Below are 144,179 nucleotides of genomic sequence, written 5' to 3'. Positions count from 1 at the left end.
TAAGCCCATTGCTTCCTGTCCTATCCTCAGAGGTTAAGGACAATTTTTCTCCCCCTTCTAACCACCTTTTATGTACTTGAAAACTTGTCCCCCAGCTTAGTCTTCTCTTCTACAGAAGAGACAAACCCAATTTTTTCAATCTTCCCTCATAGGTCATGTTTTCTAGACCTTTAATCCTTTTGTTGCTCTTCTCTGGACTTTCTCCAATTTGTCCACATCTTTCCTGAAATGTGGCACTCAGAACTGGACACAATACTCCAGTTGAGGCCTTAATCAGTGTGGAGTAGAGCGGAAGAATTACTTTTTGTGTCTTGCTTATAACAGTCCTGCTAATACTTCCCAGAATGATGTTTGCTTTTTTTTTTTTTTTGCGCAACAGTTTGATACTGTTGACTCATATTTAGCTTGTGATCCATAATGATCCACAGATCCTTTTCCACAGTACTCCTTGTTAGGCAGTCATTTCCTATTTTGTATGTGTGCAACTGATTGTTCCTTCTAAGTGGAGTACTTTGCATTTGTCCTTATTAAATTTAATCCTATTTCCTTCAGACCATTTCTCCAGTTTTTCCAGATCATTTTGAATTTTAATCCTAATGTCCAAAACACTTGCAACCCCTCCCAGGGTGGTATCATCTGCAAACTTTATAAAGGTACCCTCTATGCCATTATCTAAATCATTGATGAAAATATTGAACAGAACTGGACCCAGAACTGATCTCTGCGGGATCCTACTTGATATGCCCTTCCAGCATGACTGTGAATCACTGATAACTACTACTCTTGTTTTCTAACCAGTTATGCACCCACCTTATGGTGACTCCATCTAGGTTTTATTCCTTAGCTTGTCATGCAAGACAGTATCAAAAGCCTTACTAAAGTCAAGATGTACCACATCTACTACTTCCCCCCTATCCACAAGGCTTGTTACCCTGTCAAAGAAAGCTATCAAGCTGGTTTGACATGATTTGTTCTTGATAAATCCATGCTGACTGTTACTTACCACCTTATTATCATCTGGTGTTTGCAAATTGATTGCTTAATTATTTGCTCCATTATGGTTCCAGGTACTGAAAGTAAGCCAAGTAGTCTGTAATTTCCCAGGTTGTTATTTCCCTTTTTATAGATTGTCACTATATTTGCCCTTTTCCAGTCCTCTGGAAGATCTCCCATCTTCCATGATTTTTTGAAGATAATCACTAATGGCTCAGATATCTCCTTCAGTCCGTTTATTGTGTACTCTAGGATATATTTCATCAGGCCCTAGTGACTTGAAGATATCTAACTTGTCTAAATAATTTTTAACTTGTTCTTTCCCTATTTTATCCTCTGATCCTACCTAATTTTCACTGGCATTCCTATGTTAGACGTCAAATTGCTACTAACCTTTTTGTTGAAAACTGAAACAAAAGTCACTTTGCACTTCTGCCATTTCCACATTTTCTGTTATTGTTTCTCCCCTCTCCCCTCATTGAGTAATGGTCCTACCCTGTCCTTGGTCTTCCTCTTGTCTCTAATGTATTTATAGAATGTTTTCTTGTTATCCTTTATGTCTCTAGCTAGTTGACTCTTGTTTTGTGCCTTGGCCTTTCTAATTTGTCCATATATACTTGTGTTATTTGTTTATATTCATCCTTTGTAATTTCACCTAGTTTCTACTTTTTGTAGGACTCTTTTTTGAGTTTCAGATAATTGAAGATCTCCTGGTTAAGCCAGGGTGGTCTCTGTTCCTATCTTTCCTACACACTAGTATAAGTTTGCTCTTGTGCCTTTAATAATGTCTCTCTGAAAAAACTGCCAACTCTCTTGAACTGCTTTCCCCCTTAGATTTGCTTCCCAGGGGATGTTACCTATTAACTTCCTTAGTTTGCTAAAGTTTGCTGTCTTTAAATCAATTGTCTTTATTGTGCTGTTTTCCCTCCTACTATTCCTTAGAATCATGAACTCTACCATTTCATGATCACAAGCTGCCTTCCACTTTCAAATTCTCAGCCAGTTCTTCCCTATTTGTCAAAATCAAATCTAGAACAGCCTCTCCCCTAGTAGCTTTCTCCACCTTCTGAAATAAAAAAATTGTCTCCAATACAGACCAAGAATTTGTTGGATAATCTGTGCCTTGCCATGTTATTTTCCCTACGGATGTCTGGGTAGTTGAAGTCCCCCTGACCACCATGTCCTGTGCTTTGGATGATTTTGTTAATTGTTTAAAAAAAGCCTCATCCACCTCTTCCTAGTTAGATGGTCTGTAGTAGACTCCTATCATGACATAACCCTTGTTTTTTTACCCCTTTTATCCTCACCCAGAGACTTTCAATAAGTCTGTCTCCTATTTTCATCTCAACCTCAGTCCAAGTGTATATATTTTTAATGTATGAAAGGCAACACCTTCTCCCTTTTTTCCCCTGTCTGTCCTACCTCAGCAAGCTGTGCTCCTGTACCAATATTCCACCAAATCTCAGTGATGTCAACAATGTCATAGTTATGTTTATTAACTAGCATTTCAAGTTCTTCCTGCTTATTCCCCATACTTCTCGCATTAGTGTACAGACATCTAAGATACTGATTTGATTTCCCCCATATGCTCTCCCTTGTCTCTCCCTTATCCTTGTTAAAATGGCCCATACTCCCTCCCCCCCCCCCCCATATTCCGACCCTTCTCCCAGGTCTCTGTGTTTTGCAGTCCTCCCACCCTAAGTCTGGAGGACCTAGAAATGTATCTGAATCCCAGCCATCATTTGAAGGAAGTACTAATTTTCTAGCTCTTTTCATGTAACAGATTGTAGCAGAATACAAGGGTCAAAAGCTGGTCACTAATTTTGCTTAAATTTCTCAGGTGATTCACAGTCTTTTCACAGCCACCCAAATGACTTTTGGGAAGACTGCAGATCAGTTCACGTTTGTAGGGGGAAATGCCATCCATGCTACCACTGATGGCACCAGGGATACCACCGACTTATTAGGTCCGTCTGCATCTGAGTCCGTTCCTCTGCTGAGCTGCCAGCATGGCCGCTGGTCATAATGAGGGGCAGCTCAATAGCAAGATCTAGTGGACTAATCAAGGGATTTAGGGCCAGATTAACAAAGGAGATTAAGGCTGACCAATGCAGTACCAAACTTTGAGGTGCCCTGCCACCACGTTGAATTCGCAATCCTGAGTTAGGTGCCCTGGGTCCGTATACAATGCTTAGGAAGAGTTAGGTACATAAAACAGAATTCACAGAAGCCAGCAAGCTGAGCGGGGAGCTGCCTAAATTAGCCCATATAAAATGCCAAGAAGGGGGCTGTTGCCTAAACCCCACTCCACAAAGGTGTTAAGCACCTAAGTCCAACCTGGAGGGAGGAGCTTCCCTGCACTCAGGATTCACAGCTGTGAACACTCCCCTGAAAAAGACCCTGGAATACCCTATAGTCCAGTGGTCAGAGCACTCACTTGGGAGATGGGAGACCAGGGTCAAGCCCTTGTTCTGTATCAGGCAGAGTGGGAGTCAGATTCCAAGGTCAGAAGGGACCATTGTGATCAGAGGGATTTCGACCCTGGTCTCCCACATTCCAGGTGAGTGCTTTGTCTATTGGGTATCAGGAAGAAACCACCTCCTTCTCTGGTGGGTAAACATGCTCAGCTGCTGCCTCAGAGCACTTCTACTGGATCAGGCCTTGCTGGCAAGAAAGGTTGGGGGGGGGGGGGGGGCTCTGGAGCTTAGGGGGTCAAGGTGTGAGCCAGGCATCAAGCTTCTTGGTGGTGTCAGAACTGAGGTGGCTGAACGCATGCCCGTCAGCAGAAATGCAAGCATCTGGGAGCTTCGCCAGTGGAAATTTAGGTGCCTCCAGGGGCAGGGAGCAGCTGAACAGAGGTTTTGAGAATCTAAAGTTTGGTCTTAGGTGCCCAAGTTCCCCTGGTGAATCCAGGCACTGTTTCCAGCTGTGTCCTCAGTCAAATTATGCATACCAAAATTTTAAAGCCATGGGTGCCTAAATGTAAGTAGTTAAGTTCAGAGCACCTGCAGTGCCTGCTGACTTCTGCTGGGATGGTGTATTCCCTACTGTTCGTTTTGGCTTAGAGGTACAATGGAGATTGAACATTACTTGAAACTAGACAGCAATGGAAAATATAGCAATGTGGCTTCCACTGTGTCCCTTGGAGACTACTCCTGATCTTAATAACCTTAGTTCAGTAAGGTACAAGGGCCCAAGGCAGTGCAGTGGCTTGTGTATCTAAAGCAAAGTGCAGGATTCTGCTCTCAGTTACATAGGTGTTTTTCCAGAGGAAATTTACTGTAGCAGAGAATAGAATCTGTCCCAAACTCTGAAATCAGTTTCCAAAAGAGTTGTCAGTCAATGCAAGATTCTTAAAACTGAGAGGTTTATATGCTTTGGGAGCCTGTGAGAATCCCTTCCGCTTCATTTTATCTGAATTGAATGCATCCCACAGAAGACAAAGAGGCCTGCAAACAAAGCATTATGGTGCTCCGTTGTGCTCACAACTGCATGAATGACAAAAGTGCTCAGGGCAACTTCTGCAGGTTTCAATTAGTTTAGAAAATAAAGGGACTGTACCAGATAGAAACAAGCTTCACATGCCAAAATCCTTCTAAAGTCCAAAAGCCACTAGTATCACACAAGTCAGGACTGTCTTGTTTTCACTTTTCTACAATATTTCACCACACTAATGTGATGCATTGTATGTAAGTTGGTAAACAAGTGAGTGTAGATAAAGGCCGGAGTGTTATGTTACATCACGCTAGCCATGCTGCTTAAGAGTAGTGAAAATCCAGGTTTAATTCCACACAAGCAGTGAAGCAGACTGCAGACTGTTCTGACCCTGTTCACTGACTTGTACATGAGTAAGGCAGGCAAGATTTGACCTGTAAAGTTTCTGTATATAATGGCCAACAAGGCTGAGGTCATTGTTATCGCTTATTCCTCCAAAACCATAGCCAAGACCTGGTGGTGTCACTTTTCAGCACAGGATGTTGACAGGAGGCACCGCATCAGGCAATGTTCAAGTGTTTTCTTAGGCTCTCCAAATTCACATTTAGGGTCATTCCTCAGCTTCCACTTGGTCCCATTTTCACCAGTGTAATCCCAGCTCTCACGCGATTTAGAGTATATTAGTGTTTTTGTTTAAGGTCAGTGGAGGAGTGAGAGGCAGGGGAGTTGGAGGTTATTCTGAAGAAACCAGGTTCTCCAAGATCAGCATTTCCTGCCATTTTGTTACTCTGTAGCCTTCCACAGTGGTATTTTGGGGTAAGGAATTTTCAGAGGCAAAACTCTTTCTGGACTTCAGCTTCTTGAGTGGTGAGCATGATCAAATAGTGTTCTTGTTTCTCCTTTTTACTGAAGGCATCTCACCTCACTGATGGTGGTGCAGTCCTTGTGAGGCTGTAGAGTGACTGTGTTGAGATCATTTCATAATCCCTGTGATGAATTCAGTACCAACAGGATTGATTTCAGTATCAATTTTGAGTGCCTGGTTTGAGCATGACCATACTGGAGCACAGTACTCTGCAGTTCAGTAACACAAGATGAGACTGGTTGCTCAGAGTGTTCGGGGGCCAGCTCCCCATTTTGTGTGGGCCAGTTTCTGGAGTACACAATTCCTGGAATTCACTTGCTTTTTTCAGCTTCTTGATGTGCTCTTTAAATATCTGCATTTGGTCTAATGTAGCCCCAAGGTACACTGGATGTTCATATTGCTCAAGGATCAATCAGCTTCCTCCAGCAGTCACGCTGTTTCTTTCCAATCTCTCTCATAAGCATTTCCTCAAGTCCCGTGGTTTCTTCACCAAAGGGATCCAGGTAAAACATTTATTAATATCTTTTATATTGTTGGCTTGTCTGTTCTGAAAGTTTGAGTATATATATAATGTCTAGCATCCCCGGGGATGTGCTTTTGGACAGTCTTCTACACCAGAGAGAAAAAATGTCCATAATGCTTGTTATCAGAGATATTACAGATGGATTCATCCAATTCAAAGATAAAGCCTTCCCAGTCAGCCTTTCTGAAGGTAAATGTTGGCAGACGCTGTTTCCCTGAGTTGTACTGCAGCCTCTATTGTCCCTTGCACTGGTCTATGCTGCAATCTTGGGATTGCTGCCGTAACCTCCCTCTGAAGTTAGCCTCCATCACCTCTGAAAAAACAGTTCTCATGATTGTACTCCTTATTCCTCAAGGCTAAGGTTATATATGGGAATAAGTTTACACAATAGTAAGAAAATCCTTCTCCCAGCACCCACCCTATCCAGCGAGGCTAAATGCTGGAGAGATACAAGTGATTGGAGAAGTGGGGAAAGGGAAGCATCTTCCCCTTGCGCTATGGAGTGGATTCCTGAGGCTACAGTAGCTCCCCTATGACTCTAACATGTCCACTTCCTGGATGGAGAAGGGAGGAATGGCAATCCTCTGTATAGCAGAGGATTGCCCCACCTCTAGCATGCGGGGACTCGATGCCACACACAATGTGTGGTCCCCCTGCACAGTTCCCCCAAAACATGCCCTCCCTGTGCAGCAGAATTGCTCTGGTTTTGCTGCTTGGAGACCCTCACAGCCCTAGAGCCTGGAGCAGAAATTGGCCACAGACACAGAAAGGTAACTGAGCTATTCAAAGGATACATGTAGTAGGGCAGAGAAGAGAAAATACCAAACTATGATGAATTTAAAACACCACATGAGGTCAAATATTTCCACTTTACAAAGCTGTTGGGAGCTCAAGAATGCAGCGTTGAGACAAAAAGAGTATTTCTATGTGAATAGTAAATGAAGTGCGAGGATTCTCTCTCATGCAAGAACTCCAGATCACAGCTTTTAGTTACTAAGGCTGTGTGCTGGGACCAACATTTGCCTCTCAGAGAATCCTAGAGCAGAGGGAAGCTTGCATAATATTAATAAGTCATGAAGCATAAGAACACAAGAGAAGCAAAACCGATATTGTTTGGAATAAATCTTTGGGTTCTTTCCTTGAACTGTAAAATGGCTTTATGGGAATATTAAGGAAGCTCCACCAATCTCTGCTACACGCCAGCCCCTAGGTCAGATGGTTAAAATTCAACCCCCATTCAAACATCAAGTACTTTGTATGTCTTAAATTTCTCCCAGAAGATGGATTACGGCATATATTTTAGAAAGGTATCTAATCTCATTTGAAAGACTTCAAGTGATGGAGAGACCACCTCTGTTGGTAAACTTTTCCAATGCTTAATTATCCTCACTGCTAGGAAACTGCATCTTATTTCCAGGTTGAATTTATCCTACCTCAGCTTCCAGCCACTGGATCTTATTATGCCTTTGTCAGCAAGGTTGAAACCCTCCATCCCTCCACTATTAGATATCTTTTTCCCATGTGTAAATACCTGTACACGTGATTGGGCCACCTCAATCTACTCTTGGATAAACTGCATATATTGAGCTCTTTAAGTCTCACATTATAAAGTTTGGTTTCCTGCCCATGGATCATTCTTGTAGCTTTACTTTGAACTTTCTCCAGCATGTCCACACCCTGCTTGAAGTGTGGACACCTTGTCAACACTTTCTATCTTACTGTGGATCCAATACAAATCCCTTTTACAAGGGAGAAGATGGACAAGAACTTCATCCCAAGAGTAAAATTCTCCTTTCAGATAACTGATATAAAGGTGAGTTCTGAGAAAGCAGGGAGAAGAGAACATTGGAGCTGAGATCTGTCTTGCAAAGTTGAGAAAAGAACTTTTTTTCCTGAAGTATGAATCTCTAATTTGACAATTGCATATAGATACAACAAGCAGATTTGAAATATTCATATTCTGACTGTCAAAGGTCCTTTCCTTTCATTTACAGAAAGCATAGAGTGGCCAGTTAAATTAATGACAATTACAGAATCCCTACTAGAGATGTCCTAGAAGATAAATCCATTGAAAATTATTTCCCTTTTCTTTAAATTAGCGATTTTTAAATCTGATGTAGAAAAATCAAATAGGTCTGTAAGCGTGTTGGCTCCGGGAGAGGCCACAGCGGCTTCCTACAGACAGGGAAAGAGCTCGCGTTCGGCGAGTGAACAGTCTTAGCAATACCCCTTTAGGCAGGGTGAGCACCTTAGTCTACCGCTCAGGCCCCCAATCTGGGTGAGCGAGCACGGAGTCAGTTGCTCCAACCCTTAGGCAGGGTGAGCAGCAAGCAAGGCAACGGCTCCAGAAGCAGTCAGGAGAGAGATTCTCCTGAGGATGGCTAGGGAAAAGGGGAAGGGGAGGGGGACGCAGGCCCACCCATCTCCACTGCGTCCCAGCCCAGGGCCCTAGTAGTGGCAGAAGCGGCTGCCACTGTGTCGGCGGGGCTTCCGCCGCAACACACCGACTATATTGCGGCTTCAGCCACAGGCAGTGGCTGTCCCTGGGCTACTTCCTCCCCACTGACCCCAGTACCTGCCTCCTCCATGCTGGGAGGATAGTCCGCCTGGGGTAGCGCCGTCAGTCCCTCTTCATCGACCGGTGGTAAAGCGGGGAGCTCCTCTTCAGGGGGCAGATCCTCAAGGTCGTTGTAGGTCAGGAGAGGCTCGGCCTCTGGCAGCGACTCTAGGTCCTGCCCTGCCTCAGGGAGGGGCTCAGTGGCTGGCAGTTCCTCCAGATCCGTCCTGGCCTCCGGGGGTGCCCGCCACTCGGGCTGCTCCGAGGTCTCGGCCCAGTCCGGTGGTTCCGGAGCACGGGCCCAGGCTCGGGGTCGGGGCAGCTCGGCCCAGTCATCCTGGCCGGGTTGCCTGGTCCAACTCCATGAAGGCCCTATCCAGTCCCCAGGCAGGGCCGGGGTTTGTCATCGGCTCGGCTCTGGCCTAGGCCTCTGCGGGCAGGGCCGCACGTCTGTCTCTGGCAGCAGTCTGGGGCTTACTGAGCTCAGGGTCCGGGCTGTTATACTTCCCCTTCCTGTCGGGGCTCCGCCCTGCTGCCGCCGATTGGACTGTCTGGGCGGTCCTATCACGGCCCGGGTCCCTTGTTGCCGGGCAGACTCCGTGGAAGGATGTGAGGTGGTCCAATCAGGGCGCTCGTGCCCTTCCTTGGTCTCTGTCTCAGGGGGAGGCCACAGTGGCTTCCTACATACCCTCTCCCCTTAAGTCCGGCTCCCGGTCTCCGGGGCCGGTGGGCCTCCCGTTTTTGATTCGGGACAGGGTGTCTGCATTGGCATGGTTGTGCCCGGCGCGGTGCTGGATGTTAAAAGCAAATGGCTGCAGAGCCAGGTACCACCGCCTGATTCGGGCATTGGTGTCCTTCATGGTCTGGAGCCAGCAGAGCGGGGCGTGATCAGTGACGACGGTAAAGGTACCCCCGAGGAGATAGTATCGTAATGCCTTCAGGGCCCACTTTACCACCAGCGCTTCTTTCTCTATCGTCGCGTACCGTTCCTCGCGGGGGAACAGCCTCCGGCTAAGATAGAGTATTGGGTGTTCCTCCCCCTCGAGGACTTGCGTTAAGACAGCCCCTAATCCCACGGCCGAGGCGTCAGTCTGGACGACAAAGGGTCGGCTAAAGTCTGGGCTGTACAAGACGGGCTCTTGGCAAAGGGCCTGCTGCAGGGTGCGGAAGGCCCGGTCATGCTCCAGGGTCCACTGAACGTGGAGGGGCTGGTCTTTCCTTAAGGTGTCGGTCAGGAGGGCAGCCAGCGTGGCGAAGTTCGGCATGAACCTGCGATAATATCCCGCCAGGCCCAGAAACTGCCGTACTTGTTTCTTGGTGGCCGGCCTCGGTTATTCTTGCAGCGCCTGTACTTTGCTGATTAGGGGGCGTAGGGTCCCATGACCCAGCGTGTACCCCAGATATGTCGTCTCCCTCCATCCGATACGGCACTTCCGAGGGTTGGCAGTGAGCCCGGCATCTTGGAGTGTTTGCAGCACTGCCGCGACCTGGTTGAGGTGGGTATCCCAGTCCTGACTGTAAATGACAACGTCATCCAGATAGGCGGCGGCGTAGTGCAAGTGGGGCGCCAGGAGCTTATCCATGAGACGCTGAAAGGTCACGGGAGCTCCGTGCAGGCCAAACGGCATATGTACAAAGTGGTATAGACTACTGGGGGTGGCAAAGGCCGTCTTCTCCCGGGATTGAGCATCCAGAGGAATCTGCCAGTACCTCTTCGTGAGGTTCAGGGTGGAAAAATACCAGGCCTCCCCAAGTCGATCCAGCAGCTCCTCAATATGGGGCATGGGGAAGGCATCAAATTTTGATATGCTGTTGACCCTCCGGAAGTCTATGCAGAAGCGACATGATCCATCAGGTTTGGGGACCAGCACGATCGGACTTCGCCAGTCGCTCGTTGATGGCTCGATCACGCCTAGCCGGAGCATGGTCTGGACCTCCTCCTCTACCACTGCTTGTAAGTAGCAGGGTGGTGAGCGGGCGCTGATTCATACTACCTCCCCAGTGGGGTGTTGATCACATGGCAAACTGATGGTTTCCCCAGGGGCCGTGGTAAAGGTGGTGGCGAACGTGACCATCAAATGCCAGGCTTGCCACTGCTGAACGTCTGTCAAGTCCCCTCCGAGCTGGGGCGTCCCTCCTTCCTCTGGGTCGGGGACCTCTGGGCCCAACTCGGGGTCTGGGGGGTAGGGGTTGATTAATAGCCCCTCCCGCTCTTTCCAGGGTATTAGTAGGTTGACGTGGTAGATTTGGTTCTTCCTTCTCCAGTCGGGCTGGCGGATTTCGTAGTTTACTGGCCCCACTGGATGCAGGACTTCGTACGGTCCCTGCCATTTCCCCAAGAGCTTGGACTTGCTCGAGGGTAGTAGCACCAGCACCCGGTCGCCGGGCTCAAAGGAATGGGCCCTGGCCCCCTGGTTGTAGGTCCGGGCCTGGGTATGTTGGGCGGTCCGTACATGGTCCTGGGCTAGGGTCCCCGCCTGCCGCAGGCGGTCTTGTAGTTCAATGACGTATTGTAGCACTCCCTTGGAGGGGGATGGCGTCTGCTCCCACTGTTCCCTCATTAGGTCGAGGATCCCCTGGGGTTGCCGTCCGTACAATAACTCGAATGGGGAGAACTGGGTAGAGGCCTGGGGAACCTCTCGGATGGCCAGGAACAAGGGGGGGACCTAACTGGTCCCATCGCCGCAGCTCCTCCGGCGGGAATTTCCGGAGCATGTGCTTAAGTGTCCGGTTAAAGCGCTCGACGAGGCCATCAGTTTGCGGATGGTACACCGAAGTCCGGAGCTGCTTGATTCCAAGGATAGCACAAACTTCCCTCATTAGCTGGGAGGTGAAGTTCGTGCCTTGGCCCGTCAATAGTTCTCGGGGTAGACCGACCTGAGCGAACACCTTCACTAGCTCGCTCGCCACGGTGCGAGCAGTGGCGTTCTTCAGGGGGATGGCCTCGGGGAAGCGGGTAGCATAGTTTACCATGACGAGGATGTACTGAAACCCGGCCGTACTTCTCTCCAGCAGTCCAACCAAATCGATGGCCACTCGGTCGAACGGGTTTCTGACCATTGGGAGAGGCACAAGGGGGGTGTGCAGAATGCCCGCCGGGGCTACTCGTTGGCATTCTGGGCAGGAGGCACAATAATCCCGAACTTCTCGGTACACCCCCAGCCAATAGAATCGGGAAAGCACTCGGGCAAGTGTCTTGTCTGCACCGAGATGTCCGGCGGCCGGGATATCGTGTGCCAGTTTCATGACTGCTCTCCGGTGCAGCTGGGGAACCACGAGTTGGGCGTGGGGCTCCTGCGTCTGGGGGTCTCATTCCAGGCGGTAGAGCCAGTCTCTTTTAAGTTCAAAATGCGGCCACTCGCCCGCTGGGGGTCAACCACCACCCCATCTACGGCGGCCAGCTGCTCATATGCCCGGCTGAGCAAAGGCAGAAATCGGCCAGGGCCTCGTCGGGATTTGCGGGGGCATCGCCCTCAGTTGGCATAGTCCTGGCCCCCGGATCCTCCACTCCCATGGGCAGGTCAGGTGGGGCTTCCTGGGGTTCCTCGCCCTCTGGTGGGTCCTCTCGTGCTTCACCCCCCGGGTTCCCCTGGTCAGTGTCGGGTCGATCCTTGGTTCGTTGGAGCATTCCAGCGAGGTGGAGCAGTCCCGGCCGAGGATCACCGGGTACGGGAGCCGGGGGGCCAGGCCCACGGTCAGCACTCGGGTCTCTGACCTAATAGTCAGGGGGACCGCCAATGTCGGGTAAAACTTGAGGTCCCCATGAATACAACGGAGGCCCACCTGTCCTAGGTCCTCCCGTCCTCCGGGACAAGACCCCGCAGGACCAGGGTCTGGCCACACCCGGAGTCCACTAGGGCCTCATACTGCCGTCCTGCGATTCCCACAGAGATGGTCATGGCGAGGCCGGATCGGCTCCGGGCCCGCCCCTCGCCGGCGTAGACGGTGCTGTAGGTGCATGAAAGGGCTGGACACTGCCTTCGGAGGTGTTCCAGCTGGCCACAAGCAAAGCAGGGCCCCGGGGTCCCCGATCCCGGTCTGGGGCTACTCTGTCCAGCGTGGTCGTGGGGCCACGTCTCCTTGGTGGGCCCGTAGGTGGATCTGGTCGGGGCCCGATTAGTACCCAGACCCGAGTTCCCTGGGGGTCGGGCAGTGTGGTTCTGTGTTCGCGGGGAGGGTCCTGCTGGTCCGCCTCATCCGCTGGAGGCCTGTGCAGGCCCGATGGGTCTCTCAGCTGCCAGAAAGTCCTCCATCAGGCGGACGGCTTCAGCCAAGGTAGTAGGATGGTGCCACAGCACCCAGGTTCTCCCTTGAGCTGGCAGTATCTGGACAAATTGTTCCAAAATGACCTGTTCTGCTACGGCTGCTGCCGTGTTCTGATCCGGCTGGAGCCAGCGCCAACCGGTGTCCCGGAGCTCTTGGGCTACAGCCCACGGGCGGGCTCCGGGAGGGTGTGTCTTTTCCCTAAACTGGCGGCGGAATGTCCCGGGGCAGATGTCGAGCGCGTCCAGGATGGCAGCCTTCACGGCGGGGTAATCCCGGGCTTCCTCATCTCCCAAGGCCCGATAGGCTGCCTGGGGAGCCCCCGTCAAGTAGGGGGCGAGGAGAGTCGTCCATAGTGTCGGGTCCCAGCCAGCGGCGATGGTGACGTGCTCGAATGTTACAAGATAGGCCTCAGGGTCGTCGGCCGGTCCTAACTTTGTCAGGCTCGGTTGGGGCCCAGCTGCTGGCCGGCTTCGGCCCGGGGCTTCCTCCAGGCCTGGGGTTGCGGGTCCGGCATGGCCCCCCAGCTGCTGCACAAACTGCTGCTGCAATTCCTGCTGCTGGGTCCCCAGGTCCCGGATGTTGTTGCGTGCCCAGCATCTGCAAGAGTTGCTGCTGCTGTAGGGCCTCGGCCCACCATTTGATCAACTTCTCTGCTTCCATGGTCATGGGTTGCTATAGGTCAACACTCGCAGGGTCCCTATGCGTCAGGGCACGATTGCCTGCATTCTCCACCACGTGTAAGCGTGTTGGCTCCAGGGGAGGCCACAGCGGCTTTCTACAGACGGGAGAATAGCTCGTGTTCGGCGAGTGAGCAGTCTTAGCAATACCTCTTTAGGCAGGGTGAGCATCCTAGTCTACCGCTCAGGCCCCCAATCTGGGCGAGCGAGCAAGGAGTCAGTTTCTCCAAACGTTAGGCAGGGTGAGCAGCAGTTAATGGCTCAGGCCCTTAGTCAGGGCGAGTGAGCACGGAGTCAGTTGCTCCAACCCTAGGCAGGGTGAGCAGCAGTTAATGGCTCAGGCCCTCAGTCAGGGCGAGCGAGCACGGAGTCAGTTGCTCCAACCCTTAGGCAGGGTGAGCAGCAAGCAAGGCAACGGCTCCAGGAGCAGTCAGGAGAGAGATTCTCCTGAGGGTGGCTAAGGGGAAGGGGAGGGAGACGCAGGCCCACCCGTCTCCACTGCGTCTCAGCCCAGGGCCCTAGTAGTGGCAGAAGCGGCTGCTACTGTGTCAGCAGGGCTCCCGCCGCAACACACCGACTATATTGCGGCTTCAGCCACAGGCAGTGGCTGTCCCTGGGCTACTTCCTCCCCACTGACCCCAGTACCTGCCTCCTCCGTGCTGGGAGGATAGTCCGCCTGGGGTAGCACCATCAGTCCCTCTTCATCGACTGGGGGTAAGGCGGGGAGCTCCTCTTCAGGGGGCAGCTCCTCAAGGTCGTTGTAGGTCAGGAGAGGCTCGGCCTCTGGCAGCTCCTCCAGGTCCTGCCCCGCCTCAGGGAGGGGCTCAGTGGCCGGCAGTTCCTCCAGATCCGGCCCAGCCTCCGGGGGTACCCGCCACTCGGGCTGCTCCGGGGTCTCGGCCGAGTCCGGTGGTTCCGGAGCACGGGCCCAGGCTCGGGGGTCGGGGCAGCTCGGCCCAGTCGTCCTGGCCGGGTTGCCTGGTCCAACTCCGTGAAGGCCCTATCCAGTCCCCAGGCCCAGGTAGGGCCGGGGTTCGTCGGCGGCTCGGCTCTGGCTTAGGCCTCTGCGGGCAGGGCCTCACATCTGTCTCTGGCAGGAGTCTGGGGCCTACTGAGCTCAGGGGCCGGGCTTTTATACTTCCCCTTCCTGTCGGGGCTCCGCCCTGCTACCGCTGATTGGACTGTCTGGGCAGTCCTATCACGGCCCGGGTCCCTTGTTGCCGGGCAGACTCCGTGGAAGGATGTGAGGTGGTCCAATCAGGGCGCTTGCGCCCTTCCTCGGGCTCTGGCTCCGGGGGAGGCCACAGCGGCTTCCTACAAGGTCACATTGTGAAGCCCCATGTGGAGTGCCTGAGTAGGTTTACGTAGCAGCATTTATGCAGCATTATGTAGTTTAGGGATAAAATTTTCAAGCGTGCCTAAACACCACTGATTTTCACTGAAGCTTAGTCACCTCAATGTCTCCATCACTTTTTAAAATGGGATTTAGCTGTCTAAGTCACTTAGGCCCAGATTTTTAAAGGTACTTAGGCATTGTTGCGCTCAGTGTTGCAATGCCTAACTGATTTAGGAGCCTAAATCATTTTTCAAAAGGGATTTAGGAGCCATAATCCCATCAATGCTTTACTTCTACAGTATTAACAATATGCTAATAATTCAGACCATATATCTGCCACACCAGTTATTAGCAGATATTTGTAATGAAAGTGATTTGAAAATATTGATACAATATTCCACTGCAGTACACTACAGGATGTTCATTTCACTTGAATGATTCTGTGAAACTGTAATATAGCGTAGTTTAGTGCATTGTAATTTCCTGTTAATGATTCTAACTACTAATTGTCTCATACAATGCTGCACTGTGTGGTGTGGAGCTTGATGGGGCGTCCACCCGGTGCCCCTGGGTCCGGTGCTTCCCTCAGCCGTCAGCCCTCGCCATAGCCCCAGCTGGGGCCCATAAAGTCCTCACCCCTTCTCTGATGAGAGCTTTGGCCATCCCAGCTGCAGCGGCTGGGGGGTGTCCGAGCCTGCCCTCTACTTTGGACACCAGCCCAGGGACCCTGGTGGCAGCAGCCTCCTACTGTGTCTAAACTGTAAGTCTTTTCCCTGGGCTCCTTCCCCACGCTGCCCTTCCCAGGCTTTAGTAGCCACCCTCCTGGTAGTGGCAGTTTCCCCCTACCGTGGTTCTGCCCCCTCCCTAGTCTGCTTTTGGCTCCTCACCCTCACAGCCCCAAACTCTGAGTGGAACAAGAGCTTTTCATAGATCTTGGAGGGGTCCTTAATTAGCCTCAGGTGGTCTCATTAGCCTAAGGTTACCTCTTCCCAGCTGGTTGGGAACAGGGCTCTGACCAATCTGAGGCTTACATATCTGCCTTCAGTGACTCTCTCATAACCCTTGGCCATACCTTATCACAACTGTCACAGAGCAGGTAAAATTTAAAAAGGAGGTATTAACTTTGTTAAATGATTATTTATATACCTACTATCAGTCTAACTGGCAAGCAGCAAATCCAGATTTTTTAGAGCATGTCCAGTCACTAAATTAATTCTTTCAGCACTGGGATTCCTACTAATTTAAAAGAAAGGGCAACATCACTATAATTGCTTGTCTTGATAGTTGAATTAGGTGTAATTACTAAAAATCAAGGAAATAAGTTTTTCTACTATGTTAACTACTACATTTATAATTGTTATCTTAACAGTAGTACCATTTATTTAGAAAGTGTTGCATCCACTAAATGCAGTTATAAGGATGAACACCCAATCTAATCCATATAATTTACCATTTAACTGTGGGGGATGCTATGTCATTGAAGACCAATCTTTGATGATATAGCACTTTGCACTTAAATCAATGAGCATTTTTTGTAGTGATCCCTAAAGCTTTTGCTGATGAATCAGAAATCAAATATCAGCAGTTAATTTGAGCCCCATTGTCTGTTCTTGCTTATTAGAGGCCAGTCACAGGGAAGATGTAAGGCGGTTCTGAGTTATTTATTCAAGCTATTGGAGGAATCTGGCCACATCAAAAAACTGAAATGCGGGGGACTACAGGGGACTGTGATTGTATTTGGCTGCTGGGCAAGGATGTGGCATGAGATGAGAAGGCTTCTTGTATTTGCTACTCCCCTTGCACACCCCTAGAGCAGATGGCAAAAATGTGGACCTTAACTAGGTGTAAATCTATTCTTGAAGCAAATCACTTTCCACAAAAGATACTCCTGTGGGTGTGGGTGGTTATAAAGAAGGGAGTGTAACTTTTGTTGTTATATACATTAGGGAGCCTGACAGAACATCCATTGAAATAAATGGGGACCTTTCCGTTTACTTTCAACAGGCAGTGGATCTAGTCATTAGAGGAGAAGGAATTAGGCGTTAGAAATGAGAAGAATACTTGGTGAGCTCATATATGGACTTGAAAAAGGTAGAGAGAAATGCTTACAACACTATTTGACCTTGCAACAAATACAAAATCATGAAATGTGACATGAGATCAAGATTCTCAGAATTCATTAATGATTTGTGGGTAAGCAGTTTTTGAATGTCCAACGCGAGATATCTTTGAGGGGCCTGATATTGAGTGTGTGTGTTCAACACTTTCTGAAGTTCAGGCCTCTTTAAAATGTCTCAAGTTAGGCAATGAAAATCATTAGTAAGCGAAAATGTTGGCCCCAAAATATGTAAGGACTAGGTTTTTTAAGCAGAGTTTCTTTATACAAAGAGCACTGTACTTACCAAGTAACAGATTACTGTGCTCAACAGATGTCTCAGCTAGGCAAAATACCATTGAAAGAGTTTTATACAAATAGCGAGAGGAAAAAAATATATTGTGGCATACAACTGTTGACTCAAGGGAAGGGAACCAATATGGACTATCTAGTCCTCTTCTTTCTTTGTAATTTCTAGAACTCCTATGTAATACAAAAATCAACTTTAAGCCTCTGTAGTTTATCTCCAGCAACTAGCAGTGTGCTCTGCATGGTATGGCAAACTAAAAAAACAAAACAAAAAACAAACCCAAAATTCTCTTTTCAGCATTGAATGTTGAAAAGTTGTAACTAAAATTTTCTTTCTCATTCAAACTTTGGCTTAGTCACGTGAAGTATGATAAACCAAGTGGAGTGCTAGACAACAGCCTACATCTCAGGAATGTAAATATTCCAACAACAAATGTTGGTGAAGTTCAGCATCTGCTTTCTTCCTTAGACTTTCAAGGTAAGACAGCAGGCACAAGAGTTGCCTTGCAGATAGTTTCCTTGCAGATTACTTAGATGTGAGAGAGAGAATTCAAACGAAAAGTCAAGTTAAGTGGGTTTGTTTAAACTTTCGTTAACTAAAAATTTCTAAGAAAGACGTGCTTCTCTTAGACCAGGTCAGCATTTTCCAACACAATTCCAATTCTTGTCTTTCCACTGAAATCAGATCTCCTATGCCTTTTTTGTCCATAGTATAGATTTCAACTATGAGGGTTGAAACTTCTTCCCCCAACTATTCCCCCCAAAAAGAGGGGATGGTAGGAAAAAGGAAGGCGGGGGAAAACAGTCCCCTCCTCAGTAGGGTGACCAATAGCAAGTGTGAAAAATGGGGACTGGGTGGGGAGTAATAGGCGGCTATTTAAAAAAAAAAAAAAAAAAAAAAAAAAGCTTTGAATATCGGGACTGTCCCTATAAAATTGGGACATCTGGTCACTCTACCCTGCCAAAAACCTTAGGTTTTAATGATTTTTCTAATAAAAAACTGAAACCTTTGGCAAAAGGGCCAGGGGGAGGCATTGAATGAAAAACTGACCAATTGTACAATGGACATGTATGCGTCAAGGACCATGTTCTCCAGGACCATCACATGTTGCCACCTTATCTAACAGTCATTTCCGCATGTGTCCTTAAGCTGAGAGGGAGATGGACAGCTTTACAAAGGGGGAGAAATGGGAACGCTTTTCCTGCCCACTCACTCAGTCAAAACCTGTGTAAATCTCCCTGACTTCTAGCAAAACCATCCCTTTTGACAGGTGCCTCCACTTTAAAATCTGGTCACTCTGTTTAATGCAAAATAAGATTGTATTGCATTTTATTGTGTAATTTATTCACATTAAGATGGACTTCTCCATTCTTCCACTTAATGAGTAGCACATTATGTGGAACAGTGGATAACATTACCAAGGCCTACCATACTTCATTTTGCTAGTTATAAGCCTGATCTTGAACTCCCTAGTCAAAACAAAACTCCCATTCGAATCAGTGGTTTTGAAATGGTTTGCCACGTGTGTTCTGTTTTCAGTACTAAGAAAGATAAATTGATTTATTGTATTCTTTTATCATGTGACCAAGCCACTGACAAAAGGGGCTACTTTCATTTAGGTACAGCTATGCAGCATTCCGTGTTATTGGAAAAGGCATTGAAAAAAGTCCTTTTATTAGTGTGACATGCATGGCACTGTACTTTTTGTAGGAGATGAGCTACAGAGGCTTGGATTTGACTTAGTGACCACTGATATTTTTTGAGCCTTGTCAGGAAGGGATTCAGGATTAGATCATAATTAGATTAGATCATAATGCAGGATTAGATCATAATGCAGAAGACACTCGTTTACTTGAAATTAATGGCTATTATCAATCTTTAATAATTAAGTGGCTGATTCTGGCCACAACACACTACTACAGTGACGTATAAGAGTCATAAAGGGGCCATAACAGGCTGAGAAAGATTCAGGTACAGCATAAAGTTGCCATATGTGGCCCTATTCCCCCCTCTGCCTCCCCATCCCCCCACACGCACGTTGGGACTGTAAGGGTTTACAAAAACAGAGTTGTGTTCATTGTTAGAAATATTAATCTTTTGTGCAGTATCTCAGTATAGAGGTGCTAGATCTTATTAATAATAAAATGCAAGGTGGTATATTTGTTTTTTGTTTTTTTTTTAACCCGAAACACATTGAGCATATGAGTCACAAAACCATGATTTGACCTATTTTCTCTAATAAATGAACAGATCATTCAAAATAAGCAAAATATATAAGCAGAAAACTTGATCAGCTGGTGTATGCAGATGTCACAGAAGCAGGAGATCAGCAGATGGATTGAAATGAGAAGGTAGAGAGGCTTTGTGGCTCAAGAAGGAGCTGTATTTAGGAGGCGCTGAAGAAGAAAATATGGTGTTATTTACACCACATGTGGACAAATAGGGCAGAGGGGAAAGAATGGAGGTGGGGTAAGATGTAACAAGAGGAAAGGACAGAGAAGTAGGCAGGATCGCAGTTATACAGAGGCTTGAACACTGCTGGAACAAGAAGCTCAAATTTTGTGGTGGAAAAGTGGGAGCCAATGGAGAAAGGTGAAAAAGATGAGGGGACATGAACAAAATGATGAGCAAAGAGGATGATCTTAGTGATTGCATTTTGTGTCCAGTAGAAGGAGGCTAGACTTATAGCAAGGAGTGTTGCGTTCTATGTGTATTACTCTCATCACCATAGTATCCGAGGATATGTCTACACAGACTCCGGCAGTGCGCCTCCCAGCCTGAGTTGACAGAGTTGGGCTTGTCCTAGCACTCTAAATAGCTGTGCAGACAGCTCTTTGAAGTTGTGGCTGGGGCTCTGAAGCCTGGGAAGGGGAATGGGATTTAAAGCCCAATTTCCAGCCTCAGCCACAACTTTAAAGTGCTTTCACCCAGCTATTTTTAGAGTGCTAGCACGAGCCCTGCAATCCCAATCAGCCAACTGGGCTAGGCTGGGCAACTCGCTTATAGGCATATCCAGAGTGCCTTCCAGTAGCATATTAGCAACATGACTAATCTGTCATCTGATGGTTTGTTCTCTCATCTTCTCCCCAGTGTCTTGTTGATATCAAATGGAAACAATGTCCCTCATTAATGTTAAGGTTGCAAAACCAATCACTCAAGTGTTAGGAAATGCCAGAATTAAGGTTGCCTATACAACTTTGATTCAGCCTCCTCATGCATATACATTATGAAACAGTCCTTAATTATGTAATCAGATGCTTTTTTTTTTTTTTTCTCACAGCACCACTGCCTCATTCAGCACACAAGATGGTCAGTGCCTGGAACTTTAATCAGGTTTTGTAGAAGACGATGTTGTTTGTAGGATCCTTGCCTCTTTGTTGCAAAGAGTGTATAACAAATAGAGCTGCCCGCCCCTCCAAAAGTGGCAAATAGTAAAACATTTTTCAGGGCACCAAAACTATATGCAATAGTTTTAGCTGGAAAAAATGGGAAAAAAATGAAAAGTTAATGGTACATTTGGTCATTTTGAAATAAAATGTTTTGACTTTGCATTTCAAAATAGTATTTTGTTTAGCAATTTTTTAAAAAACAAAAGATGAAAAGCACTCCAAAATGACCCAAAACAAAAAAAAAATTAAAATATTTAATTTAAGGTCAAATGAAAGTTTAATTCTACTTGAAATTTATTCATTTTGGCAAGGAAAAGCTGAAAATTCGGTTTCAGTTTAAGCCAAACCGAATTTTTTTCTGGATTTTTCAGTTTGGCCCGTGAACTTGAAAAATCAATTATTCACTCTGCTCTAGTAGCCAGTGCAGCAGGGGACGGTGGGAAGAGAAAGGAGTACCTAATGGTTAAGGCAATTGACTCCTGAACTGAACCTGAACTGAATCCTATCCCTGCCTCTGCCACAATGTTTTGTGTGACATTTGGTTTCAGTAACTTGTGAGTTCTTTATTTTCTGTGTTTCCAACTTGACAGCATAGGGCTGGGCACTCACAGCTATAACTGAAGTCAATAGGAGCTGTGCTTTGAACATATTAAGTACTGTATAATTATGGCCCTACCAAATTCATGGTCCATTCTGGTCAATTTCATGGCCATAAGATTTGAAAATTAGTCAGTTTCACGTTTGCCCTGTTTACATCAGAAATTTCAGGATGTTGTAACTGTGGGGGTCCTGACCCAAAAGGAGTCTATAGGGGGTGTCGTAAAGCTGTTGTAGGGGGGGTCACAGGATTGCTGCCCTCACTTGTGTGTTCCCCTGAGAGTGGCCATGCAGGGGAAGATCTACCTCTGTTTCTGGGAATCTGTGGCTACAGGAAGCACCGGGGCTGCTGCCCAACCGCCAAGCTTCCTGCAGCTGGGGAGTACCCAGAGATGGGTCTGATCTTCCCCCAAGAGCGGCTATGCAGGGGAAAGAGTAAGACCTATCCCTCCACAGCCCCACCAGGACTAGCAGCTGGAGTCCGGGGCATGGTAGGAGCCCCTGTCCGGGATGCCCCCAGCCCTGCCCCTTCTCCAGCCCTCCAATAGCTAGATTTCATGGGGGAGGTCTGATTTCATAGTACATAACATGTTTTTTACAGCCATGAATTTGGCAGGGCCCTTTGTATAATGCTAAGTTATCTGAAAAAGTCACTAGAGTGTCTCAAATTGGGTACCCGAAGTTAGTACATACTTTGACCATAATCTCTCTCTACCTCAGTTCCCCATGTGTAAAATTGGAATAATAATACCACTTCACCTTACAGGAGTGTGTGAAAATAAATTCAATGTTTGAGAAGCACTCAGATATTATAGTGACATGCATCATAAAAAAAAACGTATAAGGAAATCAATAATTCCATCTTCAGAGCAGGATTTGAACGGTATACAGTAAATACGGCCTCAGGCTACATGTTGTTCAGTGAGGAGAAAAAAAATATACTGAAGAGCTGATTACTTTGTATATAGGGAGATGCACCTTTTGGAATTGGCATCCTAATTATTTAGAATAGAGCACTACATGTTTGCAGCTGAAAGATTCTTGCTCATTTATGTATAGTTTTGCATTTCTTAAATTAAAAACTTAAAAGAGGAGCATAGACTTTTTAGAAGGTCTATGGTTTAATGTTGGGACACATCTAAAATGGCTATAAAGTTAATGACTAAGTGTAACTGGATAAAGCACCATCATAAACCTGCATTTCTGCTTTTTGTTAACATTTAACATTATTTTTGTTCCCTTTAATGTGAATGTGGTGATTGTAAAAAGTACCATATTAACAGATGGTAAACCCATGTCCTTTAATTAGCCAAAAAACAGGCACACATGTACAGTATAAGCAGCAGCAATGCAAGCTTAGTATATACAACCCACTTCATAGTCGTTCCAATTTTTGCATAGTCTTTCTTTTTGCAAAATTTCCCACTTTCACCCTCCCTCCCTTCAGTTCACCATCAACAGTATTAGCAGAATTAGGAGCCCCAGTGCAGGAAAGTCACATGGCTGCCAACAGTATTTTAAGCAGTGTCATTTAACCCTGCTCAGACTAGGTCTAACTGACACAATGCTTAAAACACCAGCGGTAGCTGTTGGCCCATCTACTGAGGCTAACATGGCTGGAACAGAAGTGTTGTTAAAAATGGTGGGCAGTTTCACAAATGTAAATGAAATTTCAGTGCTTTAACTGGAGCAATAGCGAGAGGGCTCATCATTCTTTATACTTCAATACCTCAAGCTCATCAATGATGTGAGCTAATTAAACTATGATGGACAAATCTGTCCACCAGCAAATGGTCTGGGACCACCAACTTATTTTGCATAGGCTGCTAAACAGCTATTAAATAGTAACAAAGAAAATAAGGAATTATAGGCAGTCATCTAGTCCATGAAACCTCTTTTACTGACTTGAAAGTCATTTCAAATTGGTGTCTAAAACAAGGTAAACATAAGCTCAAACGTAAGAGCCTGAGCTATGCTTGAGATCCTATCCTTGCGTCTCTCTCTTAACAGTCCCTACTCTCACCAATGGTATTCCATGCTTCACTAGTTCTTTATTGTTCCACAAGCATCAGACCTCTGACATTTTTTATCTAGCTTGGCCCTGTATGTGACATCAAACTGACTTACTGAGAGAAGTGGGGAGGGGTTGGGGGGAGTTGATTGGAGACAGGCAATTTAACCTGATGCCAAAAGAGACCACAACAAGCTCAGATAGAGACAGACAGGCTGCGGGAATCTAAGGAAACTGAAGAGAAAGGAAACTGATTTAGCAATGAAAGCTAAAAAGAAACTGAATGCTAATTTTTTATTGTCAGTAGAAAATATCTTAAGTTCACTGAAAAATGCATGTATAATGTGGAAAAAAACAAATAACAGCATTGCCTCAGTACAAGAGATAAGGAAGGAAAGATTATCAATCAATTTGCAGTTAAATCATTGACTGTAATTTTGTATTTAATTGTATTCATTTGTTGTTATATATATAATATAACTAGAAATGAAGCATATTTTCAAATTAATCTGGGTCCTTATTGCTGCATTGTGCTTTAGATACTCAGAATGAGAGAGGTTCTTTCAGAGATCACCTATTTTTGTCTATTTTTCACTAGCATGGGTAATTTTTTGAACTACACAAGCTCACCTTCAAGCCATGCTTTTATTCTGAGTAAATCAAAAAGTGCTAGAAGGTGCCAGGTAGCTAAAATAAGGATCTGCTTCACGTAAGAAATATGAAAATGTTTTCCAGTTTGAATCCCCTCATCTATTACATTCCTGGGGAAAATATGCACCAAAATATATATTCAGAACTCAAATATATATACTCAAGAACTTAGTAACAACACATTCAGTGAGGGTGAAATTACATGCATGTAGCAACACAAAAGGTGCATGTCTAGTGGGTGGAGCTAAAAATGTAGGTCCACAGTTCTCAAGTTTCCTTAGATATGTCTTTAAGGAAAAATCTTAAAGATTCTTTATGTAAGCACATGTTGTGACCTTATATTTCTCGCTCATTACTCATGGTTTTTGTAAATTCATAGATTCCAAGGCCAGAAGGGACCATTGCGAACACCTAGTCTGACCAGTGTAACACAGGCCAGAACTTTCCCCAAAATAATTCCTAGATCATATATTTTTAGAGAAACATACAATGTTGATTTAAAAATGATCAGAGATGAAGAATCTATCACCACTCTTGGTAAACTGTTCCAATGGATAATTATTCTCGCTGTTAAAAATTTATGCCTTATTTCCATTCTGAATTTGTCTTGCTTGAACTTCTGGCCATTGGATCATGTTATACTTTTCTCTGCTAGAGTGAAGAACCCATTATCAAATATTTGTTCCCCTTGTAGGTACTTATAGATTGTAATAAAGTCACCTCTTAACCTTCTCTTTGTTAAGTTAAACATATTGAGCTTCTTGAGACTATCACTATTAAGAATTTTAAAACTAAATAGTCTAATCCTTTTGTCATTCTTGTGGATCTTTTCTGAACCCTCCCCAATTTATCAACATCCTTCTTGAACTGTGGACATCAGAACAAGACATGCTATTCTAAAAGTGATCTCACCAGTGCCAGGTAGTGAATAGGTAAAATAACCTTTCTACTCATATTCGAGATTCCCTTGTTTATGCATCCAAGGATCATATTAGCATTTTGGCCACATCTGGGAGCTCAAGTTTAGCTGATTACCCACCATGACCCCCCAAGTATTTTCTAGAGTAACTCCTTCCCTGGATAGAGTCCCCCACCGTGTAAATAGAGCCTACATTCTTTGTTCTAGATGTATACATTTAGCTGTAGTAAAATACACACTGTTTACTTGCACCCAATTTACCAAGCAATTCAGATAGCTCTGTACCACTGACCAGTCCTCTTCATTATTTACCCCTCTCCTAATTTTTGTGTCATTTGCAAATGTTATCAGTGATGATTTTATGTTTTCTTCTATGTCATTAATAAAAGTGTTAAAGAGCATGGGACCAGGAACTGATCCGTGTGGAAACTGACTGTTTACAATGACATTTTTGGACCTATCAGTTAGCCATCTTTTAATTTAATGGGTGCCATGTTGATTTTATATCGTTATAGGTTTTTTTAAACTACTGAAATTTTCTTTCTGCTTCTCATGTACTTCTGATTTCATTTATCATTTGTTTTCAACTGTTTTAATCTCTGAATTACTACGGCTCTGGTAAGGCCACTTTGAAAAAGATTTACTGAAGATATATGTTCATTTAGTATTATTAAAGTCACTTTAACACTACATAGAACAAGCACTACTAAGGAAAATGTTACAATGAAGCAATGGCCCTTGGTTTCTTGCATTCAAAAGAAACTACTGGCATTTTAACATTTTCTTCTGAAAAGCTCTGAGCACAAATGTTTATTATCCATCTTCACTGATTTATGAAGGATGTTCGAACATCTAAATCATTTCAGAAAATGTCTTACATAAATTTCGTAACTTTAATCCATCTTCCTAAATCCAAGGAAGCCATTCTTACATTATCCCATATGTCTTACACTGCAGCTGCTTCCTTCAGATTCAGAGCACCCATAGGCACAATGCAGCAGGAGAAAAGCTCTGGTAAGGATTTTTTAAAAATGGGTGCGTAAATTAGGCTTTTTAATCTACATTTTGGTATCTAAATAAGTGGGTTTATTTTCAAATGTGCTGAGCACCAATGCTTCCTGCTAACAATAAAAACATTACAAAGTTCCACAAGATTTGGCCCATTGCTTTAAGAATTCACTGTAGTGTGTCTGTGGTTTGTTAAAACAGCTGAGTCAAATTCTTCTCTGTTACACCCGTGAGGTGAATTTGTTCTCTCATCAGGTTAGGGTTATTACCTATCGTATCTACATTACAGGAAAAAAGGCTAAAACAAAGACTCAAGGGACTCCAAATAAGCTCAGAATGTAGCTAAATAGGAAAGGGGTATAGCACTATTCACTACATTCAGGTACTTGTTTATCTTTAATGGTTCTTTATTTCTTCATTCTAGAAGAGTTTGATTTAACAGACTAGGAAGGGAAATGTTGGGGTGACAGACCATTATTACTTAATGTAGCAATAAATGTGCGTCTTTGTAAACCATTAGAGCTGTGAAATCCCTTTAGGAAAGGGACATTGGTGTCATTATAGATAGGTCAATGAAAAACTCTGCTCATTGTGCAGCTATAGTAAACAAAATGTTAAGATGCATAAAGAATGTGAAGGAGAATATTAGTGACTTTTTAATATAAATCAATGGTGTGGCCTCATCTGGAATAGTGGGTGCAGCACAGGTCATCCCATCTGAAAGAAGAATTGCAGGGGGTTGAAAGGAGGTCAACAAGAATTATCAAGGGCATGGAAAAACTCTTATGTGAAGAAAGGTTGGAGAGTTTAAGGTTGTTTACCTTAGAATGGAGGTTAAAAAAAAAAGGGACATGATAAAAGTCTGTAAAATAATTAATGGCATATAAAAGGGGTAACAGGAACTTCTGTTCTCCCTATCTCATAAGACAAGAGCAAGAAGACATACAATGAAATTTTTTAAAAATGTAAAATTCAAAACTGATGAAAAGCTATTTTTCTGCATGTGTGATTCAATTGTGGAATTCATTGCCACAGTAAGTCACTGAGGCAAAGAACTCAGCAAGATTCAAGAGAGTATGAGAGACATGGATGATAAAACAATCCAGAGTTGTTGTAATTCATAACAAAAACTTTGTAATGGATATTAAACTTCATGTTTCAGGGTTTAAGCCAAGCTCAAAACTACCAGAGATCAGGATGAGATTTAGTGTGAGGGCCATTATCCCAGATCTGCCAACTGTGCGGTTCTTATACCTTCCTCAGAAGCATATGGGACTTGTTACTGCCATAGACAGGATACTGGAATAGAGGGATGTGAGGTTGGATCCAGTATGGTAATTCCAGAATGTTCAAATTTTCTTAAATCTGAAAACTTTCTGTGGTTAATACTCTATTGCCTTTCCTCTGTTCTTGTTTGGGTTTAAGGATTTAATTAGCTAACTTGTGTCTGAAGGTTCTTTAGAGGAAGACCAGGGGTTTGATTGGCTCTGCTTCATTTAGTTTGGAAGATTTGTGCATACTCTATTCCTTCCTATGACAATGAAAGGACATGCGGGAAAAAGTGAAGAAGATTTTTTTTTCTAAAGTCCTTATTCAGACCTTCCTCCTGGGAAACTCATTTTCCAGAGGAAGAGAAGGAATATGTATTTCCTTTCTCTCCATGTTTTTTAATGTCCCTTGTCCCTTTTAAATTCTTTTCTTTAATTCCTCTCTCCCTACAATCTTTTTTCTCTTATATTTTTGTCTATTGTTCATTCCTCTATCTGTATATAGTAGATTGCTGGACCAAACATCTCCTTCACACAGCTGATTGAATCTTTTGCACTCAAGTCTTATTTCTTGAAATGTGCTCATGCACATATATGTTTGCACACAAAAAAAGGGTGGGTTGAGATAATTTTGAAAACCTGATCTTTAGAGTTGTCGGTAATATCATTAGAGAATTATGTATTTAAAATATAATTAAATACTGCTGATCAACTAGGTGCTTATTGAAGAATTTGGCATATTTGCAGTCTTCCATGGTAGTATATTTCCATTATTTTCCATCGGAATGACAGATTCATTTCATATATGTGTGACTTTAGAAACACTTTTTGTGATGTCATATTGCAGCTTTTGTTTTTGTCTTGATTTAACAGGATCCCTTACTTCTACTGCAGTATTAGGTATCTTAGCATTCTCCTTTTCTTTGAGCAGGATGCAGTTGCTTAGAGGAAAGACACTTTTTTAAATCAGCATATGAACTGGTGAGATCATCTTCTACAGGAGGGTTTATAGACCACCAGGACAATGAGATAAGGTATGGGTTATCTTCTGCCTGTATTAACTTTTTCCAGTAACCTTCTAAACATCTGCACTGTCTTTTTACAGTGCAGATGCAAAACAAGTTTGTGAATTTCTAGATGATACAGCAGTGTGGTTGGAATTCTTACTCCTACCTAAACCTTTGAAATACCTCACTTAAGGTGCCTTTAATGTACAGTGCTCAACTGTGCCTTTAATGTACAGTGCTGCTTTGAGGGCCATGCAGAACCACAACATCCAGGAGGCGCTTGCTTGCTGCTATACTGCTTCAAAGGATGAAGCATTTTCCCCTCACTCTCTCTGCACAGCTGCCAACACTACGGTATGGCTGATGTCTGGGGTGGGGGCAGAGGGGAGAAGGAGATGGCTCTGCCTTCCTCACACCCTCTTTGGGGTGTCTCCCATCCAAGGTTTGCAATGAGGGAGCAGTAATGGTACTGTAAAGAGTGCTGTAGTTGAACTGCACTAGAGTTTAGGGGCTTCTTTTACAAGACAGGTGCAGGAGACACCTGTGGAGCAGCAGAATGCAGTCTGAGGTGACAGGCCTATAGTCTGTTTTTATTTCTACAAAGAGCATATACCATGCCTTACTAGGACAGATTTTATTTTGGTTTTTGGTGTTCAAGACTTGGGCTATTTCAAAACATATAAACTGATGTGAATACAGCACTGAAATGAGGACAGAAACATGGATGGATTTTACACCGCAGGCCGTAACTTGTGTTAAACTTCAACACAGGGGAGGGGCACTACCCACTATCACCCATGCTCTCCCATACCAGGCATTTAATTGGTTTCAGTATGGGGCACGGGGCTTCTACCATATAATCCATAACTCTGGGTAGGCTCTCCTCAGCCTGCTCTCCAGGACTCAGCTCACTCTGATCCCATCTCATGAGCCCAAGGCCCATCACCAAAATCCCAGGCCTTTTACCTCTGGGAACTGTGATTTTATCCTTTTAACTGCACTGGGAACTGGCCCTAAACTGTGATGAATTAACAACTCAACCAAGGACCTCAGCTAGGTACTAAGTACGGTCCTGCCTCTACGGCCTGAAAGTGGTGCAAGGTCAGTGAAAGACTCCCACGTCCTCTGCCAATTGGCCCATGTGATAAAAAATTCTGTCCTGACCCCCAAATTGGGGGATCAGCTCGACACACAGGATCTATCAGGCCTGATTCCCATTCCTAGTTCAGGGTGAGGCTGCTGGAATGGAGCTGGAAGACACTCCACATGGCTCCCGTTCCAGGTTAAATCCTGGGAGCTGTAAAATGCTGGCCAATCAACCCCTCTCCTTCCCAGCTGGCCAATGGGTGTCAGACTCCAAGGGGGCAGGGGATGGCAGGAGCTACCTGGTATCCCTCACTGAGTCTCTGTTTACCTGACTGCTGAGACTGCCTCCTTTGCCCACTCCTCCCATTCGGTTCCCCCCACCTATTGAAGCAGGTGGGTGGCACTTCTTATTCTACAGGCTTAAGTCTGATCTCAGAATTTGCCATTGGCATTGAATACATGAGAAATATCTTTTGCTTGTTGAGAATTTCAATGCTGCTGACATGTTACATTCAGACACAATTTCTTTTATCTGTCAACATATTGTATTTCTGACCAAAACATCACCTCTCATTCTCATAATTACACCTTTAAATTCCCAACCGTCTTAGATGATTTTTAACATCTGCTGTCACATCTATTTTGGAATTGCTGCTTTTTCTTCTTCATGACCATTGCTTCCATCTCAAATAGTTCATCTCTATAGTTCCAGTATTCTTTCAGAGTAACTGGAATAACAATTTCACTTCCAGACCAGACACATGTAACTTTTATACTACAGATCAATCTCTCTCATTGGTGTATACTGCAATTGTGACTAGTTTTTATTCACTCACAAAGAAATTATTTATACACATATGAGGAAGGGGGGTATTTTCAGCTAAGATTCAGGCCAGGCCTCATAGCAGGCATAATTTATCCCCATAATAAACCTGCAGTTCCGAGTGCTTGTGACTTTAACTCCCCAACCTGTGCCTGCAATCAGGTAGCTAGAGGCACAAGTATTCAGATTTATGCCTCCAGTTCAAATGTGGACACAAAAATGAGAGCACATCCTTCTGAAAGCATATCCCATTATTTCTGCAGAAATTTTGTAACCTTTTTATTACACGTTATTTTGCACATTTCAGTAGTTCCAGATTTACAGTCTTGATTCAGATGCTATTAGTTCTGAATTTATTTCTGACATGGGTTTTTGGCCCAAAATTTCAAATGAAGGCATCTAAACTGCTCCTTGAAAATGTATATGTACACCTCTTGCATATACAAAATTCACCTGTGCATGTGCAAAGAAGTATTTGTGCAAATGCTGGCAGCTACGTGCATAAATATCAATCTGTAAATGCAATTACCCATTTGGCAGGTGACAATACTCATTTGCACATGCAAGTGATGGTTTTATGCTGGCCATGGGTGCATGCAAGAATGTTCAAACTGCAATTACAATACAGATATTTGACAATGTAGCCTTCTGTATCTGCACTGCACATTTATCTGGCCATAATTATTCCTTTCATCATTCAGTGTTGTTGTTTCTAGTCATTACATAATCATCATAGAGTAATTTTCCAGTCTTCTCATCTGGACTTTTTCTTGTTTCTATTGAGACTTGGAGTAACACTGATCAAACAATATGGGTATGCATAAACTACAACCTTACATTACGCATTTATGTATTGGATAAACTTACTCATGTACTGCAAGTCTGTCATGAGATGTGTCCAGCTTAATGGCAGTCAAAAAATAAAATTAATCAAGGGAATGCAACTGAATCCCCACCCTTTGCAAAACAAAACCCCCAAAAACCCAACCAAACCACTGGAAATAGCACAAGGAAATATCACAATTGTCCTTGCTAAATTTCCTTTTCTTTAGCATGAAAGACTGATTAGCTGGTAGTTTTCCTCAGCAGCTTTAAAAATAATTTGCTGGTAGCTGGGGAAAAAAATCTACACATTCATTTTGTGAATAAATTAGAAGAATCTTTTATATGTGGCCTTTTAAAAATGTTCCATTAAGTCAACAATGTACCTTTACATTTATATTCCAAAGAGCAAGTTCTTTGCTTTTATTTATCCCATGAAAAAATTGGCATGAGACCACAAATTATTCAAAAGCTATTTTCCTCTTGAACCGTGATAGAGAAAACTTGCCACAGCTAAGTGACTCCACTGAATTAATAACAAGCACAAGCAAATGCTGGGAAAATAGTCCTAAACTGGCAATCATTTGAGAGCCGCATCTCTTGGAGCTGACAGGCCTGACACTTCTGTAGCATGCTGCACATTTTGTTTCTTACTCATAAACTTTAAGGCCAGAAGGGACACTGTGATCAACTAGTCTGACCTCCTGTACATTGTAGGCCACAGAACCTCATCCACACACTCTATAGTAAACCACTAACCCCTGGCTGAGTTCCTGAAGTCCTCAAATCATGATTTTAAAAGTTCCAGTTACAGAGAATACACCATTTATTCTAGTTCATACCAGCAAGTGACCCGTGCCTCAGGCTGCAGAGGAAGGCAAAAAAACTCCGCAGAATCTCTGCAGATCTGACCTGAGGGAAAACTCCTTCCAGACCCTAAATATCTGTTAGAGCCTGAACATGTGGGCAAGACCCACTAGCCAGATTCATGTTTCAGCATCCAGTTATCACTCAAAAACAGTATTACCTTTTTTCAGAAAAAAATGAATTAAAAAAGAAATAAACAGTTACTGGAGTCAGCCAGTTTCCCACAGCTGCTCCATAGTGATGAGAAATTAGAAGTTTCACTGGGCAGGCTGCTCTTGCAAAGAGCTCTGTGAGGATGGACCCTTAACCCCCACCAGGAGCCTCACTGAAATCAGTGGGGCTCCAGGTGGGTGTCCCTGCTCATCCTGACCTCACTGCAGGATCAGATACATACTTACGTCACTAGTCACTCTGGAAAACCTGGACCAGGTTGCTAGTGGAGTGCTGGGATTCTAGTCCCTAACTGGGCAGTTGTCCATATCAGCAAAAGGGCTATGCAATTTAACAACTTACAGCTATCAGCAACTGTACAGGTCGGACTCTTCCAGTCAGATGTGGCCACTCGGAACAGAATGCATGACAAAGTTTATGCCCCTGATGTTTAAAAAAATCAAAAAGAGAAAAAAGAAAGCACATATGTAGGGATGGCAAAACCTAGATCTCCACTGGCTAAAACTGCTCTTGTCTTATTGGGACCAAACACCTCTCTTGGATTGGCTTATACTTCCATCCATGTTGCTTTTTCTAATACTAAAACACAAGTTCAACTGTGAGAAAGGACTTCTAGGACATACTTTGTATTATGGAATTACGGTAGTGACTGCATAATTAAGAAACCTTCCCTTTTAAACTTGGTTGTGATCTCCCTTATCATTTGGTTTCTCTCACTTTCTGGGGAGAGACAAAAACAAAAAATCCTCCTTTCGGCATAAAGTTTCTCCATAGTCCATCCCTAGAAAGAAACGTATTTTGAAAGTTTGAAATTAAAGTTTCAGGGTTGAAAAAGTAGTAGTTTTCCCTTTTTGAAAAATGATCCAACATAATGGTTTTAAAAATCACTCACAATGTTATAACAACATCATCTAAAAACGTCAATTGGCTTTGTAAACTACTCATTCCTGAGAACCAGTGCGTAGGCTTATTTTTACCCAGCTGGAATGCAAAATGTTTAACTTATTAGTAATAATTTCTGCATGTGTTAACTCATGAAATGTGAAAAGTGTTACAAGCTCCATTCCGTCTAAACCAAGTTCTCATAATTTAAAAAACAGGAAGTGTCTAGTCCTTTTCTTTACAGATCAGTTTCAAAATATAAGCCAGTCACTAGGCTTGTAAAGTTGTTGTAGAGAATTTTTCTAAAAACTTGCAGATTATTCATGGCCTGCCTCAACTGTACCTTAAAGGCAAAATTCTCTGTTGGAGCAGTGTGTGGCGGCACTGCTCAAGGAGGAGAACCAGGAGGAATTCTATCTCAGGGAGTCAAAATTCCTCCAAAGCTTCCTGAAGTGCAGGAGTACAAAGGCTGTGGTATACTCCTCCCTTTGGGCCTGATCTAAAGCCCTTTGAAATCAGTGAAAGTTTTATACTTATTTCAGTTAGCCTTGGATCATGTCCTTTGTGTTTGGCCAGCTCTGCTGGAAGATGTGGAGGGGAGGTGAAGCCTGATGCTGCTTTCTTGACACTCATTCCTTGCCCAGAGTTTGCATGGAAGGACCACTGTCAGCACCTTGAGAGCTCTTTTCCTTGCCCTCTTTTCTATACCCACAGTGCAACAGACCACAGTCTAGCTTAGTGACTTTTAGGAAAAAGTCATAGTCCTTCTCCAGCACTACCTGCTCACCTCACCATTAAGTTTGTGATGGATATCAGAAAGGAAAATAAATCCAAATAATCTTTACAGTAAATAATTCCAAATTTACGAATTAAAGCAAAGGAACACAATATGTACTATAAATTTGGCTGCAGTACTGCATGCTAAAGTGGCCTAAACCTACAGCTTGATCACAATCACAATTGTGTTCAGTTCACACACAACAGGATGGCAGCCCTTGCAATCTGTTCAGAAAGGTTATTAGGATCCATTCATGGGCCAGCTACTTCTCAGCAAGCAATCTTCTCCATATTTGTTGATCTTTTCACCCCAACTTGCAGTTGGGCAGCTGAACGCAAAAAGATGATGGGGAGCATTCAAAAGCCTCATGTGGCCAAAAAAGAAGCCCGCGCTGGGCTTTGTTCACATGTCAGGCATTGACTGACAGAGGATGTTCACAAAACACAGCTATCCAGAAAGGTAGCCAAAAGCTGAATGGGCCACAATACCCCATCTGCCTACTGGAACTATGATTAAAATGCCCTTCTGCGTTCAGAATTGTTTCATTCAAGTGAATTCATCAAGTCAAAAACAAACATTTGTGTGAAAGGAAATGAAGTAGTTAGGGAATTAATAAGGCAAAAATTGGAAGACTCCTAAGATATTTTTGCTGTGGGACCTCAAAAGTGTGAAGCTGCCATTACAATACTTTAAAAACATTAACCATTAAAGAAGAGGTGGTGTAGATTACGTGAGAAACATTGCAGAGCCTTGACTACATAAATTTGTGTCTTTTTCTCAACTTTCTTCAGCTAAATGTCTCAAAGACAGAAGTGTTTTCCATGGACAAGAGGATCATCCCAAAAAAACTTTTTATGCTGTGGCTCAGAGATATTGCATGTTTCTGCAACCTCTGGGTTATCCCTTATCCTGAACTCTCATTCTCCCAGGTCTCCGAGGTCTGTAAATATACTCATCACCATCTCTATAACTTTGCTTGTGACTGTCACTACTTCAGCTCCACATCCGCTGAAATCCTCATCCGTGCCTTCATCTCCTCTCTCCTTGACTACTGTAATTTCGTCTCTGTGCCCTCATGTCCCAGTTTTGCAGATTGCTCTTTCCCACTCACTTGTATGAAACTGCACAACAATGACTCGCATCTTAAAGCTCCACTGGCTTCCTATTCATTTCAGAATCCAGTTGAAAATTGACCACCTTATTTTTAAAACTCTTCATCCTACACTACTGCATGGAGAGTCTTCATTTTATCCTCTTTTTGGTCTAGCTATGGCTCTGTCTTTTCTTACAATCTCATTATTGTTTGAGAGGGCTTTTTCCTCTGCAGTCCTATCATCTAATAATCATCTCTCTGCCTCACTGTCTCTGTATCCCATTTCAAGTCTCAGACAAACACATTTACTCCCTTGCAGTTGCATCTTATTTTGTCTCTTCCTCTGCTTGTCTTCTACTTCAGGGGTTATGTTACCTGTTTCTTCCCATTACAACTAATAATGAGTCTTCATCCTTCACATAACTACAGGGCTGAAGAAGCCAGTTTTTCTACACTTTTAAAACATCCTCTGTATTCTATTTAAAGGCCCAACTGTGTAACCTTTAGTCATGTTGGTAAGCATTTACTTGTGCAAGGAGACCCAATGAAGTTAATGGGACTCATCGTGTAAGTGCTCATCAATGTAAGAGTCACACAACCTAACTAAAAGATTACAGCTGAGGCCTGAAATCTCTAGTCCAGTTATACTATAGCTGCCATTTTTCAAGAGAGGTAAAACAAAAATATAATTGTGATCCATGTGCTTTAAAATTGAAAATACTCTTTTTCTACACGACATCAAACCTGAAAAAACAATCCTATTCCTATCCTGAATTTGGAGGACCATAAACTAGAGGTACAAAGTGTTGGTGTACAGAATCTCAGTGATAATCAATGTGTTAAATAATCTTACTCAGTCACATCTTTAAAAAAACCCTAAGGCTATTTCAGTTGATTGAGCCCATGGAATGCATTTGCAGAAAGCTATTGCTTAGAATGTTAGTGTTGAGTTCTAGTTTTCTTCAATCTTTTCTGCCTCTAGTGAACAGTTTAATTCTTTGTGCATATTCACACATATCTCTGCCCACTTTGATAGTGAACATGACTCTTCCCTTCAGTGATTTTTACAAACTGATGTTCTGAGGAGATATGCTTCTGAGGCCAAACGTATTGTTGCATATTAACATTTTCAGCCACTGTGCAACTTCTTAGCCTTTTCAACGTATTTTGTTCCCTTCCCCAACTACCAGAAGCGTGCATCCTGTTGTAGCTTTGGATCCTTAATCCTTAGACAAGTAAAATTCTTATTGACTTGTCCAGGTGTTTTGCATTAGTAAGGGCTGCAGGAATGTGGCCAAAATAGCTACCTTTAATTTCAATTAAACTGCTCTAATACAACTGTGCCTTTATCTGCCTCCTAAAACATCTCTGGGCTAAAGCAATAACGATCAATGTAGAGGGTGTTTACTTAGCCCCCTTAAGCTAGCTAGGCATTAGCTGCCACATCAGGCATTTTCTTGATCTTATAAACTAGCAGTAATTTTTTCCTGTATTTGTTGGGCTCCACATGCTATCAGTGGTACACCTTGGCTCTACAGTATTGATCTTGTCCTAGCAATTAATGGTTGTTAGAGTACTTGGAAAACACTACTTTTTTCTAAACATATTATCAAACAAAATCTAAAATAAATGTCTCCACATAACATGGCATTTTTGGCACAGCAGCATAATGACCTAAAATAGGGGCAAGCACAGGCTCCTGTGGTACTATAATAGGGAGGTAAAAAACAAATGTGATAAAATGAAGAAAGTCTCTAATCGTTCTTCTGTAGGGGGTCTGTCATTACACTTTGGCACAAGCTTTATGATACCATCTTAGCAGTTTTGCATTATGCCATGCTAGTGTCCTTTTGATACAAAGGCAATTCAGTTAGCATCTTTTGGCTGTACTATCAAAATGCTATTACACTCACCCATTTTTATATCAAAAGTTTCAGAAATGCTTATTAAAAGAGACAGGATTGATTTAGTGTGCCTTTCTATTCCTGCTTTTTTGCATCTTTGACAGATTGAAACAGAGTGGTCTATTCCTCTAGCTTTTAAAAAAAGTAAGCTCTCTCTCATTTTTTATTTTAGATCTTTAAAAATTGGAAAGTAAAAATAATCCCTATACAATTGAAGCAAATGAAAGCTTTCAGCTGATTAGTTTTATAATATGTTGAGTAGATTAGTATGCCCTCTTGTGTTACACAAGAGAATTTTCAGTTGTTTATTGTCAATGAAAAGCACAAACAAGCACAGAAGATATTCCAAAAGCTAGTAGTGCTTGACCTAATTTTAAGGACAGACACAATCTTGTCAATAAATACACTAAATACGGGATTTGAAGTTATTCACATATTAAATAGTAGAACAATAAAAATATCATTTTCCTTTATAGAACACAGCAAGCTTTTATATACGCAACATGTTCTACTACTAAGAATTCACCTTAATGTTTTCTGATTTATAACTTTATTCATAATTAATTAAAACTAAATGATCAGATTAGGTGAAAACACAAGAAATGTGAAGATTTAATTATGTATTTAAGATTCACTCCTGATAAAGTGACATGATATAAAGTTTTTGGGATAAAGAAAAAATGTGGGGAGGAAGCTTAAAAGGGGAAAAAAGTATATTAAGCTAACATTAAGACCATGACATGAACAGACAAAAGTAAGGAAGTTCAAAATTAACACTGTCTATATTCTTTAATTCATCCTATCCGAAGCTAATCTCTCAGTACCCAATTTTATATAGAATTTCCATGCACAGACAGATTTACAAATATAGGCCTTGAGATGTGCCACTGTGTACTAATTTGAAACCCAAATATTATCATAGGAGCCCCTTAAAGATGTAGACAAAACAGGATGCCTTGAGGTAGAATGCGTGGCATAAACCTGGATTTTGTTTTGTCTGTTCATAACACTGTTAAATTTACTTTAAATGTTTTTCTTCTTAAGAGTAAAACAATTTCCTTTTCACTCAAGTATATGAGAACTGACCCAATGGATTTATACAGTTCAAGTACACATTAATATAGTTTGAAGGTACAGATTGATGTAACAGAATAATGAAACTTTATTTTTCATTCAAATATGTATTAAAGGGCTTTATTCAAATTCACAGTATTAATCCAACAGATTGACATCTTTTATGAGCCATTATAACACTATATATCATACAAGTCCATATTTACAGGCACTTATTTTATAATCTTGTCTAAGCATACTTAAACATCCTAATTTGCAGGTCACTGCAATAATCCTGTAACTGTTTTTTAGAATCATAATGCTTTATTACATCAGTGAAACTGCTATGACTCTGTATTTGCAACAACTGTATCTTAAAAGCAACATACCACATTCTAGCTGAATATAAATTTATTGGTCTGCTGTAAATTTGAATTTTCTAAATTATATAGCTTGGTTATTCAAATACTTCACCCACTTCTTCCCCCCCTTATGCCCACCCCCAAGCATACAATATATTATTGGGAATCTAATTATTTTGTGAAATACGGAAACATGTACTGAACCCCCCCCCCCTCCCCCAAACTCCCCACAGAAGACTACCATTACCAACAATTATTTTTCCTTCATTTCTATAATATCAAACACTTGAGACAAATATTTTCCCCAACTATTAGGGGAAAAATAAAGATTTCCAGAGACTTTGATCCCTTAAAGTCCAGTCATTCAAATGAAATTTAACAGTTGAATTTCAGATTCTTGGAAACCAGCTGCATAATGGAAATGCTGACACAGCCTTAACTATAGCAGTGGGAACAGCATGGCTATAATAAATGAATCACTTACCATTTTCATGATTCTTTTCTCTTCTCTAAGTAAATGCAAAATAGAGACTTTATCTGGCTCAGACATTAAACTGTCTAAGGGAACTGCTAAAATGAATTATTCACTTGAAGTCACTGGGGAAAAGAAGGCAAAATAGTAGTGGATGACCAACATTAGGGTTGTTGCAGGATAGAATTTCAGGAAATTGGATCCAGGTCAGAAATTCAATTACTTAATGAAAATGATCCTGTTTCACAGTAAGGCTCAGATGTATTAGAATAAGTCTCCATCATATAAATCTTTCTGTTGACTATTGTTGGCAAATATTTTTTAAAACACTGTGAATCTTCTACTTACTGACTTCTTTCTTTTTAGTTTTCAATTCAAAATACAAAAGTCATATTGCAAAATCCCTCAATTCTTTTAATTATGGGGTTTGAAAAATGTTTGGAATTTTGTTAAAGGCCAACAACTATTTTTGAGTATTCCTTTATTTTTAGTGGCAAAATCCAGTAACAGACTTGCCAATTCTTGTCTTCTCCCCCTCCTTAAACAAGAATATTGACAATTTAGTTAATCTAAGCCTCTAGCCCCCGTCCTGCAAACCCTTACTCATAGAAGTAATCCTTTTGCTAATAGTCCATTGACTTCACATGAATAAGATGTGCTTATTGAATGAATGCAGTTTAGGCCCTGATCCTGGAAACCCTAATGCAGCTGCATGGGACTGCTCATGCACTTAGTCACCTGAACCTTAGGGCAAAATCCTGATCCCATGTAAATAGGAGGGAATCTTACCAGGGTCTTCAATGGGGTGAGGATTTCACCCTTAGAGATTAGTGTCTCTGTATGTACCTTAACACACACTATGCATATACCATCACCTTGCTTGAAATAGCTCGGATCTTCTCTCTGTTCTCTCACATTTATGCTTGTTTTCCGATCATAGATAGACAGCCAGGGAGAGGATGGCTGGAGGGACAAATCATGCTACATGTCTATCTTTCAGGTCTCCAGGGAACCTGCTGCAGGTGGCCAGAAAGAAGAGGAAGACGAGAGGCAGCAGGGACAGGGGGACTCCACGGCGCCTTCTCGCCAGGCTCTGCTGGGGGTCGCTGGACAGCTCCCCGCGGCCAAGGGCAGCGCCTCCTTCGTGCTCTTACCGGGGCCGGACCCCACCTCCCGCCACCTCTCCGGTGCAGCCGAAGACGGGGACTGGAAGAAGCGGGACGCAACGCCCGATGTTTCGGAAAAAGCGTAAATGTGAGCGAATCCCCCGCGCGGATCCACCGAGGCGGGCGTTGCTCGGCCTGGGGAAACCCCCGCCCGCCTCCAGCCAGGCTTCCCCATTTCCCCCGAGTTCAGGGCTTTGGGATGTGCATGCCGACGCTTGCAAGGCACGCCGGCCCCGCAGCTGCTTTTAACCCTGTCGGGGCGGGAAGAAGGGGCTGCGGCTGGGAGATTATTTCTCTCCCTAGAGCTAATGGTTGGTCGATCCCAGTTCCCCATCAGACACAGCCACGCGTCCTTGGCTCCACAATTCACCCCGCCAGCGGAAAGCTTTTCACGGCTGCCGCCGGAGGAGACCCGCCATGCACCGGCAGGGCACGGTCGCCGCCTGTGCCGGGATTTCCTGAATCAAACCGAGCAATCCGCTCAAAGCTCCCCCCAGAAGAACTGCCCGGGCAGGGGCAAATTCCTGCCTGCGGCCCTTCCCCCCACGAAGCCAAGTGCGCTGCAGCCGGGCTAGCACCGGGACCGCATTTGGATCCTATTGAAACTAACCCTGTCACCTGTCAAACTGTTGGTCTCATACCTGCACCTTTTGCTAACAAGTTACCACGATGCCAACCCCCCGGTGGCGGCCAGGAGCGGGGTGGAATGAGGAATACTCTGCAGCTTAAAGGAGGCAGGCAGCAGCAGGGCAGAGATATCTGACCCGACCAGGCAGCATTTGTCGGGCCAAAGGTATCGTAACAGGATTGCAGGCAGAATAGGACCCCCGCCCCAGCGCTGGGCTACTGAATGCGCTGCACGCTGCCAGCAAGGCGGCAGTGCTCGCCCAGGGTTTGAGACCCGGGACGCGCAGCGCGGGAGGCTCTAGGCGGGCGGCATATTGATCAGGAGGGCGAGTGTGGTTATGATTGATGACGGTTTAGCGCGGTGCCTGGGTATTGCTCTGACGATCCCCGGTGGGAGAAGGCGGACAGACCCTTACCTGGCGGAGCAGCTCTTGCAGCACGGCTCCCCCGCGCCCCGCGTGCACTGCAGGGAAGGTGGAATTCCCCGGGCGGGGCGGGGCGGGGCTCGCGCGCTCGCTGACAGCGGCAGCTGCTCCCGGGATTCTCCCCGTGCCTCCCCCTCCCCCTCCCTCACGCCTCGCCTCACTCCGCAGCTTTCCCGTCCTCCAGGTGACGTCATGCCCGTTGTTTTGGTCCGCCCGACCAATCGGACTCGCCGGCTGGATTCTACGGGCGCCGGGATGGGCCCTTCGTGGCGGCGGCCGGAGTCGCCGCTGCCGACCATAACGCATTGCGCAGGGTGCACCACCGCCTGGTCCTCCTGCAGCTTTAACAGCTCTGACATGGAAACGCCGCTGCAGTTCCAGCCGGGCTTCTGCTCAGAGCAGCAGCAGCAGCAGCGCCCGCACCTGCATTGCCAGCAGCAGCAGAGCCAGGACAAGCAGAGCCTGCTCCAGCAGCACAGCCCATGCCTCCAGTGCAACAACTGCACCTACTCCCGCGCTGCGGCGGCGGCGGCAGGGGATAACCTGCCGCTGCTGCTCCGCACTTCCTCGCCCCTGTCGGGCGCTTTCAGGACCCACTCCTCGCCGCTCTCCTCCTCCGCCGCCTCCTCCAGGCAGGGCAGCCAGCTGAACGTGAGCGAGCTGACCCCCTCTAGCCATGCCGGTTCGTCCAGGCAGCCCCACCACTACCACCACCACCACCACCCCCAGTACCACCAGTGCCATAGCCTGCAGCAGCAGCAGGCAGCCAGCCCCAGCAGCAGTGTCAGCAGCGGCAGCACCCACCACCACCACCACCAGCAGCAGCAGCCCCAGCAGCGCCGGGAGAGCAACCCCTTCACCGAAATAGCCATGAGCAGCTGCAGGTACAACGGCGGCGTCATGCGGCCGCTCAGCCACCTGAGCTCGTCCCGCAGGAACCTGCAGGAACTGGACTCCGAGTCCCAGCCGCTGCAGCCCCCGCTCGCCAGCCCCGGAGCCGCCGCCACTCCGGAGATCGTGGTGTCCAAGCCCGAGCACAACAACTCCAATAACCTGGCGCTTCACGGCCCCGGCCCCGGGGGCAGCGCCGGCGGCAGCAGCCAGAACAACAGCGGCAGCAAGTCGAGCAAGAAGAAGAACCAGAACATCGGGTACAAGCTGGGGCACCGCCGGGCGCTCTTCGAGAAGCGCAAGCGACTCAGCGACTACGCGCTCATCTTCGGCATGTTCGGCATCGTGGTGATGGTCATCGAGACCGAGCTGTCCTGGGGAGCCTACACCAAGGTACCTCTCCGCTCTCCTCCTTTCCCACCGGCTAGCCGCGGCCCTCTCTTCCTCCTGCCGGGCTTGCTTTCTCCCAGGCACCAGCTGCCTACCCAGCCCGCCCCCCTGCTGCCTTTGCTCACTCTCCCAGGTACCAGCCAGCTGGTTGAGCTGTCCGTCTGTCCGTCTTTCTCCCGGCAGAACGGTTCCCTGGCAGCGCGTGCCCCTGCAGATACTTTCTACATTAAGTTGCATCCGGCGGCCAATCCCACCTGCCAGTGGCACCGGTGCACGTTAGACGCTGCTCCTTTGCTAAACGCGCTACGGACCCGGGAGGGAAAGAAAGAGGAGGGAGAGAAGGGATTTGGGAACAAATTGAAAAGAAAACTGTGCGCTCTGAGTCAGCGGTTTGCATGACCATGATCAAATCTTCATTCTGACAACCGGGGTCAGTTTCTTTGGATTTGCCTAATGCCATAGACTTGAGAGAAACTTTGTTTCTTCTTGGAGCGGAAGCTTCCCATCCCATTAGCAATCCCTAGAGTTAGTTGGGTCCCCAGTGCTGGCTGCCTCACCAATACTGGACCAGCTGCTGAAGCAATGACAAGTAAATCTCTTGATTTAGGGCAGCCGTTCTTCATCCTTAAAAGAGAAATCAAGTCCTTAATCCTGGTCTTTGTTATGCAAGATAGATTTCCCCCTAACAGTACAGCAGGCTGAAGGACAAAAAAGTCTTTTTATAAAGGTGTATATCTTTTCATGGACACTCAAATATTTTTCTGTTGCAGGAGTCGCTGTATTCATTAGCTCTAAAATGCCTTATTAGCCTCTCCACGATTATTCTGCTTGGTCTTATTATTGTATACCACGCAAGGGAAATTCAGGTAATGTTTCACTTTATAAACTACCAAACATTGAAAGTACCGTAATGAAAAGACTCAGTTTTCAAAAGGCATTCTTTGGTGAGTAATTACTTTTTTTCCCAGTATTTCAGAAAAAAATCACTTTGTTTCTGCTGAAGTTTACTGAATCTATTTGAAAGGGTTCTTAAAGAAATGAAATACAATAAATTGATATGCTTACTAGAAGTTATAAAACTGCTGTCTGTAACATGTTATATAATCACTTCCCCTAAATGACTTAATAGAGCATTCTTTGTACACTTGTTATTTTATGCTGTAAGGAGAAGTTTTTAGCCCAGAACGTAGAGCTATGTTATGCTGATCCATACAGCCTCATTAGATCACATGATTAATTGTAAGGCGATTTCAGTCACCTCTAGATGTGAAGTCTTCACCATATTGTCCTAAACACCGAAGATAACACAATAGTTGGAAACAAAAAAGATAAATAAAACAAGCCATAGAACATTTAAATTGTAAACCGATGTTTTTAATGCCACAGAAATTATAGGTATCTAATAAAGAAATATGAGAAAAATGTAATGGTCAACTAAGGGTTGCCTTTATTAGTGTTAAAAACATAACTTTTCAGGACATGCAGACTTCCTTCCATAACTAAATCAAGTTTTCAGTTGGGATTTTGTTCAGCTAAGGAGTGAAGGACTGGGCTTGTAATCAAGTAGGGACAATCTCTACATTAATTTTTCCTTGATGTTTTATTCCTAGATACATATAATGCTACTGTTATTTCTTACTATGGAGAACTTGTGACTTAAGGCAGTAATGAATATTTTCAAGGACAAAGAAACATTTTCCTGTTGTATCAATTAACACAAAGAAAAATGGAACACTTGTGAAGGAACTATAATATAGTTGTTGCAGCTGTGTTGGTCCCAGGATATTAGAGAGACAAGGTGGATGGACCAACTTCTGTTGGTGCAAGAGACAAGTTTCTGAGCTACAACAAAGTTGGTCCAATAAAAGATATTGCCTCACCCACTGTGTCACTCTGTAACATAGCTGTTATATAAGAGTAGGTATAGGCTCCTACCTGCTAATATTAGAGTAAAAGAATACTGTTTTATCCAAGACCGTTTGCAAAATAGGACCCTGATCCTGCAGTTTTCATACATGAAAAACTCCCATTTCTGGATTGTGCTGTAGTTTCTTTGCACAAAGATCATAGATCTAGGAAACCGGTTAACTTAATTCTTCTTGAGTAGTTTCTTTGGAAATGTTAATATAAGGAGGACTTAAGAAGAATAGAAAACATATATATGTTAATACTTTTGTAAGCTGTTTTTTCCCCCAGTGTTTCTCATAATGAAAATTGTAGAAGTGTGTTACGTAAACTCTTAATTTAAATCAACCTCCCTAGATATTTCAGTTGCTGTATGCAATTCTGTTATGAAACTTTAAATTGAAAATTATAAAGAAACTTCCAGATAATTAAATAGTTTTATCTATGTATACATCAGTTTGAAAATTTTGAGTTAACTCTCCAACCTACAATAAAACAAAAATAAAAATTACCCAAACATTTGTTCATTAAACAATCACCATGACATAGTTTTGATTATTGCCCACCTCCAAAAAAAACCAACTCATGACCCAGACCAAAATAAATAATAATAAAAAACCAGCCTGAAGATTTCTGAAGTTTGGAGAAGTTAATGTTTTGTAGAGAAATGTACCTACTATTGTACTGGTAAGTGAACTCTAGTAGTCTACAACAGATCCAAAAATATATATTATTGATTTTGTCCTAGGATTTTGATTTGTTCTAATTTGTTTAGAAAGATCAGTGATTTATATTTGTCCGCTAAATTTCTGCAAATAATAATTGCTAAAGCTAGTAGTAAAGCTAGAGTCTGTGCATCTTCCTGCATGTGTCTTCTCCAGTTATTAACAAAAGATAACATAAAATAACCCATGACTTCCGTTCTTCAGCTAATATATATGAAATCAAAGGCTTTTTGTTGCCAACAGTCCCTTATTACAAGGGATGTCCCTTATTTTTTCCATATCTGTACAATAAAATCGGGAGTTGCTGAGTGCTGTAAAAAGCAGCAAGAAATATTCCTGGTGAATGTAGTTGAGTACCGCTTATTAATAATGATGATGATGATAATAATAATATCGGGAGGAGGGGGGTGAGAGTGCTAAGAAAACAGTCCCTTATTTTTTAAATACAGTGCTGGTAACCCTAGTGACTGCTTTGTTTTTCTGGTCAATAATAAAAATGCAACTTTGGTTGCATTTCAGTGAGTTCTTCTGGGTTTAGTGGCCCTCTTAGAGAGCTTCCCAGTAAATGAGATTATATTGAATGAGTAACACCATCCACTAGCTTAATCAAAGTTCATATAGTTTAACATTGCCTGATAGCATTAAAACTAAAATTATACCTAGTTGCACAATAGTGATATAATTTCTTTCCATCAGGAAGGTACTGCAGACTGTCAATAGACATTGCAGGGTTCTGGATAAACTGCAGATCTTCAGGGCTCAGTTCACCTGGACAATGAAGAAGGAGATCTCTTTTCAAGAACATGGGAAAGGGCACTACACCCACCTTTAAGCTGACAACATTAAATATCCTACCGATTTAAAGACAATCTACTTAAAACCTTTTATTCACCTTTCTGTAAAAAACACACAAAGCAACATAAACAGCCGTATAAGTAGCAAATAATAACTAGGGCTATAAAAGAATGTTAAACTTCAGGTCTGAATTCAATAGACACAATTTAAATATTTTGGCTTGTAACAGAAATTGTAAAATCTATTCTTTAGGTTATTGTCCCATGAAAAATATTGCATAATCCTACTAACAGTAGATTTAAAGAAGATCAGTTTTTAGCCATCTGTTTTCTGAAGGGACATTTATAGTACCAAATTCTGCAGTCCTTAAACTCTCATTGAAGCTAACAGGGAGCTATCTTGATTGAGGACTACAAGATCATGTCCATAGAGATATAGAATACTTGACAGGGAAGATTTTATTGTTTTTTCGAGGGGGGGTCTGGAGATTTTTTGTTTCATCTCGCTATTTGTTATTAACTTAATCTGTGTTTGAGCATTGATTCCATTCTAATCCTCATATGAGAATCTGTGCTCATCAGTACAGTGCAAATTAACAGGAATTTGCTGAGATAGCAAACAATATTCTGGGGAATGGAAGAATATCAATATTCTCTGTTTGTAGAGTGACAAATTTTATGAGGGAAGCAGCGCTACCTGTACTTAGAAATAAGAGGCATTTGTTCTACAAAACATGACGCAGAGTATTTTGAGACAAACGATGAAAGTTTAGAGATTGTGTCTGCTCCCAGAAGTTACTCTTGAAGGCACCTGATGACCTAAAATCCTTACTAGCTGGAATAAAAATTTCTTCTTGATTTTTCTATGATCTACTCCCTTGAGCTGCTGCCAATGGGAAGTCTGAACAATGTGTGGTGCAGTCCTTCCCTATATTGTAGGTGACTATGTGATACCAATTTAAATGTCTCTTCTGATGTATCCTGATAGGAAAGCTGTCAAATTGGCAGTATAGCCAAACTCTGCAGCTTGCCTGTCCAGACTTGACAAGGATCGTATTTTAAGAATGTTTGGTAAATAGTTTTTAATAGAATTATGAGGTTCCTTTACAAGGTTTTTTATGGAGGAAATTTTATAATACAGTCTTGGTTGGGCTGAGACGTGTTAGGTTATTTTGTTCGACCCTATACTCAATAGTGAGAATGCAGAAGAGCATCAGTTCCTCGTGCCATACGTTGGTTTATTCTCTTTCAGCACCACAGACAGCTCCATATATTGGAAATTCTTTTGGCAATGGTTGGCTATGAAACTGTCTTGTTGTTCTAAACAGAAGCTATATGTAAACATCATTTATAAAGAATTTTCAGTTTCCATTTCAAAATGTTTCAGGAAATGCACGGTTTAAATGACATTTTTATTGGCTTTTGATATTAACTGAACAGAAATTTATGATTTTTGAAGGCACATTAAGTCTTGCATTCTAAACCCATTAGCAAAACAAATTCATTTTTATGCTCCAATAAATGTACATAGGTCAAGGCTTTCCAAATACTATATTTCTAGAATATTAGGAAGAGGATGATGTTTGGATATTTTGCAATCTTTTGTAAAGTGCTTTTTTTTTTTTTTTTTTTTTAAACGAATACATTGTTGAAATAGACTTTCAGTGATTGTGTTAGTGTACTATACAAATAAGATTAGTGTTGTACAGTTTTTATTTTTAAACTCTCAGTGGGTAAAGAGAGATCTATTACAGTAATTTATTACATTTGGCATTCTAACTTATGCTAAAACTAGCACAAATCCGCAGGATCCAGGACATTTTAAATCATACTTTATTCTTAGTTTATGTCTTTGTGAACAAGACAAGAACGTCAGGAATCAAGGATGTAGACAGCCTTATCTCTGAGTTTTCTTCATTTGTTTGGTTTTTATCATACCCATAATGCCATGAAAACATTTTATTTGGGATTATGAAATATGCATTAGAGTCCCTATGCAGGCAAAAGAAGGCACTGTGGCTTTTGGCTCCATAAGCTTTCTGGGTTCTTCAAAGAAACTGTTTTGAAGAGAACGTATGTCTCCATTGGGAAAGCATACTCTATGCGGTCCCCAGGATCCTGACACAGGGTAGGTACTTCCTTGACTGCAAAAGTCTGCTAAGGAAGTTCTTGAGACAGACAGGGTGAGATTAGTAAGATTAATTTTTATTGCCCAATGACTAACTAGTGGCCCATCATTCTAAGGTTTATCTAATATCCCACTGAAGAACTGGGAACCCATATAAGGGAGACAGAAACTCTAGTGATTTACTTTTATGATTATACATAATAATTAGCGGGGTAATATTTTCTATATGGACTTTTAGTTTAAATAGAACGTTTACTTCTATAAGTTATAAACCCAAGAAAACTGTGAAGAAAGAGTGAATGAATGAAAATAATGCATCCTGAGAGAGCCCATAGACGTTGATTATGATGATTGAGGCAATTTTGATTTCTCCTTCCATTTTAGAAAAATAAAGCTGGAATAAGTTTAACTCTAATATTTTAAATGTTTCCACCTTCGTACATATTGAATGAAATAAGAAATAATCCCTTTGATTTCTGGTATACACTACATACTACACATCATTTAGCAGTGTTTTACTTATAAAGGTTCAGCACACATAGAGTTCTTACATTATTAATAAAATGGAATGGTAGTATATGATTGCTCTCTGGGTGTACAGAGCTGCACCACAAATTAATTATGTCTGTTGCTGTTGGTTTGCCACAAAATGGGATTGTTGGCTTTTCTAGACCTGTCATGCATGCACAGCATAAGTGCATGTGGCAGGAAGACCAATATAGGCAGAAGCCAACAACAAGAAATTGGGAAATTTGTGGGGGGAGGGGGACAGGAATTTTTATTCAACATTGATTCAGCACAAAGTAAATGAAAAGCACATTAGCTGAATTTCCTGTAACACTATGCTTAGGGCTAGAGGGCTTCTGATTTCAGAGCAGATCTTTGTAGCTCATCAGTAACACTGTAAAATTAGGGTTTTTTTCTCTCTGAGCATTTGATTGAAAGTTTTGAGGAAAAGGAAATCGCTCAGATGAATTTCATTGTTCCTGTCTCATTTGAGGAATGAGACAGCTAAAAGTAAGAATACTAGAATGGCAAAAGTTGCCCTGTCAGTTACAGTTAGCATAGTGTCAACCATGTCAAGAATTAGGATATGTAATTTGGCATTGAATCACTGTATTTTTTTACATCACAGAGCAGTCAGATAGTTCAGTGTGTCTCATATAGAATCTGATAAAGTAAGGAAAAAGGGTAACATGAAAATTTTTGGTCTGTTTCTTTCTGCTGCTGCTTGGTTCTAAAATACACAAATAAATAGGATACACTGAAAAGGAATTATTGTTAGTTTTTGCTGATTGTATTCTTGGGACTACTTATTTATTACAAAAATGTAAAAGGCACCCCATATACAACATGTAAGGCACTCATCTATGTATACACAGACTGTTGCCACATACTCCTTTACATAATTTAAACAGCAATATATAACATGATTAAAACATGTTCTTCCGAGATAGAGAACATAATGTTGTTCTACTCCACCTCCATCCACTTGAGTTTGTTGTTGAGATTCATAATTTGTGCAGGGAAAATTTTCATAGCAGTGAATGAAAAATTAGACATGTAACTCTGATATAACTGGAGGTGGGATTGCCTTCTTTTCTCATAGATCTAGATGCAGCTCAGGGTTACACTGGCCTCTTCTTACATAATCCAGAACAGCAGGTCTCTGGTGACTGTTTTTTTTAATCACACAAAAAAACCCCAAGGAGGGAGGACACAGTGGCATAACGTGTCCATAATCCCTATTTCACAAAAGATCTGGAGCTGGCCAGTATGGCATTGGCTAGGGTGGGGCATGTTCCATGTATATACTAATTCAGTGCCATCATCAGGGCATCATTACTATTGGGACTTCTACAGAACCCAAGTGAAAGCAGCCCTTCCTTGAATAACCACCACATGCCTTTCTCCAGAAGTGACTCCCTCTAGGATAAAGCTGCCGTTGCTGGCATAGAAAGTAAAAATTATGCCAGTAGAACTGAATCAAGATCGGCAGCCCTTGAATAGCTGAAGTTTCTTAGCACCTCATAAGACTGGACCTTCAGGCCATATTGAGGCAAAAGTCCTGGTGAAAGTCTACAGGACTCCAGTGAGCTTTAAAATAGTGAAGTACAAACCATAATAAAATTTCAAAGCCATAGCTGGCCCACTGGCATTCATTTTCATTTCCAGGACTTAATCCATCACTACCAAGACATGTAGGGGGACTGACTTTTTTGGTTCCTCAGAGAGGAAGAGGAAGTGCCTTGCACTGTTCTTAAGTGATTCTTGACTAGAAGTCATGGCGGAGTTGATGGGCTCTGCAATGAGCTACATTCAGTTCTCATCAATTACAGGGAAAGTCATTACACTCTGGAACCCAAAGGTGATGGTGGGACAATAAATAAAGGAATCCAGAGGTTCTCTTTCTCCCTTCCGCTCCCCAAAATATGCAGATTGGAACACACAACAGTAGGAAACATATGGGGAGATTTAGTTATTAAGAATGCGCTATTATAATAAACACTAGACCAACTTATTTCCTGTGATGAACTCAGGGTACTTACTGGAGTCAATGGGAACTCCCTCAGTGAAAATGTTGCATTCACTACATGTAAAGTTGGATTTTTTTCATTTTTTTAAACATAATTACAATTAATAATTATTCTGCTAGCTAAATGGTGCCTTCATTTATATCTAAGCAACCCTACTGCCTTTAGTGGAGTTATACATGCGTATCTCATTAGTTCTGTAGCTGAATTTTAGTAAACATTTCTGTTGACATTGTGTCAGAAAGACTAGAGTCCAGCTCACCTTAGATATATTGGCTCTGCAGCGCTAACAGAAATAAAATGTAGAAAAAACTTATTTCAGTTAGGCAAATAAGAAAATATGATTAAACACAAGGAGCAGGTCTGTTGAATAGGAAGATGAAGAACCAAAAACCATGTTCTAATGATTAACAAAGCCCATTGCAGTAAATGGGAATATTTTCATTTACTTCAGTGGGCTTTGGATCAGGCTTTACTGTCACAAAACTGATCACAAGGCAAATTTCTCCTTTCTGATCCACACCGTGACTATTGCATGTCTGTGTTTGGAAATTCCCCTACTACTAGTAGAGTTTCTGCACGTATGCAGAAACTATGTGCTAACTACGTAATAGAAATCCACATTACAAACAAGAGATCCTTAGTGCAGGTTGAATAGATTATTTCCTTTAGTTTGTTAAATCAACACAATTGAGTATTTAATGGTTATTTAAAGCCTGATGTGTATGTATTTTAAGTGTTCCATCCAATCTAATCATCTTCCTCTTTCTACATGAGTCAAGATGTAGTTTGATTTTTCAGAGATATCAAGCACCCATGTCTCCTATTGCCTTTAATGGAAATTGTAGGTTCTCAACACCTCTGAAAATCGGACCACTGTTATCCATATTATAAAAAAGAGGGACTGATGAGATGTGTCATGGAAAAGATCACGCAGCTTCTCTTTTAGGGTTGGATCGAGCAGAACTTTAATTGTGACATACACACAGGAAGCTATAGCTATAGGGAAGCCCAGACAGCACGTCCCTGTGCTGATCTCTGGAACTTCACCTTGGTACAAAATACAGATGGCTTATATAGGTTTTTTAAGATTCCTTTTTACATACAGATCGTGTAGTGGAGTTTCTGATACTTAACAGGTCATTTACTGCACATAGGGTACTTATAACACACAGTGGGGGGGTCTCATGGTGCCAGCATGCCCCGGTGATTCTTTTGGTGCCAGTGAGTCCCAAGTCACATATAGTCACTTGTTATTTATCTGACAGCGTATGGCTGGGTGCTGTTACAAAGGTAGTTAACGTCTTACAACATAGGTCAATGATTTTGCATTTCTATTGTAGTTCTAAGACATCCTGCCCGAATTTAGCATTTCTATCACAGCTCCAGCCTAAGGCATCTTGTCTGAATTTTTGTAATTCCACAGATGGAAGGAAACAACGTAACCTGATCTGGGCTTCCAACTAATATTGATTGAACATGAGTTCTGAGATCTAATAAGCTTACGTTCAAGAATGCTCATCTGCGACAGTTTCTTTTATCACACCAATGGACCACTGAGCAAATGAATGATTAGAAAAACATCTAGCCTTGTTCACCCAAGTGCACTATTTGAATTTCTTTTATGTGTGGCTCTCATAATAATGATGGCCAACCTACTGTAATTACTACTTACCACAGTATGAACAACTGGCAAGAATATTAATTATTACACAAGTTGGAAGCAAAACAGTTTGGAAGCTGAGGGTCAGATCCTCTACTTGTGTCAATTGTTCGTGCTCAATTGCACTCAGTGGAACTATGACAATTTACACCAGCTGGGGCTCTGGCCCATAAGATACCTTTAAAATTTTTATGCTGTCTACCATGCAATTATAGACAATAGGCCTGAATCAGCTCTAATTCACTTCAGTGCAAATTTTTCTGTTTTACAATAGTTTAAATGAAACGGGAGTCAGGCCCAACAAATGTAGAGTACGTTTCTGTGATTTGATTTATGGAATCTATGTTCTACTAACAGACCTGTTAGACCTGGCCTTTGAATATGATTTTACATATATTTTTGTAATCAATTTGACAAGGGGCGAGAACAGGAATAGCAGTGATGGTGTGTAGGATTCAAGAACATTGACAGAATGTGGAAGCTTCTGTTCAACTTTATTCAGTACCATTAACCCTCACTACCAATATAATTCAATCCATTTTCTCACTCCCATACTAAAAGATGAATCGTTTAAATATTTTGGGCTTGTGTAGCTCATCTTCAATAAAATTTAAGTTGCCTCTAACAGAAGAGGTATTAGAGAAGATGTGCTATAATTAATTTGGTAATTTGGTTTTGGATAAGTTGGATGCATTGGCTAATGCACTTATATGTACAATGCTTTCCTTATTTAGCTTTTAGTCTGTTTTTAATATTGTTTTGGGGTAGAAAAAAACATTTTTTAACCAGGTGAAGTATAACTCTGTTCTGTTGAAAAGAGAAGAGATACAGGTCATGACAAAACAGAGAAAATCAGTATTTGATATCAAATGCTATTTGTTTTAATAGTATTTAATTTTTTTAAATGTTATGAAATCTATTATGTTTGAAAGTTAAATCAGAAAAGATTTCTGTTCTGAAAATTTGGTATATGCAATATTTAACAATTTTACTTTTAGTGGCTTATGTATTTTCACTGTGAATACATATGTCAGCTTTGTCAAATTACATTAATTTTGGAAGATTTATTTAAATAAATTGCTATTTCATAGTTGCCATTAGGTTACACTTGATTTTTATACAATATATTTCTGGCTTAGAAAGAGTTCTTATGTTAAATAGAATAGGAAAACCTGAAGCACTTGCTGTCACTTAGGCTCAATCTATTTTAAACTATACTTTTACAGCTGAAGATACTGATAGTTTGAGTTTTATATTATGTATCTAGCATGTGTATGCCCCTTTTAATATTGCTGTTAAGTATATGACACACTTCTATGTTACTCTTCACTAAAACAATCCCTGTAATTGTCCTCTTTGATCAGTGTCAAACTTAGACCCTCAATAAAAATACATTTTTATTTACTTTTTAAAAAATGTCATTCTAAAGAAAAGAAAGGGAAACAAGTTAGGTGTTCATTCAAGGCCTGGTAATGAAAGGTGTGGTGAGACATACAGTGCTGAGTGCCTCCCACAATGTGCAGAGTTATCTCAGCTCCCATTTATTTGGTGAAGTTCTGAGCGCTCAGCACCTTGCAGGACTGAATCCTTATTGAAGGAGTACCCCATTCTTCCTATGAATAACTTTCAGCACTGCTGACTCTGCTCCACGTGGATTAAGACCAGGAACTATGTCCAACATGACTTTTTAGTTTAAAGCAGCAACATGTATTTATATTTAAAAAGCTATTAGATTTCCTTATTTTAAATATTTTTATTAAGAATCGATTTATATTTTTCTGCATCTTTCTATCTCTTAAAAAGAAGATATAATCTGAAAAAATAACTATAAAAATGGCACCTTATACTACAGATCTGCTTTTCATGTATTCAGAGCCATATCTGATGACTTAAGTGAAAAAAAAAATTCTACTTGTGTTAACACCTCAGAGCCCACATAGTGAGCTGAAGTTTATCCCTTGTGCATCATCAGCAGAATTGTTTACTAAGTTCCAATCAGTTACACCTGAGCAAACCCACTGAGGGCATTAGGACAGCACAGGTGTCACTGGGGGGTATAACCAGAAAACAAAGGTGTTTCACAGGTGTAACTGAAGCTGTAATTTGGCCTGCAGAACATTAATTACTGATGATCATGCTTAAGAAGGAATAAACCCAGCTTGACTCTCAGAGCCTAGGTTTCCAGGACTTGAGGGGGCAGTAGGAATTTTGTATTAGTATAATGAGCATGTTTGCTATGTAAATAAGTGGGAGACACAAATATACAACTCCACAATGACACTTTTACAGAGTAACTTTTTAAAATAGAGCCACCTTTTAATTTTCTCATCTGCAGTATGTAATAAATATTTCTGAATGGGACTTTGTATTTGGTCTGCTGAGCTATGAAGTGTGTAGGCTGTCACCTGTCAAACAGAATTTTGGAACAGATTTTTGCTTTTAAGTTACAATTTGAACTATTTAAGTGGTAGCTGCATGTCTTTCATGAGCAGTTAAAGATTTAACCCCCATATCGCCACAGTTCATGATAGGGTGTGCGTGTGTGTATGTGTGAAGTAAGAAAAAGAACCTGTCTGAGTACATTATTATTTACATTGTGCTTTTCACTGTCAAAGTGACTCGAAATGTTAATGAATCCCCTCAATGCTTTTGTGAATTAAATAATTATAATTATTATCCCCCACCTCACAGATGGGAAAACTGAGGCAAAGAGTTTAAATCATTTGTCCAAGGCCAAGGAAGAAATTGGTGTGAGAGCTATGACTGGAACTCAGTATTTCATGGCTCCCATCCCGTGCTCAGCCCACACATATGCCAGTGAAATGAGAGGCATGTCAAACAAATACTTTTTTGGCTGCAATATGACACTGAGACTGAGACATGCAATAAGATAATACTGTCATGAATGTCTGTGTTATTTGCCATAGTCAAGAAGCATGTGTACAGCATAGCTCAGTGTAACTGATCTGTATGGCATATGGCACAACACTGCATCCCCACAACATAATGTTGCAATGCAAAAGTGATATTGTATTACTGGGCTATGTAGGTCAGTGTTAGGAAGCATTCTAATAATGTGATAGAATCATAGAAGATTAGGGCTGGAAAGGACCTCAGGAGGTCATCTAGTCCAACCCCCTGCTCAAAGCAGGGCCAACCCCAACTAAATCATCCCAGCCAGGGCTTTATCAAGCCAGGCCTTAATGTTGAAAACCTTCATGAAGCACTAGAGTGGTGTTATGTTCAAGCCTCCAACATTATGATGTCTCTCACGTAACACTACCTTAGGCAGTCTTTACATACTTTTGACCAATGTATGTGATATATTTGACTACAATGGTAAGCTAATGCTTCAACTTTACTCTCTTATCAAACATATAAATGTGCTTCAGATAATGAATGCTATTCTCTGAAAGGAAGACAATGGTACTTTCAGGTAAGTAAATCAATGAGGAGCCTATTTGTGTGTTTACAGCCTGGTATTAAGTCATCTTGTATTAACACCGTAGTCCCAATCTTGCAAAGTGGCCTTGACCCAATCTCTAAAATGCCCCCACAAATTTTGCATGTGCAGAACCCACATCTCAGATTGTAACAGTTCAGGACAAAGGTTATGTGTTCATATATGTCTGGACATGGCCTAACACACCTAGTGACATTCAAATAAAAAATAGAAATAATAATTTGCACTTGTAAATTTTATAGTTAGCCATCAAACAGCATTCACTGGCAATACTTCAGAGGCTGTTTTTGAAGATCACCTATGTTAGTTTAATCCCGTTATGGGAGTAGCTATCGGCTGCATACCAACGTGTGTCTGAGGTGTGTCATAGCAAAACGTTACCACAGAGTGAGGTTTGCATTTGTGAAAGTGCATAAACTGGTGGGAATTGTATTGCCCTTTTACGTTACAGCGCCATCAGTCTGGGGCATTCGCACTTTCTTTTTCAAAAGGCATTATGATCCACTAAAGGCCTGATCCTTTGAGTGCTCTGCATATAGAATTTTCATTGCAGTCAGTAGCAGGGCCCCCATGTGTGGGGGAAAATGGGTACACTTTACCAGGTCCTGTGTTACAAGTCTGTACTGGGCCCGAAAGAATTATGCTTGGGCCTTGGTCAGTAGTTCTATGTAAGGCATGTGTGCATGACCTGACTCAGATTCTTGACTGTAGAATGCAGCTGAAGCAATTGGGCTGTGCACAAGGGATAGGCTGACTGCGGTATGGTGGAACAGCTTCTCCTTGGTCACTACTGTAGCAAAAGCTCACTCTCCTGATCGTTTCACTAGGATGGTACTGCATTGTATTACCCGCTGTTCAGGACTGGGCTGTAATGACACAAGATGGCACTAAATATGTCTTGCATCCAGTTTTGTATGAGCAATTTCCATTCTGTTGTGATCTCTCAAATGAGATGGTTTGAAACAGTGAAGTCAAATGAAGGATTTCTGTACAGTGGCAACCCGCATCTCAGATTTGATTGTCAGATAAGAAAATGTGTGGTTATCCATTTGTATTTTGTAGCCGTATATAATTAGACATGTGCCCACTGCCTAAGGGTGTTATGGGATACTATTGGCTGAGCAGAGCCAGAGGAGAAAATTAGCAGTTCAGGGGCAGGGCTGGCAAACCACTCTCTTTTGCTGCTGTTTGGTGACATTTAGAAGGAAACAGAAGAGACTGAGCAATTTTTATTTTCAACCTCAGGTCAGATTTATTAGTCAATGCACCTAGGAGTTTGAAATCAGATAAACACTTTGTATTGCAGGCAGTAAGTGATTTTAAATTTCACTTCTCTGCCAGTTTGTTTGTTTGTTTTTGGTTTTCCTGGGCTGCAAGACAATGAGCTTTTTCCTAGTCTGGGCTGCCTGTGCAGAATGCACAATTTGTGGAAAGGAAATTTCCTGAAACATTAAGAAATGCAGTTATATCGCTATCTTGAAGGTAAGGAAAATGATGGGGTTAGTTGCTCTAACTACAGTCTCGTCTCATTTATAAACACACATTGCAGGATTCTTGCAAAACTATGGGCTATGAGGATAGACAGAGCCTATTTTCCCTGGGATACTTCATGTAAACTAGACAGGATTGATAAAGGTAACGCATTCTAATGATGATAAACTTTTTGTTGATGTTAAACACCAATAAAAATGTCAACAACTAGGCAATGGCAATAACCTTTGAAGCTGAGGTGCTTGATTGACTAGGCTGGGATTTCCTTTTTTATGCTCGGTAGATTTGGGTTTGGTAAGGATTTTGTTGATTAAGCTACTTTATGCTGATACAGCAGCTTCAGTCACAATGAATGGTGCAGGGTGAAAACCATATTTAATATGTAAAGGAACACATCACGTGTCCTCTATTTCCTCATTTATCTGACCCTGCTGTTGAAATTCTTGCCTTATGGCAAGACTGTAACTTGCCCTATGAAGCTGCACAGTAAAGTAGAAGGCCATGAGGACCCTGTGTGCTCCCCTGTGTGGTTTACTCAGATTACACTCAGGGCATATTGGGGATAGCAGACTCTGAGGAGCTAGTGTGTTTTTGCCTCCCTTGGATAGCTGGGTGGAGAGTTGGTGGAGCCTTGTGCCAATGTGCCAACCAGTGTGATAGGGGTGAAGTAATCAGCATGTACAATAACAATACAGTTGTTTAGTACATGATAGTGTGTGTATTCCCAGAGTAGATAAAAACTGATTTCTAAAGATACATCTGATTTGTTTTTTTCCCCCCTACATGGTGCTGTGAGAGTTCAGAGTTAAGGTGCTTTAATTCTGCATTTCTATACCTTAGTATCTTTAGATTTCTTTTAAGTTTAACCTTATCTTTGGAATTTCTTGGATTTGTAATGTGTGTTTTTAAAATAGTTACAACATCCCTCTAATGTTTTTACCCTTAAATTACTGTTGTGTTCTCAAATTTAACTCCAAATTAACAGTTTTATTTGGGAATTTCTTTGGATTTAAAAAAAAAAATCAAATCATACATAAACGCTAAACAAGAAATCCAAAAAGCATTTTACGTGTATTTCTAATTAATTGAATATATTAGTATCAACCTTACTTTTCCCCCCTTTATTTTAACTTTTAAGGCCAGATTCACCAGTATGTTCTGGATGCTTTATCTCACTCTGGACCAGCGGTTCTCAACCGGTGGTACGCCGAAGAAGGCTGGGTGGTACGTGAGCCGTACCGCGCCGCCGGAAGTGCCCTCCCACCCATCCTTGCGAAACCCTGCCGCCGAAAAGGGGCAAACGGCGGAAGGGTTTCGGCAGAGGGCATTGTTCCCCCCATGTAACCCGCCGCTGCCGAAAGTCCCCCGCCACTGCCAAAAGTCCCCCCCCCTTTTTTTCCCAAGTGGTACTCGGGGGAAGAAAAGGTTGAGAACCGCTGCTCTGGACAATTGCAAAGCACCCAATGTGAACTGGCCAGTTTCCTCCAGCTCCTGACCTCCACATTCACCCAGTCTTCTTATAACTCCTGTCCCTCACATTCCCGTGCACACACTCCTCTAGTTTCCTTAACAGGTATGTTTACCTTCAAAATGGTCACTTCATTCCAATGTTCCCAAAGGGAAAGAAGGCAAGTTGCCTTCAGGGAAGATGGAAGTGCTTATATTCTTGGGGCCAACATTTCTGATGAATTATGGTACCACAACTAGTGTTTCCATAACGTTACTGACTGGGATGATAGGATTAGTGCAGTGACAAAATTGGAGAGGATATCTTACTGTCTGGAAGACAAGATGTTTGTTTGAAGAGATTTGGTCTTTGGTTCTGGAGGTATTTTATTAGTATAATCATCAGGGTAATGTAATTATCCCTCTGTATTATGCATCTCTCCAGAGGTGCCAAGGGAACTTAAAGCTGCCTTAAAGGGACAGTTGGGGGATTCTCTTGGGGATTCCACTGTAAAGCTGGCATAGGTGATTCTATGCCACCATCTTCCTCCTTGGTAGTAGGGGTGTTTCAGAGCAGGCCAGAGGTAGAATGGTGGGATGGGACCAGGTAGGAGTTGGGGCCAGAGTGTGTGGCATTCCAGTTATCCTTGTCAGTCCCTCAGGAACCATTACAATCTGGCAGAATCTGGAGCAGCTATTAGACTGCTGCACTTGAGGTGTGGGCTGCTGTGATCCTTACTAGCCCCTGACATCAAGGGAGGCAGAAACATGGTTTAAAGCTAAGTATGCTTCCCCTTCTCCCCATCCCTCATCAGCTATACTGAGAATGAATTCGGTGCAGCTACTTGGTTTGTCACTATATCCTGCTATCCCTTTATGCATGTTATATGTAAGTATATATTTTAACACAAAAATAAAAATATTTGATATAGCAGAAGTAAAATCATTAAAAAAATGTACTGGGCTCATTGATCCCCTTTGCGTTCATGGTTGAAGGGGAGAAGTGAGCCTGCAGAAGTGAGGAGTTCCACTTAATCTGTCTCTCTGGGTTCTCTTCTCTCCATGTGCGGGAGACGCTAGCCCAAGTTATCATTGCCTGTGGCAGTGTTAACTTGTGCGGCTTCTGTTTCTGCTAAGCAGAACCTTTCGGGGGTCAGTCGAAGCAGGGCAAAGGCAAAGGACATCTTCATGAATGCCCCTTCCACATCTCCTAGATTTGTAGGTTAATGGATCAGAACCCTCAACTCCCTAGCCTGGTGGAAGCATTCCAAAAGCTGAAACCTGAAGCACTTCCTCTCACTACACTGTTTATTACCACATTAGGGAGAAACGAGCCCTGCATTTGTATTAAATTATACTTAGATTACCTATTAGAAGAAAAAATACTATTATATATTAAATAAAATTATCTATATTAAAACTGCCACTGATGAAAGAACCATTTATTGGATGAGTTTAATTCAGCCACTTGCTTATGTGTCCAAGTAGTGTCACAAATCCACGGAGCATCCCTGAATGGAGGGTTTTATATTTGAATCTGTGAATTGGCTGAAAGATGTGTAAAATTCATCTAGATAAATAGCTCCCTACTGACTATAAATATGAGGTGCTTAAAAGTGATGATTATTCCAGCAAGACCAGAAGAAATTATGCTCAGTATTGGCTTATGATATACCTTTTTAATACAAGAGAATATAACTTTTGTGTTGTGCTAAATTTTTCTCCTTTTGGCTGAAAAAACACGGCTTTGATCTCATGATAGTTTTATGGACTTTCAGAAATCACTTAACTCACTACTGAATTGCAGTCTTTGCAAAGATTGCATCTTCCCAACAGCACTAAGTGTCAAGATCTTGCTCTACTTAGGACATCTTTTTTTACCCTAAAGCCTTTGGGTCTAGAACCTCGACAATTCCTCTTGCCTAGAGGAATTCTTGGGAGGCACAGAGCTACTGTTGCAGAGTCTACACCCCTCTTGGTTCCTGCAATGGGTATGTTTGAGGAAAAGATGGCATGACTGAGGCTTCCCTATGTCCCAGTGATTGCCGACTGCAGAATTGGCCTGTTGGGATTCTGGACAGCCAGCAGTTAAAACCATCTTTGTCCTCTTATGCTTCATGTGGATAAAGAATGGAGCTAAAGCTCTAACCTTTAGTGTTTTAAAGTACAAAACAGTGTTAAATAACGGCTCAGTAGAGAATGTGAAGAATGCTGTCACTATCCAGTTGAAAACAAAACCTTAAATGTCATGTGATCAGGACATCCTGATTAACATCCCTTCTTTTGCAAAATGTGCCATGAAATATTTGGGCTAGATTTTCAATATGGCCCAAGACTACATGTTTAAATGTATATACAAGTCAGATAACTATGCACATATTACTTACTCACATAAAATTCCACAGTAAACTAAAGGAAATTTATTATAAATAAATATAATATATTGTTTATAATATAATATATAATATTTATAATGTATTATAATAAATATAATATATAATAAATATAAATAAATAAAGGAAATTTCTCAAGTTCTCTTGAAAAGTGCAGATGAAAGGAAAATAATTATTTATATTAGAAAGCTCAGTACAGCAGGTTTACAGTGAAGAATTGCTTTCTAATGATTAATTCCATGCAGAACGTAACCAGATTTAAAGTCCATATGATGACAAAACTCCCACTGATTTTGATGGGAGTTTTGCCTGTGTACAAACCTCAGGATTCAGCTCTACAGTAGGAGTCTGTTCTCTCCTTATTGCTCAGGCATCACTCATTAATTTTAAATGGGGAATAGACTCCTAAGTTAAGTACATAGAGCACTGCACACATGTAACTGAGAGCAGAAATGTGGATCTGTATGTAGAATTTAGCTTGTGCTGTTAGCTGTTCTTTCTTCCCCTCAAACCTGTCTTCTGAATATCAACACCAAAACATATGTAAACTCAAATATTGTCATTCTGGAGATGCAAATTAATATAAGTAATATATAATAGTTACACGTATATGAAATCCAATGCTAATTTCTGTGCATATTAGATACCTCTCAATTTAAGTGCAATGCAAACGCAATGGCCAAATTCATTAATCAAAGTCACCAGGTCCATACTCAAATCAATCCACAATATGCCCCTAGAGATAAGGTTCTATATGGAAGGCAACCTCATGAATATGACTTGGAAACATTAACTAACCTTTTTCTGAAGCAGAGGTTCCTGAACTGTGGTTGGTGGACCATAGTGGTTGGTGGCGCACTTATTGATTGTCCACATAGAGTGAGTTGGTCAATGCCCCCCTCCCTCCATTTCCAACCACTGAATCTGATTATGGGACCATTAAGCATTACTGAGGAAACTACTTCTCCCTACCTAGAGTTCAAGTAGGACTGATGGAATTCTTTCACTTATGACATACAGATAGAGGTGTCCTCATAATACGTATTACATACTGAGATTTTAAGGATATTAAAAATTTCATTTCCTACATTGAGTGGTTCAATGACATTTTTCTTGCATGAGCAATTTTAAGATCACATTTTAATGTCTACCTTTATAAATGCATATCTTAAATTGAGTTAGACATAAGGTATTGTTTTTAGAAAGCCATCTTTCAGCACACAGTAGTCTCATTGAAATCAATGGAAGCTCTAGGTATAGACTTTTAGTAGGAGATTGCTTATTATCTTTATCAATGAATTCTGTAAGGTGTGGGGGTTGTTTTGTTCATCAAGTTTTAAAACACGATTGGCTTAACATTTATTTGGTTTGTGTCTGAGATAACTGAACTCTTATAAATAAACATTTCAGTTATTTGTATTCTCCAGAGACAGATTAAGTGTTAACTATCTTCCTCAAATTCAAACCGCACAAAATGTGAGGCCTATCTCTTTAGCAGACAGGTAGGTTATTATTTACCTGTTTTTCCTGTACAATTGGGCCCTCCAAATAGTTGGGCCTCTGAAATAGCCTTTGATCATTCCTTGAACCAAATACTTGATTCTGACTACATTTTTGCACACTCAATTCTATTGCAGTCTTTAAGCCTCTACTTTTGGAGAGTTTGGCTCTTTGTATTTGTTAAATGCAAATTGGCTCATCTTTGGCAAAGGAAAAATTGGAAATTGATTTCATACCAGTATTTCTTAGTGAATTTCATTTCCACATATAGCATAAAAAGCACAGAGCTTACTATTCAGAAAGTCTGTAGATAAGATTTCAAAATAATTTGGGAAGCATATTTGAGTAACCTACTGACCAGTATTCTGAGTACAGGTTGTCTGTGTGGAATTCAGTCTGTGCTGTTTCTTTGGCATACCGCAACTAGTTGGCACTACAGTAGAACCTCAAAGATATGAACACCAGAGTTACGAACTGACTGGTCAACCAAACACTCTGTGAAACTGGAAGTACTGTGAGCAATCAGGCAGCAGCAGAGGGGAGGAAAAAAAAAAAGAAAGCCAACACTGTGCAGAGCAGAAACAATCCAGGGTCTGCTCTGTTCCTGTAAGCCAAGGGCACTGTTTCTCCCCCTCTCATCCCACCTCACTTGGAGGAGGAAGCTGTTTTCACACACCCCTGGCCCTCCCACCCTGAGCCCGGGAAAGAAAGCTGCTCATGCTGCAAGAAACTGAAAGTTGCAGCCAAAGCTTGGGTTGTGGCTGGAGTGGGAGTCAGCTGCGCTCTGAAGGAGTTTCAAAGGGCTACAGCCTGTGCACCGATGCGGCCCAAGCTTTGCCCATGGCTGCACTCCTGGGTCCTGCCAGCACCTCTGGGAGTGAAAAGGGCAGGGGAGGGAGGGACTCTGGCAGCCAACTGGCACCAACCCTCTGCCACGTGCTGCCTCTGGAGCATGGCAAGCAGTGCCCTGAACAGGGTGAGCTCTGGGGAGAGGCAACTGAGGGCTGGGACTTGTAGTGCCAAGGGTGTGGGGCAGCCCCCCTCCCCAGTTCAGCACAAAGTTAAGAAACAGGAATACGGCAGGGAGCTGCTTGCAAACCAGGCAGTGCTCCCAGGTGCCCCCTTTGCAGAGATCTCTCCCAACCTCCGCTGGAAGACATTGACTGCAGGGTACTGTACCATAATGTTTTGTTCAGAGTTAGGAACATTTCAGAGTTACAAACAGCCTCCATTCCTGAGGTGTTTGTATCTTTGAGGTTCTATTGTAGTACTGAAGGAAAGATAAGAATGATATCTATGATGAAGGTAAAGAGCATTAAGGAAAAAGTAAACAGTTGCATTAAAAAATAAGGTGGATTTCATTTTTACTAAACCATAGAACCCTGATTTTTATGATCAACCAGCGACATGAACCATTTTTATTCCTTGGTCATTAAGTACCTGTGTATGTACTTGAGAAAGGAGCAGAGATCACGTACTCGACATGTTGAAATATTGACCTTCCTATGCTCTGGTGAAAACACCATAGTATGAGATGTGTCATTCCTTGGAAAGGTTGTCTATAAATGCCCCTGTCTCCTTAAGTGTCCTTTCTCATGGTCAAGAACCATAAGTGTACTGTGCTCAGTGTTCAAAAGAAAATAGAGTTAGTTGAAAGGTCGGACATAGGTGAAACAGCAACTATGTGCATTTGTAACCATTTGTTATGTATGCTCGTTGAATGATTATTACATTAACTTATGCTCTTTACCTATTGTAATTTTGAGATGTTCAATTTTATGAATATTTCAATTTTATGGACGCCTCAATCCCCAATTAGTTCATAAACTGTAGTCTTCCATTTAGTCTTTTAAAATAAATTGTGCAGTTATCACAATTGTAATAGCATTAATTTACAATTCTCACTGTCTTAACCCAAAGAATAGTGGCATTTTGTAAATTGCAAGCTGAATGAATTCTTAGGAGGAGGCACAGTGTGTTTGCAGTCTCTGAGAGTTAATACAGAAAGTTCAGGGGACCACTTAAACTCTTGATAGGTGAAGAGAGGTGAGATTGCTCTGTAGCAGCACTGCCAATGAAGAAGAGTTTGCTGGGCACTGTACATCATGTAGGGTATCTTTCGCATGTTCATAATCCTCCTGTAGCTTCCTATTAGAAATGTATTGTGGTATTTAAAAATCAATTTAAAAATTCCTAATCTGATTTAAAAAAAAAAAAAACCTTAGTTAGGAAGGATTCTCATCTTTCAACTATGGAAAGAAGTTTTACACACTGCCCACGTAGTGAACAGCTGGGTTCAGACTACATTCACAGTACCAGACATTCCTTTTCCTGCCTCCTCGGGGAACATTACCACTGATGAAACACTGCTAGTGTTATGGATCATTTTCCTTCTTGAATAGCTGCTCATAGGGCCTGATTCTGCAGTCTTTCCTTGCATAGCTCCAATTCAAATCAATAGGAGGTCTGTATGTGGAAGGAAGGAGATGAAAGAAAGGAGATGCCATGAGGTTGTTTATATGATGTGAAATATTTTAACTCAAGATTTTTTTCCCCCATTCTAAAAGAGAGTTTTTTGTTTTGTTTGGTATTTATTTATTTAGTAAATTCTGGAGGTGACAGTTGCTAAACATAGTGAAGTGTCGGATATCATTTGTGCCTCAATGGTAGCATCTAAGGCCCATTATCCTGCAAAGGCTTTACTCATACTCTTAACTTTCAGCATGTGAACAGCCCCACTGAACTCATCGAGGCCACTCATGCCGCATTAAGCACAGGCGTAAGCCTTTGCAGGAAAGGGGCCTAAAATTTCATGTCATGCCGCCACCATTCATAATTTAGGCCGCAGTCCTGATAAAGCTTTCATATGTTCTAAACTTTACGTACTATGAGCAGTCCATCAGTTGCAAATGGGACTACTCACTGTGTGCAAAATTAAGCTTGCACAGAAATCTTAGCATATGCAGGGTCTTAATCAGACATTACAAATAGGAGAGGATATAAGTATTTGAATAAATTTCAGATTTATATAAACATCTTATACATCAATTTCGTGTGTGTGTGTGTGTGTGTGTGTGTGTGTGTGCATGTATGTGCATATAACATATATATATATATATATAAAGTTCTTTCTAGCTTAAATAAAATTATGTATTGAGTTATTTAGTTACACCATGACTCCATAATACAGCGGTTTAACAAATAGTATTGATATATTTCTGTTTTTAAAATGTTGTCAGTTGTAATGTTGCTAATGACCAACTACTGCATATTTTATTTTTTTTAAAAAAGAGGTTTGTTAAACCTTTACTAAAGTAGACCTTACATTTTATTATTTCAGTTGTTCATGGTGGACAACGGAGCAGATGACTGGAGAATAGCCATGACTTACGAGCGTATTTTCTTCATCTGCTTGGAAATACTGGTGTGTGCTATACATCCCATACCCGGGAACTATACATTCACATGGACAGCCCGGCTTGCCTTCTCCTATGCTCCATCCACAACAACAGCTGATGTGGATATTATTTTATCTATACCAATGTTCTTAAGACTATATCTTATTGCCAGAGTTATGCTTTTGCATAGCAAACTTTTCACAGATGCCTCATCTAGAAGCATTGGAGCACTAAATAAGATAAACTTCAATACACGTTTTGTAATGAAGACTTTAATGACAATATGTCCGGGAACTGTACTGTTGGTTTTTAGTATCTCCTTATGGATAATTGCTGCATGGACTGTCCGAGCTTGTGAAAGGTAAGTCTTTTTCCTTTTATATGTATTTAAGAAACGTAAATGTCTTACAAAGTGTTTTTCTTCTAATCCCCTGGGTACTATCTCATTCTCTTATGTTGAATGGAGTGGGGCTTCTAGTACCTGGGGCATGTTGAATGCTAGTTGTATTGTGCTTTTGGTATCATGGTTCTATGGAATGCTTTATCTCTTGACCTCAGAGGCCTTTGAAAGGGATGTTTAAATTGTCAGAGATTTCAGTATCATGTGATTTTTTTTTTTTTTAATTTTTTTTTTTTGTTTACTTCGTTCTAATTTTATCTGAGTGGTTTATTGTGAGTAGCCTAGAACATTCGAGTGGGTAGTGGAACATGAGTGCCATAAAAATTACTTTTAATAATAGTCTTTAAAATTCTGCATTAATATTAGGTCTCAGTCATTTTAACTTACGGTTTAGTACAATTATTGACAACGGTGTAAATAAATCAGTAATGGGAAATCCCAGTGAAAAACCGATTCCAAAAACTCTGAGAATTCTAGTGTCTTGTAATGAAAATGAAAAATCAAAGGTGAAATCCCCAGTATAGTCTGAGACCTTACTTCTTATTTTAGTTCGTTTTAATGGATACAGTATTTATGTACATTTAGGAGTTTACAAATATTTGCTTTAGAGTGGTAGAAATACAAATACAACAATAGGGGAAAGAGGTGGGAGTTATAGTGGTTGCCACTTTCTTCTGAAGCCCAGAAAAAGTGGCCTTGATAGCCTGATATTTTGTTAACTTATGTTTCAAGCTTCAGCAATCAATGGATATTGAGCAGGTACAGAACAAATCAAACACCCTGAAAACAGATTTCTCAAAAATATCCCTTACAAAAAGAAATGAGCAGGGGTAACTTCTGACTACCGTGATAAGAACAGATGGAACAGGACTATTTGATGGAAACAATTAGGAAGAATCGCTCTGAAAGATTTGATGCCCTCCACTGAAATACCTTCAATTACTCATGCTGGAATACTTTCTTCAAAATAATTCCAAGATTTCCACTATCAACTGCCGATCATTCCTTTTGCCTATGTTTTCCTTTGCCTATGTGCCCATTTTGAAAACAAGTTTTCAGTTGCTTTCTGGCAGTCAACTGTTGTAGACATAAGGAGAAAAGTGGTAAAGCAAATATGGAGATTATCTTGTTAACACAGTCTTTCCTGTTAAAAAACCTCAGCCCTGAGAAATAGTGGAATAAAGTGTGATAGAGTATGTTCCTTTGGATTGTCAGTGTTCCAAGTGCTGTGGTGAAGATGTATAATGGAGCGTGTGATGCCAGGAATAGTTCATTGTCAGAATATATTCTGAAAACACCATGCTAAGGATGACTTATCATGTTATTTATTGAGAGAGCCAAGATAGATGAGGAAGTATCTTTTATTGGACCAACTTTGGTTGGTGGAGTAGATTTTGACCAGTACAGAGCTTTTCTTTAGAAGATGCTTGTACGTTCCACCAACAGAAGATGATCTAATAAGAGATATTACTACACCTATCTGTCTCTCTCTCAGATCCTGGGTCCAGCATGGCTACAACACTACAAAAGTTAGTTATTGTCTTTCAAAATAGTCCCCTAAGTTAGGACAGGTAGAACAAATTGTAATTTATACATTTTATTTATTAAAAGTCAGTTTCTACTCCTGAAAATGTTAACAGTAAACTTCAGACAATTCTCTTTTCACCAATTTTGTCTCCTTTTTTTTTTTTTTTTGGTCATATTCCTTCCAATTTCCCTTCAACTGGTACACCATCCAGGAGCTTCCCAAGAGGAGCTGAGCAGCTTAAACTCCTACTTAATGCCATTTAAAAAAATACTGTAATTTAATTATTGAATCACTGTATTATTTGCCCTGTATTAAATGAATATTCAAAACAGACTATGATAAAGCCAGTTTCTCTCAAGAAAAAAGGCACTGAATGAGAACAGAGATTCCTGTCTCAGCCTGTGTTCCTGAAAAACACTTAAGCATGTGAGTAATTTTGCTAATGTGATTTAGTTCCACTGAACTCAGACGAAACTGCAAATATAGAATGACTATGACTTCTCTTTGTCTCTGGAAACCGAATGACAGAATTTGCAAATTTTGAATTGCATTTGGAGCTCTTGAATTCACTATAAGGCATGGAGATACCAGACTAGAATCTGGATAACCATTCACTTATTCTTTTTTTTTTTAAAGCACCAGATAAACATAGAGTAGTCCTAGGGCTAAGTTTATACTTGATGTAACTGCATGTCCTTCAGTAGAGTTAAACCAGAGATGAGATTGGCTCCTCATTGTTAGTAATTATGAATTTTAAAACACTTGCCTCATGCATGGGGAATTGGATACTCATTTCCTATCATTAATGGGAATTGCATGGCCAATTTCCTGCATATTAAGCTTCAGATTTCTCCTGGAGGGAGTATGCTTCATAGAAGTACTGCACTGAATTAGTGTCACTGGCCCGGTTACTAATTAGTCAAATGAAAAAAATTGTGGATCCCTACCATATAATGAGGTACAGTAAGAAAGCGTCAGAGGCACAGAACGCTAAAAGGTTTCTGTATTTTTAAACCAACTTAATCTTGTGTATGTTCATAGATATAAGAGTAGTTAGAGATGGAAAAGAAAATTTAGATCATTGAATCTATTCTGAGGCTAGTACAGTTATAATCATCAGGTAGAGGTTGTATCTGAAACTGTATTTAGTGGGCTTGATTCACTCCCTAGCAAATGTTTATACAGATAACATGTTTTTTTTACTTAAATTGATTTTTTCCATCGTAAGTAGAGAGAACCATTATCCTAGTAGATTTTTTTAAGTGTACCAGAAAATAAACATTACAATTAGAAAGAATTTGTTGTTTTACTTGACATTATACATGGCAGTCTAACATTTTAACTGTTGTTTTGGCATATTCTTATACAGCAAAAATTAAAACTTTGTCAGGATTTTGCTTGTTGTTTTCCTGATGAGAGGTAATGAAATAAACGAAAAGTACCTGTTCTGTTCCACAAATATCACTAATTCTCAAAGAATTATACCTGTCATTCCTGCAGACACAATGGTAGATAAAGTTCTACAGAAAGTGGCTTTAGTGTTTCTGTAACTGTATATCTTCCTATCAACATCTGTTATGCGGTGTGTGCATGAAGCATTTTACAGGATGAAGGTTAAGATCATCCCTGAGGTGTGAATGAAAATGAGGAGAGGCGGATAATGGGTATTGAGTGCAGGCAGTTTAGCAAGGTCCAGGATAATCTGACAAAAGGAACATGGAAGGTCAGCATGGTGGAGGTATTCAAGTCTTTGTCATATGTCCATCTCTGGAAACCCTTGATGGTTGCTTGTGGTTTCTAGGGCTGCACATGTGGCATAGTGTTAAATACCTACATTCACCAGCAGGCATCATCTTGGTACATAGCTGTCTGTTATGAATGTGCTCCCTAAAGCATATCCTAGTTTTACCTGGCCCACCCAAGAAATGCTTAATTTTTCATTTGTCTTTGAGACACATGAATCTTGATCCAGAACACTCATGAATGCCTTTGTTTGCAGATTCCATTATTCAAGTGTGAAACTAATCACTTTTTACCATTTTCGACATAGTGATCTTTCTACCTCTTGCTGAAATGACTCTTCATTCCAGCAATCAGTCAGTTATAACAGGTGAAATATAAATCTTCTTGCCCTCCACAAAAAAGTTAGAAACACATTACATTTTTAGTATTCTATAATTTAAAAATGGCTTAGCAAATTTGCTTCAAACTTAAAAAAATTAAAAGAAAAATGACCCTCTATTGTGAGATGAAGTATGAGCTTTTTCAGGCCAAAAAAGAGATGATTTTTCCTAGCATAAAGGAGAATCAAAAAGAGAGCTTAAAACGGAATGCTGAGTGCAGTCTTAACTACAATATTCTATGCAAATATTCCAGGGCATCTCTGTAAAGATTCTGAGCCAAAGCCTGCCAACTTTTACACTGCTGTATGCCCAGCGTAGCTTCATTTAATTCACTGGAGTTTTTCTGAATTAACAGCAGTTTAACTGAGAGCAGAACTGGGTCCACTACATTTCCCTTAGAAATGACATTGGTACCTTGTTTGCTTTTGTCTCTCTCTCGCTTTTGGCTTTTTGACTCTGAAGCAATTTCAGACAAAGAAGCTTATGTCATCATTTTTCCTCATTCAGATTCTGCCATGTCCTGTCCTTGACTTAACTCAATAAACATTTGTTTGCTCCCTTTTTGTGTTCAGTTGGATTTCTTCAGTGTTTGCTGTATATTCTTTCATTTTCTACAAATACATAAACTTCCATGTACCTTATTTCCTGGAAATCAGATGTCAACTCAAAGATTTCTACAAGAAACTTAGAAATCGTAAGTGTGAGGCAAATTCTAGAAATCTGAGAATCCCTTTTTTCTTACTGGCAACTCAGGCATGTCAAGCCTCCAACCCCTAGTTGAAGAAGAAAAGTTATTTAGATATCTAATTTCCTCATGATTTGTAACCAATATCTTTTGCTAGTGTGTGAGAGAAATTTGTCCTAAAGTATACGTATAAAGCAAAATACCACGTTAGGCAGTAATGTGTACTACTAAAACTAATACCATAGGATAAACTGAGTAGATCCCTGTTTTCTGCAGGAGTTATCTATCTACTTTCCAAGACTGTAATATAGATATTTGCCAGAGAAGTTGAAGTTACATGAATTATAGTATGTCCGAGATGCCTTAATTGGGATTGGGGCCCACCTCCAGTCTTCCCATGATACCAACCTCCATTGCACACTTGTTAAATTTTCCAACAAGCACCTGCATGCTTTCTCCTTATGCTGCTTCTCATGGTTGGGAGGAACTCCCTATAAATAGCCGCAAAGCTACCTCCTTATGTGTCTTCAGATCCATCCTCAAAACTGTACTCTTGCAGAGATACCTACAAAAAAATTGACAGTGGTCAGGCTGCTGATGAGCTGAGACCACTGCCTATCATGCTTAGCAATATTGTGTCATGTTTCGTCAGACTCCCTTTTTAGTCTGTTTATATCCGTCTATTGTCTTATACTTAGATTGTAAACTCTTTGGGGTAGGGACTTTCTTGTTCTGTTTGTACAGAACCTAGCGCAATGGGGTCCTGATCCAGGACTAGGGCTCCTAGGTGCTATAGTAATACAAATGCTGCTACTACTACTAATAAACCAAGTTTTTTATTTTTTCCAGCTAATCTGTCTAAATATCAAAAGAATATGAAATAAATTGTTCTCTTATTTTATCATTGCTGTCCGTTCAGTGCAGAATCTCTTATTTCCTTTTTAGTTTGATTGAAATTGGAACACATTACTTGTGATCAAGTTTCTTCAAGGTTGTAAAAGTAGTCATAAAATGACCGTTACAGCAGTGATCAAACATGCTCTCTTATCACCTTGATTTAAGACTTTGTACCAGTGCTATGAATGATCAAATAATTTCTTCTCATTCCAACTTTAGTTTTGGATGTTGCAGAGTGAATGTTACTTACTGTAAGTGTAAGTTGTAATGCTTTTTAAATATTTACACTTCAAGTGACTAAAAATAGATGTAACCCCTTTGTTACCAAAGTTACCCAAAGTTACCAGTGGACCCCAGCAATGTTGATTTACAAAACAACAACACAAGGGTGAGGGGTGTTATGCTTTAGCGCTACCCGTGTAGACTACTGGGGGCAGACAAATCCTGGAAATCCCATACCCAGCGGAGTGTAACTGATCCAGAGAAGAAATTGACCTTCAGTGTAATGCCAAAGGGAAATAACTGTGTACCATGTTGTTGCACAGCTTGAAGGGAGAAGAATTCATGTAGCTTTAGTGGAGGCTATGGAGATGTATCAGTTCATACCAGTGGTGAATTTGCCTTCACTCTTTTGGATTCTTACCTTGATTATTTTCTGGAGTGATGACTGTTGTGGTTTTTGCCAAAACTTTGTGGAATATGAATTAGAGCACTGTACACTGACCTGTTCTTCTACTAGCCTTTATTTATGGGATTAGCCTCACTATAATGGAAGATCACAAAGAAAGGAGAAATGTGTTGGTGAATAACATTCTCTCTTTACAAAATCCCAGGGAAAAGTTGCTGAACCAAGACAAAGTCCATGTTCAACAAGGCCAAAAAATGGCATATTCAATACAATAGCTACCAAAAAAAAAAAGTTTTTTGTTATTTCCTCAATATTTAAATGCAGGAGATTTTTATAACTGGTTAAAATGTCTCTGTTTGGTTTTTCTTTTTTTAGTTTAATCCAACTAAAGCTGGAAAATCTTTTGGGGCCAGAATCTCCTTTTACTTGTAATGTTTTTATGCTTGTGCTGCATTAATTTTAGTGAAATTACTCCTGATTAGAGCTAGGACACCCCCCCCCCCCCCCCCGAAAAATGTGAATGCGGGTTGACTGAAACGTGTGAATTTGTGTCAATTTTCAGTGAATTGCCTTAACTACTGGGCCAAGGGGTATTCTCTCAGTCTCTTCAACTAAAGTTCTGCTTTATATGAGATACTTAAATATTTATTGGGCCAGACTGAGGGAGAATGACTCTCTAGCTTGGTGGCATGGGTTCTTACCGAGGGGAGGTGAAGCTAGGTTCCAATTCCTGCTCTAATGAATATTAGTTATTTAATCAAAGTAGAATAACTTCATCAAGAGAGATTGAGAAACCTGTCCTACACAATACCCTATAGCCCAATGGCTAGAATATTTTCCTTGGGATTATGGGAAGCCAGGGTTCAAATCCCTACTCCACATCAGGCCAGGGAGGGAGTGGGACTCAGGTCTCCCACAGCCGAGGTGAGTGCTTTAGCCACTGGGGTATAAGGGGCGGCACTACTACAACAGTTTTGTAAATGCCATTTGCTTTTATTTTTAAAAAAGATTAAAAATACCTGAAAGCAGAACATGTTGTTAATCCAAAACAACTTCCCCCCAACTCTTGGGTTTTTTTTACTTTTGTGCATATCAAACCCCAAACAACCCTCCCTCTAGTTTTTGGTTGACTTTAAATTAAATCTTTTTTTCTTTTTGCTTGATTAATTGATTGTTTGGAACTGCTAGTGAACAGAAAAATCAGTTATTTCCATGGTTCTACTCCTAATTCCACTGGTGTAAATTCATGTAGAATCAGGACCAATGCACTTAGATGTTTCTGGAGGCTCAAAGCGCTTGGTGAGCAAAATCACAAGTACTTAGTTACCAGACAACAAGGGAGTGAAACAGAGAAGTGCATGGCTGCTTTCAAGGGTAAAAAAGTCTGTTTTTAATTTGGATACTGCAAAACATGATGTAGATGTTGATCTTCCTCCCATAGAAAGAAAGGTGGTCATGTTCCCAAACAGATATTTTTTTTTACACGAGATTGAAAAATTGTGGACATTCCTATAATATCCTTTTCCATGTTCAAAGTCAAGGTTATAATTTTTGAAGTCTCCTTTCAAAGGAAGACCAATTTTAGTGTCAGAAGAATTTTTCTCCTTTGTGATGTATAACTTACATTGTTTTGACTGTTTTTAAAGTGAAATGTATTTTTAATAGTGCAGTGTATTGCCTCAGAAGGACCCTGTCCTGAGGAAAACTGTAGAATATACATATTGTACTGAAACACATTAATCAGTTTGTCTTTTATTTTTTAATATTTTTGTTGCCTCTTAATTTAGGAAAGAGCTAATTCAAGAGCATTCAAAAGGGAGGGATCTTAGGCTTGATCATCTGTTTTCTCTTGCTGTTTGACCTACTTTGTAAGCCACAAAAAATAATATAACATTTGTAACATAGTAATAATTTCTGTGATAACAAACAGGAGGACTGTGGGCCAAATTCTGGCCTTTTGATATTCATACGTTAACTTTAATACAAGAGTAGAATTTGGCCTTGTGCCCTAACTGCATAGTTCAGCTACAGGAGAAGCTGGGTTTTGTAGGAGAAATTTCATATTCTTCAAACATTGATATTTATATGGAAGGAGATACTAAAAAAGTACATTGTATTTTTAGATATTCTCTTTTTTCTTCCCTGCATGAGAATCACTCTTTAATCAAGATTGCAGTAATATGCAGTTTGCTAGTTTAATTTGTTTTTTTTTTTCCAGCTTTGTGGACTCCATGCCATTATGTCCTGGCTTTTGATTTTATTTGTTGTTTCAGTACATAATTACTGATTTACCTTGAAAAATTCAAAATCAGACAGAGATTTCAATAACTTTTTTGCCCTAAGTAATCCTGAGACTGTGAATTATTTCTGTGGCTAATGTGTAAAGAAGTAACACTAATGCCTTGTCTACATACAAAAGTTGAATCAGTTAAAGTAAGGAATCAACTTAAGCTAAATCAATAAAAACACTTTTAAACCCATTTAAGAATCTCCACACAATGGCAGGGACATCTTTTCAGAAAAAAAAAATTGGGGGTGAGGAGTACAGAGTTGCCACCAAATACAATATAATCACAAATAATGTTTTATCTTGCAGTCGGGGAGAGAGGATGAGGATGAGGGGCAAAACATGGAAGACACAATGGAACATATAGATGTATGAAAAGTCTGGGAAGAAGGCAAACCAAAGTCTGAGGGAGGCAACTGCCTCCTTTTCCCCATAGCAAAAGATGCCCCTGCACAAGGTAGCTGCAACCAGTGTAGTTTAATCAGTGCAACATGTGTGGACACCAGTCCTAAAATAGTTTGGAAATAAATGGTTGGTATTTGAACCTGTAAAAGAGGCTAACAGCAGCTGCGGAGACACCTAATTCAATATCACTGGGTCAGGGGAATGGTAAGTGTTGTCAAGCTGGATAGACTATAAACAACAGGGACTTGTTTACGAGGTCAGATCACTGAATTCAAGCAGGCTTCCAGCTGTGCTGCAGAACAGCTGTAGATAAAGCTACCTATAAGTGTGTAGCAAAGATAATCCATTGCCCAATTCCCAAAACCAAATGGTCAAACACATTCAGAATTTAGAACAGGAGAATCATCATAATAGAGAGAGGGCTATAGGAATGGATGCTTTTACTGCTGAAAGTCAGTCCAGGTCTATGCTTAATACTTTTGCCTATATAGCAATGTCAGTTAGGGGGTGTGATTTTTTTTTTTGGACATTTTTATAACAGCAGAAGGTCTAGTGTACTAGCTACACCGGCATAGAAGTGCTTTTGCCAGCATATTTTATTTCATTTGGGGAATTGGTATATGGTATACTGGCATTCTTTTGCCAGTATATGTTGCATCTATACAGCGCACACATGCAATACTGACAAACTTTTTCTGGTGTAAACTATGCCTCGGTTGAGATACTGTTTTGGAGGGGAAGAATCAGAAGCAGGTCTGGCTTAGAATTTGCTTCCATAGTGGTTTGCTGAGGTTCAGAAAATGGTATGGTTCATATATACATTATAAACTGTACTTTGGTTTTGCAATCTAGCACCTTTGTTCAAGCGCACGCTACTTCTAAATAAATTTGACTAGTATACAGAAACCTGTGTCATGTTAACTTATTTATATTCCAACAAGCTAGTAACCAACGTGTAGAATCCAAAAACCACCACTTAGATGTCAGTTCAAGAAAAGAGAACACAGTAAAGGTATGGCTTCCAAGAGCAGAGAAGAGCTATACTCATATTTATGGAAATAAATATCTAAGTGCCTGTGACAGGGTGCTCTTAACAGCTTCAAATTGGGCTGAGTGGAAGCCAGCACCCTAGTCATTTAGAACACCGTGGGCACTGGGTGCGGTTAAGGTAGAAGAAAGCATGTGCATTGGCTGGGAGGCTAAAGAGTTAATGAGGTAGTTAGCTCACCAGCTGGAGAACCCAGGAAGGAAAGCAGGCAGCATAAACAGCTAACCTGGGGATTAGGAAAGGGGATATGTCATTATTGCTGTTCTATGGTTGTATTGTATCTTTAGCGTAAGAAGGAGACAAACATGTGCACGAGTTGAGGTGGACCTGTGCTGCTGCTTAATTCACAAAGAAGGCTTACCAGCCAGGGTTTTCTTGGAGGATGGGGAGACCTTGTTCAGAGTTTTTTGCAGAAGTAAATATATTGTTAAACTTCTGCTGTATTATTTGTAGGTTTTATTTTCCGTTTGGGGTTGGTTTGGTGAACAAATGTAAATTGAAGCATAATAGATTTCATGTCAGGCTTAGTTTTAGACTTAGTTTTCAAAAATGGAGGGTCAAGGCCCCTGGGTGCAAATTGGGAGGAGTCAGGAGGAACAGTGGGTTGCCTACTTAAGAGCTCAGCTCGTAATGTGTCATGTACTAATATGCTTTGTCTATGTAACTATGATAACTGTGTACCTGCTTTTTCCCAAATGAAGTCAATGGAAGCTTTTCCATTGACTTCAGTGGGTGCAGCATCAAGCCCCCTATGCACAAATACAACTGCACTTATGTTTTCAGCTTCTGCCAGTGGGCTTCTGCCATTGGCTCAGAATGTGAAAATACAACATTCTGCTTTGATTGTACAATACTTTGCGGTCATAGTGTTGATAAATTGGAATTCTGCCTTTTGCTGGCCATTTCTTTGGGAAATAACATTAGTGCTTTGCACATGCTGGTAAATTTCCATTTATCATGAAAGTCAATTCAAAAGGGTCTCCTGAACTAAATGATTGATTTTGCCTACCTCCTGAATGAGTTCTATGGTGTGGGGGAGCAAGTTATGATTTTAACACAGCAAAGAGTGCTATCTGCATTAAACCGAAGACTTTAGTTATCCTCTGCCTCAAGCTTAAATCTTTATCGTAAAGAAATAAAAGCTTTAAGGTATTCTCTCTGTAGATTAATGCACCATTGCATTCAGAATGCATGGTAATTCATTATATACACTCATTCCTATATGACAAGATTCTCTTCCAATGCAGTCAGTTTTCTCTGGCATAGAGAAGTGAATCATCTATTCATTTTGGTGAATACAAAAAAGCTTAAAGCTTTACCCTATACTAGGTACTTTAGATCAAAAAGCCTTTATAATATGTTTCATTAAAAGTCTTTGTTCCAGAATTTCCCACAGATGTTCTTAAGATGTGCGTATTTTTCTCAGTTACTCTTTCTTGTTGTTTAAAAGATGTGTGCTGTTTCAGGATTATATCTCTAACTGTAATTATAAGGAAACATTTGCTTTTCACCGTTTAAAAAAGAAAAGTATTATTCCCAGTCTCAAACATACAAAGACACTTAGTTTGTTATAAATATTGGCCAAAAGCTGTGCTGAACCTGTAATAGCCTATCATAATGATATCGCCACGAAGTACCTCAGTGGCGTCCAATTCTGATATTGCTGCTTTTTAAAAAAAATCAATTTCCTTTCCATGATATCTTTAACTTGTGCTTTTTGTAGTCATGATATTGATGCTACTGAAGGAGTCATTGCAGCTTATGAGATCTACCTGCAGGACGGAGGAGTGACATATGATATATATAATTCAGTTGTGATATGTATATCCTACTGACAGTATCTATACATTAGAACTTGTATGTACTAGAAAGTGTGCTGTCTAGGTGAATGGGACCATTGTGTCCATAACAGTTCTGTCACAAAATGGGTCCTATCAGTTATGGATATAGGGCCCAATCCTGTGAGGAAGGAACAGAGTTCCCATTAATGGGAGTTAAAAGCTCTCAAGAGCAAACAGGATCTGGCTCACAATCCCTCTTCATTTGACTGTGCTACTGTTTTTTGTTACTTGGGGTAACATCCATTCCAACAGCATGAGCAATTGTGTGAGCGGTATTACATAGCAGGTATAAATCTGCTGTCTACTAAATGCAACGTCTGTCACAGTCACAACTATGTCAGGTGATCGTTTGCTCTTGTGTACCTTTTATTTATCTTATTTGAGTTATCTCTTCTGGGATTTTGGGTTGCATTCTTATTTTCCACTCATCTACATTCACAGTTGAAATTTTCCGTTAGGCTAAGGCTTTGCATATATACATGCAATCCTTACATTACCAAATGAATTGTGGACATAATCTTTAGTGTTTACATGTTTACTTTGTTTCCCAATTGCAATTGCAGACAAGCGGCTGGGCACTGAAAATTTGTCCCGTGCTGTTGTCTGTCTGCTATAGCTATACCATCATCTCTGAGCTGTGCATAATAAAATTTTTCACATCTGAGCCACATGTTGTAGTCACAGTATATTGTTTGCTGGATTTCCAGAAGCTGTAAATAAGGGTGCTTTTACACCACATAGATAAATAAGACACCTTTCATATATGGAACATCCTCTGTCACTGAAACAACATCTGGTGGCTGCTATTAATTTTTGCAAATTTTTAGGGATTTGATGAGATGACAGGGTGCAGAATTTATATTTTCCTTCTTTTGGAGCATCATTTTGCTTTGCATGTTTTTTTATTCCAAAAAAGAGGATCAGACCCTGTCTTTTTAAAAACTGCTCAGTCAAGAGATTCCAAAATGTCTCATCTGTGGGGACACGCACGCATGAGCACACCTGTACACATCCCACAGTGTCATTTGGAAAGGTAATCAAGTTGCCATGTTCTTTGTACACAAGAATGAAGTGTATCGTGTGCAGCAATGTTATGAAAATATCACCTAATTATGTTAACTATTTTAAAACTTTTACACATAAATTGTACAGTATTTTTTTTAGTTGTTTTTAAGTCATTGGATTGAAAGGAATACATCAGACATTTGTTTAAAAACTCTTCTGGGTATTTCCTTACCCTCATCTGTTGTATTTGTTTCCATAGTCCAAGATCCTCAGAGTCCTTGCTGATAGCAGAGTCTTAGGAATTAAGATTGCAAGGCTCATGACAATCCTCTAGCAATCTCAGTTTTTTAAGGTCACTTTGGGAGCACTTTCTCTCTGGTTACCAGACCTCTTGCAGTACCAGATTGAGAGCAAGAACCAGTTCCATACCAATGACTACCTTTCCAGTAGTTCCAGGAAAGTGCTGTACAAATGTGTTCAGTTCAGCTATTTAATATTCATATTACTGTATAGCTTAGAGGGCCTCAGTGTGCTGGGTATTGCACACACACCTATGAAGGCACATTCCCTGCCACAAAGAGTTAACAACCTAAAAAGACTAATGACCTATGATGGGTAGGAGGAAATGGATACAATTTAAATATATTTACATTTTAGGTAAACTTGTATATTAACAACTTTAAACATTGTTATAAATAAGTTCAAACTGTTCTTATCTGCCCTGCAAATGGTATCGTCATTAGTTGGCTGATTTCTGATAGATGTTAACCATAAGTGAGTCTTGTAGAGAAAATAATTGCTGGTTTTCAATTGATCTTATTCAGCATTGGACAGTCATTCTTTAAAATACATAGGTGTTTTCATATGTGGAAAACTTGATACTCCAGCGTAAAAAGGAAGTTTGAACAGCAGCAGATAGCCCATGTGTGTCTTTTGAGGAGTGAAGGCCTCAAAGATGCATTCTTCTAATGCCCACCTATTCCAGCCCCTGCTCACTGTTTCCCCCTAGAAAATCTTTACATGGAAGATCTGATCATATGGCAACATATTTTTACATTTAGAAGTAATGAACCACCCAAAAATGCTAAATAAAATATTATAGTATGTAAATGCATATTATTGTTTACATTTATATTTTTGAATTCCCAAACACACAAATACCTTCATCACATTTTATACTGATTTCTCCATGATTTAAACTATATGCGTCTTGGAGCATGGACCTATCTTGTTGTTTTTCTGTAAAATACCATGTCTACCCTGATGCTGGGCAAATGATAAATTATTATTATGAACAAGGCCATGTGGATGGAAATATGTGAAAACAGAAATTAAAATTGATTAAAATTCATTATATAGATTTTTTTTCCTAATTGTTGGGCTCTTTTAGGGAATGAAATTGTTCAATATGATATGGTTGTAAAGTCTGTTTGATGATATAGTCTGGCCTATAATTAATCAGATGTGAAGTAAAATTCCCACTTGTACAGTTTTCACATATGTTTAAATTTTTAGTTTCTAGCATTATTATATAAATCCATAGTGTCCCCGACAGCAATGTTGCATTTCATAACAGCAAAGGTGAAACACACTCCTGAACAAAATACTGTGTGGGAGATTGTGTTTTCTGCGGGAGTCTGTTACTCTGAGCTGAGCTTTTGTTTCCTGGCAAACATAATCAGTTCAGCAATGCATTTAATGGTAAGGTATTAGATGGCGTTTACAGTGCCACTAGCACTGGGGTTGTACCTAAGATCAACAGCCCCATCACCTGAAAAATGGTTACTCTTGAGGGGACACATTCAGGGCTTCCTGAGATGAGCAAAATCTCAGACATAAACCTAACAGCATCTCTAGCATCATGGATGTCAGCAACTGGATCCATACCTGTTCAAAGATACTGAATTTTAAAAAAAAGCATTACCATTACAGTAGGAGCATTAAAAACAGAAACAAGAAAAAACAACCCCCCATAAACCAACCACCACCTTCTCCTGTTCTATTTTAAGTCCATGGCAAAACTCCCATTGATTTCACTGACAGCAGGCGTAGGTACACACATGCCCATGTTCAGCCATGAATGCCAGCCATGTTCAGCTGCAGATGAGTGTGTAGAATATTATTGAGACTTGGAGTTAAAATACGTTCAGAAGCTGCTGATGTCCGCTGTGGTAACAGGTAGCCCTGAGTGCACCGACCAGGCAGAAATAACACAGCCCTAACTAATGGCTCCCCATTCTCAGAAAAGTGGTGGCATTTGAGCCGGTGAGCCCTCTCATCCACACTGGAGCAGGAGGAGAAAGGAATCCTGCAGAATAGAGGAAGAGGAACGAGCTATGACATAAAAAGAGGAGTGAGTGATACTTGGCAGCTGTTTCATGGTCCCATCTACCCTTCAGCACAGGGGCTGTGTCAAAAAGAGAGAGAGATCAATCCCTGACAATTGGAGAAAGGGGTTGAGGATAAAGGGGCTCCCTACACACACACACTATGTTGCCTTACATACAGGATGAGAAGAGGTATGGTAACAGGTCCTAGCCACCAACACTGGATTAGGTCCAGAGGTTAGGCCCTTATCAAAAGCCTATTGAAGCCACTGGGCTTTGGATCAGGGCCTTGGTGACAAATGTAATTGGGAAGGGTCCCAAATCCAGATTCAGATGAGTGCTATATTTGGAGACCATGCACAACCCTAGTAAGTAATACTTATCAATATTAGTAAATTACAGAGTGTAACAAAGAATAAATAATTGCTACTATTGGCATTGACTTTTCTGAAAAGTAACATCATTGTGACACTGTGTGTGTGTGTGTGTGTGTGTGTGTGTGTGTGTGTGTGTGTGTAAAAAAAAAAGAAAGAGAGAGAGAGATGAGTATGTCTAATGTCAGAGAAGGTAAATAAACCTTAATTGTCAAATATTGTCTTCAAACTTTTCCACTTCCTGGCAAGCTGGATTTAGTAATAAATGGTCACTTACACCAAAAATTGCAAAATATTCAGATCGCTTCAAGTTCCAAGAGACCAGTCACTTACTGCAGATCAATTGGTACCCTAGATCTTACAGCAAAGCCAATGCCAGTAACCAAGCCTGTAATAAGCTATCTAAAAGTTTATTACCTAGGAAAATAAAAGAGAGCTATTTACAGGTTAAAGCAAGGAAGCATGTACACCTAAATGAGTTACTATCTATGGCTCTTAAAGATGACAGAGATGTGGTAATCTGTCAATTCAAAATGTCTTTCAGGGTGGACACATGGGTAACCTCTGGGGATCTCTTAGTTTAATGTTTCTGGCCCTGAGAGGGTTCAAACAGCAAAGAGATTAAAAGTTCTCTTCTGACCCTATTTTATCTTTTACATTTAGTTTTCCAGGCTATGAGATGAGCTCATGTGCACATATCATTTCCAAGGTGTGATGGGGCATTCGCTAATCTTCTGTGTCACAATGTTCCTTAATGGCCTGTTTGATCTTGATAGGTCTCCTGAATGGGCACAGGGGAATGATTCCCATGCATGGGTTCATCAGTTTAGAGCAAACATTTTCAAAGTTATAAAGCAAAACATACATATTTCCTTAAAGCATAGAATAAAGACATTACATGCGATATGAATGCATGCAGCAACTTATAATCATTTCATAGAGTCTGAACACTAAATACATACTTATGCAACTAGTTCCTATTTTAAAGAAAACTAACATACAGTGAGCTAGTTTGCTTTCCAGCTATGAGTATGTCAGTTCTTAGCTAACACCTGTGGCCTTGGCCAGAGCTGATTTACCAGCATCACAGAAACAATTAAAAATAAAATAATAGTCTCAGGGCAGCTAGCAGCTGCTCTTTTCTCACCCCATGATGTTGTTCATGTATAAAATGCAATACAATTATATATTTAATACAAATGAAATGAGTTGTAGTATCAGTAGGTAGTGGTGGGTGTGCAAGGATTGCAGGAGCATGTCCTGTCTTTTGGAGTGCAGTAGATATTCAGATGTCTGTCAGTTCCTTCAAATTACATATACTTACTTAGTAAAGCAGGTGATTTTTATCATGACACCATTATAAGGCAGACAGTGATCAAACCTCAGGGTAAATCTATGGTTATAGTTCCTTTCAAACAACATGTGCTTGGTGGTATCTGACAAGCTAAATTCCAAACAATGTTACCTCCCTATATATTTAGCTCTACAGCACTTCATAGGAGTCCAAAGTAAGAATTTTTTTTAACTTTGTGAACTGTAAGATTGTTGGCCTGAGCTAAAATGAATATTCTTTTAAATATCAGAACTAAAAATAGATTAGGGTGGTACTCCTGTTTTTTTCAGAATCTTTCTGTGGACCCTAAGAAAAGTTGTTATATAACATCTCTCTGCTGCAGCTTCCTCATCTATACAATGGGGATAATTCTTCCCTGCCTCTTGTGGTTAGTAGCTAGTAAATGAATGAATGTTTATGAATCGCTTTGGGATCTTCAAATGAAAAATCTAACAGAAGTGAAAATTATTGTTTCAAACACTTCCTGCTGGGGCCTTTGCCTATTGTCTGTTGAAATATACTTTTAAAACCAGATAGGAACATAAGAACGAGCATACTGGGTCAGACCAATGATCCGTCTAGCCCAATATCCTGTCTGCTGACAGTGGCTAATGCCAGGTGCTTCAGAGGAGATGAACAGAACAGGCCAACATCAAGTGAGCCATCCCCTGTCATCCCCTCCCAGCTCCTGGCAGTCAGAGGCTATGGACACCCAGAGCCTGGGGTTGCATCCCTGACCATCCTTGTTAATAGACCTATCCTCCATTAACTTATCTAATTCTTTTTTGGAACCCTGTTCCAGTTTTGGCCTTCACCACAGCCCCTGGCACAATTTCCCCAGGTTGACTGTGCGTTATGTGAAGAAGCTTTTCCTTTTATTTGTTTTAAACCCATTGCCTATTAATTTCATTGGGTGACTCCTGATTCTTGTGTTATGAGAAGGGGTAAATAATACTTCCTTATTCACTTTCTCCACACCATTCATGATTTTATAGACCTCTATTATATTTCCCGTTAGTGGTCTCTTTCCAAGTGGAAAGGTCCCAGTCTTTTTAATCTCTCCTCATATGGAAGATGTTCCATATCCTTAAGCATTTTTATTGCCCTTCTCTGTACCTTTTCCTATTCTAATATATCTTTTTTGAGATGGGGTGACTAGAACTGCACACAGCATTCAAAGTGTGAGCATATGATGGATTTGTGTAGTGGCAATATGATATTTTCTGTCCTATTATCTGTCCCTTTCCTAATTTTTCCTAACGTTCCATTAGCTTTTTTGACTGCCGCTGCACATAGAACAGATGTGTTCAGAGAACTAGCCACAATGACTTCAAGCTCTCTTTTTCTAATGGTAACAGCTAATTTAGATCTCATCATAGTGTAAGTATAGTTGGGATTATGTTTTCCAATGTGCATTACTTTGCATTTATCAACATTGAATTTCACCTGCATTTTATTGCCTGATCATCCAGTTTAGTGAGATCACTTTATAACTCTTTGTAGACAGCTTTGGACTTAATTATCTTGAGTAATTTTGTATTGTCTGCAAATTTTGCCACCTCACTGTTTACCCCTTTTTCCAGATCATTTATCAAGATGTTGAACAGCATTGGTCCCAGTACAGGTCCTTGGGGAACACCGCTATTTACCTCTCTCCATTCTGAAAACTGACCTTTTATTCTTACCCTTGTTTCCTGTCTTTTAATCAGTTACTGATCCATGAGAGGACCTCTTATCTCATGACCGGTTACTTTGCTTTAGAGCCTTTGGTGAGAGATCTTGTCAAAGGCTTTCTGAAAGTCCAAGTACACTAACTTCAAGAAAGAGAAAATCCAAGATGGCAGCCACTACCACTGATCCCAGATGTTATGTTTTAACAAAGTACCCTTTACAGTTACTTCCAGTTGTAGGTGCTGGTGTTTGTATAGTGGGAGTTTGGCTCCCATAACTCAAGATCCCATGAAGGCTGTGAGTCTGACGGTGTAAATGAAATTTGTTTGTGTCTGATTCACCTTATTAAGACAATGTCTCAAACACATTCTTGTGAGAAATGCTCTTGTAATTACAGAAAGTATAATTTCTGTTACATCAGACCAGTAGCTTATTTACACTGAAGTCTGTAACAAGACAGGATAACATTTTTAATCAGTGCTATCAGAGAACGGGATTCTGAATTCCTCTCTTTTAGAGATATTTTGGTGATTAGTGAAACAAAGAGAGTGATTATGATGGCCCAAGGCATTGCTAGTTTATGCATATCCATTTCTGAAAACAGTCTTATTTTCAGAAGAAGAAAATATTTGCAACTTGCTTGCTTGAGCAGCTTAGCTAACATCCTTGTTTTTGATTGGATGCTTTGTTCCTCATGATAAAGGGCAGAGGATAGATCCCTGAAGGACACATTTTGAAAGCAACATGCAGAGTTTAGCCACACAGCTGAAGATAAAGTTAATAGGAATCAAGTAGCTAAAATCAAGTGTTTTGAAATTTTAGGCTATTAAGTGTCCAAGTCTTCAGCTGATAAAAGCAGAGGTTTTAAAATCTGCTGCTAAACCAGCTGTCATCTTATCATCTATCATAAGACAAGGGAGCTTGAGCTAGGTCAATACTTGTCTGGCAGGTCTCTAGGGAAAACCTAGATGCTGCAAAAAGTGATACTGGTGATTCAATAGGTGGCACTGAGTCAGTTTTGAAACAGTATGCAAGCAGACTGCTAGAGGCCAATGTGCTGCTAGAGGTGCCATCTTCAAATGAAACTTAAAGTCATTGGTCCTTAGAAAACTATAACACTTTTCATGAGCATAAATATGTTAACAGTGTTAGTCTAATCAAAATCCAGTACAGGTAATTGCATTTTACCTGCCCACACTTCTCTTCCATCTCTAATTAGTAGTGTTATTTTGCACTGGCTGTACTACATACTTGCCATTTTGGCCAGGCTATGTCTGGTTATTTTAAAATCTGTCACAAGAAATTATTTTCCTAGGCATCATCTCAGGCGGTCAGATGAGATGTTTACAATTGTCCCCCTTCTAGCCTTGGATTCTATCAATCTGAGCTTTTTTTTTGTTCTATTAAAAAAAAAAAGTTAGCTTCCTGCCACTGGAAACTATGGTGCTAGATAGGAGACTGGTGATTGAATGTGCCCTCTTCTCTTCCTCTGAGTCATTCATTCTCCACTTTTCTTTCACGTGGACAGCATAGAACATAGGAGAGATCCAGAGGGTGAAGCCCAGCGCTCTCCATTACCTCCTTCACAGAGAAGGGGAAAAGTCCAAAGTCTTCCTGTAATGATGGTTGATGATCAATCATGCCAGATGGTCCGACTGCTTCTCATTTCAACAGTTGATATTTTGTTATACTTTCTAGTGTGTTAGGTGCAGCATAAACATCATACTGATCAGCAATGGGGAACAGGCCACCTTTGCTGCTGCAGATGGTGTCTGGCACATGCACTTGTGCCTATCCTTTCTTATTTAAAGTCTGCCTCTTCTTTCTGTCCCGCTGCTGGTGGTTACTGCTGGAAGATGGTAATCTGTGCGTCCTGCCTGCTTTGATTAATTTCCGAGATACCCTATGTCCCTATGGAATAATGAAAATCAGAGAATCAGAGAAATGTAGGGCTGGAGGGGATCTTGAGAAGTCGAGTCCAGCCCCCCGCACTGAGCTGAACCAAATAAACCTAACCTAAAAATGTTGGCTCTCAGTTTATTGCTGTTAACTCTTGTTGCTTTGAGTGCTATGCAAGATAATTTCTCTCATAACAGATATATGAGCTAGTGGCCAGACCACAGATTACACATGCTTGAGTCTTCAGTAGGTCAGCTTTGGGGGAAGAAACAGGCCAGTAGCAGCAGGAGCTTGCACACACAAGCAAGATTTCGAAGAAATTCTTCTTCCACTTGAAATTTCCTTATTGCAACACTTCAAAATAAAGGTGATTTCTTATGTTTTCCCATGTTTCAAAGCAAAAATTAGATACCTTGAACATTTGGCTAAAATATAGTTTTTTTGGGGGGGTACAAAATCACCAGTGATGGAATAGTGCAATCTCAGAACAAATTCTCAGCCCAAAATGTGTCATTTTTCTCTTGGCTTTGGTTTTATTCAGTCCTCTTTTCAGAAAGCCATCAGACACCATTTTAATAACAGGCTTCTAAAATTGTATCCCTGCCTATTCAAACTCCTCTGTAAATGTAAATATTCTTTTGCAGTAGATCTTTCCTTCCAAGTAATTCAAAAGCAAATTACCTGTTACATGTATATCATTTAACAGTGGAGAGGCTTGTCACAGCTCACTAAATACTTGTGGCATTAATTTTGCTCTTTTTTTTTCTCTGTACCCCAGCACTGGAAACACATTATGCTTGGCACTTCTGAAAGCCATATACCAAACTGGAGCATATTTGCTTACTAACAATGGCATCTGCTTTCAAGCAGGTTGCAGAGGTTGCTTTCCCTGCTCTCTTGGCTGGTTTCATTACTAATTTTGCTGGTAGTCACATAGCTGCTGACATAATCAGTTTGCCTCATCTGGACATTGTTACTCTTCAGTTACTGTGCTTACAGTGAGATGTATGATTCCTGTTGATTTTGGGGGTAAGGAATGGCACAGATCAATTAAATGGTCAAGATGAGAAATCTGATGTACCAATATGCGATATAGATACATACGCAGTATGCACCTGTAACTGCACTGTTCATTTTCACTTTCTCCAGAATATAACCCAAATGCAATGATTTGTATAGTTAGGTTTTAAAGGGCTCCTCCATAATAATTTCTTCATTATCCAGTTATTCTATACGGGCTAATACATGATGGTTTTCAAGAATAATATGGTATATCAAAATGATATACTTTTTAGCCAATGTCTATTAATAAAAAAGTGCAACAAACTATTGGAACATGCAGTTGGTTTTTCTAACTAAATCTACAGAAGATGGTTTTATAATTGAAACATTGTATGAGAAGACAAGATATTTGCAATTTGTTTCTTGCTCGGCCACAGATTTCTTGTAACATCGAACAAGTCATTTAAGCCTCAGTTTCAGTGCGTATAATAATACTAATGATACTAATCTCTGAGGAGCTGGGGGCGGAGGGAGAGTTGTATTGTTAAATTCTATAAATTGCTTTTCAGATCTTCAGATGGAAGGGTCTATAAAGATGTAAAGTATTATTGTTATGATTTTACAACAATTAAAATCAATTGCTGAATTGTAACCCTACCTGGTAATACCCATGACGAAGGGCAGGTTCTTAGCAAGGGAGTTTCCTTTATATCATTCCATTGCTCCCTCTCCCTCCTTGGGAAGAAAATGAGAGCTATAAGGGGCCTGGACATTCTGTGCAGAGGCCCTGTGTCTGTGCAGCAGCTCTGTCTCGGCTTTCCCCTGACCTCAGCCGTCCCCTTAAAGGGGGAGGTCACCACCGTGAGTTGGAGAGTAGAAATGTGGCTATGCTACATTGCTTGGAAATTTCTTTTGGGTGTGACGAGAAATGCCCACTTCTCCCTTGACCAGCCCACTGCCCTTCCACTCCACTCTGCATGGGTCCCTATGCCCATGACATTTCCTATATAGAGCCCAGGGGATCCTCTGTGCATGGATCAAAAGGACTATCTGCCCAGTAATTTACACTTTACTCCTATCTCTTTAAATCCTATAAAAAAGTGACATTCGGGATGTAGAGATGTAGATGTAGAGATGGAGATGCCACCACTTCCCTAGGTAACCCATTCCATACCACCCTGTATGTCCTTTAAAAATGATAATGTTAGGGATCTTCAAGAAGCAGGACAGATGAAACTATCGAGATACTAGAAGTCTAAAGTCCCATGTTAAATGAATGATATCTTGGACTTGGCAACTGTCTGGTTTGAATTCAAGCCAGTTACTTCAGCAATGAAGTAACAAACCCCTGAGCATCCCCACAGCTACTAAGTCGCCTTTCATTAAGGCCTCAGTTGAGTAAAACAACTATGCACATGCTTATCTGCTTAAGTGCATAAAGTTTACAGAATCAGGATCTACGTGGCCAATTTAAATATGGAGTCATTTGCATTGCCTCGCACAAATATTGTGTGGAAAATCAGTATTAGTTTAGAAGGAAAGTGCCAACAGAGCAAACAATAAACATCAGACGAGCTTTCCATGTGCATCCAGGTGGACTTCTTTGCAGCTTTTGAGTTAGTAGATCACAAGGTACTGCTAACCTACCCACATGACGTAGCAGAAGTAGATGGCACAGCAATACAATGTCCAATTGTTCCTCTCCAGTAGAACTCAAGAGTGATGATGGATAATTTCTTCTTCTCTCTGAAGAAGCTCACCTATGGAGTCCCTCAGGGGTCCATAACATTGTCCTATATTGTCCTTCTCTTAAGTATCTGTATGAGATCACTGAGTGAATGGACACTGCAGATCACAAAGCCTAGAACAATGTACATGAGTGTTGAAAACAAGGTTTTCTTGGTCAATCTGGCTTTGAACAAACTTCTAGAGGTGATTACATGAACACAACATGTGGCCATCTTTAGGAAACACTGCAAAACTTCCTTTTTGATAAAGCATTTTCAGCACAACAAGAATAACACTTAATACATTGACACCCCTTCTGTCTGCACTCCCCCAAAACAAATCAAACAGACTAAAAACTATCAAACAAAAAAATCGACTGACCAACCAAACCAAACCATGCCAACCCAAACTCTACCATAATACTATGATGATGGATGACAGTATAAAACCCTAAGATAGATAGATCAGAGTAAACATAAATGTATCTGGTGTTTAGTATGACATTGTGAAAATCACTTGAGGTGCTTTCATTTTTATTAAATGCATCTGGCTGGGTAATGCTTCTGGCTTCAAATCTGACATTGGAGATGTGCAATAAATAACTAAATATGATATTCTTATATTACTATCAATATAGACAGTACAGCTAGGTTATGTTTATTGATAGCAAGACTGACAGTATACTATTTCTCGCATTGCAGCATTTATTTGTCCTCAAACACCTGTGACAGAAGTGCTTTCCATTTTACTCTATGCCATACAGTCATAGAAGTCCAATACATCTTTTTCTGTGCTTCTAATAGCTAATCTGCTAGGCATAGAACAGTGCAGTAGTCTTACCAAAGAAAGCATAGATTTTTGATGTACCTATACAGAAGGTATCCCTGATCTCCTGAAAATGACTTTCCATATTATTATATATATCCTACGGAATAGTATATTTATTTAATTAATGACGTCCATGAAGGCTAGGAAAAATCCTGGTATCTGGCAGCTTGGGACAACCTGTTCTGGACTAAGGAAATTTAATTACCACCTGCTGTCTTCCACTTACTCATCAGTACATTCAGAGATTGTATGTTGGAACTGCAGATGAAAATCGAAGCTGTCCTTCTCTCTCAGTTTCCTAGTAAGCACTAGTGACCAGCAGAAGAAATGGGTGATTTGTTCTCTCAGCCAATAGACAGTTCATTTTTTCCATTTGCATAGCAGTAGTATCCCAGATGCTACTTTGGGAAGATTGTAAATTGCCAATTATGTATGACAACAAAACAGCTAGGACAACCACATTTTCTTGTTGAACAGTTAAATATGAGATCCAGGTCATCCTTGGGCAAGTCACCTTACAAATATTTTCCAAGTCTGCCTGTAGAGATGATAAATGGTAAAAATTTGGGAAAGAGAAAGCAATTTTAAAAAGCATTTGCAGTAACATGCTAGAGAGTTTCACATACAAATATAAATCAATTAATATTTATCTTACAAACATGTGCTTTCTTTGCCTTATTTCCTGAATTACAATATGTAATATCTGTGTTTTACACTTTCTTACATTTCATGACATTACATGTACTAATTGTCACCCACACGGTGGCAGACTGTTGATAAAATCTGGCATAACTTTCAGATGACTTGCAAGTAAACAGTGTTAATCTTTAGAAATAGCTTATAAATATTCAGGAAAGCCTTCACAGTTTCATACAGAATGAATTGTCGAAGCATAAAAATAAATAAAACCTTTCCATTTAAAAATGGTTTAAAAAAAAAGATGTATGCAGTAATTGTTTGGAATAATGAAATGTCCTAATAATGTAACATGAGACATGGGCCTGATCCAAAGCCCATAGAAGTGAGTAAGAACCTTTATATTGACTTCTAGGGCCTTTGGATTAGTCCCAAAGTTAGGTAAAAGTTTCTTCATATATAGGTTTATCTAAAATGGTTATTAGCACTGTATTATGTAGGAAAGATATATTTTGGGTAATAGTAACATTTTACTTTATCAGTGAATTTTAAAGGAAATAAGATTTTGTCCTCCCTCCCTATTCTGTATACTTTTCATTTGAAAATCTGCTCACACAAGTAAAACTGTTTTTATTTTGAAGTATTCTGGCTATTAGGATTACATTTTACAACTAGAAGCTTGTACTTTATTACCTTTTGTGGAATGGTGTACATGCAGCATTGCTGTTATCATGAAGAAACAAGGTATTAAAAATAATTGCATAATGAATGGTGACATGTGAAATTAGTTCCATAGCAGAAAAACACCCTAGAGACCATTCAGTTTGTCACAGAGTCTTTCCAGACACTGCAGCATTAGCTCAATTGCATGATTCCTCCATACGGCTGAAAGGATAGGGTAAGCTTCCCCTGGTTTTGCAGTATCATATCAGAAAAAAATCACCAGGGGGGTTGGTTTTAAGTGAATTATGATTAATACTTTTTTCTGGTCTACTTGAGATTGTCACTCAACAAACAATTGCTTCGGAGTTATTTTCTTTGGACCTGAATTGATTCTGTTTGATGATTTTAGCTTTTGAAAGAACTTCTCCTTTTAAAAAGGGATTTGTATATAAAATAGTAGCAGAATATACGCAGAGAAAGAATGCAATCAAGACAAAGGGAGACAAGGAAGGAATATATTGCTTGCAAGTGAATATGCTGAATGATTCCCAGTGAAATCCATGAAAGGACTCCTGATTGTGAAGGATTGATACTCTAAAATGATACAGATTAGACTAATATACTGTTATGAACTTTGTGCAATTGAAGCATATTTTGCAGATAATAGGATTCCGTTTTAATCGATACCTAATGCAAAATTTTAACATTATACTGCTCACTACAACTGTGGGTGCAGAAAGTGCCCCCTCACACACACATATATACACAAAACTATCTTAAAACAACATTATTAAGGCTGCAAAGTCAAGCACTCAAATGTAAAGAGATTCCAGAATTAAGGTTGCCTGTACAACCTTATTTGCCTCTTGTGCATATGCATTATGATACAGTCTTTATTTATGTGATCACATACTATTTTTTCCACGTCGTTTTGATCCATCACACAAACCTTAATTCTGGCATGTCCTAACTTTTGAGTGCTTGACTTTGCAACCTTCATAATGTTCTTTTTTGTTTGTTTATCTGCATGTGATTGCTTTAAAAAAAATAGGAAAACTGGGTAAATCAATTCCCTGCCATTGCAGACACATCAAGCATTGGTGCACCTTGTTCCCTCCTTTTCTCTGCTTGTGGTACACAACAATTAGTCTCCTGATGGCAGTAATACTTAGGTCTAATTCTAGTTGTTGGTCTTAAGGTTGGGGGGAAAGGATGGGGTGGTTAGTAATAGCCTGTAATAATAGCACTACCAGCCCCACCTATAATTTCTGAATAAGAGAGAAGGAGAGAGGTCGTGTACTTTTTTAATGAAAATTCTCTTTTTTTTTCTTGCCTGCTTTTATTTAAATTGAGCCCAGTTTAGAAACAGAGGACCTGATTCTTTCTTGTTCCTGATTTACCTCCATGTAAGTGAGAGGATAGTCAAGCCCTGTGATAAAAGTCTATTTCCACTTATTGAGCCTTATGAAACCACCATTCAAACTGGTCCTTCATGTCACTTTGGCAAAACAATAAAAACTTCATGCAGTATTTGTAGGAACACAGGAATTACCATATTAGATCAATTCCGTATCAGACGTTTCAGAGGAAAGTGCTAGACACTCTATAATGGGGAATTTTGAAATAACCTGCTATTGCCTTCACCCTCTCTACTGTGTTTCTCCTGTGTGGTTAGTTGGCATTTCCCATGTGCCCATCGGGCCACACCTTATGGAAAGGGACTTCTTAGTCCATGCTCCTTTTGAATGAGGATCCCAAGAGAGACAGGCTACAGGCTCCCTTTGCTAGTTTGGTTTTTCCCTCTCTGGGTAATTCCTAAACATCAGTCTGGCAAAGCAGAAATTAAAATAAAAAAAGCATCATGTATAACAACTGTATAAAGCTCTTTGTGATAGGCCAACTATAAGTTTTGTTCCAGGGAACAAAAAAGAAGACTTTGCATTTATAAAAATCACCTTTTTCCATGTGACGTTCTTGGCCATCCAATCTGTAAGAGAGACATGCCTCTAGTTTTACTCCTTTCAAGTTCCCTTCCCAGTGCAGTTATCCTTTTCAGAGTTCTTTGCTATGTCCGGCTAGTTATCATATCAGATGACTCCCCTCCCCACTAAGGGGTGTTCACCAGGGACTGGTCCCACAATCACGTAGAACTGTATTCAGTGCTATGTCTACACTGTTTCAGTTCCTGCTTGCCTATTCAACTTTTTCATCTTATCATTCCCTATGAGCATCCCTACCTCCAAGGTTGTCCGTCCACTCTGCTGGTTTTAATAGTTTAATAGTTAATGCTTTGTCATGGTGATTGTCCTGACTCGAGGTGTTACCCTGAAGCTGGCTTTGTCTGCTTTGAAAGATACAGGATGTGTGTAATGCTAGAATTCACTCTTAACATTAATTCTACTAAATCAGATATGAATCATGGAGCAATTAACAGATTTGTTAAACTTGCCTATAGGCAAAATTTCTTCCTAATCCCTGACAGTTCGTGTTTGCCTTATGCCATGAAGCATCAAGATTTTTATTATTTATACATTTTATCTTACTGATGTGACTGTAGATGTTCTCATTATACATATAACTGTCAAATTTGTTTTGAATCCTGCTAATCTCTTGTCCTCAATGATATCTAGTGGCAATAAATTCTATAGGTGAATTAAGCATTGTGTGTAACAGTATATCCTTTTATCCATTTTTAATTTGTTTTTTTTCTAGTTTCATTGGCTCATTCTTAGTAAATGCAATTGATACATATTCTGATTGCCAAATCTCATGCAATATTTTCCTGAAATGGGTCTTTCAAATGGCTTATAACAGAAGCTTGAAAATTTAAAATATTCTAACCTTGAAATCTCATAGATTCTTATATAACATTTTTAACATTACCTAGGTATCCTATCTTTAAATAATATTTTCCCCCTTCTCCTCCCTATAGGCATTCATAGTAAGTAGAGTATATATAGAGTGTACAAGGTCTGAATGCTGTTTATGTTTACATATTGTAATAGAACTATGTTTTATATGAGATTCGTTGTATAAATATGTAATTTGAGGTGCAGAAAGTGACTAAATACAGTTCTGTTTGCTTTATTTTGTTGCCTAACACTGTTTTAATGAACTCAGAATTATACTGTAGCGCCTGTCTTTGCTGTTTTAAAAAATCTGTAGTACAATCCACTCAAGCTATAGAAAATACATTTTACAACATTCCTTGCAGCCGGGTTTTATTTTTCTTCTACATTTCTCTAAAATTGCTTTCAAAAGAAAAATAGAGATGTCATTCTATCCTCTGCATCCATATTTTAATGTAAGAGTAGCAATGAGTAGTTTCCTCACCATCCATATTTTTCTTTTTCTTTTCTTCATGTATTCTAACTTACTATTTTTCTCATTCCCTTTCCTCTTCTTTATAATGTGCTGATCCTTATTATTTCTCACAACCAATACAATCCCACATGCCTTATGATTGCAAAACTTTCCATTGAAGTCAACAGGATCATGGCCATTGGTGGCAACAATGGTGTTACACTGGCGTTTTTAATTAACATTTCCAAGTCTAATACAGATAGGGTGACCAGATAGCAAGTGTGAAAAATTGGGACTAGGGTGACGGGGGGGCGCCTATATAAGACCAAGCCACAAATATCGGGACTCCCTATAAAATCAGGACATCTGGTCATCCTAAATACTAATCATTATGGTATGTTATTTTAATTTCTCAGGATTAAAATTTCAAACTTACTTATCATCATTACTAATTGTTTTCAGCAGTGACTAGAATATGCTTTTCAAACATAAAAGGAGGCACCAGAGCCATCCCTAGTGTATGACAAATTGAGGCGACCACCCTGGGCCCCACACTTTGGGGGGCCCCACGCTTTCGATGGCCTCTTGCTTTGTGCCAGGACTGGCCAGGAGGTGGGCGGCTGCAGCCTGCCTCTCAGCTGGGAGCAGGTACCGGGTGGGAGTCAATGGCTGCAGCCCGCCTCTCGGTTGTTTGTCGAGACCTAGAGGGAGGTGGGCAGCTGCTGCCAGGGTCCCGGCTTTGTGTCAGGACTGGCCGGGAGGTGAGCAGCTGCCGCCAAGGTCCCAACTTTGCCCCAGGTCCTGCACTCTCCTAGAGACGGTCCTGACCAGCACTGTCCCAAAAATTTTAGCAGAAACAGACTTGAGGTATGGGAGAAAAGAGCAATGAATATGTAAGCTGAATGGATGGCGATTGGTCACATCCTGGTCATAAAAGTTTTCATGACAAAATGTTAGGGGAGGGGGGTTGCAGACATCAATACAGGAGCTGATGAAGGACTGGAAGAAAGTTTTAGCTATCTGGACAGTCAGAAAATATTTTATGGGAAGCTTACTTTGGCTCTTGTTAATTTTCTTTTTCAAAAAGTCAGATGTATTCTACACAGAGAGGAGAGGACAGAACATGTGGTACACTTAAGGGAAAGTCAAAGTTGTGAATAGGCGTTTGGGATTACAGGAAGGAAGATCAATGTGAATGCAGATGTAGTGCTGCTCTTATTCTCTTAATTTAGTAATAGGCATAGAATTATGACCTTAGGCGTATCCGCACAGTTGCGCTACAGCTCTGGAGTGGCTACATTCCTGTAGGGTAAATGTACAGAGGAATTGCCATACTGGACTCCATCCAGTCCAGTATCCTGTTTTACAATGGCCAGTATCAGGTGCTTCTAAGGAAGGTGAAAGGATCCCATAGCAGACAGATGTGGGGTAATGTGCCTCCCACGTTATCTCATCCTGGGCTCTAATAATTAAAGAGTGGATTACACTTGAAGCAGAAGGTTTAATAGCCTTCCAAATTTTTTATCATAATTAAGATATAATGTATATAATATATAATGTATATACATTATAAGATATAATGTATTGAATCATTATCACAGGTTAGATTAGAATGTTTAAGAAGTAAAAATGAATTCTTGTTTCATTAGCTTTAATTCATTAGCTGTTTTAATGAACAAATGTGAAATGTCTTTCAATATATAGAATAAAATTAAGAAATGAAACTTTATTCAAAATGAGAAACCAAATATTTGAATTCATAAAACATAAGACAACATAAAAATAAACATTTCAGAACTATTTGAGTGCAAATATATTTTAGGGCAGAAAAACAATTTTAAAAGACTGGCTTCCTGAAGCTCTACCAAAAACAAAGGGTGAAATACTACTGAAATCAAGGGGACTTTTGTTATTGACTTCATTAGAGACAGGATTTCACCTGCATTATCTGAGTCCACTTGAAATCATGAAGAAGGTACTGTAGGTGTAAGAGTGCTGTTAAATTAGGGGGGACAAGCTCATTATGTGCTGTGACAAAGTCAGGCCAGACAGCTGTAAGAGAGTGGTGGAAGGCAAGAATGTGAGAATGGTGTGACGTTGGTCCCTAGAGGACCCATATTGAGATAACTTAATTGGGCCAAAACCGTGAAGAATGGGACAGGCAATGCCTGAATACTGGTGGTTATTGCTAAAAATCATATTCACCAAGCCAACAACAAACAGCTTCTCCTTACATCACTGGTTATCCAGCAGCCAAAAACGCAGTTCCCTTAAAGCCATCCAGCCCTCTGGTTTCCATCCAAAGAGCCAAGTCAAATATGATGGGAATTAATGAAAAATCTTGTCCATCATGTGAAAAAGTTCTACCAATACCAAAGGACCGGACATGTTACACACCAGGTTAATGAATATTTCAGATATTGCCCAAATACATGCTTATAGCCAGTTCTTATTAACTGTACCAATATTTATTTAAAAAGGAAAAAAAGAGAGTATTGGTAAAAGATCATTATACATACAGATAAGAATAAAGTCAATAAAGGTCAGTTTCATAGTAGAGATGGTAAGCTGAGTTGCAAAGATCTTTTAGAATCAGTTTCACAGGTTCTATATAGTCCAATAAACAATCCATATGCAAAGTCTGCATGATTTCTTCCATGAGAAACAGCAGGGTAAACCAGTTTATAGCTGGGATCTTTAATCTTATGACTCGAACTTCTCGTGATGAAATCCAAACATATCTAAGATGACAGAATTGGGGCCATGGAGACCTTTTATAGATCCTTAGCAGACTTACTGATATCTTCTTGACAGCAGGTGTCTCCTTGAGCAATTAATAGGTGATTACCAGGGCTTTAAAGTAGAACCCCTCTATTTGCTTTGCACACTGGTAACTAGCCACGTTAGCACAAGATAATCAGCCATTTACAACCATTCATGGGTAAAAACAACGAGAGTTCTGTAGCACTTTAAAGACTAACAGATTTAATTTCTGCAGTCATAAGCTTTCGTGGGCTGTAACCCACTTCGTCGGATGTAAGAAATAGAAATCAGATCAGGGGTATATATATACATCTAAGGTTAAGGAACAACAATGGGGAAGTTAGGTATAAGCAAAGTCCATTCAGTTAGAGTAGTTGAGGCCTATTCACAACCATTGATTAGGAGGTGAGAATGTGTGAACAGTGACAATTACTTCTTGTAATGAGATAACCATTCCAAGTCCCTATTTAGACCCAGTTTGATTGTGTCAAGTTTGCAGATGAGTTCCAATTCTGCAGTTTCTCTTTGAAGTCTGTTTTTGAAGTTTTTTTGTAGAAGTATAGCAACTTTCAAATGAGCTGCAGAGTGTCCTGGGAGGTTGAAGTGTTCTCCGATTAGTTTATGGATGTTACCATTTTTTATGTCTGTTTTGTGTCCATTTATTCTTTTGCGTAGTGACAGTCCAGTTTGGCCAATGTACATTGCAGAGGGACATTGCTGGCACATGATGGCATATATAACATTAGTGGATGTGCAGTTGAATGAGCTTCTTATGGTGTGGCTGATGTGGTTAGGACCTGTAATGGTGTCACTAGAGTCGATGTGTGGGCAGAGCTGGCAGTGGGGTTTGTTGCAGGGGTATGTTCCTGGGTTAGTGATCTTCTTGTATGATGTACGGGTGCTGGTGTTTGCTTCAGGTTGGGGGGATGTCTGTAAGCAAGGATAGGTCTGTCTCCCACAGCTTGAGCGAGTGAGGGATCATCTGCAAGGATAGGTTGTAGATCTTTAATGATGTGTTGGAGAGATTTTAGTTGGGGGCTGTAGGTGATGGCCAGTGGGGTTCTGTTGTTTTCTTTGTTGGGTCTCTCCTGTAGTAGGTGACTTCTGGGTACCCGTCTGGCTCTGTCAATTTGTTTCTTCACCTTTCCAGGTGGGGATTGTAGTTTTAAGTATGTTTTATGGAGATCCTGTAGGTGTTTGTCTCTGTCTGAGGGATCGAAGCAAATCCGGTTGTATCTTAAGGCTTGGCTGTAGACAATGGATCGTGTAATGTGTCCAGGGTGGAAGCTGGAGGCATGAAGATATGTATTGTGGTCCGTTGGTTTTCGGTAGAGGGTGGTATTAATGTGACCATCCTTTATTTGTACTGTAGTGTCCAGGAAGTGGATTTCTTGTGTGGACTGGTCCAGGCTGAGGTTGATGGTGGGGTGGAAATTATTGAAATCCTGGTGGAATTCTTTGAGGGACTCTTTCCCGTGGGTCCAGAACATGAAAATGTCATCAATGTAGCATAGGTAAAGGAGAGGTGCTTGGGGACTAGTGTTGAGGAAGTGGTGTTCTAGGTCAGCCATAAAAATGTTGGCATACTGTGGGGCCATGCAGGTGCCCATAACTGTGCCACTGCCCTGAAGGTATAGATTGGGTCCAAATCTGAAGTAGTTGTGGGTCAAGACAAAGTCACACAGTTCAGCTACCAGGTGTGACATATCATCACGAGGGAAAATGTTCCTGATGGCTTGTAGTTCATCTTTGTGTGGAATGTTGGTGTAGAGAGCTTCTATATGACAATGGCACCTCCTTTGTCTGCCTCTTTGATAATAATGTCAGAGTTATTATTGAGGCTGTGGATGGCATTGCGTTCTGCATGGCTGAGGTTATGGGGCAAGTGGTGTTGCTTGTCAACAATCTTAGCTTGTGCATGTCGGCGGAAACACTCTATATAAAAGTCTAGTCTGTTGTTTCGACTGTCAGGAGGAGTCCATGCAGAATTCTTCTTCTTGTAGCGTTGGTAGGAAGGTATCTGTGGGTTAGTGTGTTGTTCAGTGGTGTGGTGGAAATATTCCTTGAGTCAGAGACAGCGAAAGTAGGATTCCAGGTCACCACAGAATTGTATTATGTGTGTGGAGGTGGTGGGGCAGAAAGAGAGTCCCCAAGATAAGACGGACTCTGCTGCTGGATTAAGTGTATAGCTGGATAGATTTACAATATTGTTGGATGAGTCAAGGGTATCACAAGGGTCTCTTGTGGCATGTAGGAGTTTAGATAGTTTAGATAGAGTCCTTTTTCCTCTGTAGAGAAGCAAAGTGAATGTTGTAAATAGCCCATCGTGTTTTTGTAAAGATCAACCATGTGGAATTTTCTGTGGAAGTTTGGCTTTTCATGAGATTATCCAGACTAGACTTGTACATAGAGTGTTTCCGCTGACGTGCACAAGCTGAGATTGTCGACAAGCAACACCGCTTGCCCCATAAACCAATCGGAAAGCACTTCAACCTCCCAGGACACTCTGTAGCTCATTTGAAAGTTGCTATACTTCTACAAAAAAACTTCAAAAACAGACTTCAAAGAGAAACTGCAGAATTGGAACTCATCTGCAAAGTTGACACAATCAAACTGGGTCTAAATAGGGACTTGGAATGGTTATCTCATTACAAGAAGTAATTGTCACTGTTCACACATTCTCACCTCCTAATCAATGGTTGTGAATAGGCCTCAACTACTCTAACTGAATGGACTTTGCTTATACCTAACTTCCCCATTGTTGTTCCTTAACCTTAGATGTATATATATACCCCTGATCTGATTTCTATTACTTACATCTGACGAAGTGGGTTTCAGCCCATGCAGAAATTAAATTTGGTAGTCTTTAAAGTGCTACAGAACTCTCATTATTTTTGCTGTATTCAGACTAACACAGCTACCCCTCTGGAACCATTCACAGGTAGTTACTCCTTAAAATTCACAGAGAATAAAAACAACATTACTAGATTCAAGTTCCATCTGAACGTTAATATCTTCTTTTGATTTCTAAGTTAACAGAATATAGTGACAAACAGGAACTATTTGGTTACATTGATAATCACTAACAAGAGTATAGGTAAATCCAGACATACGTAGTCATTATTTATTTCCAAACTCTTAACAATATTAGTTTAAACTTCCAAGTTTTCGTTATTTTACAGTCAATGGCTCTGATTACCATTTGTATTTCCTTTTAGTATGTTTTTGAAGGTTGATTTTGGGTTATTCCGCCTGCTTGTTCTTAATCCTTTCTGACCCAGTGTCACAAATGGTAAAGGCCTTTTTCCCCATGAGCTGAAAAGAGGTTACTTCAGGTCAAAGAGGGACACCTGAGTCTAATTAAGGACTGCCTGTGGCCTTTCAAACAAACAAACCCTTCTCTTGTGGCAGGACACAGCGAGGGAGGGACGAGAGACTAGCAGAAGCTACACTAGGGAGAAAAGGCTTCTCCTGAGTGGAAGGCCTGCTCTCTTCCCTATAAGGGAAGGAAGCAACAAAGCTAACTGCCAGTTTGGGGAAGGACTGGCATCCCAGAGCCAGCATAACAAGGCAGCACCCCAGCAAGTGGACAGGGAGAAATATTCCCTTTTAGTGTTATGAATTTTTATTGTTTGTTTGGCTAAAGAGTACAGCTTGGCCCTAACCTGAGGCCCACCTTGTAAAAAAAAAACCTGAGTGAGGGATAAAAACTCTCTGGAGCGGGACTGATTTACTTGAGAGCTCCCACTGCCAGAAGGGGAAATGCTTAGCCTCGCGAGGCAAAAGAGGTGCCTTTCCCCAGTGCTTTCAAGGTCAGGAAAAGAGCTGCATGAACAATCCTAGTTTAAACTCTGATTTACCATTAGATATGAAGTGTGAAAAGATGAGAAGCATATTTTTGCTGTGTCAAAAATGTAGTGAAACATACCATTTAATTTGTGTATGTGTGTGAGAGTTTGGAATAACTTTTGGCTTTGCTTTGAAGCAGCAAAGCTATTGATACAGTCTCAGCAAGAGCTAATTATATACAGTGTAACTGAGCAGTCCTATTCTATCACTGGTCTTAGAGAGAGAGCCCCATTTCTTCTCTTCATAAAGGAAGTGTGTGGGTGGAGTGGAGGTGATGAATTGGGAGAAGACACCTATTTCTTGCCCTCAGTGAGGCAGAGGGGAAGACTTGAGTTATGGTAAAAACATTTTTCATTTCTTCCAGGATTGGTCCTCAGTAAGCTACTGATGTTTTTCACCTCATTCTCCTAATGAACATTAAAGGTCTCAAGTCTTTTCGGGAGCAGAGCACACATGGAGCTTGCATATTGGTGGCAGAGGTGCATTGGCAATTAGGGAAGCCTTTTTAGTAGTTGGATGTCTCATGTTCTTGCCTCATTGGGATGATGGTACATGGGAATTGTTGCACAACAGGAATAGTCCTTTATCTTGGTGGAGCTTATGTAGTAATGGAGGGCCATCTCAAGGGAATGGGCACAATAGAGATGAATGAGCCGGTGTCTTTACTCTGGGATGTGTGGAGCACACAGAGGAGATGGCACCTCTGGGACAGGTCATTCCTCTGTGATCCTGTTAGCTCCAAAGGGAGAGGGAGGCATCTTGCCAACAGCAGTTTCCCTACAACAGCTCCTAGTTGTCCATGCCACCTCTTGGGGATGTTATTCTGTTGTTTTGTTCGTGGGCATGTGGAAAAGCTTGCTTCACTCTGGTGAAGGTCAGTTATTGGCACTCAGAATATTTCTTCAGCACTGAATAAAAGTCTATGGATTTTTTCTTATGGTATGTTTGTAGAAGATGTCTTTCCTTAAGCAGAACAACTTCCCTGCCATAACCCAGTGTAACACATTAGAACAAATGTTATCTACCTATAGAGAATTAACACAGAGGTCTAATGGGGCATTGACCCTAATATCTGTGTCATCAAAACCCAATAATAAAACCACTCCTGAATGATGCTCTTTGAGGACTGAGTTCTTCCTATTGCTGGTTAAATGTTACATTGTGTACATTTGGACAAATAAATAAATAATAGTGCTGTAAAACCAAGATGAATAATTATCTGAAATATGTTCCAGTTTTTGTGCTGGCTCTAAATGACGGATTGAATTTTGCATGCTGTCATTGTTCAGCTCAAAGTCAGCTGAGATTGTAGTTCTATTATTCTTTGTGTAAATATACATATTACTAAACGTTTGCAAGAGAAAGTACAATAGTAAAAATGGTTCTTTAAAATGACCGATTACTATAATGAAATAAAACCCCACGATTCCTGAATAGTGATGTTTTGAATGATCGGACATAGTTTCAGCTTGGTGTTCATCAATGGCTTTAATATATGATAACTTTGTAAGATTATCAACATTTAGTTGGTCTTGTGAGCAGCTCTATAATACTGCTATAGGGAAAGTAATGACTAATAAGTTCATTTGCATTATTCAAGGAGAATTCCTGAGGCAAATTTAAAAGGCGGTCATTGTCTGTTACTGAATAGTGAATACACAAGTACAGTACAGTACAGAATATATCTGTACTCAGTGAAAGCTGACAATTATTTTCAAACTTGGAGGGCAAAAAAGGGTGTGTATACCCATACTTAGAAGAAGAAGGAGGTCTAAAAATCCTGTCCCATCTAATAACTCTGTCTTTTGGAGCCTTACTAATGAAGGAAAAGAGTGATTGAAATCTAAGCTATGAGAAATGCCCTTGCACTATGTTTAATACACCTCTCTCTAATCTCTGTTGGAATAGCCTGTAAACTAAATAAGCCAAGAAAAGGCAATTCCCTAGTCTAAAAATATATTTGAATCTGAACCATATTTTTGAACTCCTTGTTTCCTTCCTGTTTTCTGGGATCTACCTATGCTAGATACCCAGGCTCAAAGTCTCAGGTTACAGAGCCATTAGATGAATTTGGTCATACCTCGCCATAAAACTGACATGCCATGTCTATTGCATGAAGATGCTATTCTCTGGAGAAACTCAGTGCTTCATACTAGAAACAAACAGAATGTGGAAACACTAAGTAGGACAAGGAGTTCTAACTCTGTCCCAGTTAATTCAAGCAGGCATATTTAAGGCCCTACAAGACACATGGGGTACATATCGTAAGCTGCTGTAAATTGTCATAGCTCCATTCTAATCAAGGATCTGCCCCATACTATCTCAGGGATGCTCTTGGCAGCATCTACAGTTAAAGCATTCTTGGAACACCAGTTTGGTCTTAATGCTCTGGCACCTCTGGAATATGTTAAAACTCCTTAAGGTAATGGAAATTTGACAGGCCTTCTATTATAATATATTTTTCCTGGTGAAGGAAACAGCAATAAGCCTCGATAAACTAGCTTCCCTGAGCAATGCACTTAACTGAATCTTAATGGAATAATATTGGTCACTAGTATTAAACAGTCTTCAGCTGACCTACAGTTAATCTTGATTCAACAGGAGCTGCTCCTTAATGTATAGGAACCCTTCACATTTATTTAAGGCAGGCAGAAATGTTGGTGGGTGGTGCAGCAAAGTCTGAGATTCATCAGTACTTGTGCTCTTGGACTGCCCTAATATCAGCAGTTTGGAGAAGGATGTGTGTGACAGAACCAATTTTATTTTAGATGTGGATAATCCTGTAACACCTGGAACTTCCATAATAGGACTGACAGAGTTAAAATAGGGTCTTCCAAACTCTTAGATACTCGGATTCCTTGGGCTATGCTTGTAGTCAAATGGCTTCTCTTGCAAAGGTGGAAATCCTGTTTGTCCCTGAAGGCTGAGGACTGTCTAAAATTTTAGCTGAAATGACAGCTCTTGACAGACTCCCTTATAAACAATGATAAGAACTTCAGAAGTTTCAGGACATGGGCTGCATTTTGAAATTACTGGAAGCTGCAAGCGCTCAGCACCTTTGAAAACCAGGCCAGTGGTCTATATTTCTTTTATGTACAGGCTAACCATTATCCTAGGCACTGTTAGTGGTATTTTCAAAAGGGCGTAGGCACCTAATTCCCATTGATTTCAATGGCACCTGGACATTTTGAAAATCCAACTGTGTCCCCACATTTATCTTTAACACTGAAAAATTGTTTTATATATAATCATGATCATAATATTTTTCTAGCATCTGTCTTCTCATCCTCCTGTTTCTGTGCAGATGGCTTTATGGAGGATCCCTCTCCTCTTCCTGGCACTCTCTTCTTCTCTCCTAGACCTTTGACTTTCTAGCCATCTTCATTCCCCATAACCAAAAGGCACATGCATGGTGGTTATTTAATGTCATTTAATGTTGTTTCTCTGCTTGATTATTGTATCACCTTATTGTCTTTGTTACTTTATAAATAGTCTTAAAAATGAATAAATATTTAATTGAAAAATAGAGAAATGATAGTTACTTGGAACACTTTGACCTCAGTACTTTCGGAAAAGATTGGCACAGGAAACCATGCCTCTTACCTATACCTTTTGCCTTTAGTTTCATTTATAATTGCTGTATTTTTGCATCTGCATTTGTGAATTCCAGACATCTGCCTTAGCACCTTGTGTATTCGTGAAATTATTTGTGTGACAAGAAAATGTTTGAAGTTATTCATAAATGTTTGTAGGAGGCCAACAAAGACAACAGAGGGAAAGAAAGAGATTGAACGTCACCCACTTTGGAACCATTTTACCCATCCAAAGCCCATTGACAGAAATTTTTTTCCATTGACTTCATGGAAGTCAACTTTGAGTCAGGGCATATGTTACTTTAAGTGCATTTTGATCTTCATTTTTAAAATATGGAAACATAAAGACTTATCTGTGATCATCACTGTATTAAAAGGGGGGAGGGAAAGTTGCCCATGCTTACTATCTAACTAGAGCTGAAAAGGCACTTAACAGCCAAAGAGATTTAATACAGTGGGAGAACCTTAATAGCTAGTTAAATAAATCAGTATCTTATCTAAGCCTTGACAAGCTTCTGATTTAATGGGCTGAACACATTTACAGCTGTTATTAGTCTAACAGTTTTAAGATTTAGGAAAACCATAGTTTGCTTGGCAGGGTATTTCAAGCTAAGGTTTTTATTTATTTTTATGATTACTATACATTTATTATATTTCCCCCCTCCTGCAAAAAGGATGGTCATGTCAGATGATCCCACAATAACTTTTTTCCTGAACTGACTAGGAAAGCAAAATCAAAGAAGATGAAATTTGTCAGTCAGCTGTCAGGTGAAGCAGACTAAACTGAAACAAAACTACTAAGAGTGAAGTGATATGTCATTGGTTAAGATAAAACTTACATTTTGTTTCTTTTTACTCATCACTTTTAAGATGAATGTAAGCAATTGTCAAGGCAGAATTACTGGGTGATAAATCTGTGCAGCGAAAGGAGACATAGCAGTTAAAATGAGACATGTCACCAAATACGAGTGAAATTATGAAGGAAAATAATTTTCAGTCATGATATTGATTTGAGCTATGTTAGAAAAAGAGCACTACTGTTACAATCTCTGCAGGCCCATACCCAATAAGAAATTTGAAGTATTGAATTACTGCCACTTTATTAGTTGAGGAGACTGATCCTAATCCTCTTGAAGTCAATGGCAAAATTCCTTAATGTCAGTGTGAGAAGGAGCACACCTAGTCTAGTTTTGCACAGGCATAATCATTTCAGCCCTTGGCGTAAGTTACAGCCGTCTGAGAACTACTTTAATTTAGGTTGGCGTGTAACATCCCCTAGAGTGTATTACGGTGGCTGAGGAGTCCCAAAGTGAAATGTGTTCTGGCTGTACCTCCTCCCTTCTTTAGTGTACCCCTACAGCAGGGGAGAAGAAGGTGTGTGAGAGAGCTGTCTACGTCTGCTTTGCACCAGCCAAGGATTCCCATGCACCAGGGGAATCTTCAGCTGCCATAAGCAGCCCTTAGTGCAGCTGGAGCAGGGCAGTCATGTCCCAGTGAGTCAGTTCCTGTTGTGGTTATTCGTGTGTTTAAAATGTGCTAGCTCTTATCATCTATTTCAAAGGGTGGCTGTACTCAAGGCTTGATTTCATTGTCCAAAAATATTGCACTTTCATAAAATGAAAATTGAAATGCATCTTTTTTTTAATGAATCAAAAGATTCTAAAAAGTGTTTCACCTAGTATCCATGACATTTGGATTACATGTGGTAAGAACTCTGAAAGGCACTGCATAAGGACTTTGTATTCCAGACATTCAAATTTGAAATTAGTATTTTAGGAATCCTCAGTATTTCTGTTCTATGAATAGATATGCACGGGAACTCTCAAGTGCCCAAATTATCACCTCTGAATTTCTATTAAGTTAGCCAAAGATTATAGAGTCCTTCCCTACATCCTTCTAAAGTCATTGGTAGTTTTGCCACTGACTTCTTGGGGAACAATATCAGCCCCAAATTTTCTATCTGATGTTTGTGTTCAGGTCTTCTTAAGACTGTACATAAATTTATATTAATTTCTTATTTTATTTCTGTCAAATCAATTAGAAATTCATTGTCCCAGATCCTGCAACAGATACAGGGAGACAGTTGCACCCCTGATCTTGGTGCTGTTTTTACACCATCCCTCGCAGAGGTAACAGCAGGTAGCCATCTGCTTTAAGCTCCATTAGCTGGTAACTGTTCCCAAGGAACCATCTGTCAGCTAAAGTGCTACTGCAACCCCTCTGTAACCTCATTGACTACACACCTATAACCATTTATGTCACAGTTTTCAGGGCTTTATGTAGGAACCAGCTGTATGCTTGCCAAGGATTCCTCCAAACTGAGGGAATACCTAGCTGGGGAGATGAGGCTAATTTCTGCCCCCTTTTCCCAACAGAGTTTTGTAAAGGGAGCAGAGAACGGGTCAGGATCCGGGCCATTCTTATTGACATTCCCCTTAATTTTCCTTAGGAAAAAAGTAAATAAGTATCTCATCTCAGCAATAAAGGTAATAGTGTCTCATCTCAACTGATAAAAGGAAATACATTTTGTATACAATACACAATCACCCTGTGAAGCTCTTTGCCACAAGACATTAGTGAGGCTTAGTAGGATTCATAAAAGACATAGACTTTTATATGGATGGCGAGAACATCCAGTTATATTCTTCTTCTTCTTTGTTCTGGCTGGTGTAGAGCAGCAACTACAATTTCACCTGAAATTGATTGAGCCAGATGGCTACATCAGGAGTGGCAGAATTTATTGCAGTGATGCCTCCTTCATATTTATAAATTGGGCAACTGTTCCTTTGATAAGGTGGTTTGTTTATTTGTTTGAAAGGATATAAACCTTCATGCTTCATGGTACAAGCCAACTGTGAATTGCTGTATATTAGGAAGAAATTTCTCTAAGGGCAATTTATTCCGTAATTATCTACTGCAGGGTTTCTTGCTGCTTCCTCAGAAGCAGCAAGTACTGGCCAATGTCAGAGACAGGACACTGAACTAGATAGACCACTGGTGTGATCCAGTACGGCAACTTCTACAGTATGTTTCTATTTAATTAATGTTTCTGGTTTTTTTAAATAGCCAAACCACATCGGAAATGGGATAGTTCTTTAAGTGATAAAGTTAAACAAAGCACAGTTATGTCTAACTTGGTGGTCTTGTACCATTTCAGAGCTCCCACCTCTAACTCACGGATTTTTCTCTTAAATGGGTCCAGGTTAGCCTCATTTTGTCTAGTTTAACTTGACCATTTTTAAACCTAAGTATCTTTTAATGTGGCCATTTACGCTATACACGTTTTATCTACAAAAATATGTCTGAACACTCCTTCTTCTTACTTGCCATTCTTAAATAAAAACAATTTGGATCAGACAGTTTTACTGGACGTGCTTTTTTAAATTACCCATCTTTTAGCTGTAATCATAACCTATACAAAATCTGCTTCAACTGTGTTAAGGCAGTTTTATCTAATCATCATCTTTTGTATGGCTACAGTTTTATCGAACTTTAGCATCTAAACTGTTCACTGGCGACTGCACTATCATGCAGTAGAGATTCCAGACTTAGAGGGAATGGATAAGTTTATAGGAATAGCAGTTGCATTATGGAGCCTTTGACATCTACTTTGCCATTCAAGTTCAGTGGCCTTTGAGTTGGTGATGTTGGTAAATTGGTTCCAGCTGTAGTGGGCAGGTGTCCACACCACAATAATCATCAGTACAATTGGCTTCTTCAGTGGTAGTCTCAGCAGAGAGATGATGGACACAATGGACCTCAGACTCATCTGCCCTTAGAGCTGTTCTCTATGACAAAGTTGAGGTGTGTCAGTGGAACACTGTGGTAAAGTTTGAACTGCCACTGTGCATATTGTACTTGTTCTGTGAATAAACGGATGGTTTCAATCTCTGGGCTGTCATAACTAAAAATTAATTTAAAACAAGTCTGAAAGATAAAAAATAGATATTTCAAGTGGAATTGATTCAACGTCTCATCTATCCTGTTTCAGTTGTTGTCATTCTCTTAGAGCTTGTAAATGCAAAATTGCAATTTCTAGCATGCAGAAAATTGCTCTTTTTGCCTCTTCCATTTTTAATATAGATGGATTGACTTTGTAGCTGAACATATGTACAGCACATGATGTCTTAAATATAGATCTGGGCCTGTTCCTGCTCCCACTGAAGTCAGAAAAACTCCTGTTGACTTTTCCTGGTGCAGGATCAAGCTCTTAGGGACTGATCCAATAAATAAAGATATACAAGTCATGATTCAGCAAAGTACTTAAGCATATGCTTACTTTTAAGAACATAAATAGTCTCATTAAAATCAATTGGATTTAAGCACCTACTTAAGGCTGGATTACTAACCTCAGGCGTTCAAAAACATGTCAGACCACAAAAATCATGAGACTAGCTAAAAAGTCATGAAATTATATAAAATTTAATGCATTTTGGGTTCTCTTTGTTTTGCCTTCTGGTTTTTGAGCATCAGGGGTCACATTTCCAAACTTGTTTTCTGCAATCGTTAGGGCTAGAAACTGACATTCTCTTGTAGACTCATTACGTGAGGCGTTTGTAATCACATCACTTGAGAGGTTTTAATGAAAACACCAAATATCATGAGATTCATGGTAAAATGACAAGAGGTGGTAACACTGTTAAACTTAAGCATGTTCTTGTGTTCCTTGCTAAATCAAAGGCTTAAATAACCAGGGTGGGAAATCCCAGAGATCACTCCGCTGGTTGCTGAGAGCTAACAAGATAAAAACGTTTGAACAGGTTCTTGAAGTGGTGTGCTACTGAATATAGATGCAGACAGCTTTAATGAATATTTCATCTAAAGGACCTTACTAATTAAGATACACATCTCAAGTGAAACTTGGATAATTACCATTGATAATCGTGCTGTTAAAAACGTGCATCCTTGCATCTCTGAAATAGCTGTGTAGTGAAGGTGTGTGCACTCGGTGAAGGAGAAAACTTTTGATGCATTCCCGTGCAATCCTATCCTATCTCTGCAAGCACAGGAGACTCTTAAGGAAGCAAAGCTGGGGAAATTGCTTTTGTGGTAGGAGAGAGCATGCGCCTGCCTCATTCTTGTACCCTGCGTGGACAGTGACTCTGTGTAGACCATGGCGAGGGCAACACCAGAATACAACAGTCTAAATCACTCATGTATGTTGGCCTAGCAGCTGTGGGGTTACTGTAACTCTAAAACTGCAGTAACAGCTGGGGAGGGTCTCTGCTGCTGCTCTGTCCCTGGGAGACGAGATTTCCACCTGCCCATGGTTTCATCGGCAACCATTCATTTTATCCAGACTGTGCATTGGCCACAGGTTTTGGTCCTAAAGCAAGTCCCACTGGATTCATAGCTGTTTGGATCCGAATGTAATATAAGGGCTTTTGTATCCCTTTCTCTGAGACTGTTCTCTTCGGGGGGAGGCGATGTTGTATTGTTCTAGAATATTGTTTTAAAAATGCACATCAGCAAAAAAAATGTGTAGAGTAAGTACTGGATTTTAACAAAAAGGAATATTTACTTTTTTAACGTGAAGCTTTCATGGTCAAGTAGCAGTGCAAGGTAACACAACACACTTCCAGCTATTTTGAATGTAGTGAAGTAGAATGAAGGTGCCAGACTATTTCAGTTTAATTCAATGTCTGCATGTCAGTTTAATAGTGAGTCTCTGCTTACAGGGCTAAACTCAGGTCAATCACTGGGGAGATGAACAGGGTGCCCTGCCCTCAGCCTACCCATGCTTTCATCACCACTTGCAGAGCCCCTCCACTCAGGGCCAATTCAGGAGCAGGCAACCCAGGTGACTGCCTGGGGTGCTGGCCTTTGGGGGCGCCGAGCTCCGGGTGCTGTTTTTGTTGTTTACAGATCCTAGTGTGTAAATTTATCATCTTATATGATAGCGATAAATCGTGCATCAAAGTTGTGAAATGAGCTACAAATGCAATAAAAAAAATAAGGTATTCAAAAGTTTAACAAACTGAAGATGCGTCTCGCCTGTGGCACCGTCTGGTCTAGGGCTGGCCCTGCCTCTGGTACTTCCCTATAGGTAGCAGATTGTGCTGGTTCCACTGCACAGTGGACTTCTGTACCTGTGGAGGTGGAGAATTTGCCACCTAATGAAGTGATTCTATGGGGAAAAATATTTCTTCAGACAAAGACTTCCATCGCCTTTGACTGAAGAATAATAAAAGTATATCAACTGTACTAAACTACCTAGATAATACCTCTGCTGTTTGCTCTGCTGTTGTAACAGCTGATTTTTGTTGTTGTGTCCGAGTTTTATATAATCTTACAACTGCTTATCTCCAGAAACAACAACAACAAAAGCATTATATCTTTGAGAAGGAACAACTGAGACACCAGCTAGTGAAAGCTCCCTGTGAAAGCACAGAAATTTAGTAGAAGTATTTATGATAGAATAATTGTTATGTTTTCTTCTTTCAGGTACCACGATCAACAGGATGTTACTAGCAACTTCCTTGGAGCAATGTGGTTGATTTCCATAACTTTCCTATCCATTGGATATGGTGACATGGTACCTAATACATACTGCGGAAAAGGAGTCTGTTTACTTACTGGAATAATGGTAAGTGTCGCTGATTTTCTTCGCTGACTTTCCCATGTATTCCATAAAATCAATTCTAACACAGGATTGCTGGCTTTAAAACAGCACTTCTTGGTGGTGGTATAAAATGTTCATCAGTTCTTCAGTAGTTTGTACAGTACATGGGTTATTTTGGGCCACTCCCTAGATCTTTCATTCCAGCAGTAACTGAGATATTCACCTTCAATAGATAAATGCAGAGCTTTAACATGGAACACAGAGAAGCTGAATCTAACCTGCTACAATTCTGAGCATCAGAGTCTCAATAAAGCCTGTCTCTAAAGGTCATGATATAGCAACTTTACCATTTTATGGATCTTGCTTTGTGTTTGAGCATATGTAAATAAACTAGTAATAATAGTAAAACTATAATTCCTAAACCTGTTTCTTAAAATTTAAAAATTATTAAAATATACAGAAAGGCTAGTCTCCCATAACACATTTTACCGTTCATGAGTTTTCTAAGGTATTCCACATATATCTAATTGCTTTTAAGTAGGTTTATATAATATGTTTACCATGAGTGCAATCTTAATGTGGTATTTATTCCTATATACATATTTATTAGGGTTGTACCTAATGTCTAATTTTAATATTTGACTAACGCACTATAACTAACAGTGGTATTTAAAGCCAGATAGTGGGTACAGCAATACATGATGGTCACATGTATTTCATTTGATCTTATTTTGCAGCAGAAAGTTAGTAATAAAGGGCTTGACCCTGCAATTCTTACTCATGAAAGCCTCCATTAAATGTAATGTATACTTGGCCCAAATCAGCACCAATAGTAACACAGCCTTGTATATTGTAGTTATGGTTTTCTATTACTTTAATAACTTTCTATTCTTGTGTTCACACATAATAAACAAAATTATACCTTGAACCCCTGCCTTTCATTAAACAGGTGTTGGGATTTTGGATCATACCTCATGGTAACTAAGGGTTCTTTTCTAAAGGTTGCCTTTTCTGTCCAAACATTCTGGCAAATAAATTCATCTGAAAAGAATTCCTTTTTCTTTTTATAGAATGATATATACTTCTGTTTCTAAAATGTGAAGTAAACTAATGCACGCTGGAAGGCTTGGAGACTTTATGCCAACTGTTCTTTTGCTTATGACAGATTTCTTGTCATTGACTTAGAGTGGCTGAGGTAATAAGAAAGTCTCTGTGCTCTTTTAGTAATGTGGCAAATACAGATTGATTTAAAATACAGTTTGCAATTGAATCTTAAAACACAGTCTGGAAGAGTGAGGAGTGAAACAGAAAGCTTTCCTAGAGTGTATCAAGGCAGCTCAAATTTGCCATCTTTCAGAGTGCCTGACTATCCTCCTCAGTAAAAGATGGGTTCTGATACCAAGTAGGGGACTGAAAGAAGAAATTGCCATGGGGGAATCTGACATGAGCAGTGTTAGGAAGAAGCGGGGAGGAGGGGAAGAATGCTCTACTGTGGGGAGAGACTGGAAAGAAGCAGTACCCCGCTCCCTGTCAGAGTGATTGGTTCAAGCTGCAGGTACTGAAGAAGGTTATAACATTGCCTCTCCCTATGTATCACCTTTAACGAGGTGTTTAAAGAATTACTGAGTCAAACTTTGATTTTAAATTAATCTGAATATGCATTCAAAGCAAATTTTGGAACATTGTTGATATTTGCAATATGAAAAATCCTTTTGTGCAGAGTAAATTTTATACTGGATTTTTATGATGGGCTTCCTAGCCCCAAAAAGGGGCGGCAAGTGCATTGACGCTGGCTCTGATCTCATGTGTGTTTCACACTAGTGGAACTCCATTGACACCTGTGAAGTTACACCTGATCTATGCTAGCCTAACTGAGATCAGCATTTTGTAGCGATTTTGATGGTTAAGGGTCTGCTGTATAATGTAATGTGGTAAGAACATGATAAATGTAAAATCATGAAAAACAGACTCCAAATTATTGCAGGTGCCTTTCTCCACACTCATGAATTAATCACACACAAGTCTGGGATGATAAGCAATATTTATCATTTTACTTATGAGAATGTGATTCTACTGCAAGCATAAAATAGTTTTCCTTAGTAGCTTCTACTGTATTTGGTGCAAAATGAATTAAATTACCATTTAATGTTTAGTGTTTGCATATGGAAAGTTACACACACAGTTGGAGACCACGTCAAGCAAGACCCTTTGATAATTTGGCCCATAAAATGTAGAGAGAATATAAGGACCATAATCAAAGGCATGAAGTAAATAATTAAAAATTCTTCAAATACATTAGAAGCACTAAGGTTGCAAGTGTGATTGATACAGTCAGTCTTAGTTGGCATGGTGATGAGTGTGGTATGAACAGCTGGAGAGATGAACAGACTGTAAACTACTGAAAAGAGGAGGGGAAATTGAAAAGAATGGTGAAGTTAAAATAAGATAATATAGAAATTCCTGCTCCCAGCAACACTTTTATAAGGGAAGTTGAAATTTGACTTTGACAGACTGACATCTCTAAGAAGGAAGCTGTGGAGCAACTAGAGAAATTCCCGTACAGTAAATACAGATGGTTTTCCTGCTAGAGTTCTGAAGGATACAAAGTAGAAAATAGTGGGCACATTAATGAGCATGTGATCCTTGGGGCTGAATCCCAAGAGCCAAAGGCTACAAGACTTAGCTGCAACTCTTTCCGAAGACAGGAAAGCTACTAATATTTTGTCTATTTCGAAAAACGCAAGATCCCAGGAATTCCCGGCTGGTAAACCTCACCTTAGTTCCATAGAAACGATTGGTAGTCTAATTAAAAGGTCGACTAGTATAACATTTGAATAAATACATCCAAATAAGGTCAATCTGTCAACATTTCTTTGAGGAAAATCATGAGTCTAACCTTTTGAAAAAGGGTAATAAATTAGTAGATAACAGTGATCTGTACCTAATTTAATTGGGTTTTCAGGAACACTGGTTAAGGAGTAGAGAGGCAAATAAATAATGATAGGTTAAAGGGGAAAATATTGTTGCTAATGGAAACCTTTTTAAGTAATGGGAGGCAGTTATAGTGACTGGGTGCAAGAGCAGTTACATAAAGTATCCAAGAGTTAATATTGGGAACGGTCTAATAATGACATGTTAGAGAAGTAGAACTGGAGTGTTTATGGTTGTTTTGACTATTAAAGCTGATGATGTATGTCAGACTCCAGATGCATTTCAGTGTTTTGAGACACTGGACTAGGTGACATCATTTAAATCCCACTAACACATGGTTCCAGAAAATAACCTAAATCTATAATATATGCTGACGCACTCTCAACTTCAAGGATAAACTGAAGGGCAAAAACCTCCAGACTTAAGAACAGATATATATTTAAAAGTCTGTCCAGGGCAGGAGCAGTTTAAAAAAAAAACAAAACAAAACAGAAATAGGACATTTGAATACCTTAAAAACTGGGAGAAATAATGCATAATCTGTTGTCACAGTTCATGTTGCACAATGGTGCATTTGGAAGCACTAGGCATGTATGCAGTTGATGTGGGCGCGGAAACAATGTGACACAGACACTGAAGTATGGTTAAATATGGAGGCTGCATCTTTATTGATAAGTAAAACCTAACTGTGATAGTCACCCTGAGTTACTCAGCAAGATTGTTCCAGAGTGGACTTCATCTGGACCATTGGTGCCAGTTGATCTATAAACCTGGGTGAGTGTAAAGGTTGTGGCCCCTTTATACCCTCAGGCTGGCCTGCTAACAGACCCTGACTGGAATCAGAGTCCTAACCAGAGTGCCTCCTGTATGGTGGAGGTAGTAGACATGCTACGCCAGGCATAGGCATATCTCCTAAATATGCCATAGGAATGCCTTCAGCCAGTATGCAGGGAGCTCAGCCAGACCCTGCCTAGCCCACCAACTGCACTTGAACCCACCAACTGTGTGACAGTTGTCAGTTAACTCTCGGTCCCCAAACCAGACATCCTGGATGCTGAATGGAAGGGGAAAAAATGTACTCTGCAGTTTGCCAAATTTGTCATATGGGAAAAATCCCTTCTAGATCCCAATCAGATTAGCCCCAAGCATCAGAGTTGATGCTGGGTACTAGGTTAAGGATGGGAAAGGAGGGGCTGAAACAGAATCCCCAGAATGACTACCCACTGGAAAAGCAGACTGTATCACTACTGTGTCCTGACCTACCACCAGACAGGAGCCAGTCATCTGAGCCTGCCCCACTCCCACTGTCAAAGGGCTGCAGTGGACGGTAGGACAAGCCTACCAGAGGCTGGACAAGATGCAGCATGTCATCCCTCCCCCACACACACACATTATAGACCCCCCCTCCCTTTTGGCATTTTCTGTTGGCTAGCTTAGGTAGCTGCCTGCTCAGTGTGCTGGCTTTTTGAGAGTTTCATTGGTAGGTGCCTATCTCCTCCTATGCCTTGTGCAGGGATCCTGGGTACCTAACTCGCAACTGTGAATTCCACTCAGGGGCAGGGCACCTGAAGTTAGACACTGCAATGCTGAGCCTAAATCCTCTTTGTGAATCTAACCCCAAAGAGAGAAGTGAAAAGCATTAGTGCTGATGGGAGACTTACATCTGATGAGAGATTGGAAGCTCTAGAATTACACAGTATGGAAAGCAGAAGAGTCAGAGTGCATGACTAAGCTATTAAAAATGTATGAAGGGTGCAGAGGAAATTGAACAGTCCCTTCTTTTTACACTGTCTCATACAAGGGATGCATTCATCTCAATTAAGGGCCAGTAAATTTAGAACAAATAGAAATACATCTTCATGCACATATAATAATCTCTGGAATTCATTCTCACAGCTGGCCAGCAAGGCAGTGTGTCTGAATAACCTTATAAATCTTGATAGCTAAAAGGTTGGCAGGATTAGATTTTTATCGGTAACAGTCAATTTCACCACAAACAAACCCACGAAAAATACTTCTCTCAATAATAATTGAAATTTACAGATACACAAAGTAAGAAAAATGTTGCTTAAAAATGTAGTGTTTGACTTAAGGATATTCACTTTGTCTATTCTATCGTGATGTTGACAATTTGTGTTTTAATGGTTATACACTTTTGAATCTCAGTGTTTACTGTCATTAAATAATTATTGTCTGTCCCCCTATAATTTCCCATAATTCTGAAAATGTAAATTGATAATCTAAAAAAAGCCTAAAAAATTTTTAGATATAAATCAAATTTGTCCAGGCCTACTTATAAATTTTTGTAGTTATGCAAGAGAAAATAATGGCACCCAAAAATCCTTTTAAAATAGTGCAAGTGTCAAGAAGGAATATTTTCCACTGATATGCGGCATTGCAGAGTAGGTTGGGACATTGTGATGGTACAGAGTGGAGGATTTGCCTTCCTCTGAAGTATCAGATATTTGCCACTGCAAGAGGCAAGATACTGGATTTGATGGATCTATTATGTCAGATCCTATGCTCCTAAAATAAATACTGTGGGATGCACGCGGAGGTCTGATGTAGCTTGCTTAAGGAGTGCTTTTAACCAAATAATTATCTTATGGATTTTTTGAGTGGCTAAGTAGTCATTTATACAACAAGGTGAGTTGCAATAACAAGGGACAGGAGGTCCTTCCAGGTCTATGTTCCTGTGCTGATGAAACTGCTGTTTTTCAGCATCTGCAGTAAGATTCATTGCCCAACTTGAATGCCATTCTTAGTAAAGTAAATGTCTGTGCTGGAGAACTCATTAAGCTTAAGGATGAAGCAAGCAAATGTAGAAGGTATTCTTAAACTGCATGGTAGAAGTGGAGGAGTAGGAGGTTAGCAATTTCTTTCAGAAAATCTTTAGATAGCACATTCTAAGGGCTGGATTGTGAACCACTTCCTCACACTGGTGAGCAGTTTTCAGGAATAGTCACAGTGAAGTCAGTCGTGGCAAGCTGATGCTAAGATACTAGCTTTCACCAGTTTTAAGAGCCAATTAAAAATGTCTCTAGTAAGGAAAAAGTATTCAAGCCTATCCTGCTAAGGTGCAACTTTCAAAGTCCATGTGTAAGTCAGGGATGCATAGGAATTAAAGAACATCATATCATTTTGAAAATTAGGGTCTGGGTTTGCTTTAAAAGGGGCAGATCTTGCTTGCTTGCTGTAAATTATGTTTATTGTATAAAACAGCAAAGAAAACTTCCTATGTATAATATGCAGCAAGGTCATGAATTCCCCTAATCATAATATTTATAAACTTGTATTTGATTTTTAGAAAAACAGCTTTACACAGTTTAGTTTTGTAATTTCTAAATACCAAAATGTAGTGCTGTGAGTCATGTTGAGTAGCAAGGAATGTATCATTAAAACTAAAGCCCACTCCATGGTTAGAAGTTTGACCGAACCGAAAGGGGTCAATTTTTGTATATCAACTAAATGGCATTGTCAATTAAAGATTTACCCAAGGCTTTCCTTCATTTCATTTGTGTTAGTGGGAATCTGCAATATCTTTTCTTTTTTTAACATTTTGAAAATAGTGTATAATGATACACATATAAGGCCCTAGAAATGAAGTTATAACAGTGTCATTTTCCTGTGAGTAAGGGAAAATGTCTTTCATGCACATTAGTGGCATTTTGTATTGTATTGACTGATGATTGTGCTAAGAATTTAACAAGCTAAATTCTGAGAATTTAATAAAATATATCAATGACCTCAAAGTTCAGAACAACTTGTTTCCTCCAGTGATGTCTTTCTTCTACTCCAGTATGCTCCAAATACACTAGTATCAAGCAGAAGCATAAAATGGGGAAGAAAATTAATGATGCTTAGCTCTCTAGCTGAAGCCATTAGAAATCAAAATCAAATTTCAGCAAATTAAAAGGCCTAAAGTAATTGACTGGAATGAAGGATAGTTACACAAAAATATGTTTGTAGAAACTCTGACTGGAATTAATAACAGCAGGAAAACTGTTGCTTTATGAGCTGAAAAAATATAGTTTTTATTCCCCAGTAATACACAACCTGCAATAATTTTAATCAATGTGTATGTGACTATGTACCAATCTGAATATTTAGCTGTGCCTGCTTACTCTGACAACTCTATATTCCCTTCTGATCCAGGGAAGACAATTGCACCACCTTGTTCCAGCAAAGACTTTTGTACACAGGCAGAAAGAAGGCTTCACTCTTCAAGGAGGACAGGCAATTTTTCAACCACCACTCTCTGCAGTGGGTTCTGCAGCTTTAATGTTCATCAGAGGCTCCAAAGGAGCCCAACCACTGGGCTGCAATTCATCTGTCAGTCAGTACCATCCACCCTTTGCAGCTTCCCTGGTACAGGGTAGAGTGCACGTGTCTTGCAAAACGCTAATCCCCTTCCTCACCCAACAGTATCAACTTCTGCAGCAGAAAATTCATCAGAAAGTGAATCTGGCCCTCCCTCTCTCTCTCTCTCTCTTGCATCTGTTTTTAAAACTGTGTTTACTCTGTACGTACCAGGCAATTCCTGGGGCCCTGAAGTGTCTGTAGGTATTTAATTGGTTGTTATTTTTGTGTCATTTTTAGTATATCACACAATTTGTGTTTTATCTAACATTCCTGACAAACCTGAAAGACTAGTGAAACGCGAGGAAAAGTGCTCAAGTGCTAAGCTATGAGTAGAAGCTTAAATGTGGCAAATTCAATGGACCAAATTCAGCCGTGGGGCAAGCAGGCAGAAACGCCTCCAAAGCCAGTGGGTAGCTAGGCACAACTATTGAATACATAGAAGGGCAATAATGCAAAACTATTTTAGGTCGTAGTTTTGGATTGGAGGATTAATACAGTAATTGTGCTGTTCTGTCTCCTGTGCTGTTCAGCACTGCAGGGTTACTGCTCTCTCCCAGTAGGCAGCTGTGATACATGCAAAAACTCAGGTGTATGAGCTTGCCGTATGACTCCATTTCCTTAGCCTTGTGTCCGTCTCATGATGGATTCCTCTTTCAACACTTTTACATTGCTTGCTTGGAGAGCTCTTTTACTTCAAGCAGGACTTTCTTTTTTTTCTGGCTGGTCCAATAAGCCCATCTACTAGAGAGCCAAATGAACAGAGTATCTGTTTAAATTCTTACAAGCTTTTCATTTTATACAGAGCAGCAGGAAGAACGCTGTGCCTTTTCTGGTGCAGAGCTAAATTTCCCACCAGAGCCATATGTCTGCAAAGCGGACCTTCTCTCTCCCTCAGTGGATCCCATGGGAAATGAGCAAGAAACGTGGCAGCTGCCTTCTCTCAGCACCAGGCAAGTATAGCAGGACATTTTTGTGACAACTACAGCACTAAAGAACCACACTTCACTCCCAGTCCAGCTAGGCCAAAGCTGCCAAGAGATTTCCAACTGAGCCACTTGTGCATAAAGTTGCTTCCATTCCCAACTCATAGCCCTCACCCTAGGCATGGTTAGATGTAAACAATAGGCAGTAGGCCTACCACATTTAAACACAATTTTGACACCAGCCAAAGGCAGAATCAAGAAGAAATGCCACAGGAATTCAGTCGATGAAATCTAGAATTTCTTCAAGTCCAAGTGCAAGGGTTTAAAGCTCTGACCTAACACTGTCTTCAGTGCTGCCTTCCTGGGCAGTGTTTTCATTTTATCATCTTAGATTTTTTCCAACCTTGTATTTAAGAGATGCGAGCACCTTTCTTTTGCTATCACTAAAGGTGAGCCCATCCCACAACCCTTTATCCAAATCATCTGGACTTTGTAAACGTCCAGATCAAAATACTGAAGTTCTGGCCTTTCTTTGCATTGTTCCTAAGCTGAAAATATGAATCTGAACACCTCTTTGTTTGAAGAAAGCTTGGAAACTGATCCAGACTTTACATCTCAAGCCCGTCTTTAGCTATCACTATGGTAGCCTTGTTTCCTCTGGGTGACATTTGCCTTTCCCCACCAGAGCTGCTATCTTGCCTATTGTGTTCCACTGAGGAGTTGCTGATTAGTAGTAGTACTGTAACATGTAGGTGTCCTAGTCATAGACCAGGACCCCATTGTGTTAGATTCTGTTCAAAAGGTTGTTTTACGTATCAGACAATAGACAACAGATGGAGACAGACAAATGGGGGAGTACAAGGAAAAACTGAGATAACTGCTCACTATAATAGGCAGTGGTCTCAGAACACTGGCACCCTACCTGTTGCCATGTTTTTTGGTAGGCATCACTACAGAAGCGGGTTTTAAGAAGGGGATTTGAAGTAGGATCGTGAGGTAGCTTAGCATATAGGTACAAGGAGCTCCTCTGAGCATAAAGGGCAGCATGGTAGAAAGCAGGTAGATGCTTGTTTGAAAATTTAACAAGTGGGTGATGGATGTTGGAACCATGGACCAATCAGAGGCAGGAGTCAATGTCTTGATAGTGAGAGAAAATAGGTGTGGTGAGGATAGATGGTAGATGACCTTGAAATGTGAAAACGAGCAGCTTTTGTTTAATCTAGTAGCAATGAGGGAGGCAGTGGAGGGATTTAAAGAAAAGGATAACATGGTCAAAACGATGAGCTAGGAGAATGGACTTTGCAGCAGCATTCTGAATGGATATGAGTAGGGCAAAATTGAATTTGTCAAGACCAGAGAAAAGGACGTTGCAGTAATCGAGACATGAGCTGATGAGAGCCTGGACAAAAGTTTTAGTTCTGTGGATGGATAGGAAAGGCCGCAGAGATGTCATCCAGAAAGAATCTGCAAGATTTAGATGTAGCCTGGAAGTGAGAACCTAGAGAGAGGTCGAAGTCGAAGATGACACTCAGTACAACATTTTGGTGAGGAAGATTTCATTGTTTCACTTTTACAGTTACCTCAAAAGGATAATTTAAAAGGTAATTATTTTACCTCTCTTTGCTGGATTAGGAGGCTGTAGGACTTCAGAGTTCCAAACTGGAGCCAGAAAACGTACATTTACATAACCAGGTGTGATTCTTCTCTCATTCATGCCCATTTTCACTCTTGCAAGTCCCTTTGCAACTCATAATTTACACTGGTGTATTAGATTCTTAATATGTTTAACAAATATCTAAGCCCCAAAATGGGTCAAATACATACATACCTTTGCCGTCTAACAATGGGTCTTTCAAATTCTTGGCATTGACCAAGATTGCTGGTCATTGTTTTTGCAAGGCATAGCATAGGCCAACATTTGAACTAGAAATTTAATGATCTTGAAAGTCATTCGTGTTAGTTCTAGTAGGGAGGACCATGTCTAAAATGAAGATGTGAGGAATGTTCTTTTGTTTTGTAAATATAACTGAAACATCATCCTACAGCACAGTAGCTAAAAGGTAGATCAATGGTCAAAAGAAAGTGTTGTCCAGTTGTGAATGATTGTCAGGCCTTTGCTTCAGAAATGAGCCACTCTCTAATGTGCGCTTCACTGATTTCATAGAGATTTGAGAAATGATATCTGCAGATATGAGAGCTATTATGCAGTCAGGTCAATTCCAGCTTTTGTCACTCTGCATAAGTGAAGGTCTGAGAATTTGTCATACATTTGAAACCATAGAGGTCACTTACTGACGTAAACATGTTGTTATCAAGCTGGCTATAGTGTGCATTTAATATAAAGCTCAAAGTTTTCGACCATGAAAAACAGGTATTGAGCAGAACCTGGGGAAAATTCTGGTCCCATTAAAGTCAATGGGAAATTTACCATTGGCTTCTATGAAATGGTGTGAAACCTGACATTTCCTTTTGGAGACCCACCTGTGTCAGCAGATAGGCCAAACAGATCTCTTGACACTTTTGAAGAATAGAAAAACCCAGACAGATCAGCATTTTAGTATGTAGTTTGCTGGAAATCCCTCTAATACATAATTTACGGTACGTCTGAAAAACAAACATCATGCTCCTAATTCTGCTCTTAGCAACAGCATGCCCTTTCATTAAATAAAATAGATGTGTTGCTTACAATTTTGCCCTGCAGCTTCTGAGTTCCTAGAACACTTATGATATTTGTGAGAATATTTAACTGCATATCTGTTCATAGTTTGTTCTATTTTACTTTGTGAATATTTGTTATGAAATAAAATGGAAATAATTTACAGTGAAACCTGCATAAACCAACCACTTGGACAAGGACTGAGAAACAACAATTTCCTAAGGCAGGTGGGCTTTTACTAAAGGTGTTTGTGAACTGTACTAGGAAGACTGAATAAAATCACATAATTAAATGTTATGTATTGGGTTCAAAGTTATTTTATCATATAAATTGTTTAAATCTACTTTACTTAACAGAGATTTACATGCTTCCATTTAAAAAAAAAAATACTATCACTCAGAATACCAGCACCTTATGAAATTGAGTGTTTTAAGAATTAGTGGTGCTGTTAGAAAAGTAACTCAGGAGATCCCATTAAAAAAATTAAAATGTGTTTCAATGGAATATTAGTTATTAAAATGAGCATGAAAGCCACATTTTTAAAGGCTGCCTCTAAATTTGTGCCTGTGATTTTGCAATTATTGAATGATCATTTGCATATGCAAATCAGGTAGATTTCTAAATAACATGAGCCATGTGGATTCTGTTTGCATTGGACAAAGAAAGGGTTTCGCACACTGTAAAACTGTATACACAGTTATAGGCTGTCTTGAAAAATTGGTGCAGTTAATTCATGAGGCTCAAGATATCTAGAATGTATTAGTAAATTCTGAGTTTATTCTTTTCCATGTGTAATAAATTCCTCCTTTTCTGAAATGACTACAAGTCATCATGTTTAGATGTTCTACAGAGTCTTAGCAATTAACTAGCAGGTCTTGCTGCTTTACAATTCTTGTAAAAAAATTAAAACCTGGTTGGCAGATTCTGTGCCAAAGATAGACAGACCAGGCTGGCTGAAGACCATAGTAGCATTCAAGAGTACATCTGTAAGTTACCTTTTAACTGTACTAACAACGTAATGTTCTGAATACTGCTTTTGTTCTTTATTTGTCCTGTGAATGATAACCTGGAATTCCCAAGTGTTCTTAAAAACTTGATGTTTACCAACACAAAATATGCTATTTAAAATAAAATATAGTGTAACAGGCAAGAATGAGACAGACTGAACTGTGTAAACTCCAGATACAGTATATTACTGCTTTGATATTCCAAGCTGTGTGCATTTCCCCATTTGTTTTGTTTTTGATGAAATAAGATTCCCCTGATGGGAGAGCAGGAGCTTGAAGCAGTGATTTAGTTTATTGTTTGCCTTAGTCCTGCATAATGTTCAAAATACAATAACTGAAATACATTTTTCAGCTGTTTTAGTCTGTCGTCTTAAAATAAGACTTTCTCGCAGCTGGAATCGTGCTTTTATGCGTGCAGTGTTGATCTGGAAAAAACTGGGGGGAGGGTGTGATTATGAATGTGTATCTGTCTTATTGATTTATTATATGAACAAAGATGTTCAGTAAGATAATCACGAGTGGGCAGCAACATTATGCCATCATTTAAAATAACAGTACAGATTATCTATGCCTCAGTTTCCTGATCTTTAAAATGGGAATATCATGTCTTCCTACAAGTAGAAGGCCTCCAGAAGTGCAAAGTATTATAATAATTCAGCGTATTTATAATAATGATAAAACTTTAAAATCTCAATTTAAAATAATGTGCTATCTCTGTAAACTATTTATTATTAAAAGAATAAACATTATTTGTTTTCTTCCATGGTTTTGCAAAGAAGAAATTCACAAGTAATATTCTATCTTTACTTTTTTGAACAAAGGTAAAAAGTGTGCATTTTCACGTCATGGTGTGATCGTGTCATATTTCACCAGCCCAACCAGAGCTAATTTGAGTTTATATTTGTGTGAGAGCCCTCCAACAAACATCTTGGTGCTTCATGAAGCAGTTTTGATGATACAGGAGATAGCACTCTTTTCTGTAGGCCAAGAGAAGGCATTTCCTAGCATGTTGCTGGAAATATGGCACTACTACAGGCATAACCTTTCAGATAGTAATAATTCCAACTCAGGTAACTGCATTTTGCTTACCAACATTCCCTTAATTTCAATTGGATAGAGTATTCTTTTTCACCTTTTTGGCTCTAGATTGTTGCGATATGCTGTTTAAGCCACTGCTTCATTCCACCACAGAGAGATGTTCTCAGCGAATGTTTGGGAAGTGTTTAGAGAAATGTTGATGAAAGATGTTATAGATGTATTATTGGGAATAAATAATAGCATTCCTGAGCTGAGGCACAGAGTTCACCACCTCTGACTTCCTAGTGATCTTCATTATAGCTTTTTGATGCAGTTGACAGATTAGATTTCAGGATGATATTTTTAAGAGAACATGGTGACCCTCAAACCAGTTGACTTCCATTGCTGGTTAAAAGACCTTGCTCATATTCTGCACTGACTCCCTGTGCACTCCCACTGCCCTCACTCTGTGTAACTTCACCCAGATTCAAGGGTGAGGCTAAGGGTTGTGTAATTGTGAGGTGGAGATTGGTCAGAAAATGTGTGCAGTGTATAAGGCTACATCTACACTTACGGCAGCATGTAAAGTGTATAAACTACATGCTCCCCAGCACTGGTATAAATAGCACCTTCTCTGCAGCTCTTAGCAATGCTCCTTTCTCAAGGCTGGGATTTGGGAGAAGTGAAGACCCTTCCTGTTGGCTCCCCCATGCCTAGACGGCATGGGAAACTCCATCTTCTCTTTTCCTTGATTTCATCCAGTACTAGAATCGGAGTGAGGGAGCAGAACGTCTGGAGAAGAAGCAGAAGCCTAAAGAGAGAATCAGAACAAGGAGCAGCAACAGCAGCATCTGGGAAGAGATTTATTTGGGAGGCCCAACTGGTATTGAGCTTTAGATAGGCCAGAACTAATTGGAGATCAGGGCTGCATGTGTTTTGTGATGAGCAGATGAGTTCACTGGAAGGGGGGGGGGAGATCTGGATGTGTTTGGAGATCGGGGGATGTGTTTGGGGATGTGTCTAGATCTGCATGTGTTTGAGGGAGATCTGGGACAAGCTAAATTGCAGGGGGTCACAAATGTATGTATTGGGTGTCTCAATATATGGAGAGGAGGGGCAAATGAATTAATTAAGGAATCTGTTAATTAAAGAGTCGGTGAATTCATTGTGGGGTCTTTGCATAGGGGCAAATAAATTAATTGAGGGGGACTTATGGGGAGCAAATTAATTGGAGAAATCTCCATATTTACTGGAGATAGAGTTTCACTGATTGCTGCAAATAGGGCAAATCCCTAGGCTAGACAAAGTGTAACTCAGCGTATGTACATCTGAAACATACTGGGGTTGGTTGGTCTGTAGAAACTGGGCAGGTGTATTACCACAGAGCTGATTTGGGAATTGGTGGAATAAGTTGTAGGTGGGGACTGCTTTATATTACACCTTCCTGCTAGTTGTTTTACGTATTACAACCTCCTTTTAATCCCTTGGCACGTAGTCTACCCCACTATATTTCTCTTCCATGGAATTTGTATCTGCTTATTCCAGGCTGTACTTGGAACAGTTCCAAACATATATGTATATACCTGGCACAGAGCAACCTCCAGTCAAATGACAAAGCTGTTTCTGCAAGACACCTTGTTATTAAAAGGTATTAAAATAGTCTGACTGAGCATAATTTGTAGAAAAAGATCACTTCTGGTTTGTCAGAAGAGAACATGGAAATAGAACTCTTCAGATAACTTTTTGTTTTGTTTTTGTTTTGGTATCCAAATAAAAAAAATTGACCCAAAAAAAATTATTTGGGCCAACCTGAGAGGAATTTTTCACAAACTTTTTGGTAAACTGAAGAAGTGGGAAAACTTCCTTTTGGAACTAAATATTTCATTCTACCTGAAAGAAAAATTTTTTTTTACTTTCAGGGTTTTTAATCTCCCCTCCCCACCCCCTCCTTCCTTAAAATCATACTAAAATTTGAAACAAAAGGGTATTTCAAATTTAAAATATTGGAACTGTTTTAGTTCAAAAATGTTGAAACTAAAGTTAGATTTTTTTCTTAATTTTATTTTTCTATTGTTCAGCCAAAACAATTCAGTGAATTCAACCTGAATTTGCAAACAGTTTTAGTCAATACCAATCTGTATTAGTAAAAGAAGGTTTTGCACCAAAAAATTTGACCAGCTCTACATAGGAGTATATATAAGTGACTAAACACTAGATTTAAGGTAAGGCTTTCTTTAAGGTCTAAAGATAAAGTTAAGACAGATTCTAGTTTTATTGGGCTAGATACTAATCCAATCTTACTTCCTTTTAGCAATTGCAGATACTATGACTATGAACAGGCCTTTCTGGATTCATTTATGTATGTATTCTAAATTGTAAACGTTGTATCTGGCTGCCCTTGTTCAGACATTTGAAACTGAATTTGTTCTAAAATCTGTATTTTTTTCAACCCCTAGAGGAAAAAAGCATGACTTTAAAATGATGCTCTTCAGTAAGCAATTGATGAGGCCTTGACAGTTTACCAATCTATGGTAACCGACTCTTTATATAACTTTGAACTAAAATAGCTGTACTATATTCAGCACATTTATCAGGAATGGTGATTCATCTGATGCCTTTCATATTTCTTCAGTGAAGGAGAAACGTCTTTAAAAATGCTTTTGAAAAAACACAGCAGTAACTCCTTGGGATTTGTTTTCTTGTTGTTTTCAGGGTGCTGGATGCACTGCACTGGTGGTAGCTGTGGTTGCAAGGAAATTAGAACTTACCAAAGCTGAAAAACACGTGCATAATTTCATGATGGATACCCAGCTAACTAAAAGAGTAAGTTACACCTGAAGATCTTTATATTCTCCACTGAAAAAGGAATGTTGCTTAATGTATTTCTGGGGCTCATTGGAAAAAACCACCATAATTTTCTTTCTTGGACTTATGGGCCTTCTCCTGCAAGGTGCTGGGTGCCTTCTGGGGGTACTGAGCACCCTGACCTTCTGTTGAAGTCCATGGGAGTTGCAGGTTCTCACACCTAATGAGGATTTGGCCCAATGGCAGTAGACTTGAAAATTCCCTTAGGGAGGGACATATTGAAACTAGACCAAGCTGGAAGGTAACTGAGGTAACCAGCAAAGAACAGCATATTGTTCTGAAAGAAGAGTTTATTATGTATTAAACTAGATTGAGTTTTGTGTAGCATATGAAAGGAGAAACTATAGTATACAGGTAATTCTTGTAGTTCTATTAGATGCTATGAATTTAATGCGTGAAAGCTTGAAATCCTGAAATCCTCACGTACACAAGTAGAAAGACTGTTCTTTGTAAAAGTACGAGAAGCTTCCTGACACGTGAGAACATCTTGCAAATGAGTATTAAAAATATTCACAAACTTTGAGTCAAGTAAAGTCTTTGCTGATGCTTCGTTTACTGAACACAGGGGGTTGTTCCATCAGCCACTTACAATAATGTAACAATCGATGTTTCACAGATAGAAACTACAATTCAATAGGAAAAATGTTTTTAAGAACTCCTTTAAAACTGTTAAATAAAATGTCATTTTAAATAGATAAAGACTAAATCTTTGGTTAAAAAATAACCACATCAGAAAATATAAGAATCACAGCTAAGAAGACAATGAAGATCTACAATCCAGGAAAAATATGTTTATGTAGAGGGGAACAAATAATGGAGTTTATCCTTACTCATTTGAATAGTCTCATTCATTTCTGAGGGATTATTTATGTGAGAAAAGTCTGCTCAGTCAGACCCAAAAGCTTCTTAGAGAAACAGCAGGAAAAACAACCTGGCAGACAGGGCCGTGCGCAGAAATTTAAATGTGACCACTTTTTTGGAGGGGTGCATTCTGTGCCCCACTGCCCAGCCATAGGAGGAGTTCGCTGTTCCCTACCACCCCACTGCACTCCCAACCCCGGGAGGAGCTTGCTTTTCCCTTGGTGCTTGCCCTCCTCCCCATCCCCAGCAGGTGCTCCCTCTTCCATTATGCCCCTCCAGGCCTCAGCCCAAGCATGAGCTCACTGTCCCTGGGCCAGAGGAGTTCTGTGCCCCCAATGATTATTGGGTGGGCCTGTGCCCCTGCCCCCCCCCCCCCCCCCCCCCCCCCCCGCCCCCGCCCTTGTGCACGCCCCTGCTGGCAGATCAGGAAGAAGGTGGTGGTAGTCACATAGATATTAAGAAACAGAACCATGCCAACCATGAATGTGAGTAATAGGGAGGTAAAACTCTCCCTTCCTGCCCCCATGAGAAACAAAGTGAGTGAGGTAATATCTTTTATTGGACCAACTTCTGTTGGTGAAAGCTTGTCTCTCTCACCAGCAGAAGTTGGTCCAATACAAGATATTACCTCACCCACCTTATCTCTTTAATATCTTGGGACCAACCTGGCTACAACAACACTTGAAAATCTAGGCAGGAAAATAGATTCATACAAATTTGCTAAGTCTTGTGAATTTAGCATTCCACTCACCTCTCTTTAATCCCACTCATCTATCTATTCCTCCAAACAAATCTAATCTTCAGCTCGGTGTAATATTTAAGTTAGCCTCAGAGCACATTTGGGACTTCAGCCACTCTGATAAGACAAAGGAAAGCAAACAACCCTTCCTGTGTTGGAATAGTTGTCAGATCACAAAACAGTAACACAAGAGTTGGAGTTTGCCATAAATCACAAACTGAAGGTCTCCAAAGCTAAGGGGAGAGCAAGGATTTCAGTCCTTGAGTGAGGTCTAGTGAGACTGACCTTGCTTCCACTGAAGTTGCAGCAAAATTCCCCTTTGACTATGGTGGCACACGATTGGGACAATTGTCTCTGGGAGCTCCTGCTAGTTGCAGGATCCAGTTGCAGCTCTGCATTGCTTCTTTCTTCTGTATGCTCTGATTTAGCTTGAATACTGCAATGGTGGATATGATAGAGGCATAGATAGAGAGGGAGAAGGAAGTACATAAGAGCTACAATTGAATACTCTATATTTACCTTAGGAAGTATCCTAGCAATTAGAACATTAGTCAACAATACGTTGAAATGCTTTGTCAGTATTTTCATAAGTTTTGTCAGTGCCACACTGGGAACATCAGAGGGCTTAGGAGAATTGAAGGTATCCTTACATTTTACATTGTGAATATCTTTTTATAGAGATCCTTACTTTAGCAAGCTACAAAGCAGACATGAATCATATGCAGTAAACAGAGCTATAAGATTTTAGCAATATGCCTTTCTCAGAGGAAGTGGCAGGACAAAATGGAAAAACCAGAACAAGGAAGAATGGAAACACTTATTTGAGCAGCCCTTGAGTATATTACAGAGGAAAAGACTGTTAAATCGTTGATAGAAGTAAGAGGGAGGAATCTTTTAAGAAGGAAATGACCAGGAAGAGGCAAACTAGTAATAGGGAAAACCATTTTTGATCCTGTACAAGGTATCCAGTTAAATACTGTACATATAATGTCTTAATATCTGCTTCCTATAACTTACACATACAGAGAGCACTACGTGGGTCAAGTTCTCATCCGAAACAGATGCAATTCCCAGCTGCAAAGGAAACTTACAAATACCACTTTTATAAGAAGCATAGATTTTTATAAGAACTATAGCACAGGTCTCATTGTCTCTGGTCATGTCATCATTCTTCCTGCATCACTGCAGCAGCTTCATACTGCATCCCTAACCCACAGATAGCTAGAGCCATGAGTGCTTCTGAAAGAGAGTGCACACCAGAGAAGATTCAAAGAGACATTAATGCTATTTTTGTGAGCCTGGTGTTTTCTTTTATTAAACAGGTGAAAAATGCAGCTGCCAATGTACTCAGGGAAACATGGTTAATTTATAAAAATACAAAGCTGGTTAAAAAGATAGACCATGCAAAAGTAAGGAAACATCAACGCAAATTCTTGCAAGCTATTCATCAGTAAGTACTATTTTGGTTTGGTTTTTTTCTGTCCAGACGTTATCTATTCTCACCCAGACTTTGATCTGGGTTCTGAATTTTCTCTTTCTCTTAGAATAAAGCAAAATAAGATTTTTAGAGTAGTGTTTATTCACAAAAGAAACAGTGCCAGCAGTGTATGCCCTACATAGCTATGATCTGAATTTTTGTAAACATTTTCCTAGAATTCTCTATCATGCTTCAGAAATTAGCATGGAGATTTTTATGTTATATTATTACCAGTAGTTTGTTGTTACTATTGTATGAATTTGCCTAAAAGGAGTTGCCTCCTTTTTTCACTGTAGAAAACAGAAATGCAGCAAGTATGTCAGTTTCATTTAAAGCAAACATTTTAATCATTTCATGTCAGAATAATCTAATCGCTTTAAAATAGAGGCTATTACTACAACTTATATTTAATGAAAAGATAATGGACCAGATTCTCTGGCCCTTAATGTTGCTCCAGCAGCTTAAAAGGGACAAAACTAAGTTGCCTGCCCTCAGCTGGGGATTTCCTTGGTATGGGGGGCGGGGAAGTCCTCAGTGGGTGTAACTGACATAGCTGATGCCTACACTGCCACCTAGCATCTGGGCAGGGAGGTAGCCTAGCCAAAGCAATTGTACTCTGGCAATCACCAGATGGCCCCACAGGAGTTTTTGCCAGCATAATTTAGATCAGCCCCCAGCCTGTTCTGATCTCTACCAGGGGATAAACCAATCTAAGAATCAGGGAGGGTAAAGATAGAGACTGAACCAGATTCTCTCCTGATCCCAGTCATAGTAGTAATCTGAATCATCATAATACAGCCCGTGAAACTCTGCCACGTTCTAAATATTTGATCTAAAATTTACCAAGTGTTTGTCATAAAGCAGATCCAAAGCTAGGAGGATGGAGGGAGGACCCAAGACTCCTCCCAACTAGATTCCTCGAATCAGTAAGCTCTGGGTTTCAAAGTAAAGATGTATAGTGCATGGGGGGTAGCGTTCCTCCAACCAACAGCTAGAGCATTTTAGTAGATAGTTCCCTGAGCTACATGGAATGACAGGACTACTGTCTCCCAAAAATGCAGATCCCAGGGGATTGCTAGGAGGTCTGACACCTTCATACTTGCTCTAGGACTCCTGCCAATCCTTCCAGCTCCCTGCCAACCCAGTTGATTGAAGCCCTTGGTATCTGCCATGAGTTGAGCTTCCAGAACATAGTGAGGGGCTTCCGAAAAGTTAATTCAGCCTCTAGTTGTACTGGCTTTTTTTTTTTTTATAAATTCTACATGCAGCTTGGTGTGCACATCCATGCACATCCATACCCATTCCTCCACCCCAAACCCTCCAACCTCTGCCTACATGTGATCTAAGCCCCAAGAGAGGATGGTGTTGGCTGGCTCACAAGTATGATACATTCACTCACACTGTTCAGGAGGTGAGAGATCTGCATGAGGAGATTCCTCTTCCTGAGTGGATGTAGGGATTGGGAGCACAATCTGGCCCTTAATTTCTCATCTATAAATTGGGGATAATATTTGCTTCTGTGCAAATTAGTTAATGTTTGTGCGGTGCTTTTAAGATGCATGTTGATTCATTTTAGCGAAGTTGCAAGTTTAAATGCTGTAGAACTGTTGTAAATACTCACAGTAGAAACACTTAGGTAAAAAGCCCCCAAAAGATTAGGCTTTGTTAGGTTAAGGAAAGGTGTTCCAAAATGTATTTTACTTAGCTTTGTCATCCTGTGCGGCCTAGTGGGGCGGTACGCATGCACATTTTACATCTGTTCCTTTGACCACGTGGTATTCCTTCATTTTAACCATGCCGTTTATTTTTTGTGCGTGTGCAAAAATGAATTTTAAATTAAAAGCACACCTGGCTTGAGCTGCAACTTTCCACACCATTCAGAAACCAAAAGAGCTGCACAAGGTTGCAGATATTTGTTCTGCATCTGCCTTAACTATTCAGAAGTCAGTTCAGTTGGGCTGCAGTGGTCATTTTTTCTAGTTATGCCAGTCCGGGGCTCTGAGAGTTCATGCTAATGAGTTTCGCTTTACCCTGCAGCACTTTGCTTCCAATTCAGAAGGGTACTTAGCATTATGTATTGTATTTTAGCAAAAGATTGGAGGGACTTCTCTGTGCATGCAATGATGACCTGTTGGGAGCATAGCTCCAAAATTCTGCTTTTTTGTTTTTCTTTCAGTTAGAGTATCTGGGCACAATGACATTTTTTGGTTTTGGTTTTCTTCTCTTTTGACTCATTGCAAATACGTCCCTTTTCCATCTTTATTCTGGGTTTGTTTTTTACTTTTTAAAAGACCTTATTCTCTAGTTCTACTACAAATTATTGGACTAGTTGCAGGAATCAATGGCTGTCATTCTATGGCCTGTGTTATACAAGAGGTCAGAGTAAATGAACCTTTCTGACCCTAAGATTTACAAAATCCATGAAATTATTGTTTCTGGCTCTGCCTTCAGCAACTCAGTCTTTTTTCCACATGTAAATTGAATAAGGTGTGGGGGAGGGAGGAGGAAATCACAGGTGTCCAGACATTATTAATGGGTATATTCTATATGGATAAGGAGGATCCATGGGTCAGAGGCAGACATAAAGGAAAATGGGAAAGAAATGGAAGGCTTAATGAGACATAACACTTGCAAATTCCATCATTATTGTGCAGCCAAATCAGGTTTAACCCATGGCTGTTGCTGATCCATAGAAGCCAATGGTGAAACCATGGGACCTGCTGAATTGATCCCTCCCCCCACCCATCCCCCCCGTGCGCCTCTGGGATTTGGTTTGTTCTAGTATATTTTACAGATTGTTTTCTTTTGTTTTGTCTTTTTATTTCAACAAAATGAAAATAGAGCTCGGAAGTAAGTTGTATGAGCTGTTCCTTTCAAATTTGCAGAATTTACCACTGTCTGCATGCAACAAATGGATTCTTTCTTTGTGAATTTAATGGTCTGATTGCTGCCGTGGAAATGTGATCCAAAATCATGATCTTTGCTGTGATAAGTGAAGTTCATAAGGAAGGAATTAGAATATCCATATTAATTTAAGAAAAAATAAAACCTGCCATCTTCCTTTTAATCTGGCTGTTGCAGCTAAAGAATGATCTTTATGTAATAGATGTATCTTTGGGCCAAATTTTTTGTGTTGATTTACACACTGCTATCTCATTGTCATCAGCTTTTATCTCTGCTGTACCATTATTAATGGGATTGCATGGGGTTTAAGTCAGCACAAAGATTAGTCCAGTGTGCTGAAGCGTATAGAATTGGCTACTGGATTGTCCACAATGGATAGATGCTTAAGATGCTAGAAAATAAAATGCATATGTACCTTTTCAATTGTTTGAATAAATTCACAACAAAATACTAAGGGTATAATTCTACACTCAAATCTGTACATGCTTACCTCTGAAAAGTATCTTAAGTGAGGCTGTTCTGGGCTGTAATGTTTAACTCACGCTCTTCAGGAGTTTTCCGTATTCCAAAAGTGCTTAGCTACAGCTCTGTGCACCAACAATGTTTCAGAAGATGAAGCTCCATCAGGTGATGAAGCTTTGGGTTTGCCCCCCACCCCCGTTCCCCTCCCAAAAAAAAAAGGGAACTAGCCAGCACACTGACTGAATGTCAGTCTTCTGAAAACAACAGATTTCTATCTCAGGAACAGAAATTATTACATGCCTTCAGGGGGATATCTACTCTTCACAGCTTTCTTTCAAGCATGAAGTTGGAAGTCAATAAGTTTCTACAAATTCATAGTTTAATGTAAAGATCCTAATGCAAACTTTTTCATTTGACAGCTTCTTATGGATTTTGGAAAATTCTGGAAGTATTTTGGTTACATAAAAATTCTGACTTGTGACACAGAATAAACCTACCATCTCCTATATATTTCATAGTATTTTATTGGAACTGGAGCCACATTCCAGGGTTCACTCTGCTGAAATTTCCAAAAAAATAAGAACTGCCACTGAACAGGAATCTATTCCCTACTTAGGCATACACAACTAGCATGCTAGTTGCAGTGCATGATATTTCTTCATTTGTATCATGTGGTGTGACTTTTTTTGAAAATAGTGCTTTCCTTTTAGAATATCCATTAGGATCTTGATATGGCTAAATAACCCATTTCTGCTGGTCAGCTAGAATGAAACACCTTGGCAAACAATTCACACTTAAATGGTTAAACTCTCAAAAACCTGAGTTTGTGACAGGGAAGAATGTGGAAAAGTTTTGTAGCCTTGATCAGGTGGAGAGATCTGTTTAACAATGGATTAATTGCAAAAATCTCACTGAATGTAGAATTGTGCCCTTAGAGTTTTGATTCTCTGCATGTAAAACTGAAATTGTCCTGTCTTTAGGTCTAATTCTCCTTTCACCTATGCTGATGTAACCCAGGAGCATTGAAGTCAGTGGCATTAAACCAGGATAAAACCAGTATAAATGAGAGGAGATTCAGACTTCTAACTTTTTTAATATGAGAAATCAGAAGTTAACAAGGTGTTTTAACTATTGTATTCTGAAATTTATGTTTGCGATACAAAACAAATCTTGTGTTTTGACTAAAAGATTATGAAATGACCCATTCTGTTACAAAAAAAATTAAACATTTATGTCAATTGGTCTGTTTGACCATTTGCAAAAAAGCTTTGTAATATAATTAATGTTATCAAATGAATGAGGGCTTTTTCTTTCTCACTATTTTTGTGTTCATGGAATAGTTGATAAAACTGTCCATTTGTATAAGCTTTCTTGGCTTATACAGGCCTTTTAACAAAGCATACAGATTTTCTTCCTAGTGCAGTGTGAGAAACTGAAAGCTTGCATTCCCTCTGTTAGTGTACGTGCATAATTGTAATTAACTTAAAGGAATTACTCAAGCATCCAAGGGAAAAATACAGGAGTTTTTAAAATGCTCTAGTTTAAGCAGTGCATTTTCATGTTCACATATTAACAGCACAACTCTGAAAAACATGTCTGATTATTTAGTTTGAAATTTAATGGTATTTAGAGGTAAGTTGCGATTTGAATTCAGTAGGACAATACAATTAGCATAGTGACAAGTATTCTGGTTATTTAGCTGCTGGTCAGATAAAAGTTTTGTTTAAATTAAAAAGAAACTCACTTATCACTGTATTTTCATCAGGTTCAAACACCTTCTAACCCAATCCATTTCAGACTGAACAGGGCTAATACCTGTATCTAATCATGTAGATATAGGAAGATCCTTGACTGCTATAACATTATTGATGAAAGCTGACCTGTTTTGTGTTTCTTCCTATATCTACTTGTCATGATACTGAAGCTTTAAGGAATGTTTTGGCTTTCTTTCATATAGTATGAGTAAAACTTTACCTCCCTTTTCAAATTCAATTTTAACCATGACAAATAGTAATCTGGAGGACATCACATTTTCTTGCTCTTTCTTTTTTGCGGTGTTGAGGAAGCATGCTTCTCATTGTACCAGACACATAACCAATTCTGACTTTACACAAAGTACCCAAGGCATTGTCCATGCAGTTATTTGTTCTTGTAAGTTATATGCATGCTCTTTAGAAGACCTAAAGATGGGGCAAACAAACAAAAAAAGTATCTGATCTCAAATTCCACCTTTTAGATTAAGAAGTGTAAAAATGGAGCAAAGGAAACTGAACGATCAAGCGAACACTTTGGTGGACCTGGCAAAGGTTAGTAGACAATTATCAGACATTTTATTTGTTCTTTAGTAAATTAACATTTATCTTCTCAAAATGATTAGTTCAGAATTGAAGGCTCTTCTCTTCACTATACTTCACAGGTACATATATGTTGTTCCTTATCCTGTCAGTACAGGAAGATAGGTCAATTGTCTTGTCTGTTGTGGTAAATTCTGTCAAAGCAGTATCATTCTATTAGCAGTGGCAAAAACTTGATATTTCAGAAAAAAGGCAAAGCTCTTGTATAATGCACATAACTAGGAGTCTGATCCTCAGAGCTGCAGAACTGACTTCAGTTGGAGTTGTGAATGTTTAGTCCCTTTCAGAAATGAGCCACGTTTGTGTGATGCTATATATGTGAGAGGGTAAATTCTTCCCTATATTTAAATATATTACATGAGAGGGAACATAGGCTACTGGTTAGAGCAGAGAACCGCAAGTCAGGAGTTCTGGGTTCATGTCCAGCACTGCAAATGGGATCTGATCTGACAAGATCTGTGTTTCTGGTCCACATTTGTAAAATAGGGACAATACTTACCCACTTTGCTGATGTGTTATGAACCTTGATTAATTAAACTTGTTAAATCCCTTTGAGATCTTCAGATGAAAGGTGCTATTCAAGTGCAAAGTGCTACAATAGCATGTGCATTCTGTAGAAAATAATAATCAGATTTATAGGATTGAGGCCAAGACGTACAAAGTTTTACATCAGCCTGTGGCACATAGCAGCTGCTCAATTTGAACTTCATATGAAACTAAGCGAGAAGTGTATATATTTTTTAAAATAAATATATCACAGACGTCTCTCCCAGATGCTTTGAATCCACATCTTTTCCATGCTTGCCTTTTATGATACAGCCTGAATCCTTCAGTATGCATCCCACTTTTGCAGTGCAAAACTCCCTGACTTGACTGAACTAAAAATAAAAGGGGTACCCAGCTAACTACTGTGGATGCAGTTCAAGCACTCTCCTGTTTATGTCAATTAATAAGAACAACAGATCTGCCCCTAAGAGATGAATATAGTATTTTGTCCTTAAGAGTCATGCCAACACCGTTGAAACACCATGCAGTGAAAAAAGAATATGGATGTGGGGCTAATTCTTCACTGTTTTACACAGTCATTCATTTAACTGTACATTCCCTTTTTGTGTACTGTAATCTTAATTACACTTCAGTAAATTTGCCTACCAGGTAACAAAGGATCTGGTTATCATTTCACTTTACTTTAAATGTCTAAACCCAAGTCTTAACTGAACTCATCCATCTTGTGAACATAGACAAACCACCTTAACACTTATCTCTCAGTTTCAGATACACCATTCCAGTCCCATAAGAAAAATACAGTATAATAATCAAAATGACAGAAAATTATAAATGAAAAAGAATATTGTTTCATAAAGAGATTTTGCAATACAACCAGGCAAAACTAAATGTACTTTTAAATTCTAATCCTCAAGGGATATACCTTCCGCTTCCACATAAAGCTAGTGAACTCTGAACAGAAATTAAAGGTTGCTATTTTCTCATTTAAAGATCATTGATTTAATGGGGCCCAGTGTAAACCCTTCATTTGTATCAGTGAAAATGAAATATAAAAGTGGTATGTTTATTTTCAAAGCACTTTGTATTACCAAATTGCTTGCATTATCATTTATATTTGAGGGTGGGGTAGAGGAAGGGATGTTGTACCTTAAAAGTATATTTTCTCCTTGGTCTGCATAAGAAGCTCCATTAACACCAATGAGAGTTCTGTGTGCTGATCAAGAGAACATATTGCTTAGAAGTATGAAGATCTTTTTAATACAAATGTAAAGAAGGATAAAAATGCCAGGGATATGCCCAAATTTATCCCATATACAGTGGAACCTTTGGTCTTCCTACATTTGTTGCATAAGTCTGATATTAATTCAGTTCTAGATCTCTATACTTCTAAAAGGTCTTCTGTTTTACCCAATTCATCAACAGTTTGAAATTCAAATACCTTAATTTAAAAAGAATGTTAATTTCTGCTCATTGAATGTTGCATTGGGGTGATTTGTACTGAATCCCTGAGTAAAATTACTTTATGAGACAGGTGCTTGTTGTATTATCATCAGCCCCCCATTCGTGCTGACCTTTTCTTTCAATACAAACTGCAAAAGGTGGAAAAAACCAAAAAACAAAACCCTTTCAGAAACCCTAATAGAATAACACTTCTTACTGAAATGTTTACAAATCAAATCTAAAACTCTGCTTGCATCCTCTCCTTTCAGACTCAAAACATCATGTACGACATGATTTCTGATTTAAATGAGAGAAGTGAAGATTTTGAGAAGAGGATTGTTACTCTGGAAACTAAACTGGAAACCTTAATTGGTAGCATTCAAGCTCTCCCAGGACTGATTAGCCAGACAATCAGCCAACAACAGAGGGATTTCCTTGAAGCTCAGATACAAAATTACGACAAGCATGTTGCCTACAGTGCTGAGAGATCACGATCCTTGTCGAGACGGAGATCCTCCTCCACCGCACCACCAACTTCGTCAGAGAGTAGCTAGAAGAGAGTGCGTTTACCACAAAATAAAGACTTTTTTGCCATCATATGGTCGATATTTTAGCTTTTATTGTAAAGCCCTATGGTTCTAATCAGTGTTATCTTGGTTCTGATGTCAGAATCCTGGAAACCTGAACATAAAGTTTTAGGCCAAAATGAGTGGAAACTTTTTTTTTTCCTGTCAGATGCACAGTGAACGCACCTATTATTGCTATATAGATTGTTCCTCCTGTAATTTCACTAACTTTTTATTCATGCACTTCAAACAAACTTTACTACTACAGTATATAATATAATAAAAAAGGTTAATTTCTGCACATACCTGCTTGGTCACTTTGACTTTAACATTCTTAAAGATTTAAACAGTATTATTTTAAGGCCAAATACAGAAGATTATTTTAACTAAAGAAAGACTAAGTTTAAGCTTAATTAGTCTTCAGATGTGAAAATTGATTTTCTAAACTCAGCCCAGAAGGCAGTAAAAAACAATTGCTGGATGAACATGCAAACAGTTTGTGTATGTATAATCACTTGAAAGGGACATTGTTTATTTGAATTTTTAAAAAGTGATTATTTCTTTTTAAAAAATTCTGCTAGACTCTTTATAAAATGTTCCATGAATTTTTTTTAAAGTATTATTGGGGAGAGAGGGGGGTTCTGCTCACCTATTTATGTTTATAATAGCCTTTTTCAATAGCGAGAAACTGACTGTTTAACTTCCTAACAGTGAAACTGACTATTCATAAAGTGCTGCAAATGCACAAAGTAAGTACAGTAAAAAAAACACAGAGGGGAAAAAAATTCCTCTTAATTCATGCAGTTATAATCAGGTTAGGAGTGACTTGTAACTCTAGCAGATGCAATATTTCCAGACAGAGAGATGATTTTTCAAGTTAAGACTGTCCCTTTAAATTGGTCTCTTGCATTTTTGAGGGGTTTCAAAAGGTGCTGGGTTTTTTTTGCTGTCCTAGACTGGTAGGTACAAGCTACAGAGAAAAGCCTAAATTACTGTTTCATAGTAGCACAGTGCTAAATATTATGTTGCATTTAAATAATCCCTTTGATTTCAACTACATCACAAACTAACATAGAGATGAAGTGAGGATTAACCTAAGAGGCACTCTGTTGGAAGCTAGTGTTCCAAGTGATGGAATTGAACTGGTGGGGATGCCATTTCTCCCCTTTCATTCACTAATAATGAAGTCACTTTGATATTTTGAAAAGGCATACGTATGCATTTGGGAAGTGTTTTCTTTGGCTTCTCTACTGCTTATATTCATGAATGACGATCCTGAGTACATTATTTGTGCAAGGCACGAGCATTACATGCATGGTTCCCATTTATAAAAACAGGCTATACGAGGCTTTAACTCCCTATGTTGATATCAGCTTTATCGGTCAGCTGATGGAGTCTAGCACAAATGAGTACTTCAAGATAATTGGTAAGTATAGTTATTTCAGATTTTCATAAAATATATTTATTAAATAGATCTACATATAAACTATATGCATTTTGGAGGAAATTATGTTGTTGTATTAAAAGATTGCAAGTTCCAGAAATTAATTTCTGGCAAACATTTAAAAGAAATTGTTATTCTCAGCTTAGAAACACAGGGACATTTTAAGGATGAATCCTTCCATGAATACCCTCATGCTAGGGGAGAATTTCACGCCTTGATACACCAGTGCACTTAGCATATAGCACTGAGACATCCAGACCACTTCTTCTAAGCAGCTAACCAGTCCTTTGCAGCTTCATTTCTGCCCACTTAAGGGACAGGTGCTACCGTTACAGGGGAAACAGTTGTGCGACATACACAGTGGTTGATCATTAGTCATGTGCTCTGCCATCACAAGACATATCTTAATATAGACTGAAGAGTGTTTTTTACTACTCCTCTGAGAAGATGACATGCTGATCAGCTTGTTCATGGCAACATACATGTATGCTGAGTGCTGACTTCTGGGCCAGCCTCATCCTATTAACCATAACCCTCACTGATTATGGTGCTTGTTTCGTGATGTTAGATGGGCATGATTGCCAGAATGCTTTTGTATGCCAGCTAACAATTCACATTGTGTATGTGTGGGATTTGAGGCCAACATTTTCTAAAAATCTGATTTCAGGTAATTCTAAGTTTGGGTGCAATTTAAGACTCTTTTACCCTAATTTTCAGAAACCCTGGGCACCCACATCTTCAACTGAAGTATTTCTTTTCCCAAAAATATCAATTCTCTCTTGCAATATTTTCATATATGCCTGCCTGCCTGCCTCTGATACCATATTAAAAATAACTTTTTTAAAAAAACAATTCTCCTTGAAATGGTTCTGGACGTCCAAACTGAAAAGTCCCAATCTTTTTAATCATATGCAAGCTGGTCCAATCATTTTTGTTTCCGTTCTCTGTACCTTTTCCAATTCTAATGTATCTCTTTTTGTGATGGAGGGCGACCAGATCTGCATGCAGTATTCAAGATGTGGGCAGACCATAGATTTATATAAAGGCATTTGATATTTGTCTATCCCTTCTTATTATTCTCCCCTTTCAGAAACCAATAGGCTGACAGTTATGGCAGAGGGAAGCAATCATGCAAAAAGTGATGGACATAGTCAAATTGCGCAATGTACCATACGTATTCTCCTCTTCCAAAAATGAACAATCTTCCCTAATCCACAATATAGTTTGTGCTTGCATTTTTGTCAGTTTATGGTTTCATATTTACTTTCCTGTTGGCTGTGCATAAATGACTCTTGCTGCATATAAGTAGTCTGGAGGGATTGTTTGGTTATGATGAGAAGCAATTTTCCACTTTTGTGAGGACTGAATAAATTAGAGTTGTCTGACCTTAGATTTAACTTGTATAACTTTTCCAGATATCACAGTGGGGCTTCCAATGCTTAGTGTGCGGTGTTTTTTGGTTGCTAATAGTGGGCAGTAGGTACCGTATTTACAGTCTGGTTTATTTTTGTATACCACTTGCTCTTAGCTGTATCTGGTTTACTGACTTTGAGTTTATCTCCTTCAAGGTTCAAAATGAAAAACTGGATTAAGTGTTCAATCAGTTTTATACTGCTACTACTCTGCCAGCTCAGCACTATTATTCATAGAATCACATGGACTAATTGCTACTTACCAAAAATGTGTCTTGAAAATTTTCAGTGATGTTCCATCCTCAAATTGATTTTTTTTAAATTAGAATATAGTTCAAGTTCAATAGTAGGAAAAATCTTCAATGTAGCTTAAACATGTTACTTCTTGTCTTGTCATCTTGGGGACTCAAGAATGATTACTTCTTTCTTGCTTACAACATCCTTTTTATGTTAGTCATAAAATATTATCAAGTGTCTCTTTGGCTGTTTTTCTCTAAACTGTACCAATTTCGCTCCCTTGACTGTTCTTAATACTGTACATCTTATTTTCAAGGTTTTTATTAACTTCCGTTGCATTTCCGACTCTCTCCCATTTGTCATTACAGAGTCACTGTTTGTGCTTTTTTCCCCCCTGTAGTAAGGTGACTGGAACTGCACTTAGTATACTTCAGCTCATGTTGCTGCTGAGAGAATGATTATCTCCCTATTTTACAAATAGTATCTTTACTTATACAGTACCACCCATGGGCCTGATTCTGCAAACTCTTGCTCATTTGAGTATTTTATATGCAAGTAAACTCCATTAACTTCAACAAGACTACTCAAATGAGGGTAGGGTTGTTGTTGTCTTTTTTTTAATGGGGCACTCAGATTCAATTTTTTATTTACTAAACCCCAATTTGTATATTTTTTGTCTAGGTGTTTTGCAGTACAACTGTTAGGATAATATTCATCCAACATATTGCCCAGATTCAGGAAAGCATTTAAGCACCTGTGTAAGGTATCTTTTTTAAGGACAACATTTACGCTCTTGTGCTCTCTCGACCCAGGGCCTATACCAATGCTTTTGGTTTTTACTTCCCAAATGAACAAGTTTTCCCTTATTCTTGTTTTGAATCTTATTCTGTTCTTCCCCTTCCTATTTCACAAATCTTTAATAGCTCATGGAATTTTTCTGTCACCTCTCAGTTGTTCATCATTTTGTGTTCACCAGAAGACAAAAGCAGCATTATGACAGATGTGCAAAACTGCTTCCAAAGCTAAAAATAGGTGATAATAAACAATCATTCCAAAGGCAAGCAGTGAAGACCAGCTACAATGAAGCACACAACAAATCTAGTATATTACAATATTTTTAAAGGAGTCATGCATGTTCAATGTAGTTGTCCTAATCCTTCTGTTTCTTTCACTCTCAACTCTGTGGGGAATGTCTGTATTGCAATACAATACCCATGGCCAGGCCCATCGACAGCAATTCCGGGCCCCAGGGCAGAACAGTCACGTCCTGCCTCTTCTGCCCATGGCCACACCCCACAGTCAAATTTTGCCAATTATTTTCTCAAATTTAATTTTTTTAACTGAAACGATAAAAATGTATAGAATTTTTTTTAGTTGAAAACTTTCATTAATCATTTTTTGTTGTTTCTTCCTTCCTTTTCTCCTCCCTCCCTTCCTCTTCCCCCTTTCCCCCTCATTTTAGGAAAAAATGGGAGAGGGGGAAGGAAAAGGATGTTTAAAAATAGAAGAGGAGAAAAGAAGGAAAATCCAAACTGTGATAAACAAAACCCAAAAGATTTAGGCACCTATATCCAAATGTAGGCATGTGGTTGTCAGAGCTGCTGAGTCGCAGCTGATGTGGGAGCTGCTGGTGCTCGGCACTTCTGTTTAGAATCCTAAGCGCAGGCATAGGTACTTCATTTGAAAATATTGGCCTTTGTGTAGATCCCCGAGCAACCTCATTTTCCTCACTCATATCAGTAACAGGGTCTCTTCCAGAGGTGCTCAATGTGCAGTCCAAGAGACAGATGCAATTCCACTGAAGTTGGCAATGCATTCAATAGTTGCCTTTTCCTATAACTGCAGAGTCAAACCCAATGAACTGTATGTTTTTATGGGAATTCTGATTGCAATGTATGGCCCAGATCCTGCAATTTCTTGCACATAATTGGACTGCTGCATCTGCTCACAACCTCATTAACAGGGCTCCATATGGGGGCAGCAATCTCCTCACATGAAGTTGCAGGATTTGGGCCTAGTTCAGCAAGTTCCATTCATCTTTCAGGAATGATTCCCACAACGAGAACACTTGTTTTCACTTGAATTTATCTTTACTTTAGAGGATAAGTGTGGTTATGTGCAAATTAGCTGTGACCTGTAGGCTCATGTCAAGCACTCATGTTCCTTCCCTCCCTTGTTACAAAACGTCCTCCCCATCCTGTGTTTCAGAGCTCACCAACAACAAATCTGGACTAGAGAGTCGTATCGTTGGCTCCTGGGGCATCATTAGGCAAGTTACTTTACTTTATTCTGTCTTTTTGTTCTTTAACTAAAGTCATATCAAGAAACAAAATTCTCTCTCCTGGCAGAGCAGAATCATCCAATAAAAAAAATCCTGGCTGAGAAAGGTAAGTCTTCTTAAAGCTGTTAACAAAAAGGGAAAACCTAACTTCCAAGAGGGTTTCCCCAGAAGCCGGAAATGGAGTGTCAATGGGCAAACTTCTTCAACAAACAGCTCTTACAAGCTATCGAAGTGAGGCTTGTAAGGTGTGAGATCTCTGAACAGACTGGAGGACAACGTGAGGAGATGCTTAGGAAGCTAACATGGAGCCTCCAGCTGCCCCAGCACCTCTCAAATACTCAAAATTTTCTGCTTGGGAGGGGGATGCCCTTTTTTATTTTGCGTAGGGCAGCAGAATATATAAAGCCGGTGCTGCCTCTTAGTCTTTAAACAGCATTTATCATTAAAAGAAGCAGAGTCCTTCAGACCTTATTACCTGTGCCCCCAAATCTTGCACTGTGGTGGCTCGTTTCTGTGAACTTGACTGATCATCCCCTGCAGTGGCTGTGGAGCAGAGTGGAGGCAGTTTGGATTTCCAAAGTACATGACAAGTCTTGGCAGGCCCTGCAGGGCATGTTTGCTGTTTCCATGGCAAAGGAGAGGCAGGTTCTCTTTGGTTCCTTCACAGCAATGACAAAGATTCACAGACATTCCCTACAAATGACCACATTACCTTCCACTGGTCTTCATTTTCTTCCAGCAACCTGTCTCTGTCACAGATCATCTCAGGCCCATAGTGATCCCTGTAGGCAGAAGGGTGGGAGGGGTCACTCTGGTGCTAGACTGTCTATAGTGATAGACTCAAACTACTCACCAACACGGAACGCACACCCCCTCATACATCACCACTGAATTTGCTTCAGTGAAGTCTAAAGGCATTTAAGCAAGTGTTACACATACTGAGGGGCCAGATCTGAGGAGAGTAGAAAGCAGCTGTCTGGTGCAAGAAGGCATAAGTCACGTCAGCTTGTAACTTCTTAAGACTCTTCAGTATGTAACTTACACCGGTTTAGACTCCCTTACATATTGATAAGTTAACGTAAATGGGCTTACAGGAGTCCAAGTGTAGGGAAGTCAACAACCTTAAAAGCATTTTACTCATGGTCTTTGCAATTGGTCCTGAGAGTTCCTTGCTGTGCTATGTGCGATAGCTGTGCA

The 144,179-nt window shown here is 40.1% G+C and overlaps 1 protein-coding gene across 1 annotated transcript; it reads left to right on the top strand.

Annotated features, from left to right (window-relative positions):
• The first annotated feature begins 25,600 nt into the window (after positions 1–25,600).
• KCNN2 (potassium calcium-activated channel subfamily N member 2) lies at positions 25,601–137,902 on the top strand. Its single transcript, XM_067568598.1, has 11 exons — positions 25,601–25,638; positions 27,832–27,934; positions 39,221–39,474; positions 40,623–41,722; positions 42,490–42,585; positions 65,102–65,520; positions 110,420–110,561; positions 126,146–126,256; positions 129,221–129,348; positions 134,978–135,047; positions 137,312–137,902. Exons 1-11 carry the CDS (start codon positions 25,617–25,619, stop codon positions 137,594–137,596), a joined length of 2,730 nt encoding a protein of 909 aa, XP_067424699.1. The 5' UTR covers positions 25,601–25,616; the 3' UTR covers positions 137,597–137,902.
• Positions 137,903–144,179: the final 6,277 nt, after the last annotated feature.

The sequence above is a fragment of the Emydura macquarii genome, unplaced genomic scaffold, assembly GCF_026122565.2.
Source record: "Emydura macquarii macquarii isolate MOO-44397 ecotype Brisbane River unplaced genomic scaffold, CSIRO-AGI_Emac_v2 contig_2897, whole genome shotgun sequence".
NCBI lineage: Eukaryota > Metazoa > Chordata > Testudines > Chelidae > Emydura > Emydura macquarii.
Note: the sequence above shows the minus strand (reverse complement) of the source record. Positions and strands in the feature narration are given on the sequence as shown.

Bases quoted from the DNA above. Each gene is read 5' to 3' on its own strand.
- KCNN2 (XM_067568598.1), top strand. From the start codon at position 25,617: ATGCAGCAGGAGAAAAGCTCTG. The intron at 27,935-39,220 runs GTATGGGTTATC...TCTATCTTTCAG, and splicing joins CACCAGGACAATGAGATAAG to GTCTCCAGGGAACCTGCTGC. The intron at 42,586-65,101 runs GTAATGTTTCAC...TTATTATTTCAG, and splicing joins ACCACGCAAGGGAAATTCAG to TTGTTCATGGTGGACAACGG.